This window comes from Melospiza melodia, chromosome 7 (genome assembly GCF_035770615.1).
Source record: "Melospiza melodia melodia isolate bMelMel2 chromosome 7, bMelMel2.pri, whole genome shotgun sequence".
In the NCBI taxonomy this organism is placed as follows: Eukaryota; Metazoa; Chordata; class Aves; order Passeriformes; family Passerellidae; genus Melospiza; species Melospiza melodia.
The window spans coordinates 27782324-27922519 of record NC_086200.1 but is presented as its reverse complement, the minus strand read 5'-3'; the positions used below and the strand labels follow the sequence as shown (position 1 = coordinate 27922519).

At 52.8% G+C, this 140196-nt stretch overlaps 4 protein-coding genes across 5 annotated transcripts; 1 reads left to right on the top strand and 3 right to left on the bottom strand.

Moving 5' to 3' along the window:
• The first annotated feature begins 15779 nt into the window (after positions 1–15779).
• On the top strand, positions 15780–23011 carry LOC134420676 (acidic leucine-rich nuclear phosphoprotein 32 family member B). Of its 2 annotated transcripts, none has more exons than XM_063160927.1 (7): positions 15780–15895; positions 18656–18805; positions 19233–19355; positions 20237–20435; positions 20646–20764; positions 21090–21144; positions 22768–23011. In XM_063160927.1, the coding sequence occupies exons 1-7, from the start codon at positions 15842–15844 to the stop codon at positions 22854–22856; spliced, it is 789 nt and encodes a 262-aa protein (XP_063016997.1). In that variant the 5' UTR covers positions 15780–15841; the 3' UTR covers positions 22857–23011. The 2 variants fall into 2 exon arrangements, with proteins under 2 accessions (XP_063016997.1, XP_063016996.1); XM_063160926.1 differs by having other exon boundaries at positions 20643–20764.
• A 4939-nt stretch (positions 23012–27950) lies between these two features.
• Positions 27951–39640, bottom strand: ZNF414 (zinc finger protein 414). Its single transcript, XM_063160925.1, is given in 10 exon segments — positions 27951–28162; positions 29075–29230; positions 29644–29694; positions 30034–30433; positions 30435–30513; positions 33009–33114; positions 33288–33395; positions 33479–33580; positions 34122–34252; positions 39592–39640. Coding segments are annotated over 9 exon segments (1149 nt in total). The 5' UTR covers positions 34192–34252; positions 39592–39640; the 3' UTR covers positions 27951–28085.
• A 3836-nt stretch (positions 39641–43476) lies between these two features.
• Positions 43477–61686, bottom strand: MYO1F (myosin IF). Its single transcript, XM_063160933.1, has 28 exons — positions 61566–61686; positions 57190–57327; positions 55900–55989; positions 54943–55037; positions 54309–54396; positions 54016–54105; positions 53027–53158; positions 52105–52239; positions 51893–52025; positions 51060–51256; positions 50886–50966; positions 50234–50320; positions 50000–50086; positions 49542–49709; positions 49386–49471; positions 48963–49044; positions 48753–48859; positions 48432–48530; positions 47803–47947; positions 47600–47714; positions 46808–46977; positions 46539–46684; positions 46147–46293; positions 45919–46067; positions 45632–45715; positions 45340–45541; positions 44045–44211; positions 43477–43964 (listed from the first exon to the last, which is right to left on the bottom strand). Exons 1-28 carry the CDS (start codon positions 61566–61568, stop codon positions 43888–43890), a joined length of 3300 nt encoding a protein of 1099 aa, XP_063017003.1. The 5' UTR covers positions 61569–61686; the 3' UTR covers positions 43477–43887.
• Positions 61687–63210: 1524 nt separating this feature from the next.
• ADAMTS10 (ADAM metallopeptidase with thrombospondin type 1 motif 10) lies at positions 63211–137300 on the bottom strand. The gene is made up of 25 exons (XM_063160875.1): positions 136917–137300; positions 120304–120614; positions 116984–117339; positions 110263–110422; positions 107478–107695; positions 103998–104081; positions 102770–102915; positions 98650–98693; positions 96662–96767; positions 94879–95025; positions 92859–93000; positions 90533–90640; positions 86482–86627; positions 85191–85254; positions 82936–83038; positions 77923–78056; positions 74796–74919; positions 73589–73669; positions 71604–71767; positions 70149–70275; positions 69355–69484; positions 67998–68202; positions 66925–67101; positions 65432–65588; positions 63211–64814 (listed from the first exon to the last, which is right to left on the bottom strand). Exons 2-25 carry the CDS (start codon positions 120389–120391, stop codon positions 64705–64707), a joined length of 3321 nt encoding a protein of 1106 aa, XP_063016945.1. The 5' UTR covers positions 120392–120614; positions 136917–137300; the 3' UTR covers positions 63211–64704.
• Between the last annotated feature and the right edge of the window lie 2896 nt (positions 137301–140196).

Here is a 140196-nt window from a genome sequence, read left to right as displayed (position 1 = left end):
ACTGTGGTTCGGGGCCACGTGTGTTTATTTGTGGCTGTGGGCAGAGGGGCAGCAGCAGCAGGGCAGGGAGGATGAGGTGGGAGTGCTGGCATCCCACATTGCCACTCGGCACAGTGAGTCACAGCCCTGGGGTGCATGGAGACAAAATGACTCTGCTCCGTCCTCAGAGGGCGAGCCAGGAAGGGAATTCAGGAATTCTGGATCATTTCTGCCCTGCTACAGCACTCTGTCCATGCCCAGGAAGGCTCCATGCCACCGCCATCCTTCTTAGCTTTTAATATTCAAATCCAGAGCTGCAATTTCCTGCTTCCAGGTATAAAACCACAGGCAGGTGAGCTGGGAGCTTTGCTAATGCTGAGCAGTCAGATAATCCCTCTCCTTCCTGGCTCCAAAGGGCAGCAATCTGTCCTCTGCCTGTGTAATATTCTATGTTTTGTGGTAATATTCTACAGCAACAAGGTTCTATTTAAGTGGGTGCTGGCTGGAAAGGAAAAACACAACAAAAACCAGCTTGGAAGCTGTTTCACAAATTGTGGTCAGGAAGAAATAACAAGAGCAGCAGGAGAGGTGCTGATGCTGGATGTGCCAAATGGGAGCATTTGCCTCTGTTGCTGCCTCAGAGCCCCTCAGTGTCAGAACTCAGCACATCCCTCCGGGTGTCCAGAGTTGCCAAGAACCCCACTGGGGGGTTCAGAGACCCTGGAATGCTGCCCAGAACACCTGGGGATTTGATTTTGACCCCTGGAGAAAGTTACCAGCTTTGTATGAGGACCTGAAAGTCACAGAGGTTTGAATGATGTAATAACAAAATGATCACAGGGCGAAAATGTGGATTTTAGGATTTATGGTATGGGGGTTATGGGGACAAGATGGGGGAACTTGGGCGTGTCCAGCCTTTCTCCTTCTTGTTCTTCTCCATTTTCTGCAGTGATGGTGGCACTTTGGGATTAGTTTAGAGTAGAAGTGCACTGTCTAACAGGTGATAGGTATTGGGAATTTAGTGTAAATATGTTATTTGTATATTTGTATATGTAGTTTGTGGTATAAAAGGACAACACAGAGAGTGCCTGTGGCTGCCCTGCTGAGCAGACCTCGGCTGGGCAGAAAGAAAATGATCACAGGGTGAAAATGTAGATTTTAGGATTTTTGGTATGGGGGTTATGGGGGCAAGATGTAGGAACTTGGGCATGTCCAGCCTTTCTTCTTCTTCTTGTTCTCCATTTTCTGCAGTGATGTTGGCACTTTGGGATTGGTTTAGAGTAGAAGCTCACTGTCTAACACAGGTGATGGGTATTGGGAATTAAGTGTAAATATGTTACATGTAGTTTGTAGTATAAAAGGACAACACAGAGAGTGCCTGTGGCTGCCCTGCTGAGCAGAAAGAAAATTTTACAGATAAGAATTAATAAACAACTTCAAGACCAAAAAGTGAAGAGTCCAAACTCGTTCTTCAGCTGTGCGGGCTGAAGCAAAGACATCCTGCACATCTTGAAGCAGTAAATATCAACAGCAACCCGAGACCTCAGGAGCAATATCCCCACTCCTTTCCCTTCTGCAGAGCTGCAAATCTCTCTGTGTTTCCTCAGCAGGCTCCAGGCAACCAAAATCCAGCTGGAGCAGCAGAAAGAGCAGCAAAGGCAGGAGCACCCCACGCCAGGTGTGGCTTTGGAGCCTCCAGCGCCTGAAACACCTGCTGGCTGCAACACCTTGTGCAATTCAGCCTCCACAAGCCTTGTCAGGCCCCACAGGGCTGGTCCCAGGGTCTCAGCAATGAGAGACTCCCCAGCAATCCCTCAGTACTGAGCAATGTCCCTGAGCAATCCTGCGCTGCGGCCCAGGAGGCTTTGTCAAGCCGAGCACCCGGGGCTTGTTTTGAAATCCTGGCGGGTTCCAAAGCAAATGCCATAATTGCTGATGGTGGCAGTGAGAACAGCAGTGATTAAAGGACATTCTCCCAGCGCTGTCATCTGTCACATGTGAGGTGTGAGGAGAGGCTGGGGCTTGTGTAACTCCCGTGTTGTCTGACAACATGCTATACATCACAAGAGCTTTATGAAGTTCCAACTTGCTTCAAGTGAAGTTTAATAATTTCATAACTTTTCAGGGAAACACGTGGTTCATCCTTGATCAAATGCATGTATTTTGTAGCCCGTTAGAGAGTGATGGTTATCAGCAATTTAACATTTAGCTGTCCCCCTTAATCCTGCACTGAATGACAAATTGACCACTGGGAGCTGCTGGGCCTGCAGGGGCTGAGCAGAGACCAGCCCCACTCTCCTCTTCTTGGAGAATAAAATATCTAAATCAGGAGATTTCATCAAGAATCACCTTCTTCTGGCCATGCACAGCCCTGCCCCACTCTGGAGAATAAAATATCTAAATCAGGAGATTTCATCAAGAATCACCTTATTATTGGCCATGCACAGCCCTGCCCCACTCTGGATATGAAAATATCTAAATCAGGAGATTTAATCAAGAATCACCTTGTTCTTGGCCATGCACAGCACAGCCCCACTCTCCTCTTCTTCAGGAATAAAATCTCTAAATCAGGAGATTCCATCAAGAATAACCTTACTCTTGGCCATGCACAGCCCTACCCCACTCTCCTCTTTTATTCTCTTCTCTTCTTGGAGATTAAAATCTCTAAATCAGGAGATTTCATCAAGAATCATCTTATTTTCTTGGCCATGCACAGCCCTGCCCCACTCTGGAGATGAAAATATCTAAATCAGGAAATTTCATCAAGAATCATCTTATTTTCTTGGCCATGCACAGCCCTGCCCCATTCTCCTCTTCCTGGAGAATAAAATATCTAAATCAGGAGATTTAATCAAGAATCACCTTATTCTTGGACATGAATAGCACAACCTGGGTTTTCTCAGCCCCAGGGCTGCCTGGAGTCCCACAAGGTTTTGGATTTAGCAGCCACAGATTTTTGGAGGGAAAAATTTTAGCAGCCACAGTTTTTGGACCAAACCTAACTCCTGCAGCCAGCAACTTTATGTCATAAAATCTTCAAATAGTTTGGGTTGGAGGCACCTTGCAGCCCATCTCATCCCCATGGGCAGGGACGCCTTCCATCACCCCAGGCTGATCCAGGCCTTGAGCCCTTCCAGGATAGGGCATTTTCTGGAATGTTAACTCTGAAGAGATGTGAAAAATGGAAAGGGATGCAGACATGTCGGAACTCATTAAATCCCTCCAGGTGTCCAGAGTTGCCAAGAACCCCACTGGGGGGCTCAGAGACCCTGGAATGCTGAGCAGAGCACCTGGGGATTTGATTTTGACCCCTGGAGCAAATTACCAGCTTTGTATGAGGACCTGAAAGTCACAGAGGTTTGAATGGTGTGATAATAAAATGATCACAAGGTGAAAATGTAGATTTTAGGATTTTTGGTATGGGGGTTATGGGGACAAGATGGAGGAACTTGGGTGTGTGTCAAGCCTTTCTTCTTCTTCTTGTTCTCCATTTTCTGCAGTGATGTTGGCACTTTGGGGTTGGTTTAGAGTAGAAGCTCACTGTCTAACACAGGTGATGGGTATTGGGAATGAAGTGTAAATATGTTACATGTAGTTTGTGGTATAAAAGGACAACACAGAGAGTGCCCTGTGGCTGCCCTGGTGAACAGAAAGTAAAATTTTATAGATAAGAATTAATAAACAACTTCAAGACCGAAAAGTGAAGAGTCCCGACTCGTTCTTCAGTTGCACGGGCTGAAACAGAGACACCCTGCACATCTCAGCGCTGCAATTAACAACCAAAAACCCCAGAGAAAGTTCCTTTTAGCTGGGGCTGAGGCTGCAGCTCCCCATCCCAGCTGGCAGCAGCTCAGAGCAGGAGCTGTGCTGTCCCACGCTGCAATCCCAGAGTGGTGCAAAGCTTTGGCAGGAGACCCCGGTGCTTTGTGCAAGCCCTGGGAGAGATTTGATAGCAGAGACTCAACAAAGCAGCCCTGGGAACCTGAGACTCCTTCAGGCAGGGCTGTGCCCGAGCTCCCAAGGAGGAGCCCCCAGCCCCTCCGTGCTCCCTGGGCACAGAGCAGGAGCTGCTGCTTCAGGAAGGGGAATTAGGGCCTGAGGAGGTTCCTAAGAAGGCAGACACAGGTTTGCCTCCTGCCCCATCTTCTGGTGGTCAGTGGTTTAGTATTTCCTTAGCTGGAGGTCCTGGGCCATCCTGTAACCTGTCAGGACAGGCCAGTCCTGCCCAGGCTTATCTGGGCTTTTTAAAGATTATTTTTGTGGTCATATTTTATAGCAAAAAGGTTCCATTTAAGTAGGTGCTGGCTGGAGAAGCACCTCCTCTTAGAATCCCAGAATTGTTTGGGTTGGAAATGACTCTAAAAATCTTCCAGTTCCATCCTCCTGTCATTGCAGGGACACCTTCCACTGTCCCAGGCTGCTCCAGGCCCTGTCCAACCTGGCCTTGGGCACTTCCAGAGATCCAGGGACAGCCACAACCCTGCTACCCTGTGCAACTCGTGCCAAGGCCTCATCACCCTCACAGGGAAGGATTTTTCTTTAATGTCTAAATATGAGGCATCACCCCAGGGACACTGGGAATCACCAAACAGGAATCACAGAATCCCTGGGCTTGGAAAAGCCCCCTAAGGCCATCAAGTCCAACCTTCAACCCAGCACTGGCAAGGCCACTGGCAAACCTTGTCTCCAAGTGCCACCTCCACAGATTTTTTGAATCTCCACAGGTCTGTTGAACGTCCACAGGTTTTTTGAACACTTTCAGCCACAGCAATTCCACCACTTGCCAGGACAGCCTATTCCAGTGCCTGGACACCCTTTCCATGAAGGAACTCTTCCTAATACCCAATTTGAACTTCTCCTGGTACAATTTCATGTCTGATGGGCCAAACTCTGTGGAGAAGATGTTTGGGAGCACTCCTTTTGCTGAACATCCACCCTGGCCCTGCAGAAATGTTTCCTTCCTCCATTTAATAACTTCCCGATTCTTCCCTACCTTGTTGCTCTTTTAATTGCTGCTTCTCCCTGCAGGAACTAAAACCCATCTCCAGCTAATAAAACCAACTAAACCTTGTCCCCAGGTGCCACCTCCACACGTTTTTTGAACCTCCACAGGTTTTTAGAACACTTTCAGCTATGGTGACTGCACCACTTCCCAGGACAACCTGTTGCAGTGCCTGGACACCATTTCCATGAAGGAACTTTTCCTAATACCCAATTTGAACCTCCCCTGGTACAATTTGATGGGCCACCAGGCGTCTGATGGGCCAAACTCTGTGGAGAACATCCTTGCCCTGAACATCCACCCTGGCCCTGCAGAAATATTTCCTTCCTCCATTTAATAACTTCCCTATTCTTCACTACTTTGTTACGCTTTTAATTCCTGCCTCTCCCTGCAGGAACTAAAACCCATCTCCAGCTAATAAAACCAACTAATCCCAAGAGTTTGAGTCTTCAGGCAACTCCTAGGTGAAGCTGAAGGGCTCAAAATAACCCCTGGCTGCTGCAACTCCCTTGACTTCCTGCTTGCATCAGGATGGAGTTTGGCACCACAACAGCTCCAGGGTGTGAAATCAGCCCCGACGAGGATCTGGAGGGTTGCAGGGGGGATGTGGGAGACTGCAGGAGGTGCAGGAGGGAGCCTGGAGCTCTTTCCCAAGCCCAGCTGGACCCTGAGCAGCTCCTGCCTGCCAGGAATTCTCCCACACCTGGGAGGGAGGGAGGGAGGGCGAGAGCCTTGCACAAGGCTGGTGACAGAGGAGGAGGAGGCTCCAGGCTGAGCCCGTGCCTATCTCCCCTGTTGCTGAGACTGGGAAACTGGAATGGGAACTGGGAGAGGGAGGCATCCCACCCACAGTGTTCCTCTCCCTGTGCTGCTCTTTCCCAGAGACAGAGGTTTCCCAAATCTCATTTTCATGGCCTGAGCTCTCAGTGCAGGCAGAGGGAGCAGAGCACAGCAGCCCCCTCAAGCTCTGGGAGGGGATGAGGAGTTCCAGCTTGCCCAGGGATGCTCTCACTCCAATGTTCCTCCTGCAAAAATGCAGGATATTAGGACAAACTCTGTGAATTAGGGGCAGTGCTGTGGGAGTGTCTTGGTTTGGAAAGACAGGAGTCTGCTAAGGAAGGCAGAAGCCTACCCTGAAATGGAGAATGCAAACCCTACCCACCCCTCTGAATTGCTATAAGTTTTAAATTAAGGGGCTCTCAGGCAAAAAAAATATGGGAGCAGGAAATAACAGTTCTTTAATAGGGGGAAAAAAGGATAAAATAAACAATGCAGTACACTAGAACAACACTGACAGAGTCAGAACCCAACCTGACACCCTGTGGGTCAGGGTGCTGGCAGCAGTCCCATTGGAATTGTGGCTCAGCCCTCCTGCAGTGTCAGGGGTGGCTCTGCTGGAGCAGGGATCCTGGAGAAAGGTGCAGTCTCTTCCTCTGAAGATCCAGGGGAAGGAGAGGCAGCTGCTGTTCCTCTGGGGAATCCAGTGCAGAAGCCGTGCTGGTGTTCCAGAATCTCCAGATTATATCCAGGCATGAATGCTTGGCTCCTCCCTCTGGGCTCACATCTCCCAATGGGATGCTGTAGTTCTTATCAGCCATGCAGTGACATTCAGTAGCTGTTATCAGCAGGTGTCCCCTCCTGAGGGAGGAGTGATTGTGGTCACTCAAAGAGAGAGAGATAAGGCAAACTGCCCACTTGACAAAGATAATCTGCCATACAGATGGCAATTGAAAACATCTTGCATTGCAATCTTCAACAGGGAGCAAACACAGAAATTCTCCAGACAAGAGCAAGCCCAGGCCAGAAAAGGGCAGGACCTCAGGGTTCAGCTGTCCATGGCCATGCTGAGCAGAAATGCCCTGAGCAGGCTGGGATGCAGCTGGAGCACAGCCCAGGTGGCAGGAAAGTGGTGCAGGACAGGACAGGGTGATGTGAGTGCTGCTTCAAACCCCATTTGAGAACTGCAAACCCTTAAGTGGGGGCATTTGAGGATCCTACACAGAAATCCTCCTGCCTGTTTGCTTGAACGTGCCATAATCCTCGACTGAGGTGCTCTTTGGTGCTCTCGGGGTCCCTGGAAATGCCATCCCATCCCTAATCAAGGCTGCACCTTGGGACCTGAGGCACCTGGAGTCCATTTCCCACCTGTGCAAGCTCCTCGGGACAGGAATTTCTCTGTGTTGGGTCCTTTACAGGGTATCCCCTCTGCAGGAATTGCTACTGTGGCTGTTCCTGGAGTTACTGCTGGGTCTGGCTGAGCTGGGGGACATTACAAAATCAGTAATTAATTATTAACTAATTGTTGCAAGCTCTGCAAACGTCCTGGAAGGTTCTGTGGGAACAGGAGGTTTCTGTGTGTTGGTTCCTTTACAGGGGATTCAGAGCCCCTCAGCAGGAATTGCCACTGTGGTTGTTTCCTGGAGTGACTGCTGGGTCTGGCTGAGCTGAGGGACATTATAAAATCAGTAATTAATTATTAACTAATTGGTGCAGGTTTTGCAAACGGCCTGGGAGGTGCTGGAGGCAGCTGGAGGTGACAACTCCGTGTGCAGGTGAGGTGGGGACAGTGCCCTGTCAGTGCCCCTGGGCTGGCACTGCTGAGGTCCTGGGGACAATTTGGGCTCCTCATGACAAGGAGGACACTGAGGAGCTGGAGAGTGTCCAGGGAAGGGTGTGGAGCACCAGGAGAGGCTGAGGGAGCTGGGAAGGGGCTCAGCCTGGAGCAAAGGAGGCTCAGGGGGGACCTTGTGGCTCTGCACAGCTCCTGACAGGAGGGGACAGCCCAGGGAACAGGAACAGGAGAGGGAACGGCCTCAGGCTGGGTCAGGGGATGTTTAGGTTGGAAATTGGGACAATCCCTTCCCAGGAAGGGTGGGCAGGCACTGGCACAGCTGCCGGGGCAGTGCTGGAATCCCCAAGCCTGAAGGTGCTCAAAAGCAGTGTGGAGAGGGGAATTGGGGTGCTGGGAAAGGGGGATTGAGGTGCATGGGGAAAAGGGGATCTGGGGATGGTGGCACTTGGGGACAGGGCTGGGTGGTGACCGTGGTGGTGCTGTGTTAATGGTTGGACTCTGCAGCTCCTGTTTGGGGACTCTGGTGCCACCCAAACCCTTGGGGCACCTCTGCCTCATACCGAGTCACAAAAAGGCACCTGAAGGTCCCACACTGGCAGTTCCCAACTGTCCCCACCTGTCCTCACCTGTCCCATCTGTCCCCACCTGTCCCACTTATTTCACCTGTGCCCACCTGTCCCAGGTGTGTCTGCAGGACCCCTCCATGCCTCAGATGTGGCCAGTGCTGGATGCCACCTTTGGGGAGGCTGGCGCTGCTGGGCGGTTTGGGGGTGCTGAGGGGCTTTAGACGGATTTTAAGGGGTCCTGATGGAGTTTTGGGGTGTCCTGATGGGATTTTGGGCGGTCCTAGGGGTGTTTTTAGTGTCCCTTGTGTGGGGAGCAGCCGTTATCCCAGAGCAGGGCACCGTGCCCGGGGTGCCCGGGGTGCCCAGCTGCGGTCATACCCCTCCCGCACCCCAATTCCCCCGGGATCCCCGAACCCTCCGGGACTCCCGGGGCCCCCCCATGGCCGGGCTGGTGCTGCCCCCTGCGGGTGGCGAGGCCGCGGTGCAGGCGGAGAGCGGGAAACGGGATTGGGGTACGGGGAAAGGGATTGGGGTACGGGGAAAGGGATTGGGGTACGGGGATTGGGGTATGGGAAAGGGATTGGGGTACGGGGAAAGGGATTGGGGTACGGGGATTGGGGTATGGGAAAGGGATTGGGGTACGGGGAAAGGGATTGGGGTACGGGGATTGGGGTATGGGAAAGGGATTGGGGTACGGGGAAAGGGATTGGGGTACGGGGATTGGGGTATGGGAAAGGGATTGGGGTACGGGGAAAGGGATTGGGGTACGGGGATTGGGGTATGGGAAAGGGATTGGGGTACGGGGAAAGGGATTGGGGTACGGGAATTGGGGTATGGGAAAGGGATTGGGGTACGGGGAAAGGGATTGGGGTACGGGAATTGGGATATGGGAAAGAGATTGGGGTATGGGAATTGGGATATGGGAAAGGGATTGGGGTACGGGGATTGGGGTACGGGAAAGGGATTGGGGTACGGGAAAGGGGATTGAGGTAAGGTAAAAGGGATTGGGGTATGGGAATTGGTGTACAGGGAAAGGGATTGGGGTATGGGGAAAGGGATTGGGGTACGGGAAAGGGGGTTGGGGTGAAGGGAAAAGGGATTGGGGTACGGGAATTGGGATATGGGAAAGGGATTGGGGTACGGGGAAAGGGGGTTGGGGTACAGGAAAGGGGATTGGGGTGCAGGGAAAAGGGGTACAGGAAAGGGGATTGGGGTGCAGGGAAAAGGGATTGGGGCACAGGAACTGGGGTACAGGAAAAGAGATAAGGGTACGGGAAAATGGGATTGGGGCGCAAGGAAAGGGATGGCGGTATGGGGATTGGGGTATGGGAAAGGGATTGGGGTAGGGGAAATGGGATTGGGGTACAGGGCAATCCAGGTACAGAACAATCCCTGCCATGGCAGGGACACCTTCCACTGTCCCAGGCTGCTCCCAGCCCTGTCCAGCCTGGCCTTGGGCACTGCCAGGGATCCAGGGGCAGCCACAGCTGCTCTGGGCACCCTGTGCCAGGGCCTGCCCACCCTGCCAGGGAATTCCTGATTCCCAATATCCCATCCATCCCTGCCCTCTGGCAGTGGGAGCCATTCCCTGTGTCCTGTCCCTACAGGCCTTGTCCCCAGTCCCTCTGCAGCTCTCCTGGAGCCCCTTCAGGCCCTGCAAGTGGCTCTGAGCTGTTCCTGGAGCCTTCTCTTGTCCAGGTGAGCACCCCCAGCTCTCCTGGAGGACACAGGACACCTGGGGGATCCTTGTGGCTGTTTTTAGGACAGGAGAGCTGTGCTGGGCAGCTCCTTGTGGCACAGCCAGGGCTCCCCAGGGACTCTGAGGGCACACCGGGCCAGGAGTGAAGCAGTTAAACTCTGTTTAAAACACAGCCCGCTGATGTTGTGTTGTATAACAGACAGATAATACATTGTTTTTTTCCCAGCATCTGTGCTCCAGCTTGCCTGAAAAGCTGCAGACCTGAATTTCAGCCCCTGTCAGCAGTTCCAGTCCAGCCTGGCAGCGCTGTCACTGCAGTAAATTACCGGCTTGGGTTAATCTGCCCGAGCACAGAGAACCGAGATCCTGCAAATGCATCTCCCAGACATCCCCTGCGAGCTAGGGCTTTAAAATCCATTTAGGGGTGTGGGATTGACAGGGGGTAGGATGGTCAGAATAGACATGAGAGATCTCTGAAGCCAAGGCGTGGAACTTGTGGTTTATTGCAAAGGGCCTGGGTGCAGGGCCCTGCTGGGAGCTCCAGCCACAGCTCAGAGCAGGCCCCAAAGAGGGAGAGAGAGATAAAGAGAGTGGTAAAGAGAGAATGAGAGAGTAAAAGAGAGCATCAGAGGGTGAGGTTCCTGTTACAATACAATAAATCTTCTTCTGGTCTTGGAATTTGGGGTTTATTGCAAAGGGCCTGGGTGCAGGGCTCTGCTGGGAGCTGCAGCCACAGCTCAGAGCAGGCCTGAGAGGGAGAGAGAGGCAAAGAGAGAGAAGGCAAGAGCGTGGTAAAGAGATGAGAGAGTGAGGAAGAGTAAAGAGGGTAAAGAGAGAGTAAAGAGGACGAGGTTCCTGTTACAATACAATAAATCTTCTTCTGGTCGTGGAACTTGGGGTTTATTGCAAAGGGCCTGGGTGCAGGGCCCTGCTGGGAGCTGCAGCCACAGCTCAGAGCAGGGCTGAGAGGAGAGAGGGGTAGAGAGGTGAGAGGGTGAGAGAGTAAAAAATAAGAGAGTAAAAGGGATAAGAGCATAGAAAAGTAAGAGAGTGAGGTTCCCATTACAATACAATAAATCTTCTGTGTTGAATATTCTGATTCTCACTAACCAATCTAGTACAATATACAAATCCTATACCATTTCCATACAGCCTATAAGAATCATTACATCACCATACTGTGCTACATTTGAAACCCTAAAAACTCCTCTTTGGGCCCTTCTGCCAAGCTGTAGGGTCTGCTCTGACCCTTGGAACTGTCTGCAAGCAGAGGGTGTTGTTCTATTAAAAGGGGATTACCTTCAGCTGGCCACACCATTGTTTTCCTGTTGTTCACTAACTGAGGGATCTCAAAGCTTGCTTTCATTTCAATCTCGTTTATAGTTTCTATATTCTGAAAATCTTTTGCCAGGCAATCATATTTAGGAGGCTTTCCTGTTTCATCTTCCCCAACACGGGGGAAGCAGAGCCGGGGTTTTGTTGGAAGGCAAAGAGAAAAGCTCAGCTCTTGGCCCAGGGGAGGGCAGATAAAGCCACCCCAGCCCGGGGAGGGGGGGACAAGGCCATTGTTCGCTACAAAGGACAGGAAACGAGCCTCAAAGGGGACGTGAAAGAGCCTTCAAACAAATGCAGATCAGCGAGCGGGGATGGCTCCGAGCATCTCCCGGCAGCGCTGCTGCGGGGCTCGGGGCGGGGAGCGGGGAGCCCTCGGGTGCTGGAGCTGCCTTTGCCCCAGGATGGAGCTCAAAAGGGGCCTGGGGTCACCCGAGCCACCCATTGTGGCCGGGCTCGATGGTTGTGGAATCAATCAAGGTTGTAGAATCGTCACATCAATGCAATGAATGGTTTGGGTTGGAAGGGATCTTAAAGTGCCACCCCTGCCACGGCAAAGTCACCTTCCACTGTCCCAGGCTGCTCCAAGCCCTGGCCTTGGCCTCATGGTTAGACTCGATGGTCTTAAAGATCCTTTCCAACCTAAAAAATTCCACGATTCCACCCCCATTCCCTTTCAAATCCCTTCATTCCCATGGGGTGTGACTGAGCCGGGCAGGACACTCAGAGCTTGTCCTTACCTCAGCCTTGGGCTGCTCTCCTGATCTTCCAGTGCCCCCAAAACTCATCTCATCCTCCATCCATCCATCCCCCAAAACTCATCTCACCATCCATCCATCCATCCATCCATCCATCCATCCATCCATCCATCCATCATCCATCCATCCATCCATCCATCCATCCATCCATCCATCCATCCATCCATCCATCCACCCATCCATCCATCCATCCATCCATCCATCATCCATCCATCCATCCATCCATCCATCCATCCATCCATCCATCCATCCATCCATCCATCATCCATCCATCCATCCATCCATCCATCCATCCCCAAAATGCATCCCATTCTCCATCCACCCCAAAACTCACCCCATCCTCCATCCATCCTCAAAATTCATCCCCTCGTCCATCCATCCATCCATCCCCAAAACTCATCCCCTTCTCCATCCATCCATCCCCAAAATTCATCCCCTCGTCCATCCATCCATCCATCCATCCATCCATCCATCCATCCATCCATCCATCCATCCATCCATCCATCCATCCATCCATCCATCCATCCATCCATCCATCCATCCATCCATCCATCCCCTCTGCCCAGCTCCCCCCAGCCCCATATCTGGGTGGGTTTGGGGTCTCTTTAGGGCCCTCCACGGATGGGGAGCTGCTGTGGTGCCTCTCTCCGGCTGAAGAACCCGAGCTGTGCTCAGCCAGAGGAGCCACAGAGGTGCCAAAAACGCGTTAAAGGCGATTTTTCTCCCCTTTCAGAGCAGATAGCCCTTATCAGCTCTGACAAAGCCTGGGTTTGGTCCCTCTGGAGCTGAGCCGAACGTTCTGCTCCTCCCAGTGACAGCAGGCTGGTGGCCCACAAAGCCATTTCCTGCCATACAAGGCAGCCTGGTGGCCCTGTGCCAGAGGGGACAATGAGGGACAGTGGGGTCTGGCCTGGGAGCCCTCGTGTTCCTGTTTACTTGCTCGTGGATCAGAGAGATTTCCCTGGCTCCTCTCTCAGGGATTTGGGGTGCAGTGCCCAAATCCTGCGGGAATGTGGGGTCCCTGGCATTTGTGGCTCTGTGTCACCTTCCCCAGCCCTGCAGGGGGGTCCCACCAGCTCTGTCACCCCCTGGAGGGACAGCAGGGCCTGAGGCCACCTCTTGATCCACCTCCTGCTGTCCCTGTGTCCCTGTGAGGCCAGCAGCATTCCAGGAGGGCCAGCAGGGCTCTGAGTGGCTCTGTCACACCAGGGAAGGGACAAACAGGGAGGGAGGTCCCACTGTTATCTCGTCCTTCCTGCAGCCAGAGCCCGACACACACCCTGCCCTTATCAGCACTGCCCGCGGGCAGGGAGGGGCTGGGACAGCGACAGCAACAGGGACAGGGGGACAGGAACGTGGCTTTGGGGATGGGAGAGTGGCACTGGGGATGGGAAGGTGGCACTGGGGACAGGAAAGTGGCGCTGGAGACATCAGAGTGGCATTGAGGATAGAGACATGGCCCTGGGTGTGGGGATGTGGCACTGGGGAGGGGAACAGGGCACTGCAGATGGCAATGTGGCACTGGGGATGGGAAAGTGGCAATGGGGACAAAAAAGTGGCACTGGGGTCAGGAACGTGGCCCTGGGGATGGGAAAGTGGCACTAGGATGGGAATGCAGCGCTGGGGATGGGAACATGGCACTGGAGGCAGCAAAGTGGCAATGGGGACAGGAATGTGACACTGGGACAAGAACATGGCAGTGGGAATGGGAAAGTGGCACTGGGGAAGGGAATGTGGCACTGGGGACAAGAACGTGGCCCTAGGAATGGGAACGTGGCACTGGGGACAGGGACATGACACTGGGAGCAGAAAAGTGAACTGGGGATGGGAAAACGGTCCTGGGGGTGGGAATGTGGCACTGGAGACACCAAAGTGGCACTGAGGACAGAAACATGGCCCTGGGGATGGAAATGTGGTACTGGGGTTGGGAAAGTGGCACTGGGGACAACAAAGCGGCACTGGGGATAGGAAAGTAGCACTGGGAACAGAAAAGTGACACTGGGGATGGGAAAGTGGCACTGAGGGCAGGAATGTGGCCTTAGGAATGGAAATGTGGCAGTGGGGGACAGGAAAATGGCACAGGTGATGGGAAGGTGGCACTGGGGATGGGAAGGTGGCACTGGGGATGGGAATGTGGCATTGGGAACAGGAAATGGAATCAGAGAATTGCTGAGGCTGGAAAAGCCCTCTGGGATCATCGAGTCCAACCACGACCCCACAGTGCCAAGGCCACCACTAACCCACATCCCCAAGTGCCACATCTGTGCATGGTGTGACCACTCCAGGGATCGTGACCCCAGCCCTGCCCTGGGCAGCTGTGCCAGGGCCTGACCCCCCTTCCTGTGAGGGAATTTCTCCTGATCTCCACTCCAAACCTCCCCTGGGTCGGCTTGAGGCCTTTCCTCCTGTCCTGTGCCTTGGACTCAGGAGAAGAACCCAACCCTACCTGGGTCACCCTCAGGAAGTTGCCAGAGGCACCTGGGGGTGGGAGCAGGGGCTGGAGAAGGGATTGTGGTGCCTGGGGATGGGAACAGCCCCTGGGGACTGGGAAACACTGCCTGGAGTTGGGAATGTGGCTCTGGAGACTGCAGCAGCACGCCTAGGGGTGGGAACATGGTGCTTGAGGAAGGGAACACAGCTCTGGAGGTGGAAAAATGGTACCTGGGCACAGGAAAGTGGCTCTAGAGATGTGACTGTAGCTCTGGAGATGAGACCATGGTATCTGGAGATGGAACCATGGTATTTGGGAATGGGAATGTGGCTCTGGAGATGGAAAAATGGTGTCTGGAGATGGGACCATGGTATCTGGGAATGGGAACACGGCTCTGGAGAAGGAATCCTGCTTCTGGAGGAGGGGGACATGGCTCTGGAGATGGAGCCATGGTATCTGGGAATGGGAAAGTGTCTCTGGAGAAGGAACCATGGTATCTGGAGATGGGAACATGGCTCTGGAGATGGGACCATGGCTCTGGAGATGAGACCATGGTATCTGGAGATGGGAACATGGCTCTGGAGATGGGACCATGGTATATGGGAATGGGAACATGGTTCTGCAGAAGGAACCCTGGTTCTTGAGGATGGGAACGTGGCTCTGGAGATGGAACCATGGCTCTGGAGATGGAAACATGGTATCTGGGAATGGGAATGTGGCTCTGGAGAAGGAACTGTGGTGCTTGAGAATGGGAATACAGCACTGGAGACTGGAACACATTGCCTGCCAGCGGTAACACAGAGCTTGAGGATGGGAATGTGGCTCTGAAGATGGGACCATGGTTCTGGAGATGGAAAAGTGGCTCTGGAGAAGGAATCCTGGTTCTTGAGGATGGAACATGGTGCTGGGAGACTGGAGCACGTTGCCTGGGATTGGAAATGTGGTTCTGGAGATAGGAACATGGCTTTGGAGATGGAAAAATGGCTCTGGAGAAGGTATGCTGTTTCTTGAGGATGGAACATGGTGTTGGACACCGGAACACATTGCCTGAGGATATGAATGTAGCTCCGGAGACTGGAACACGCTGCTGAAGCCTGGCACACAGCACCTGAGGATCGGAATGTGCCATGCAGCTGGCAGCAGTGCCTGGGGACACAAACGTGCCCGCAGAACACGGTGCCGCCGGTGGGCAGGGCCCAGCGAGCTGCGGGGGCCGGGACCGTGCGGAGCCGGGACTCGAACCCGCGTCCTTGGGGGCTGTGTGTAACTGCGCGTGTGTAAGTGCGGGCCGCTGCCGGCAGGGGGCGCTGCCGCGGGGCCGCGCGGCGCGCGCGCCTTTGTTGCCGTTGGCGCCTCTTCCTGCGCCGGGCGGCGGCGGCGGCGCGCGCGGGCGGGGGCGGGAGCGCGAGCGCGGCGGGGCCGGGAACGGCGGCGGCACCGGGAGCGGCGGCACCGGGAGCGCAAGCGCGGCTCGGGCTCGGGCGGAGCGGAGCGGCGGGAGCATGGAGATGGAGAGGCGCTTGACGCTGGAGCTGCGCAACAAGAAGCCGAGCGAGGTGCGGCGGGGGAGCGCGGGGCGGCACGTGCTGCGGGCGGGATGAGGGGTGGCGGCGGCGGCGGGAGGGGGGAGGTTTGGCTGATGGCGGAGCGGCCCGCGGGGGTCCCGCACGGCGGGGACCGGGCGGGTTTGGCGGGGTGGGCACGGGGCGGTTGTGGCGGGAGCGCTCCCGCCCGGCCCGCAGCCCCGGCATGGCGGCGCGCACGTGCGCGGCGGGGCCCGCCCGCACCGGGGCCGCGCTGAGGCGGCGGTGGCGGCGGTGGGGCCCGGTGTGGCCCGTGGAGGGGCAGCGGGGAGCAGCGCGGCGGGCAGCGGGCCGGGTCAGGCCCCGCCGCGCCGCAGCCAGCGGGCCCGGGGAACGGGGCGGCCCCGCGCGGCCATGGCGGCTCGGCCATGTTAGCGGGGCCCCGCCGGGCCCGGAGCGGCTCCCGCGGGCTCCTCCGGCCGGGAAGGGCTCGGGGGCTGCGGGGATGGACCTTTGGGTGCCGCCGGGGCCGCCCGTTCCCCTCCGCTGGCGGCCGCGGGCCGGGCCCAGCGCTCCTCACCCGCCCCGGGGCCGCCTCAGCCCCGGGTCCTCTTCTCCGGCCGCCCCTTCCCGGATCTTCCCCTTTCCCCCGGGTCTCCCCTGATCTCTCTTTTCCCTCGGTCTCCCCCCTCACTTTTCCCTGGATCTCCCCGCTCTCTTTTCCCCGGATCTCCACGATCCCTGTTCCCTGGATCTCCCTTTTCCCCGGATCTCCCTTTTTCCCGGATCTCCTCTCTCCCTTTTCCCTGGATGTCCCCGTTCCCCTTTCCCTGGATCTCTCATTTTCCTGGATCTCTCTTACCCCCGTATGTGCCTTTCCCCCAGATCTCCCCGTTCCCCTTACCCCTGAATCTCCCCTTTTTCCTGCATCTCCCCGTTCCCTATTCCCTGGTTCTCCCCGTTCCCCTTTCCGTGGATCTCCCCTTTCCGCCGGCTCTCTCCCCTGGATCTCCCCGTTCCCTATTCCCCGGATCTCCCCGCTCTCTTTTCCCTGGATCTCCCTGTTCCCCTTTTCCATGGATCTCCCTGTTCCCCTTTTCCCTGGATCTCCCCATCCCCTGTTCCATGGATCTCCCCTTTTCCCTGGATCTCCCATTTTCCCCGGCTCTCCCCGTTCCCCTTTCCCCGTCTCTCCCCTTTTGCCGGTCCGCCCCGCCGGGCCGTGCCGGTCCCTCCCTGGCCCCGGGGACACTCGGTGGTGTCGTGGCAGCTGCGGGGCCGTGGCACCGAGCACGGGGGGGAACGGGCGGCGAGCGGGGCTTTGGGTGGGGATTAAAGCGGCTCCGTGCAGGGCCGGGGGATTTGCAGAGCGGAGCGGCTGGGCATGAGGAGCTGCTGCCCATGGAGGGACGGCAGGAGCTGCAGAGCCAGCGGGGTCAGGGCTGGCTGTCCCTGCGTGTCCCGGGACATCAGAAGGGCCCAGCCTGGGGTAAAGCTGGGCTTGGCTGGGTTAGGCTCTGCTGTGGCTGTCCCTGGATCCCTGCAAGTGCCCAATCCCTGGACAGGGCTTGGAGCAGCCTGGGACAGTGGAAGGTGTCCCTACCATGGCAGTGGACGGGCTTTGATGTCCCTTCCAACCCCAACCATTCCATGATAACCTGGTGGAGTTCAGGCTCACATCTGTGCCCACACCTGCCAGCAGCAGCCACCCAGCCCTGCCCTTTGCCACCTTCACCCCCACCACGGTGACAGTCCCACTTTGGTTGGAGCACATCAGCTTTCTGATGTGTCGGGGAGCAAAAACAAACTCTGCTCCAAAACTTCTGAGAGCCTCACCTCAAACCTCCAAACAGCGATGCCACCTGAGGAGTTTGGGGTGATAATTCATTGTGAGCTTGTGCTGTGCAGGTGGCAGAGATGGCCCTCAGCCCCAGAGTGTTTAAAATGATTTTGGGAGCTGGCTGGTGTGAGCAGGAGAGGGAAAATGGGAGCGCTGCGAAGGAGGGATTTGGAGAGCGCCACGAGCCTTCTGGCCAAGGCTGATTTTTGCATCTTGCTGTCAAGAATGTGTGGGGTGAAAGCAGGTTTTGGGAGTGGTTTGTGAGAGCTGGGGCTGTGTCTGGTGTTTCCCCCCAGGTGTTTGGGGACAGCAGCTTTGTGCTGGTGCTTGGTGGTCCTGGTGGCATGGGGGGGTTGATTCCTTCATATGCTGAATTCCTGGAGGTTCCTGGAAGTGGAATCCATGCTGGGCACAATGTTTGGTGCCATCAGTGGTCTTGTGTCAGCAGCCTGAGGCTGAGCTCATGTGCTGAGCCCTGCCCAGGCACCTGTGCCACCTCACTGTCACTGTCACAGCGAGGTCAGTCCTGTGGGGACAGGCACCCCAGGGGTGTAGGGGACAAAGTGGGAGGTGACAAACCCAGCTGACCTGGTTTGGCTCCTCGTTAGCAGAGCCTGAAGCTGACTCTGAAAGCTTTATTGATGTGCAGGGAGCTTTGGGATGTGACCTCGTGGTTCCAAACCCCTGGAGGTGGGGACTTGGTGGGGACAGCAGCAGTGTGTTGGTGCTTAGAGGCTGAAACCCCAGCCACGGTGAGGGACTGTCACCAGAAGTTAATTGGTTTTAAGGCTCTAAATTTGATTTTAAGGTCTTAAATTTGGTGTTAAGTTATTAAAATTAAGTGAGGAGGACCTGGAGGCACAGTGCTCTGTGCTCTTGTGCTCTGGGTGTGTTGGTGGTGTCACCTCGAGGCCCGGGGGACGGTGGTGACAGCTCTGGGTGTCCCTGTGCAGGTGAAGGAGCTGGTCCTGGACAACTGTCGCTCAGAGGATGGCAAGGTGGTCGGCCTCTCCTCAGACTTTGAGAACCTGGAGTTCCTCAGCATGATCAACATCAACCTGCTGTCCGTGTCCAACCTCCCCAAACTCAACAAGCTCCGCAAGGTGAGTCAGGACTCTGCTGCCATCCCCAGCAGCCCTTGGCCTTGTGCTGCCCCCTTTCTGTATTTGCCAGAAAATATCTTGAATTTTGCTTCTTGTGTGCTGAACAAGTGAGAGGGGTTGGTTTTGATGTACAACAAAACCCTCCTGAGCTCTTCAGGTGTTTAGTGCCCTTCCTGTCGTGCTTTTCTGCTCTTGTGCTGCTGTCAGAAGCTTCGTGGCATCATAAATATTTTGGATTTTGGAGCATTTATTTGCATGGGGGTGGCTGGTAGTGCTGTGCCCCTGCAAAAAAGAGTTTTTAAGGGCAGACTTGACCTGCTACTCTGTGAGCTGAAATTTAGGTGCTCGTTGCAGTTCTCAGAGCAATTTCCTTCCCTGTGTCACGAGCTGAAACACTTGGTGACCATGTGATATTCCCTCCCTTCAGCTGGAGCTGAGTGATAATAGGATTTCTGGTGGCCTTGAAGTTCTAGCAGAGAAAACTCCCAACCTGACACACTTGAACCTAAGTGGCAACAAGATCAAAGACATCAATACCCTGGAGCCCTTGGTGAGTGGAGGCTGTGCTGGAATGCCAGGGATGAATTTTCCTTTGGGGATTGGGTCTGTGCAGCAGGAATCCAACGTCTTGGTAACTGTTCCAACAGCACTTCGTGGTTCTCATGGGAACAGATTTGATCCCAGTTTGAGGCTGGGCCAGTAGTTAATGGCTCCTCAGTCTGGAAAAGCAGCAGCCAGTTGCTAAAAGAAGCGTGAAATGGGGCTGGATGAGTAAAACTGTGGATGCTCAGTGCCCAGCTGAGAAGGGACCGGGAGAGGGTCGGAGGCAGTTGGAGGTAGGTGGCACCTGGGGTGTCATGGAATGAGGGAGCTGGGCAGCACTGAGGGCATCTGTCCCATCAGCCTGAAGGTTCCCATTCCCACAGTGAGGCTGGAAAAGGCCTCTGAGCTGCCCCAGGAGTGCTGAGAGGGACAGGTCTGACACAGGGCTTGTGTCTCACTGGCTGTTTTGCCCATCCATTCCCTCCAGAAGGAATTTGGGGTTGTTTTGCTCCTCCTTCCCTTGGCGTGGTGCCCGCTGTGGTGGCCTGAGCTGGGCTGTGCCAAGGCTGCAGCTCTCCCTGAGCTCTGCCTGATCTCTTGAGCAGGATGAGTCCAGCTCAGCTGCTCCTGAGCTTGCTGGGCCTGCTCAGACACAAGAAAGATTTGCAAATACACAGAGAGTTTGTTCCAGAAAGGGAAGCCAGGACAGAGGAGCTGGACAGAAATTTCCGTGCCCACAAAGAGAGGAGCAGTGACTCCTCTCCACCTGAGGAACATTTGGGGCAGAACCACTCTGTGCTGGACCTGGGCAGTGCCCCAACCACCTTGCCTTGCTTTCCTGATCTTCAGGCAGCACTGTAAACAACCCGAACCAATTGATTTTTGCAGAAAAAGTTGCCAAACCTCCACAGTCTGGACCTGTTCAACTGTGAGGTGACGATGCTCATCAACTACCGCGAGAGCGTCTTCGCCCTCCTGCCCCAGCTCACCTACCTGGATGGATTTGATGCTGACGAGCAGGAAGCCCCTGACTCAGACCCTGAGGCAGATGGGGATGCACTGGAAGATGATTATGAGAATGGGGAAGGTGAGGGTTTTTTTCTGCTCCTGGTTTTTCTGCTTGGTAACGACCCCTTTTGCACTTTGGGGTGGGTTCCCCCACTGGAGGAGGGGCTCTGGGGGTCCCTCACCTCTTCTTCCTCCCCTATCACACTCCTGGGTGGCACTGAGGGGTGAGGGGGGCCTGGGTTTGGGAACTGGGGCACTTCCCTCCCTCCCTCCCCCTTTTTGGTAGAAGGTGAGGAAGAGGAGGACGATGAGGAGGAAGACGATTTGGATGAAGAAGTCATTGATGACGAGGAAGATGAAGATGACGATCTGGAAGGTGAAGAGGAGGAGGATGGAGTAGATGATGAGGTGAGGCTGTCAGCAGTCACGCGTGTGTCCCTTGTGTGGTGACCCGGGTGTCACAGGAGCCTCTGTGGGGCAGATCTGAGGGGTTTGCCATCCACTCTGGGCTGCTGAGGGTCACAAACTGCAGAGAGTTTCCAGTTCAGCCTTGGCCTGGCCCTTCCATGGCTCTGAGTGATGGATCCACGCAGCTCCATCCATGGCATGTGAGGAGCTCTTGGAGCTCCAACACCTTCTTCTCCACCCTCATGGGTGGTAGAGGGGAGCAGGACTTTGATTACTGCTCATGGAATTGTGGTTCTTGCTACAAACCCTCTTGTTCTCACTCCAGGAGGAAGATGAGGAGGAGGATGGTGAGGAGGATGAAGAAGATGAAGCTGAGGAGGGTGAGTTGAGTACTGACAATTCAATTTTTTGCAGAGCTCCCTCAACAGTCAAGTATTTGGTGTTTTGGAGCTCCCTCAGCCTCAGTGCTGTTGTTGCTGCAGCTTTTCTCCCCGAGCTGGTGCTGAGCAGTGTCATCAGCCAGGGTCACACAGGGAGGGAAGGGATGAAATTCCAGCCATGCTGGGTAATTCTGGGAAATGTGAGAGGTCAGCTGCTCAGAAAAGCAGTTCTGGGAACTGATGGGCTGTGCAGGAGCAGGGCTTCTGTCCCAGGAGGGGCTGAGGGAATCTGCTGGGGGCCAGTTCCCCTCTCAGATCTGAGCTTGGGGCCAGGCTCCTCTGGCTGTACAAACAAACAGCCAGATAAAAGCTGGCAGAATATTGTGGCTGGTATGAATTCAAGTGATCTTGAATTGTTAAGGTTGGGAAATCCCTCTAATACTGAGTCCAGCACCACCATGTTCAGCTCTGACCCCTGTCCCCAAGTGCCACATCCACATTTTTTTGCCTGGGCAGCCTGTGCCAATGCCTGACCTCCTTCTCCTTGAAGGAATTTTCCCCAATATCCCATTTAAACCTCACCTGCTGCAACTTGAGGCCATTTCCTCTTACCCTGTCACTTGTTACCTGGGACAAGACTGGCTGTCCCCTCCTGTCAGGAGCTGTGCAGAGCCACAAGGTCCCCCTGAGCCTCCTTTTCTCCAGGCTGAGCCCCTTCCCAGCTCCCTCAGCCTCTCCTGGGGCTCCACACCCTTCCCCAGCCCCATTCCTGTCTCTGGACATGCTCCAGCTTCTCAATGTCCTTCTTGGAGTGAGGACCCCAAAACTGCCCCAGGATTTGAGGCCTCAGCAGTCCCTGAGCTGTGATTTTGAGGGTGCTCAACAAAAAAAAAAAAAAAAAAAAATAAAAATCCCATTTTCAGCTGTTTTCAGAATACTTGGAGGGCAGAGAAAGTTGTTGGTGTCTCCTGTCAGCCCAGTCAGGCTTTTGCAGGAGGGGCAGGGCAGGGTGGATCTGCCCCCAAATGGTGCCAGTCTATCCATTGGATCTGCTGGCAAATGGTGCCAGTCTGTCCAATGGATCTGTCCCCAAATGGTGCCAGTCTGTCCAATGGATCTGGTGCCAGTGTGTCCAGTGGTTCTGCCCCCAAATGGTGCCAGTCTGTCCAGTGGATCTGTTCCCAAATGGTGCCAGTCTGTGCCATGGATCTGTTCCCAAATGGTGCCAGTCTGTCCAGTGGATCTGTTCCCAAATGGTGCCAGTCTGTCCAGTGGATCTGCTCCCAAATGGTGCCAGTCTGTGCCATGGATCTGCTGGCAAATGGTGCCAGTCTGTGCCATGGTTCTGCCCCCAAATGGTGCCAGTCTGTCCAGTGGATCTGCTCCCAAATGTGCCAGTCTGTCCAGTGGATCTGTCCCCAAATGGTGCCAGTCTGTCCAGTGGATCTGCCCCCAAATGTGCCAGTCTGTCCAGTGGATCTGCCCCCAAATGTGCCAGTCTGTGCCATGGATCTGCCCCCAAATGTGCCAGTCTGTCCAGTGGATCTGTGCCATTCTGTCCCCTGCCAGCTCAGCTGCTGTCCCTGGGCTGGGCTGGAGAGTGAATCCCCCCTCTCTTTGCAGACCACCCGTGTGGGCAGAAGAGAAAACGAAGTCTAGAGGATGAAGGAGAGGAAGATGCAGAGGACGAAGAGGATGATGAGGATGACTGATCCCAGCGAGCCAATCAGTTTTACAGACTCTGACTGTGCTTGTCTTAACCTCCCCGTTGTGTCTGTGTGAGACTGTAAATCCCTGTCTCCCACTCCTCCTCCTCCCCCTTTGTAATGGCTGCAGCGTCCACAATATATTTTTTTAAGATTTAGAATACTGTAGGCATTCAGGGGAATCTTCCATACAAGGCTCACTTTTTTTCTCACAACTATCTCATGACCAAAGGCTTTTCTCCGTTCGGTGGTTTGTGCAGCAGCTTAAAAAAAAAAAAAAAAAAAGGCAAAAAAAAAGCAAAAAAAAAAAAAAAAAAGCCAAAAAAATCAAAAAAAAAAAGAGGAAAAAAAAATATCTCCTCCTTAGGGTATCTGTGTGTCCCAAATGAGCTGTGCCACACTGGACCCAGAGCTCCAGCTGTCACCCTGCCAGCACAGAAGGCCTTTGCCACCCTCGTGCCCTCAGCCCAGGGCTCTGAAGACGCTTTTGGAGCCGCCTCGGGTGCAAAATCTGGTTCATCTGCGTGGACTCCCAAGGATCCTGAGGGTGTCTCAGATCTGAAATCATGGTGATGTGATCTCTGGACATGCTTGAAGATGCTTTAGTGCTGGGGATGGGGGTGCCTGGGGTTTTGGGGGAGGGAGGGGCTGCTTGCATGACCTGGTACCTCTGCGATGCACCTTGCAGTAACCCTGCACTTGCTTTCCTATTTTATTTTATAAACTGGAATATTTTTTTTCCCATTGGCCACTCAAGAACCATCCCTTGGGCTGTCCCAGGTGAGGGGGGTTCCTGTGGCTGTGTGTGTGCTGTGGGAGCCCTGCAGCAGCTTTGGGAAGGGATAGGGAATGCAGGTGAGGGGGGTACTGCTGCTCCAGCCCTCATTTCACACTGCACTGCCCTGTGCAGCCGCCACCATCACTGTGACCGATGCTCCTGCAGACCGTGTTAGCCTGGAAATTCTCAGGGTCCTTCTGCCAGCCAGTGCCACCTCTGCACGGGCCCCTGGTGCCAGCCTGGCCTGGCCATCCTCCTCCTCCTGTGTTCCTAGCAGGGAACAGAGCTCCAGCTTCGTGTGGGCACCCCTTGGTGGCTGGAGGGAGGATTTGGGGGAGCCAGGCAGGCTCATGCAGCATTCCCAACCCCATTGCCACCTTCCCTGCCATGCCAGAGGTGTCCAGCCAGCGCATCCCTGGGGAGAAGGGAGGCAGGGAGGGACGGACAGAGGGACAGCCCGGGGGTGCAGACAAGCACTGGCACTTTGTGGCATCCCCACTGGGGGCTCCGTGTGCCCCCGGGGGGAGGTTCCAGCCCTCCCCTCCCCTCCTGGGGGGTGTGTTCAGCATCACATCTCCCTCCCTGCCTCGCTTCGCTGGTGTCTCTCGCATTGTACAGTCGCTGTGACCATTCGGACAAGAACTAATCCTGTAAAATGCAAACTGAGTAACTTATAAATGTTTTAAGGAATTTAAAAAAAAAAAAAGAAAGAAAAAAAAAAGTCAGAGCAGCAGTTCTAATTTTTTTCCCTGCATTTTTAGCAGATTGTATGGATTTTATATTAGCCTAGTAACTGTCAGGTTTTGATTGGTCAGACTAGTCCCAGAAATAAGGATCTCCAGCCCTTTTGTATCTTTTGTTACAAAATTTGGATAAAACTTTAATAAAAGACTTCAGTTTTTAAAAATCCATTGCTATGGAGCTTGTCTTGGCTGCCTCTGCCTTGGGACCAGCCAGGAATGCTCGGAGTGGGAGCTCTGGGGCACGTTTGGGTGCAGGGCTGGGAGCAGGGCTGGGTTGGGCTGGCAGGACAGAGGGGGTCTCTGCTGTGGGGTCTGCAGCACCCCCTGGGCCAGTGCTGCCCTTTGGGGGCTCAGAGCCAGACCCAGGGGCAGGGACAGCTTGGGAAGGGTCTGTCCTGCCTTTGGGGGGGGGGGACAGAGCCAGACCCAGGGGCAGGGACAGCCTGGGAAGGGTCTGTCCTTCCTTTGGGGGCTCAGAGTCAGACCCGGGGGCAGGGATAGCTTGGGAAGGGTCTGTCCTGCCTTTGAGGGGGGTCAGAGCCAGACCCAGGTCAGGGACAGCTTGGGAAGGGTCTGTCCTGCCTTTGAGGGGGGACAGAGCCAGACCCAGGTCAGGGACAGCTTGGGAAGGGTCTGTCCTGCCTTTGAGGGGGGACAGAGCCAGACCCAGGTCAGGGACAGCTTGGGAAGGGTCTCCCTCCTGCCTTTGGGGTGGCACTGCTCTGGAGGAGCAGGGCAGTCACCTGTGCCAGCTGGGCAAGGGGGCTGAGCTGTGCCCCCTGCCCCTCTTTGGGACCTGGGGGTGCCTTTGGGGTGCTCTGTGACCCCATGGCTCTGATGAGCTGTCACTGTGCCAGGTCTGAGCAGCTCAGGGACACTTCAGGGTGGGCCTGAGGGGACTGGGATGGGCTGGGGAGGGCACGGTGCCAGCAAAGGGGGGCTGCAGGAGAGAGCCCCGGGGTGCTGCTCACACTGGGGGGGATGGCAGAAGGAGGAAGAGGAAAGGATGGATGGCAGCGGGAGGAAGGATGGCAGGAGGAAGAAGAGGAAGGGATGGCAGGAGGAGGAAAGGATGGATGGCAGCAGGAGGAAAGGGATGGAAGGAGGAGGAAGAAGGCTTGGCAGGAGGGAGGGATGGGAGGAAGGGATAGCAGCAGGAGGGAAGGATGGCAGGAGGAGAATGGAAGAAATGGCAGCAGGAGAAATGAAGGGATGGCAGCAGGAGGAAGAAAAGAATGGCAGGAGGAAGGAGGGGATGGCAGCAGGAGGGAAGGGATGGAAGAAGGGATGGCAGCAGGAGGGAAGGATGGATGGCCAGAAGTGGAAGAAAGGAATGGCAGGAGGAGGAAGGGTTGGAAGCAGGAGGAAGGGATGCCCATCCCGGGATGCCCACCCCGCCCAGGTGGCCTCTGAGCCTTTCCGAGCCCTCTCCCGGTGTTCGTGGCCCCTCCCAGCGCCGGCAGCAGAGCCGAGCTCCCCTCCTCGGCAGCAGAGCAGGGGCTGCCGGCTCTTCCCTCGCTCCCATCCCAGCCGGGGCTGCCGCGGGCCCGGCAGGTCCCAGCACGCCTCCCCTCAAACCAGTTTGCTGCAAACTTTTCACCCCGCTGGGCCGGGCCTGGCAGAGCGGGGCTGGGGAGCCCCAGGCTGCTCCCACGGGGGGTGCAGCCCCCCAGGCTGGCACCTGGGCCGTGCCCCTCCCAGTGGCTCTGCTGTGCCATCCCTGCTGTGCCATTCCTGCTGTGCCATCCCTGCTGTGCCATCCCTGCTGTGCCATCCCTGCTGTGCCATTCCTGCTGTGCCATCCCTGCTGTGCCATCCCTGCTGTGCCATTCCTGCTGTGCCATCCCTGCTGTGCCATTCCTTCTGTGCCATCCCTGCTGTGCCATCCCTGCTGTGCCATCCCTGCTGTGCCATTCCTGCTGTGCCATTCCTGCTGTGCCATCCCTGCTGTGCCATCCCTGCTGTGCCATCCCTGCTGTGCCATTCCTGCTGTGCCATCCCTGCTGTGCCATCCCTGCTGTGCCATTCCTGCTGTGCCATCCCTGCTGTGCCATTCCTGCTGTGCCATTCCTGCTGTGCCATCCGTTCTGTGCCACCCCTGCTGTGCCATTCTTGCTGTGCCTTTCCTGCTGTGCCATTCCTGCTGTGCCATCCCTGCTGTGCCATTCCTGCTGTGCCATCCCTGCTGTGCCATCCCTGCTGTGCCATTCCTGCTGTGCCATCCCTGCTGTGCCATCCCTGCTGTGCCATTCCTGCTGTGCCATCCATTCTTGCTGTGCCTTTCCTGCTGTGCCATTCCTGCTGTGCCATTCCTGCTGTGCCATCCCTGCTGTGCCATCCCTGCTGTGCCATTCCTGCTGTGCCATTCCTTCCGGGCCATTCCGTGCCCTCTGCCTGCGGCAGGGCTGGCACAGGCACGAGGGCTGCCTGGGGTGGGAGTCCCACCCTGCTCTGGGTGTTGGGGTGCAGCTGGCACAGGCTGCAGCTCTGTGTGCCCTGGGATGGGCTGGCAGGGGGCAGGGGCAGCACAGAGCAGCCCTTCCTCAGACTGACCTTTTCCCCTTCCTCAGACCTTCCCTTTCTTCAGACCTTTCCTAAACTGTTCCCTTCTTCCGTTCCCAAACTCTTTCCCCTTCACAGATTCTTCCCTTCACCTTTTTCCAAACTCTCCTCTTTCCCTTTTCCCAAACTCTTTCCCCTTTCCCCTTCCAGAACTCTTCCCTTTCTCCTTCCCCCTTTCCAAACTCTTCCCTTCTCCCTTTCCCAGACTCTTCTCCCTTTCCCAAACTCTTCCCTTTCCCAAATTCTTCCCTTTTCCCCTTCCCAAATTCTTCCCTTTCTCTTCCCAAACTCTTTCCTTTCCCCCTTTCTCAAACTCTTGCCCTCTTCCCGAACTCTTTCCCCTTTCCCCTTCCCAAACTCTTCCCTTTTTCCCTTCCCAAACTCTTCCCTTTCCTTTCCCCCTTTCCCAAACTCTTTCCCCTTTCCCCTTCCCCAAACTCTTCCCTTTCCCCTTCCCAAACTCTTCCCTTTCCCCTTTCCCAAACTCTTTCCCCTTTCCCCTTCTCAAACTCTTCCCTTTCCTTTCCCCCTTTCCCAAACTCTTTCCCCTTTCCCCTTCCCCAAACTCTTCCCTTTCCCCTTCCCAAACTCTTCCCTTTCCCCCTTTCCCAAACTCTTCCCTTCCCCTTTTCCCAAACTCTTCCCCCTTTCCCAAACTCTTCCCTTTCCCTCTCCTCAGACCTTCCCCTTCCCAAACATTTTCCTTTCCCAAACCCTCCCCTTTCTCCTTCCCCAAGCCAGTCCCTGGCGGAGCACAGTGTCACAGCGTCACACCCCCCGTGTCCCCGTGTCCCCCTCCTTTGGTTTTTGGGGGTTCTCAGTGCCAGCCCCTCTGCCCCTGCCCCATGGCACTGACAGAGCCTCTCCCGGCTGCCACTCCTGTACAATTCCCATTTATTTTTTCCGAGATCTCATTCCAGAGCAGTCCACTCTAACTCCTGAGAACCTACCGGGCTCCCGCAGAGCCCTCGCGGCTGAAGCAACAAAACCTTTCGGGGAGGGAGGAACGGCGGCTCCGGCTGCTGGAGAGCTCCCGAAAACACAAAGGAAAGGGAGAGGGAATTCCAGGGGAAGCATCAACCCCTGTGCTGCCCCTGTGCCAGCTCGGGGCTGTGCCGTGCCCCTGCCCGCTCAGGAGTCCCTCGGGAGCCATCAGAGCTGCGAGTACAGCGAGTTCTCCATCTCCGGCGGCAGCTTGGCGTGGAACGGGGCCAGCCCCACCCCGAAATCTGCAGCGACAGGGAACAGAATGTCAGCACCTCGTGGGGAGGGGGGCACAAGGACCCCCAGGGGGCATCACAGGGGCTGGGGGGCACAGGGAGGGCACACAGACACCCCCAGGGGCATCACAGGGGCAGGGGGGCACTGGAAGGGCACAGGGAGGGCACACACCCCCAGGGGCATTGAAGAGCTGGGGGTACAGGGAGGGCAAGCACATGGACCCCTCCAGAGCACAGGAAGGGTTGGGGGGCATGGGGAGGGCACTGGAATGGCACACGGACACCCTCTGGGCATCACAGGAGCAGAGAGGCACTGGGAGGGCACAGGGAGGGCACACAGACACCCCCAGGGTCATTGCAGGGGTTGGGGGGCACTGGAAGGGCACAGGGAGGGCACACAGACACCCCCAGGGTCATTGCAGGGGTTGGGGGGCACACAGACACCCCCAGGGGTATTAGAGGGGCTGGGGGATACAGGGAGGGCACACAGACACCCCTAGGGGCATTGAGGGGCTGGGGGCACTGGGAGGGCAAGCACATGGACCTCTCCAGGGCACAGGATGGGTTGGGGGGTACAGGGAGGGCACACAGACACCCCGAGGGGCATCACAGGGACTGGAGGCACTGGGAGGACACAGAGAGACCCCCAAAGACACTGCAGGGGTTGGGGGCCACTGGGAGGGCACACAGACACCCCCGGGGGCATTGAGGGACTGGGGGAACAGGAGGGCACACAAACCCCTCCAGGGCACTGCTGCAGGCTGGGGAAGCAGGCACTGGAACGTGGCCAGGCTGTGCCAGGCCAGAGAGGGAGCAGCATGTGCCTGATCCCTGCGGATCCCTGCGGACCCCTGCGGACCCCTGCCACCCCCGGGAGCATCCCGTGCCTTATCCCCGCCAGCCCCGGGGTCCCTCCCGTACCCATGTCCGCCTCCAGGCGCCCGGGCGGGGGGTTCTTGCGGTGGTCCTCGGTGTGCAGCGTCATCTCGTCGCGGGAGGCGGTGGAGAAGGGGCACTGCGTGCAGCTGTAGCGGCCCCGCGTGTGCTCCCAGACGATGCGGCCGGCGGAGGAGTGCCCTGCAAGGACGGGCGGGCAGGGAAGCACAGGCATCGCCCGGAGCCGCGGGGCTGCGGGGGCTGGAGCCCTTCCCAAGGGAAGAACCCCGAGTGTGGGAGCGGGGGGCCAGGCTGGGCAGGGCACTGGGGGCACTGGGGGCACTGGGGGCACTGTGGGCACTGGAGCTGCTGCTGCTGCTCCTCCTCTGCTGCTTCTGCCCTCGGGGCCAGGCTGGGGGGTTTTGGGGGGGGTGCAGCCATAACCCCCCCTGCCTCGGAGCCCACCTGGGCCTCATCCCCTCTCCAAAAAGGAGGGAGCCCGCCCTCCCCCTGTGCCCCCCTGGGGCATCTCCCGTCCCCTGCGCCCCCCCCCGCCGCCCCCCAAACCCCCCAGTGACAGAAAGCAGCCCCCACCCAGCAGGTGCCAAACTAACCTGGAGTCACTCCTGAGCCAAAGCATGGGAGGAGTGGGCTGACACTCACACCTGCGGAGGGAATCGAGGCCCGAGACAAGCATTAGGTCTTCCCCTCCCTTGGGGGGGACTTGTGGGAGGGCAGCCCTGGCCCGGCCCCCCCAGCACGCCGGGGAGCAGCAGGGCTGGTCGGGACAATTTGGAGGAGAATTTGGAGGTGTTTTTTGGTGCTTTTGCCCAATCGAACATCACTCAGGGGGTGGCACGGACTGGATGGGGATTATTTTTGGGATGAGGGTATGGCCGGGCCGGAGGGGATCAGATCCTCGGGTCCTGCTCGGGGAGCTGCTGCTGCTGCTGGTCAAGGCGGGAGCAGAAGAAGCTTTGTCCCGCACGGCTCCGCGCGCTCACCTTGGCTTTTCTTCCAGACGGCGTTGGAGACGCTGGGGGGGCCGTGGCCCGGCAGGAAGGGCCGCAGGCGGTGCTGAGCCGGGGGCTGCGCCAGCCCGTAGGGCGAGGGGGGCACGTAGGGCAGGAACGGCCCCGGCACCGAGGACGGGGCTGGCGCCGAGAAGCGACTCAAGGACGAGGGCCCGAACAGGGCGGGCTCCAGCAGCGGGAAGGGGTGCGGGGCCCCCGGGAGCAGCGGCTCCAGCGAGCCGGGCAGCGCCGCCGGGGCTGAGTCCGCGCCCGCCGCCGGCGCTTCCTTCTCCGGGGGCTTGGGCAGCGCCTCGGGGGGCTTGGCCGGGGGCTCCTTGTCCGGGCTGGAGGTAGAGGAGGGCAGGATGGGCCGGGGCGGCGGCGCTGGGGCCGCTGGCGCTGTCCGAGCAGACGTGCAGGTGCTTGAAGAGCGAGCGGTGCGTGCGGAAGCGCAGCAGGCAGTTCTCACACCTGGGGTCAAAAAGAGCCGTGAGAGCGACTGGGAATCGATGATGGGCATGTGGGGATGGTTCTTGAGCAAAATGAGAACAAAATAACATTGGCTCAGTGAGAGTGACTGGGAATCGATGATGGGCATGTGGGGATGGTTCATGAACAAAATGACATTGGCTAGGTGTCACAGACATGTGACACCGAGCAGACGTGGAGGTGCTTGAAGAGCGAGCCGTGCGTGTGGAAGCGCAGCAGGCAGTTCTCACACTTGGGGTCAAAAAGAGTCATGAGAGCGACTGGGAATCGATGATGGGCATGTGGGGATGGTTCATGAGCAAAATGACATTGGCTTGGTGTCACAGACATGTGACACTGAGCAGACGTGCAGGTGCTTGAAGAGCGAGCGGTGCGTGCGGAAGCGCAGCAGGCAGTTCTCACACCTGGGGTGAGGAAAGAGTCGTGAGAGGGACCGAGAATCATGATGGGCACGTGGGGATGGTTCTTGAACAAAATGAGAACAAAATGACATTGGCTTGGTGTCACAGACATGTGACACCGAGCAGACGTGCAGGTGCTTGAAGAGCGAGCGGTGCGTGCGGAAGCGCAGCAGGCAGTTCTCACACCTGGGGTCAAAAAGAGCCGTGAGAGGGATCAGGAGGGGATGATGGGCACGTGGGGATGGTTCTTGAACAAAACGAGAACAAAATGACATTGGCTCGGTGGCACAGACATGTGACACCGAGCAGACGTGGAGGTGCTTGAAGAGCGAGTGGTGCGTGCGGAAGGACAGCACACAGTTCTCACAGCGTGGGTGAGGAAAGAGCCATGAGAGGGACTAGAAGGGGATGATGGGCATGTGGGGATGGTTCTTGAACAAAATGAGAACAAAATAACTGGCTCAGTGGCACAGACATGTGACACCGAGCAGACGTGGAGGTGCTTGAAGAGCGAGCGGTGCGTGTGGAAGGACAGCACACCTTGGGTGAGGAAAGAGCCGTGAGAGGGACTAGAAGGGGATAATGGGCATGTGGGGATGGTTCTTGAACAAAATGACATTGGCTTGGTGTCACATGTCTGTGACACTGAGCAGATGTGCAGGTGCTTGAAGAGGTGCAGGCAGTTCTCACACCTGGGGTCAAGAAGAGCTGTGAGAGGGACCGAGAATCGATGATGGGCATGTGGGGATGGTTCTTGAACAAAATGACATTGGCTCTGTGTCACAGATATGTTTTATGAAAAATCCTTTCCTTAGGATTTTTTCTCCTGAGAAGCTGAGAGGCCTCAGAAATAAAATGTAAACATTGATCATCTGCTGCTGTGGAATGCAACAGGTGCATCTGTGATTGGTCTCATGTGGTTGTTTCTAATTAATGGCCAATCAAAGTCAGTTATTAAGCCTTTGTTATTATTCTTTCCTATTCTATTCTTAGCTAGCCTTCTGATGAAATCCTTTCTTCTATTCTTTCAGTATAGTTTTAATGTAATATATATCATAAAATAATAAACCAAGCCATCTGAAATATGGGAGTCAACATTCTTGTCTCTTCCCTCATCCTAAGACCCCTGTGAACACCACCACAGCTTGGCACGAGGCTCTCATGTGGATAAGCCCAGGGCTGATCCCAGAGCTGTCACTGTCCCTTCCTGCCTCTCCCACCCCAGCGTGGTCCCCAAAGCCCCCAAACATCCCCCCCAGGCATCATCAGGATCCTGCTCCTGTCCAGCCCACAGCAACTGCAGCCAAAATTCCGCCCAAACTGGTGGAAATTCCTCCCCAGGAATTGGAGGAACTGGGGAATTCCTCCAAGGATCCTCCGAGGGGATCCCCTCCAAGGCACAGGGGTTGCTGGAGCTGCTCCTGCTCCCAGGGCTGGGGGGCTCACTGGGTGCTCCCCTCAAAATCCCAAAGGGTTTTCCAAGCCAGGAGGAGCAGCAGGTCCTGCTGAGTGACTGGGAGCTGATGATGGCCACGTGGGGATGGTTCTTGCCCAAAATTACACTGGCTTGGTGTGAGGGTCCCACATGGATGGGCCAAACTGGAATTTCCAGTGAAAATCATCTGGAAAACCCCCTCAGTCTGGGAGATTTCTCTGTAGTGTCTTAATGTTGGAGTGAGAGAGAAAATGGTGCTAATAATGCTAATAAAAAATATACAATGATGAAAATATGGACAAAATGGTAAAATAAAAAGGATTAAAGGGTAAAAATATTTATAGTGAGGGTGACAATGATGATATTGATAATAATGACAATAATAATAAGAATTGTATCAGTGCTGGGGCTGTGAAGTGACCACTGGGTGATGCTTCCCCAGGAGCTCAATAACTCCTGGGTGATAATGATGATATTGATAATAATGACAATAATAACAACAATAATATCAGCGCTGGGGCTGTGAAGTGAGCACAGGCAGATGCTTCCCCAAGAGCTCAATAACTCCTATGGAGATCTCCCTGGGGATCAGCTCTGCTGGCCAGGTGTCCCCAGAGGGGACAGGGAGCAGTGGCACTCACTTGAAGTAGCGGTTGGGTTTGTAGTGCACCTTCATGTGTGCCATCAGGTCCTGCATGCTGGGGAAGGTCTCGCTGCAGCCCAGGGTGGGGCACTGGAAGGTTTTGCCTGGCCAGAGGAATTCGGAGAGAGATTCAGCACCAGCCCAGGGGGGACAGCCTGGTCAGACAGGCTGCAGCACCTCCCCATTCCCACCTCCCACCACCAGCCCTGCCTCGCTCTGAGCCCCGCTCTGCCCCCTCCCAGCCCAAAAAAGCACCTGTGGTGTGTCCTGCCCTTACCCTCGAGGGACTGCGTGGGTCTGTAGTGGACCTTCAGGTGGTCCATCAGCTCCTGCATGCTGGGGAAGGCCAGTTTGCAGCCGTAGCTGGAGCACTGGTAGTGTTTCCCTGCAAGGACACAGATCCGTCAGCCTCGCCCCTGCCGCGGCCGTCGCTGTCCCCTCCCCGGGGCGGGGCTGGGCTGGCCTCACCTGGGACAGGTCTGCGCTTCAGCGGCCGCAGCTCCGGGGCCGGGGTCCCTCCGCTGCCCGCCCCTGGCATCGGGGCACCGGGCAGGGCTGGGTCACTGCAGCCTGCGGGGAGGGATGGCGAGGCTTGGACCTGGCAAACCAGAGCTCTGCCCTCTCCATCCCTCATTTCTGCTAAGCCAGAGCTCTGCCCTCCTCATCCCTCTGCCCTGCCAAACCAGAGCTCTGCTCTCCCTGTCCCTTTCCCCTGGCAAACCAGAGCTCTGCCATCCCCATCGCTCGGCCCTGCCAAACCAGAGCTCTGCCCTCCCCATCCCTCTGCCCTCCCCATCCCTCAGCTCTGCCAAGCCACCCCTCTCTGCCCTCCCTGTCCCTCGGCCCTGCCAAACCACCCCTGTGCCCTCCCCATCCCTTCAGGACAGGGAAATGGGGCTGGGGGTCTGGCTGGAGCCCCCCAGGTTGTGAGGGCTGGGAGGGGCTGTGCTGGTGCAGGTGAAGCCTGATGGTGGCTGGAACACGCTGGGTGATGCCACCTGCGCGCCCAGGCACGCCCTGGCACACCTGGGCACATTCGCATGGGCCAAAGGGACCTCCCAGCAACAGGAGCAAAGGTTTCCCTGCTCCTGCCCCCCCTGAGGGCACTCACCTGCCCCCTCCGTGCCGAATTTCCCCCGCAGGGAGAAGGTGGCCACGGGATCGTCCTTCTCCGTCTTCATGGCCTGGCCGGAGCTGGGCACGGGCACAGGGACAGGGACAGGGCGGCTCCTCCCGGCGGGGCTGCACCGGGAGCAGGAGGGAGGTCAGAGCCCAGCCCGGGGCCAGTGACCCCCTCCTCCTTCTCCTTCTCCTTCTCCTTCTCCTTCTCCTTCTCCTTCTCCTTCTCCTTCTCCTTCTCCTTCTCCTTCTCCTTCTCCTTCTCCTTCTCCTTCTCCTTCTCCTTCTCCTTCTCCTTCTCCTTCTCCTCTCCTCCTCTCCTTTTCTCTCCTCCTCCTCGGTGCCCTGTGGTTGTGGGACTGACCCTCCCACCCGGAGCTGATCCTAGAGCTGTCACTGTCCCTTCCTGCCTCTCCCACCCCAGCGTGGTCCCCAAAGCCCCCAAACATCCCCCCCAGGCACCACCAGGATCCTGCTCCTGTCCAGCCCACAGCAACTGCAGCCAAAATTCCGCCCAAACTGGTGGAAATTCCTCCCCAGGAATTGGAGGAACTGGGGAATTCCTCCAAGGATCCTCCAAGCGCATCCCCTCCAAGGCACAGGGGTTGCTGGAGCTGCTCCTGCTCCCAGGGCTGGGGGGGCTCACTGGGTGCTCCCCTCAAAATCCCAAAGGGTTTTCCAAGCCAGGAGGAGCAGCAGGTCCCAGTGAGTGACTGGGAGCTGATGATGGCCACGTGGGGATGGTTCTTGCCCAAAATTACACTGGCTTGGTGTGAGGGTCCCACATGGATGAGCCAAACTGGAATTCCCAGTGAAAATCATCTGGAAAACCCCCTCAGTCTGGGAGATTTCTCTGTAGTGTCTTATGTTGGAGTGAGAGAGAAAATTGTGATAATAATGCTAATAAATAATAAGCAATGATGAAAGTACGGACAAAAGGATAAAATAAAAAGGATAAAAGGGTAAAAATATTTATAATAATGGTGATATTGATAATAATGACAATAACAACAATAATATCAGTGCTGGGGCTGTGAATTGAGCACTGGCAGATGCTTCCCCAGGAGCTCAGTAACCCCTTGGGAGATCTCCCTGGGGATCAGCTCTGCTGGCTGGGGCATCCCATCCTTCCCATTAACATCTGCTCCAGAGGCATCTCCCCAGCTTTGACTCTGGGGGGTTTGGCCCAGAGGGGCTCAGCCTGGCTCAGCAGCTGTTCCTGCAGCACCCAGCACACTGGCATCACAGCCCAGCAGGAAATAAATCAGGGAGGGGGAAAAAATCCATGTGGGATTATTCCTGTGGCTGCCCCTGGCCTCCTGGCTTTGTCTGGGGGCTGTGGGGCCTTTTTTTGTTGTTGTTTTCTCAGCTCAGCGGCCTCGGGATGGAATCAGCCAGCCATGGAAAAGGGAATCTGGGGCAGGGCTGGGGCTGCTCATGGCCCAGGAGGGGAAATTCAGCCCTGGATTGAAGGGATGCTCCATCTCCATCCTCCATCCCTGCAGGACACGGGGAAAACACAGAAAGATCCTGGCAGATTTGATGGAGCTTTGTTTATCAGGTTTGGTGGGAAAAAAGATCTTGGGAATCTTCTTTTTTGGGGGGAGACAATGCTGAAAAGGTTGAGGCAGGGCTGTACGTGCCTGGGTAATGTGACACTGCCACAGTTTGGTGCCCAACCCTGAAGAGTCAGAGCTGGAACCATTGGTGCTGGAGAGTGCAGTGAAGCAAAATTCCTGCTGCCCTTCTGGAAGCAAAATTCACTGCCCTTTGCAGTGAAGCAAAATTCCTGCTGCCCTGCTGGAAATGCCCCTCTGGATCAAAGCTGGGTGGCCCAGCCTGGGCTCAGCATCCCTGGCAGAGCCCTGGGACTGATGGGCTCCAGATGAGCCCAAAGGGAGCAGGGCCAAGGCACAGAGAGCTCAGGGGCAGCACAGGGAAGTTTCCCCAAAAAATCAGGAAATTCTTCCCCACCTGCACTGCAGCTCCTGGAGCCCCAGGGTCAAAGCCAGCAGTGCCTTGGGGTGTTGGAACCTCTGTCCTGTCCCTCTGGGATCACAGATGCCACATGGAGAGTGGCATTCCCTGTTGCAGCATCCCAGCGATGCCTTGTAAGCCGATTTTTTTTCTCTGGAAAAGCTGGGAAACCTCTTGAGCAGATTGCCTGAGGGCAGGCAGGATGGACACTTGGCCTGTGGCCCCAAGGTTCCCCACAGGTGACATGGCAGAGGACACGGTGGCAGCACTGCGGCATCACCCTGTGCCCAGCCAGGTTTTTGGAGAGCAGGTGGCACCTGGATCATCCTGCTGCCATTTGTCACCTCCCATGGGATGCTGGGCAACACTCCCCTCCTCCAGGACTGTCTGTTCTGCAGCCCTGAGTGTGACACCCCGGCCCAGGTGCAGCTGAGCTGCCACTGTCCCCATCCCCAGCGACCTCCCGTGGTCACCAGAGATGTGAATGACCCAGAGATGTGACTGCACAGACATGTGACTGACCAAAAATGTGACTGACCAAAAATGTGACTGACCCAAAACTGTGACTGACCCAGAGATGTGATTGACCCAGAGATGTGACTGACCAAAAATGTGACTGAACCAGAGATGTGACTGACCCAAAGATGTGACTGAACCAGAGATGTGACTGAGCCAGAGATGTGACTGACCCAAAAATGTGACTGACCAAAAATGTGACTGACCAAAAATGTGACTGACCCAAAAATGTGACTGACCAAAAATGTGACTGACCAAAAATGTGACTGACCCAAAGATGTGACTGAACCAGAGATGTGACTGAGCCAGAGATGTGACTGACCCAAAAATGTGACTGACCCAAAAATGTGACTGTCCCAAAGATGTGACTGAGCCAGAGATGTGACTGCACAGAGATGTGACTGACCAAAAATGTGACTGATCAAAAATGTGACTGAGCCAGAGATGTGACTGACCCAAAAATGTGACTGACCCAAAACCATGACTGTCCCAGAGATGTCACTGCCCCAGGGATGTCACTGCCCCCAGAAATGTGACTGACTGACCAGAAACGTGACTACCCCAAGGATGTGACTGCCCCAGAGATGTGACTGTCCCAAAAACATGACAGACCCAAAAACGTGACTGCCCCAGAGGTGTGATTGCCCCCAGAGATGTCACCCCCCTGATGACACAATTCCCTCAGAGACAGGACCCCCCCAGAAATATGGCTGCCCCCAAGATGTGATCACCAGTGCAAAGCTGCCCTGGAACCCCAATTCTGCGGCCACCACTGTCACTGTCATTATCCCCGTATTATTATTATTATTATTATTATTATTATTATTATTATTATTATTATTATTATTATTATTATTATTATTATTATTATTATTATTATTATTATTATTATTATTATTATTATTTTCTGCCACCCCAAAGAGCTGTTGGCACAAAGCTCCCTCATCCCAACCCCTCGGGGTGAACAGAGACCCCAAAACCCTTCCAGAGGCTGCCAGCCGTGAGGGTGGGCAGGATGTTTGCAGCTGCCCATCACCCCGAGCAGGCTACGCTGCTGATTCAGTGAATAATTAACACAGCTCATCCCCCTCAAACCACCCGGGGGCTTTATCCATACCCCGAGGCTTTGCTCATCCCACCCCGCGAGGATAAATGGGACAAATAATCGGATTTTTGCATCTCTGAGGCCCGAGGATGAGGAGGCTGCCCCCAAACGCGGCTCTCGGCGAAGGAGATGAGACAAAGGCTCGGAACAAGGGGCTCATGTGATCGCGCAGCCGGCGAGCGCCGGGGGAGGCAGCGTTCGGAGAGCGGGGAGCAGCGGCTCCGCTCCTGCCGGTGCCACCAGCCCCGGCTAAAACACACCCTGAGGGTTCTCCTGGAGCTTCAGATACCGCGGGGAGCCCTCACACAGCTGGGGGTGATGGGGGGGATGCTCCAGGTGTCCAAGGCAAGATGGGTGCCCCAATCTGGGCATGGGTCGGGTGTCACCCCTCCCTGGAGGGGTTCCCTGCTTTCCAACTCAGGATCTGTCTGCAGAGCCTGAGGAACCCATCCCAAACCCGGGTGGGCATCCAGAGGGATGAATGCTGAGCCCCGTGCTGGCCTTGGGGTCACATCCACGGGGCAGCTCAGCCCAGGCCTCTCTTCGCCCCAAAGGAGGGTCCCCACTGTCCCTCAGATCGCTCCAAGCCCTGCTGACATTTCCACACATTCCTCGGTGCTCACCTTTATCTGCCTGCCCATGGGAAAAAAACCCACTTTGCCTTCAGGAGCCACCTGGGGATGTTGGAGCTCCCTCCCCGAGCCTGGACAAAGCTGAGCCCAGCACCAGGCAAGCGCCAAGGCCAGGAGCCCGGGCTCTGACAGCCACAGCGTGGCTCCAGGAGGTGTGGGAGGACGGAGGGAGCACGGGCAGGTCCCGGCAGGTGCATCCCGGGATGTGAGAGGGTCCTGCTGTTCCCACAGGCCACGCACCTGTCAGGACCCAGGGCTAGCGATTCCTGTGGCTCCCTGTCAGCTCCAAAAGTGGTAACTCCAGGGTAGCCCCCATGGCTGCCGGTTTCTGGGGCTGGTAACCCCCCAGGGACCACACACCCATGGCTACAACCCAGAGGGGAGCGACACCCACGACCACCACCCCACGGGCAGCGGCACCGTGACCCGGAGCCGCCGCGGGCAGCAGCCCCGGGGCTCCTGCAAAGCTCCGGTACCCCGGGCCCCGCTCCGGTACCGCTGCTGTCCCCAGTGCAGCTCCAGCCCCGGTGCCGGTCCATCATTTGGTACCGGTACAGCCCCGGAACCGCTACAGCCCTGGAACCCCTACAGCCCCGGTACCGCTACAGCCCTGGTGCCAGCACACCCCTGGCCCGGTACATCCCTCGGTGCCAGGGCTCCCTTCCCGGTGCCGGGGTATCCCTGATACCGGTACGGTCCCGGTGCCGGTATATTCACGATACCGGTACATCCCCGGTACCGGTACACCCCCGGTGCCGGTACATCCCCGATACCGGTACGGTCCCGGTGCCGGTATATCCTCGATACCGGTACAGCCCCGATACCGGTACGGTCCCGGTGCCGGTATATTCACGATACCGGTACATCCCCGGTACCGGAACGGTCCTGGTGCCGGTATATCCTCGATACCGGTACAGCCCCGATACCGGTACCTCCCCGGTGCCGATACATCCCCGATGCCTGTATATCCCCGATACCGGTACATCCCCGGTACCGGTACAGCCTCGATACGGGTAGAGCCTCGATACCGGTAAACCCCCGGTGCCAATACGGTCGCGGTGCCGCTACATCCCCGATACCGGTACATCCCCGACAGCAGTACACCCCCGGTGCCGGTACACCCTCCCGGTGCTGGTAAAGCTCCCGCTGTCCCCGCAGCCCCTGTGCCAGCCCATCGCCGGTGCCGGTCCATTCCCCGGTCCCGCTCCCCCCCCGGTCCCTCCCGGCCGTACCGGGGCTGCGGCGGGGCCGGCGCCGCCCGGGTCGCGCATCAGCGGCGGGGCGGCCGCGGGGCCATTTTCTGTGCGGAGCTGTCGCGAGAGCGGGGGGAGGAGGAGGAGGATGATGACGGGGGGGAGGAAGGAACGTGCGGAAGGGCGGGCGGGGGCCTCGGGGGGGGACCCGGCTCCGCCCCGCCCCGTTCCCCCCCTTCCCCCGGCTGCTTTGCCCGGGAGATTCTCCGCAGCCCGCATCCCAGCGGCCGCGGGCAGCTCCAGCATCCCGGCGGTTTTGGAGCATCCCGGGGGTTTTGGAGGATCCTGAGGGTGTTGGAGCATCGCAGGGTTTTGGAGCATCACGGGGTTTTTGGAGCATCCCAGAGGTTTTGGAGCATCCCGGGGTTTTGGAGGATCCTGGGGGTTTTGGAGGATCCTGGGGGTTTTGGAGGATTCCAGGAGTTTGGGAGGTTCCCGGTGGTTTTGGAGCATTCCAGGCTTTTGGAGCACCCCGGGGTTTTTGGAGCATCCTGGGGGTTTTGGAGCATCCCCAGGTTTTTGGAGGATCCCAGGGTTTTGGAGCATCCTGGGGGTTTTGGAGCATCCCAGGGTTTTTGGAGGATCCAAGGGTTTTTGGAGCATCCCGGGGTTTTTTGAGCATCCTGGGGTTTTTGGAGCATCCCAGGGTTTTTTGGAGCATCCCGGGGTTTTTGGGGCATCCTGAGGGTTTTGGAGCATCCCAGGGCTTTGGAGTATCTGAGGGTTTTGGAGCATCCCGGGGGTTTTGGAGGATCCTGAGGGTGTTGGAGCATCCCAGGGTTTTGGAGCATCCTGGGGGTTTTGGAGCATCCCAGGAGTGTTGGAGCATCCTGGAGGTTTTGGAGCATCCCCAGGTTTTTGGAGGATCCCAGGGTTTTGGAGCATCCTGGGGGTTTTGGAGCATCCTGGGGGTTTTGGAGCATCCCAGGGTTTTTTGGAGCATCCCGGGGTTTTTGGAGCATCCCGGGGTTTTTGGGGCATCGCGGGGTTTTTGGAGCATCCCGGAGGTTTTGGAGCATTCCAGGGTTTTGGAGGATCCTGGGGGTTTTGGAGGATTCCAGGAGTTTGGGAGGGTCCCGGTGGTTTTGGAGGATTCCAGGGGTTTCGGAGCACCCCGGGGTTTTTGGGGCATCCTGGGGGTTTTGGAGCATCCCAGGGCTTTGGAGTATCTGAGGGTTTTAGAGCATCCAGGGGTGTTGGAGCATCCAGGGGTTTTGGAGCACCCCGGGGTTTTTGGAGCATCCTGGGGGTTTTGGGGCATCCCGGGGGTTTTTGGAGCATCCTGGGGGTTTTGGGGCATCCCAGGAGTGTTGGAGCATCCTGAAGGTTTTGGAGCATCCTGGGGTTTTTGGAGGATCCCAGGGTCTTGGAGCATCCTCGGGGTTTTGGAGCATCCTGGGGTTTTTGGGGCATCCCGGGGTTTTTGGAGCATCCCAGAGGTTTTGGAGCATTCCAGGGTTTTGGAGGATCCTGGGGGTTTTGGAGGATTCCAGGAGTTTGGGAGGATCCCGGGGTTTTTGGAGCATCCTGGGGGTTTCGGAGCATCCTGAGGGTTTTGGAGCATCCCAGGGCTTTTGGAGTATCTGAGGGTTTTGGAGCATCCTGGGGTGTTGGAGCATCCAGGGGTTTTTGGGGCATCCCGGAGGTTTTGGAGCATTCCAGGGTTTTGGAGGATCCTGGGGGTTTTGGAGGATTCCAGGAGTTTGGGAGGGTCCCGGGGTTTTTGGAGCATCCCAGGGTTTTGGAGCATCCCGGGGGTTTTTGGGGCATCCCGGAGGTTTTGGAGCATTCCAGGGTTTTGGAGGATCCTGGGGGTTTTGGAGGATTCCAGGAGTTTGGGAGGGTCCCGGTGGTTTTGGAGGATTCCAGGGGTTTCGGAGCACCCCGGGGTTTTTGGGGCATCCCAGGGTTTTTGGGGCATCCCAGGGTTTTTTGGAGCATCCCGGGGTTTTTGGGGCATCCTGAGGGTTTTGGAGCATCCAGGGGTGTTGGAGCATCCAGGGGTCTATAACCATCCCGGAGAAGGAAAGGCATCAGCAGTTCCTGAAGCTTTTGGGGCATCCAAGGGTTTTGGAGGATCCCAGGGCCCTCTGAGCACCCTGAGCTCCTGGGAACACCTCGGATTTTTAGGAGCACCCTGAGCTCCTGGGAGCACTTATTTTTGGGAGCACCCTGGACTCCTGAGAACACCTCGGATTTTTGGGAGCACCCTGGAACTTTAGGAGCAACCTGGACTCCTGGGAGCACCCCAGACTCTTGGGAGCACCCTTGATTTTTGGGAGCACTGTGGACTCCTGGGAACACCCCGAGCTCCTGGGAACACCCCAAGTTCCTGGGAACACCCTGGATTTTTGGGAGCACCCTGGAGCTCTTTGGAGCACCTGGAGCCCCCTGGAGCAGCCCAGGGATGCCTGAGCTGGCCCAGCTCCCACATCCCTGCAGGGCTGAGCAGGGACACTCCCCTGACAGCACCCAGTGCCTCCCATTCCCCATTCCCCAGCCTCTGGAAGGGCAGGAAGGAGTTTCCCAAATCCCCAGAGTTCCCAAAGCCACTATTTTTCATTAAAATAAAATCAGACACCCCCCCCCATCTTGCACTCTGCACTGCAAGGATTCCTAAAGAGCTGTGATTTACAGGAAAATCACGCAGAGGAGAGCAGGGGCTGAAAAACCCATAATGGGGGGGACCCAAAATTTCCAGCGTGGGGCTGTGAAGAATTTGAAATCCCATGGGGAACTTCCCACCCCGATGGGTTCTGATCCCTCCCTGGAGGACACAGGGTCCCCTGAACACTGCTGGACCCCAAATCTGAGGTGGGGAGGAAGGTCTGTGTGACAGGGGAGCAGCTCCAGTGCTTGGGAGGGAGGGAGAGAGGAAGGGAGGAAGAAGAGGGCTGGGCTCTCTAGGATCAGGCTGGGCTCTGTAGGATCAGGGAGGGAGGAAGAGGAGGGCTGGACTGTAGGATCAGGGAGGAAGAGGAGGGCTGGGCGCTGAAGGATCAGGGAGGGAGGAAGAGGAGGGCTGCGCTGTGGATCAGGCCGGGCTCTGCGGGATCAGGAAGGGATGAAGAGGAGGGCTGGGCTCAGTAGGATCAGGGAGGAAGAGGAGGGCCGGGCTCTGCGGGATCAGGAAGGGAGGAAGAGGAGGGCCGGGCTCTGTGGGATCAGGCCGGGCTCTGTGGGATCAGGGAGGGAGGAAGAGGAGGGCTGCGCTGTGGATCAGGCCGGGCTCCGTGGGATCAGGCCGGGCGCTGTGGGATCAGGGAGGGAGGAAGAGGAGGGCCGGGCTCTGTGGGATCAGCCTGCCGTCACTTCCTCTGGCGCAGGCCTGGGGGAGGCCGGACATGAGGCGGACATAGGGCCGGTCATGGGGCCGGACGTGAGGCCGGAGATGGGGCCGGAGATGGGGCGGGCATTCCAGCCCTGTTCCTCCCTCTCCCGGCTGAATCCTTCTGGGGCAGCTCCGTGTGGGGCTCAGCCTCTGCCCACAGCCCAGCCTGGCTGTGCCATTGCCCCAGAGGGTCTCAGCTGCCACCCCGAGCGTCCCTCAGGGATGAGACCCCACAAGCTCCCCTGAGCCAGGAAAGGCAGGGCCAGCTCTGAGGGCTTTGCCTGAGGGATCCTCGGAGCTGTTCTTGTGCCCAGCCAGGGCACAGCAGCACCGCCCCGCTCCTGCTTTGAGCGATCCCGAGCCACAGCGGAGCGTGGAAATGCCTGAGCTGGAGCCTGGCAGAGCTGGTTGGTGTATTCAGCATTTTCTGGAGGGTTCATGGTGGGAGGAACGGGGCTGCCTCTGATCTGTGCCTGCCCACGTCACAGCTTTTGTCGCACAGCCACAGTGAGTGAAATAAAACCCCCAAACTCAAAATGTGAGTCAGCTTTGCTGAGTCTGCTTATTTATGAACAGCAGAATTATGAACAACAACTCTATTCATAACGCGGAGAAGTTTTAGAGTCCTTGGATGCTAACAAGCAGCTAAGAGCCCGTCCTCGCTGCAGAGTGCCTTCTCCGAAGGGGCTGTGGGATCCAGCCCCTGACACTGGCACAGACCGGGGTTTTCTGAGTAAACGTTCATTCTGTGCTAGCATCGATGGGAAAACTTCACGGTTTGGAAGTTTTTGTGAAGTTTTGAGTTTGCTGAGAAAACTTCATGGTTTGGAAGTTTTTGTGAAGTTTTGAGGTTGCTGGGAAAACTTCAGGTGCCCAAGTTGGGCACAGTCTCTGGAGGTGGGATGGGAGGTGGGATGGGAGGTGGGATGCTCCTTTCCTCCAGATCAGATCCTCTGCACATAATTCCCAGGGAAAAGCCCTTCCTTGCCGTGCAGGTGGCCTTTCCACCAGCCAGAGGCATCTGGGGAGGGAGAACACAAACAATCAGCTGTGCTGCCAGCAGGGCAGGGAGGGGAGGCGGGCAGGGCAGGAGCCTGGTACCTTCCATCAGGATGTCAATGACATCCCCCACGTTGAAGCTGAGTTCATCCACGTCCTGCCCGATGTACTGGTAGAGCGCCCGGCAGCGCGGCCCCTCCGCCCTGGGCTGCGGCTTGGGGCGCCGGGCTGGGGGCGGCCGCTGGCCCACGCTGCGGCGGCGCTGCACCCTGCGGGCAGGAGGGATGGGGTTTGCACCGGCAGGGCATGGGGATGGCATGTGCTGCTGCCCCCTGCCCATCCTGCACCCACACACCCATGGGATGGCATGTGCTGCTGCCCCTGCCCACCCTGCACCCACACACCCATGGGATGGCATGTGCTGCTGCCCCTGCCCACCCTGCACCCACACACCCATGGGATGGCATGTGCTGCTGCCCCTGCCCACCCTGCGCCCACACACCCATGGGATGGCATGTGCTGCTGCCCCCTGCACCCCCTGCACCCACACACCCATGGGATGGCATGTGCTGCTGCCCCCTGCCCATCCTGTACCCATGGGATGGCATGTGCTGCCGCCCCCTGCCCATCCTGTACCCATGGGATGGCATGTGCTGCTGCCCCCTGCCCACCCTGCACCCACACACCCATGGGATGGCATGTGCTGCTGCCCCTGCCCATCCTGCACCCACACACCCATGGGATGACATGTGCTGCTGCCCCCTGTCCCCCCTGCACCCACACACCCATGGGATGGCATGTGCTGCTGCCCCCTGCCCACCCTGCACCCACACACCCATGGGATGGCATGTGCTGCTGCCCCCTGCACCCCCTGCACCCACACACCCATGGGATGGCATGTGCTGCTGCCCCCTGCACCCCCTGCACCCACACACCCATGGGATGCTCTGTGCCTGCAGGTGGGCACTTCCAGTTTAGGGACTGGGGGAACTGGGGCAGGATGAGCTGCCCATCCTGTGCCCACACATGGGGTGCTCTGTGCCTGCAGGTGGGTGGTCCCAGTTCAAGCACTGAGGGAATTGGGGCAGGATGAGCTGCCCACTCTGCTGTCCCCACACCCATGGGATGCCCTGTGCTTGCAGGTGGGTTCTCCCAGTTCAGGGACTGGGGGAACTGGGGCAGGATGAGCTGCACCCTCCTGTCCATCTTGAGGTGCTCCATGCCTGCAGGGACTGGGAGGACTGGGATGCACAATGGCCTGGGAGATGTGTCCTGCCAGCAAAGCCTGTGTCCGAGGATGCATCTGGTCCCCTCCGCAGAGGGGAAAGCACCTCCCAGTGGTGATGGCAGTGGGAGAGGAGGATGGGACAGGGACAGGGACATGGGACAGGACCTACCCAGCCACGCCCTGGTCGGGCACGTTGAGGAAGTCCATGTTGTGCTCGGATGGGGGCCGTGCCTTGGGCTGGTGGCCGGCGCTGCGGGCGGGAAGCGCCGCGGCTGGGGGGCCCCGCGTCTGCTTCTGGGGCATCTTGTAGGTGTCCCTCTGTGCCCGGCCATCCCCGCGGGGGATCTGGGGACCCCCGTTCCTGCAGGCTCCTGGAACAGCCCGTCCCAATAGGGTGCATTACAGGGGGGCCATGCACAGCCTGCACCCCCTGTATCCCCCACCCTGTACCCCCTGCTCACCTCTGGGTGCTGATGGGGCACTTCGGGAAGGTGCGGGACACCTGCTGCCACCTCTGCCCTGTGCTGCTCCCTTCCTTGTGGGCTCTGGGGGGACACAAGCCCCCCGTTAGGTGACAGTCCTCAGAGCCAGCTGTAGGGTTCCCCATCACCACAGCAGAAATGGGGGAGACACAAACCCCACAGAGTACACCCAGCTCACCCCAATGCTCCCAGGCCTCCAGCTGTGCCCTGTGACCCCAGTGCTCCTGTGTCCCCCCTGTGCCACCCCCCAGTGCCCTGACACTCACTGGCATTCCTGGGGAGCCCATCCCCGATGGTGACCGTAAGGGTTTTGCCTCCAGCTTTGAGGGCGGCCACGTCGCCCTGTCCTCTGACAAAGGTGACGTTGCGGGTGCCACCGCCGCCCCAGCCCTCCTTCTTCACCCGAAACTGTAGTCTGGGGGTGAGAGAAGCCATGAGGATGCGGTGACAGGACCCTGTCCTGCTTTGTCACCTCTCCTGGCCTCCATCCTTACGTGTCCTTGAAGGAGAGGGGCAGCTTGGAGCGGGTGAGCTCCTCGAAGCGCTTGCACAGGAGGCTGATCAGCTCCGTCTTGAAGATGGACTCCAAGAAGTTGTCGGCATCGTTCTCATGGAGGATGAAGAAGTCGTCCTGCCTGGTGCTGGGGGAGCAAACAGGGGTGTCAACCCCACCAAGGCTGGCGCCAGCTGGGCTGGGGAGGATTTGGGGACCCCACAGGGCTTGGGTCCACCCTAAGGAAATTTGGAGGCCGATTTGGAAAACTCTCTGGCTTCTGCAAAGCACCGATGGGGAGCCTCCACTCCAGTGGATGAGGGACTGGGGAGCAGCAGGGTGTGGAGAGAGGGGAATCCCAGCCATGGGGAGAGCCCCTGGTAAGGGACACACCTCAGCGAGACACCGCTCACCGCCTGCAGCTCCACCTTCTTCTTGAGCACCTCCTTGATCTGCCCCTTCTCAGGCCCCTTCTTCACCTTCTCCCGCCCGATCAGGTAGAAATACTTGGGCGTGAGAATGAAATCCCGCTTGATGGGCTGGGAAAGGGCAGGAAAAAGGGGGTGAGGGGGTTTTTCAGGGGGGGCACAAACCCCACAAACACACATCCCACCTGAGGGAAGCCACCAGGAGCTGCAGCAGCCCCGGGCGTGTCCCTGCACCTTGAACCTCCGGTCGTATTTGGTGACGGAGTCGGCGAAGTCGACGCGCTCCCGCTTGGCCAGGAACTGCCGCAGCTCCGGCCGCTCCTCCATGCCCAGGTAATCCCCCACGAAGTTCCTGTTGATGCTGTTCCTGCGCCGCTCTTTGAAGTTGTAGAGGATGCTGGCAGCTGGGAGGGACCCCAAAGAGGTGCGGGTCTGAAATGGCTCTGTGCTGGTGGCTCAGAGCCCCCCAAAACATCACACAGGTCATGGCAGCAAGAAGTGGGGCTTGTTTTATGCCATGGGAGGAATCCCAGCTGCTTGAGCTTGGCTGGCTTTGAAACTTTGAAACTTTAATTGCCTTCAAAAAACCCCGTTCTGTGGGAGGGAGGGATGGACCCAGCTTTTTTCTGTGTTTTCCTCCTTGATTTTCCTGCTTGCTTGGGAGGGTGGGAAAACCCATGATGGGGTCAGTGGTGTGTCCCATCCTTTTGCCATTGTGGGAGTCAGCCTCTTCCCAGAAACACCAGCTCATCCCAGCTACTCCCCTCTATCCCTGTGCAGGCCATGAAATGCAGAGTGAGACAGCACAAGCTCCCAGGGCTGGAAATAGGAGCAGGAAATCCGTGCTCTCCTTTCAGAGTGGAAAAAGACTCCCAACAACTCATGGGCCGGTTCCTCCATCACCTAATCACCGTTAGTGCCATGATTAGGAGCCAGGCTGCCGCTGTCATAGCTGGGCTGTCCCAGTGAAAAGCACCCTAAAAGGGCAGCTGGCGTGGCACTGTCCCTGTCCTTGCCCAGCCTTACCCTCCTCTCTCATCTGCTCGTATTTGCGGATGGCCACATGCCGGCGCCAGGCCTTCTGGATCACCCGGGCGAAGCTGTCAAATTTCCTCTCCCGCATCTCCTCGAGCAGGAAGAGCTGCGAGGGACAGGCAGTGCTGAGCCAGGACACCCCAAAAACCCCTCCCAATGACACCCAGTGCCCCCCAGGAGTCAGGGCCACGCACCGACTCGGGGTTCTTGACGAACACCTTGCTCCTGCCCATCTGGTACTGGTCTGGATCCATGTTGACCGAGCGCAGGAGGTGCTGCACCCCTTGGCGCTCATCCCCGCGCCACGACGGCCATGTCTCGGGGGTGAGGATGGCATAGCTGTGGGGACAGAGCAGGCTCACAGAATCCCACAATAGTTCAGGTTGGGAGGGACCTTAAAGCCCATCCAGTCTTGTCATTGCAGGGACACCTTCCACTGTCCCAGGCTGCTCCAAGCCCTGTCCAACCTGGCCTTGGGCACTGCCAGGGATCCAGGGGCAGCCCCAGCTGCTCTAGGCACCCTGTGCCAGGGCCTGCCCACCCTCCCATGGAAAAATCTCTTCCCAATATCCCATCCAGCCTTGCCATCTGTCAGTGGAAGCCATTCCCTGTGTCCTGTCCCTCCATGCCTTGTCCCAAATCCCTCTGCTGTTCCCTTTAGTCCCTAGAAGGGGCTCTAAAGTCTTGCCCAAGCCTCGTCTTCTCCAGGTTGAACATCCCCAACTCTTTTCACTTGAAAAGCTGTGCCAGGGCCTCCCACACCCTCCTCTCTTCCTGAGGAGGTGCTGTGGGCTCTGCCAGCCCCGTGCCAGTGGCCACTCACCGTTGCAGGAACTTGTGGAAGAGGCGGCGGTAGGCGAAGCCTGCCCGGCGCACCCGGATGTTCTCCTTCAGCCCCAGGTACTCGACCTGGTGCTTCACCCTGTGCACCAGGGAGGGACAACATGGAATAATGACAGGTTAGGAGGGGACCTAAAAGTGCACCTAAGGAGGACAATGTGTCCCACACGCTTGTTGTGCTTCCCTGTGTTAGTGGACAGCTCAGAAGAACCAGCCCAGGGCTACAGTTTTTGGAGGAAAGCTGGTCCTGGCCACATCTCCATGGCTGGGCCCCCTTCCCTGGGCTCTGTGTGCTCCCTGTTACCTGCTCTCCTCCCAGTCCCGGGGTTTCTTGGTCTCGTTGGGTTTGATGCAGCGGATGTAGTGTGGGGTGCACTTCATGAGCGTGTTCACCAGGTCGTTGGCCTGTTTCTGGTGCAAGGATCGACCTCTGTAGCATCAAAGGGGGTGGTGGGAGCACTGCCCCTGCCACCTCCCCAGAGGCAGCTGCTGCTCTGCAGCCCAAGGGACACACCTTGATTTTGGAGCCTGCCGTGGTCGGCCGTCCCTTTTTGTCAGAATCAAGTTTTTCTGGGAAAAGCATCCGGATGAAACCGCTGGAAGGGAGGGGACAGTCCCCAGGTGAGAGCTGCCAGCATGGCCTGGGCTGAGGCCAGCTGGGAAATCCTGTACTGTGTGGCTGAGTGCCTTCTCCCTGACCACCCCCAGGAGCAGGAGCAGGAGCAGGAGCAGGAGCAGGAGCAGGAGCAGGAGCAGAGCTGGTGGATGACCCCGCTCTGCCCAACCCTGCATCCCTGGGATGCCCCTGGTGCCCATGGGGCCATGCAGGACTGAGCACCCCAACCCACAAAGGCAGGACCAGCCTTTCAGATCTGCATGTTGAGGACTGTGCCCTGTTCCCCAGACCTTTTGGGGTGCCCAGCACTGCCAGACTCACTATTCACTGCTCTGCATGAGCTCGATCAGGTCAGTGAAAAGCACGTCCCGGTTGCGCTCGCAGAAGCCGTTCACATCGTAGGACACCTGGGGACAGGAGGGGACCTCAGCTGCGGCTGTGGGGTGCAGGGTGGGGGCTTTGGGGTGCCCTACCCACCTTGCCAGCATAGTGGTGGATGACAAAGCCCGAGCTCCAGCTGTTGAAGTGCTCGTGGGTGCCCACGGCCGCCTGCAGCTTCTGCAGCAAGGTCTGGTCGGCGCCCTCGCCCGTGGCGTGCATGGTGGCACACACGTCATCCAGGACACTCATGATCCCAGGAGGGTTCTGCCACAAGGAAAGGGAAGCCATGGGTGTGGCAGGGCCCAATCCTGCACCTGGTCACAGCTGCTTCATGCTGAGCCAGGTGCCCATGGGTGCTGCAGGTGTCCAAGGCCAGGTTGGACAGGGCTTGGAGCACCCTGGAATAGTGGGACAAGATGATCTTTAAGGTTCCTGCTAACCCAAGCCAGTGTGGGGCTCTCTGCTGCTTGGCACCTCAACAACCTCAATGCAGCCCCTGTCCCTGGGTGCCTCTGCTCCCCAAAAGCCTCCCCAGCAGAGGAGACCCCACTCACCAGCTTGTTCTCTATCAGGTCACACACCACCTTGTTGTTGAAGTACTGGATCTGCGTCCACTTGATCCCCTCCTGCACATATTCCTCCTGGGGAAGCACAGGGAGAGCTGGCTGGGCCCTGAGCCCCTGGGATGTGCTGCAGAACCCCTGCTCCAGCTGTGGTGCTGGGGAGGAGGGATTGCAAGAATTGGGGTGCTGGCACAGCCCCACAGCCCCCAGCCCAGCCCCTTGTACCTGCTCTGCCTTCAGGGTCAGCTCGATGAAGATCTGCTGCAGCTTCTCGTTCACAAAGTTAATGCAGAATTGTTCAAAGCCATTTTTCTGCATGAAAGATGGAAGAGAAAATGGTGCTGAGTTGTCCTTTGCTCACAGAAACACAGAATCACAGAATAATGAGGTTGGAAGAGACTTCTAAGATCATCAAGTCCAACCTATGCCCTAACACCTCAACTAGATTATAGCACCAAGTGCCATGTCCAGTCTTTTTTTAAACACATCAGAGATGGTGATTCCACCACCTTCCTGGGAAGAGCATTCCAGTACTTTATTATTCTTTTGGTGAAAAATCTCTTCCTAAAATCCAACCTATACCTTCCCTGAGGTACCTTGAGACTGTTCTCTGGTTCTGTCAGCGGTGCCTGGTGGAAGAGACCAACCCCACCTGTCTGCAACCTCCCTTCAAGGAGGTGTAGAGAGCATTAAGGTCACCTCTGAGCCTCCTCTTCTCCAGGCTAAACAACCCCAGCTCCTTCACCTCCTCTGCCTCATTGTGGGGACCCCAACCAGCAGTGCTTGGTTGCTACTCCAGGGACCCTTCTCAGGGCTACCTGACCCAGGTGCTGTCCCTGCTGTGGGAGCAGGGCAGGACATTCCCAACCACACCCACCTGGAATATCTCAAATCCATAGATGTCCAGCACCCCGACGCTGTACTCCTCATACGGCTTCTGCATGGCCCGGTTGATGGACTGCGGGGACAGAGGGGACAAACTGGCTGCGGGGCACTGCGATTGGCCACCTCCTGGGGCAGGGGGTGACCATCCCTTCTGAGGCCCACACACCTCCACCAGGAAGTCGAAGACACGGGCGTAGAGCCCCTTGGCCAGCGCGTCGCGGGTGTAGGCCGCCTGCTCCACGTTGAGGGTGACGGTGATGGACTCGGAGCGGCCGCCCCACTTGCTGTCCATTTTCCTGCTGGTGACCTTCTCGTTGAGGCGCTCCTGGTCGACCCCAAGCAGGTAGGCAGGGAAGGCCAGGGCTGGGCAGAGTGGGGCTGGTCAGGGCTGTGTTGTCCCCACCTGGCCAGAGTCGAAAACCCTCGGCCCCATCCATGTATGAAGGACAGCAGTGGGACGATGACAGGGAAAAGTGACACCTCTCCCAGAGCTACACCTGGCATCTGTCCCCTGGCTAATCAAGCTCTGGCTGAGCCGTTGACTTGCTGCCTTAAGTAAAGTTCATAGTGAGTTGCAAGCTCATTGATGTGCATTAGTTATGTACCAGAGCCTTAGGCAGAGGCCTGTTGGTTAGAGCATGTAGCTATTGACTATAATATCATGGGATCAAAGCCCATCTGTCTAGTAAATTGGAAGGTCCTAGCTTAATTAAAGCACCTGAGCTGCATTTAGGGGATGCAGGGTGATGGCCTGCGGACTTTAGCAGAAACTAAGAGGGTTTAACTCTTGTTTAAGGCTTTGAAGGCCTTCGGTTTAGGTAATCCTAAATTTCTTAGATAATGGGGAGATAGGAGGAGGATGACGGACACGGGGGTTAAGACAGCAATTATAATGCCTGGTGCTGGTGCTGCTTCCCTCCTCTGCCAGGGGATTTGTGACACAGCCAGCTTGCCACTCATTCCTGAGGCTCCCCCCACTTGTCCCCTGTGGCTACTCACAGTCGGCGTTCTCCACCCGGGCGTAGTTGCCTTCCTCCCTGAAGCTGATGTTGCCCAGGTGCAGGATCCCTGCCACGATCTGCAGCACCAGCTGCTGGTCCTCGCCACGGATGCCGATGACCTGCATGGCATTCTGGGGGTGCACAGACACCCTTTGAGCCCCCACCCGGCCCCAGAGCTTTTGGGGACTCCCCTCCCTCCCAGGCACTCACCATGGTCTCATGGAAGTCACTGCGGTCGTCTGTGCCCTCCACCTGGTAGGTGTCTGTCTGGTTCAGGTAGAAGTAATAATCCGGGCTCATGATGCCCAAATTCTGCCTCTGCTCTTGGGATGCTCCTTGGATGAGCTGGGAGGGGACAGGGGGCTGTGGTCAGCCAGCTCCTGGTCCCCTCTGCAGCCTGGTGGCTCCAGGCCACCCCCATACTGTTGCCATGATATTGTCTGAAAAATCCCCTTGCCAGGATTTTTCTCCTGAGAAGCTGAGAGGCCTCAGAAACGAAATGTAAACAATGATTATCTGCTGCTGTGGAATGCAACATCTTTGATTGGTCTCATGTGGTTGGTTTTAATTAATGGCCAATCATAGTCAGCTGGCTCGGACTCTCTGGTCAGTCACAAGATTTTATTACCTTTCCTTTCTCCTTCCTTTCTCCTCCTTTCTCCTTTCTCCTTTCTCCTTTCCTTTCCTTTCCTTTCCTTTCCTTTCCTTTCCTTTCCTTTCCTTTCCTTTCCTTTCCTTTCCTTTCCTTTCCTTTCCTTTCCTTTCCTTTCCTTTCCTTTCCTTTCCTTTCCTTTCCTTTCCTTTCCTTTCCTTTCCTTTCCTTCCTTTCTTCTATTCTTTAGTGTAATTTTAATATATAATTTTCTTTTAATATCATATATATCATAAAATTATAAATCTGCCTTCTGAAACATGGAGTCAAGATTCTCATCTCTTCCCTCGACCTGGAACCCCTGTAAACACCACCACATTTGGTGACCCCGAGTGAAGAAAATTCCACATTTGATGACCCCAAGTGAAGAAAAATTCCACATTTGGTGACCCCGAGTGAAGAAAATTCCACATTTGATGACCCCAAGTGAAGAAAAATTCCACATTTGGCGACCCCGAGTGAAGAAATCCCACCCCATACCTGGTAGTAGATGTGGAAGTTCCTCTCACACTCGTTCTGGCTCACCACGCGTGACTTCTCCAGCAGGAAATTGGAGATCTTGCCCCCATCAGGTTCTCCTCCCCGGCTGAACTGGATCTCAAAGTATTTTCCCTGCTCCAGCACAGATCCTGCTCAGAGCTGTGGCCCTGCCTCAGGGGTTCCTCATTCCCCCCAAGCCCTTGCCCACCACACCAGGAGCTTTGTGGGGTGTGCAATCCCTGGCTGAAGGCTTCATGGTTTATGTGGACACCTCATTGCCCCCTCAACTGCCCAAAAGGAGATTGGAGCCCAGTGGGGTCGGTCTCTTCTCCCAGGTAACAGGAAACAGGGCCAGAGATGGCCTCACATTGCCCCAGGGGAGGTTTAGATTGGATATGAGGAAAAATTCCTCCACTGAAAGGGTGGTGAGGCACTGGAACAGGCTGTGCTGGAGTCACCATCCCTGGAGGGATTGAAAAGCTGGATGTGGCACTTGGGGACACCTGGGGCAGTGTTGGGGGAATGGCTGGAGTTGATCTAAAGGTCAGCTTTGAACCCAGCTGCTTCAGTGGTTCTGCTGCTGCGCTGCCCCCTGCACCTGCCCTGGTGTCACAGACATCTTTTATGGAAAATCCTTTCCTTAGGATTTTTCCTCCTGAGAAGCTCAGAGGCCTCAGGAACAAACTGTAAACATTGATTATCTGCTGCTGTGGAATGCAACAGGTGCATCTGTCATTAGTCCATGTTGGATGTTTCTAATTAATAGCCAATCACAGTCAGCTGGCTCGGACACAGAGTCCGGGACAGAGCCTTTTTTATCATTCCTTCCTATTCTATTCTTAGCTAGCCTTCTGATGAAATCCTTTCTTCTTTTAGTATAGTTTTAATAGGATATATATCATAAAATAATAAATGAAGCCTTCTGAAACATGGAGTCAGGTCCTGATCTCTTCCCTCATCCTCAGGCCCCTGTGAACACCGGCACTTACAAAGCGGCTGGAATTGTTGTTCCGGACAGTTTTGGCATTTCCAAAGGCTTCCAGAAGCGGGTTAGACTGCAGGATGATGTCCTTCACGTGCTGGGGACACAGGAGGGCAGGGCTCAGCCCTGCTGTGTCCCACTCCAGGCCTGGGGACACACCTGAGCCTTTGCGTGTCCCCAGCACTGGAGGGGCTGCTCCGTGTGCCACCAGCAGCCCCATCAGGGGGATGTTGGGGACCAGGGTGGTGGGGATCAGCTGGGGGGTGAAATGATGAGTGGCAGGGGGGACAGCAGACCCACCTGGACTTTCTCCCCACCGCCAGACACTTTGGAGATGTAGCCCATGATGTATTTTGCTGCCACCGTTTTCCCAGCTCCGCTTTCTCCGCTGTGCAAAGGGCAAAGCAGAGATGTGAGACAGCCCCACCAGAGCCACCCATCCCTTGGGGAGGCTTTGGGGTGGGTCCTGGAGCAGGACTGGAGGATGACAGTGAATTTTGGGGACTGTGCCACCCCCAGAGTGGGTCTGTGGGGGATCTGGGATGGTGATCCCCCAGCTCAGCTCTGCCCAGGGGGATCAGTGTGAGCAGAGCGTGGCTCGGTGACAGGATGTTGAATTTGTTGTCACTGGGTTTAGAAGTGGAGGAGGGGGACTTGGGAGCCTCAGAGGGAAGTCTCCGGCCTTGCCCCACATCCTGACCATTTCCCTTGCAACACTGCCCTGCAGAGCTGCATTGCACAAGGCTCTGGGACTCTGTCCCTGCCTGGAACACCCCTGGTCACAGCCTTGCTTGGTGCTTGTCGCCCTCCAGACACCCCAGAGCCCAGGAGCCAACACTTCAGCTGGGAAACCCCGGGCTGGGGAGAAGGGCTGGTGGGGACAGGTGTCCCCAGGGGCAGTGACAGCCCGGCTGTGGCCCAGTGTCCCCAGTACCTGATGATGACACACTGGTTCTCGCCGTCGATCAGCATGTTCCGGTACATGTTGTCAGTCAGGGCGTAGATGTGGGGGGGATTTTCATACTGGGCCTAAGCAGGGGACAGGGACAGCAGGGCTGAGCACAGGGCAGCCCCCAGCTCCCCTCCCCAAATCACCTTCACTGCCCGCAGGGGAACCAGCCCCTTCACAGTGACCCTAAACAAGGGACAAGGACAGCAGTGCTGGGCACGGAACAACCCCCAAATCCCCCTCACTCTGCCCATGTGGGAGACACACTTCCCACTGACCCTAAACAAGGGACAAGGACAGCAGTGTTGGGGTCAGAGCTCCCCAAATTCCCAAATCCCCCTCACTCTGCCAGTGTGGGAGCCACACTTCCCACTGACCCTAAACAAGGGACAAGGACAGCAGGGCTGGGCACAGATCAGCCCCCAAATCCCCAAATCCCCCTCACTCTGCCCATGTGGGAGCCACACTTCCCACTGACCCTAAACAAGAGACAAGCAGTGTTGGGGTCAGAGCTCCCCAAATACCCAAATTCCTCTTACTCTGCCCATGTTGGAATCAGCCCCTTCACAGTGACCCTATAAAAGGGATGAGGGACAAAGGACAAGGGACAAGGGACAAGGACAGCAGTGCTGGGCATAGAGCAACCCCCAAATCCCCAAATCTCCCTCACTCTGCCCATGTGGGGATGAACCTCTTCCCACAAACACCAACTCATCAGCAGCGAGTCTGGTGATTTTTAACCCCCACTCCTCCTTGGGAAGGGCCGGGGCAGAACCACTCTCTGCATTTGACCATTTTTGGGTTTCTTTCTGTGCATTTCTGAGCTGAATTCCCCAGGATTTGCTGCTGGGAGCACTGACCCCTGCAGGGGCTGTGCAGCACGGGGACCCTCAGGGGTGTTTGCACACATTTAACCCCTGCTTGCCCGCGGGGCAGTCTCACCGCGCCCTGGTACAGCTCGATCTCGCGGTCGGTGAAATACGGCATCTGCTTGAAGGGGTTCACGGAGATCAGCACGGGCCCGATGTAGGTCTGGGCAGCAGGTCAAGGGCTGTGTGTCCGTCCCTTCCCGTGTGCCCCTTTCCCAGTGCCCAGTCCCACCCCGGGGGCAGGAATGTGGGTATGGGGTCTCTGGCATATTCAGGGATGGTGCAAGGTTGGCATTTCCAGCCTGGCACAGGCAGAGCTGCCCTGCTGCCCTGACTTGGGGCACTCCCTCAGGCCCTGCAGTGTGATGGGTGCAGGAGCATCCCCTCAGCTCCCTGCTCTGGCTGGGGATTGGCTCTAAAACCTCTCCAGCGTCCCTGGAATTCACCCTCTGCCCATGCTCCATCTGCAGCTTTTCCAGCAAAAATCCAATGCAAAATCCATCCTGATTTTACATCCAGGGAAACTGAGGCACAAAGAGGAGAGGAATCCCAGCTCCTGCCCTTCCTTGCCCACACTGCTGCCATTCCTGCAGCATCCCCAAGTCACTGGGTGCATGGAAAAAGAGGGAATTGCAGCAGGATGGGCTGGGTGAGGAGATGGAGGATGGGGATGGAGCAGGTGGGGTTATCCAAGCCTTTGATACCCTATTTGTGTCCCAAACAAGGGGACAGTGGCCAGAGGGGCAGGAGGAGGGAGCTTTTCTGGGAAATGCAGAAGCTTGGGATGTTGAGTCATGGCTGGACAGAGGCCTGCGTGCGGCAGCGCAGCAAAAAGGGAAGGGAGAGGCTGCGTGGGGTATTTTTCCCCTTCAAAAGAACAAAATCAAAACCCCCAAAAAAGCCAACCCCACACGTGTGCAAAGCCCCAGGGCTGCGGGGGGAGTCACAGGGCTGAGTCACAGCTGGGACAGCATGGCCTTGTAAGGACAGGGCCACATCCCCACATCAGGGGAAATGCAGTGGTGTGGGCACAGCCTCAGCCCTGCTGCCACCCCTGTGTGCCCTGTGTGCCCTGTGTGCCCCTCAGGGCTCTGCTGTGCCCTGCTGTGCCCTGTGTGCCCTGTGTGCCCTGCTGTGCCCCTCAGGGCTCTGCCCCAAAGGAAGGAGCACAGCGGGTCCTGCAGCATGGCAGGAGAGGGGTTTGGTTGTTGTGTCTGTGCTGAGCACAGCTCAGCTCGGGATGGTGACATTCCCACAGATCTGTCCCCACAGGGCAGGGACATGCTGTCCCATGTGCTGACAAAGCCTTGGAGCCCGTCCCTGCCGCTCCCTGTGCCTGTCCCCGCTGCCTGGGCAAGGATACAAAGATGAAATCGTCCATGAAACGCTTCTTGAGGTTCTCCACGATGGCCTCCTCGGAGATCTTGGACAGCAGCACCATGTCGTCCACGCCGCTCTGCTTGACATTGTGGCTCTGCCAGTGGAAGCGCTCCTTGCTGCCCTGAGGGGACAACGGGGACACCGCGGCTGTGTCGGGGCCATCAGGGCCACCCGAGCTGCCACAGCCCTGCCTGGCTCAGCCCTCACCCCAAATCGGGGTTTGGCAAAGCAGAGCCCAAAATTCAGAGCACTGGGGCTTGTCCCAACACCCTGGAGCCCTCCTCACCTCGAGGAGCAGACAGGATGTGCAAAGGGAAGGGTTTGGCAAAGCAGATCCCAAAATTCAGAGCAAGGAGCAGGCAGGACCTGCCCCAGCCCTCTGCTCCTCACCAAGATAGAGAAGGACTTTGGTTGGTGCACAGACTGATTGTGAGACAGAGCAATGCAGGGGAAGGGCGGTGGTGGCATCCTCTGCACCGCCACATCCTCCTGGCACCCTGTGTTCCCCTTCCTCCTGCCCAGGGAGATGCCAGCAGCCTCTGCCCAGCTGTGCCCAGTTCTGTGCCCAGCTTGTCACAGACATCTTTTATGGAAAATCCTTTCCTTAGGATTTTTCCTCCTGAGAAGCTGAGAGGCCTCAGGAACAAAATGTAAACAATGGTTATCTGCTGCTGTGGAATGCAACAGGTGCATCTGGGATTGGTCTCGTGTGGTTGTTTCTGATTAATGGCCAATCACAGTCCAGCTGTCCAGACTGTCTCAGTCAGACACAAGCCTTTGTTATTCATTCCTTCTTTTTCTATCCTTAGCTAATCTTCTGATGAAACACTTTCTTCTATTCTTTTAGTATAGTTTTAATGTAACATATATCATAAAATAATAAATCAAGCCTTCTGAAACATGGAGTCAGATCCTCATCTCCTCCCTCATCCTCAGACCCCTGTGAACACTGTCACACCAGCTCTGTCCCCCGGGGGCTGGGCTGTGATTTCAGCCTTGTGGGCTAAACAAGGGAGCTGTGATAGAGGAATTCATCCTGCATGAACCCCCCCGAGGCTCCCCTTGCCCTGGATGTCCCCACAGACAGGCTGGGCACAGCTGTGGTGGCCGTGTGGGGACAGGGACGGGGCCGAGGCCCCTCCTTCCCCACCCCCCCGGTTCCTCTTTCACCCCCAGGCTCCTGTCACCGATTTCACTTCTCCCCCCATCAGCCCTGGCCTCTTGCTCATTCCATTTCCCTTTTCTTCTCCTCTTCCCCTTTTGCTTCATTGCCCTGCAGGCTCTCAAGGTTTCAGGGCCCTGCATCCATCCCCACACCTTTGCAGGCTCCTGGCGGCCTCTGATTGTCACCAGGTGTCCCCCTGGGGTGTCTGTCACTGGGCTCTGCAGCCCCAAACATCCCCTGTGCCCCTCTCCAAACCCCAAAAGCCCATATAGCTGCTGAAGGGGCTTTTTAGTGCTGTCTCACCACCTATTTTGGGGTCAGCTCAGTGGGCTCAGGGCATCCAGGGCTGCCTGAAATCACTCAGGGAGCTTCTCCTCTTCCTTTTCAAGGCCTTTTTCTTGCCTTCATCCTAATATCTCCTTAGGAAATCCAGCTGGAAAAGCACAGGCAGCCTCTCCAGGTCACTGTGGTGTCACCCAGGGAGTTGCCAGGTATTTGGGGTCACTATTTGGGATCACTCAGGGGGCTCAGGGTGTCCAGAGCTGCCTGAAATCACCCAGGGAGCATCTCCTTTTCCTTTCAAGGCCTTTTTCTTGTCTTAATCCTAATATCTCCTTAGGAAATCCAGCTGGAAAAGTGCAGGCAGCCTCTGCAGGTCACTGTGGTGTCACCCAGGGAGCTGTCAGGGACCCCAGGAGCTGCCCAGCAGGCTGAAATCACCCAGGGAGCTTCTCCTCTTCCTTTTCAAGACCTTCTTCTTGCCTTCATGCTAATATCCCCTTAGGAAACCTAGCTGGAAAAGCACAGGCAGCCTCTCCAGGTCACTGTGGTGTCACACAGGGACCTGCCAGGGATTTGGGGTCACTATTTGAGGTCACTCAGGGGGCTCAGGGTGTCCAGAGCTGCCTGAAATCACCCAGGGAGCTTCTCCTTTTCCTTTTCAAGACCTTCTTCTTGCCTTCATGCTAACATCCGCTAGGAAATCCAGCTGGAAAAGCACAGGCAGGCTTAGCCATCCTCTGCAGGTCACTGTGGTGTCACCCAGGGACTGCCAGGGACACCAGGAGCTGCCCAGCTTCACCCCAAACCCTGAGTTTCAGCAGGAGAAGGGTGGCAAGAGCCCAAACCCTTCAGCGCCCCATCCCCAGCACCCCAAAGCTGCTGCCACAGCACCCCGGGCTGCTGCTCGAGGCCAAATTAAGGCAAAATGAGAATTTCCTTCCTGAAGGTTTTGAGCTGACACCTAAAGATGCTCTCACAGATGCTCAGAGGTGTCAGTGGTGAGGGTGTCTTCACCTCCTCTTCCTCTGGGGCTTTCCTGGCTCTCTGGGGCACCTGATGCAGCCCAGCTGGGGGGAAAACACCAGCTCAGAGCTGGTAAATGAAGGGTTTGTCATGATCTGCAGAGCTCTGGGTGTTCCTGCTTTCCCTGAGTCTCTGGTGGGGTTTGCAGGGCCAGGGCTCACTAAAAAATCAGGGTGAAGGGGAATTAGGGTCCCTTAAAGCCCTGGTGTTGCCCCAGCTTGGTGCCATGGGACAGAGGTGACATCTGCAGCTGCAGGTGACATTCTTGTGGGGAGTGGGAGCACAAATAAATTTACTTCCAGAGGTTTGGGGCAGCAGTTTCTCCATTCCCTGCTCTGTCCAGGCCCCCCTGTCCATTCCCCTCTGCCCCAGGGAAGGGCACCTGCCCCAAACCATTGCACCCTCATGCCAAGCAGGGAGAAGATTTGTCCCCCCTCCACCTTCCAGGTGCCCTTTGCAGCCCCTGTGCTCGAGGGACTATACTCCAAAGGGGACAAGTGACACATGAGGAGGCCCTCAGTGCTCCAAAGGGGACAAGTGACACACGAGGAGCCCCTCAGTGCTCCAAAGGAGGCAAATGACACAAGAAGAGCCCCTCAGTGCTCCAAAGGGCACAGGTGGCACATGAGGAGCCCTTCAGTGCTCCAAAGGGCACAGGTGGCACACGAGGAGCCCTTCAGTGCTCCAAAGGGCACAGGTGGCACATGAGGAGCCCTTCAGTGCTCCAAAGGGCACAGGTGGCACATGAGGAGCCCCTCAGTGCTCCAAAGGAGGCAAATGACACAAGAAGAGCCCCTCAGTGCTCCAAAAGGCACAGGTGACACACGAGGAGCCCCTCAGCACCCCCAGCTGTGGCATGGGCACTGTCCCCACCACACCCCTCTGTCAGGGTGCTCCTGGCACTCAGACAGGATCTCTGGGCAGGGAGGGGAGCAGCCCTTGGTGTGGCAGCTTTGAAAACCTCATGTTTGCTTCAAAACTGTGGGTTAAACCACAAACTAACTAACACTTCAGGCAAGAGCTGATGAGGAGCTGATGCAGCCCAAGGTGGCACCTTTTGAGTCAAGACAGACCAAGCCCGGAAAGCATCAAAACCTCCAAAACCAAACGGAAAGCTGAATAGAGCAACAAGTTTGTCACACATTTGTCACAGGGCTGGGGTGGGATGGCGCTGGTGGGGGTCAGGCTGTGGCTGCAGGGCCTTTTGGTCCTCCAGGAAGCCACAGGTGCTGGAGGAGGGGACAGTGTGTGTCCTTGGGGACAGCATCTGAGCGGCCTCTCGGAGGTGACAGCCACAAGTGTGGGTGGCAGAGAGAAGGTTCAGTTTCAGCCCGGCCACTGTCTCCTCCCTGTCTGGGTGGAAATAGCTGGGACACATCAGCCCAGGGATGCAGGAAGCAGAGCTGAGAGCTGTGGCTGCTCCTCACCCCCAGTCTGAGCATCTTCCCAATTCTGAGCCCTTTCACCTTCCTCTTCTGCCTCCGCAGCAACTTCCACCAGTGGCTGCTGCCCTCCCTGCACCCCTGAGCCCTGACCATGGCACCAGCACCCAGAGGGTCCCTGTTAGCCTGGGGCATGTGGCTGCCACCCCCACCCCACCCTCTGCCCCATAAATCCATCCCATGGGTACCACAGCAGTGACAGCGATGCCCAGATCCCTGTGTGGCAGCACAGCCCCATCCCCTGCTGCTCCCCACCCTGTCCTGGGGGTCACCAGCCCCCTGTATCCCCCCCATGGCCTCCCCCAGCCCTGTCCCCAAGCTGGGCAGCGCTGTCCCCTCTCCTGCAGGGACACGGGGCAGCCCCAGGGCGTGGGCAGGGCAGGGCTGGGGTGGCAGCAGTGGGAGGTGACACCCTGAGGGACCCGAAGGGAGCAGAGTGGCACTCACCATGATGTCCCTGTGTCCCTCCCCAGGCAGGTGCTCAATCTCCTGTCACCAACAGCCTGGGGCCATCCCGGAGCACTCGGAATTTGTCTTTCTGATGTGAGAAAGATTATGACGAGTTCTGTTTCCCTCCCACTTCCTCATTTTGCACCATTCGGTCGTGGGGGTGGGGAGGACAACGGCAGCTTTGCTACCAGGGACCTGGGGGGGCCTGCCCAAGGTGTCCCCACCTCTGCTGGTGAGGGACAGGATGCAGGACAGAGCCCAGCAGGGATGCTCAGAGCCTCGGTGACATCTCCCAGCACTCTGCAGTGACAGCTGGATGTCACCTGGCCAGTGGTGGCCAGTCAGGCTGGGAGGTGGTTTTAGGAATGAGATGCTTTTGGTTGCATATTATTCGTTGTTGTTTTTTGGGTTTTTTTTTCCTCCCCTCCACTTGAGGTGCAGAGAAGAGTGAGGTTGCTACATGAAACTGAGGCCTGAGGCAGTTCCTGGCCACCCTGTCCCCTGCAGAGGATGGTTTGGGTTAAAAGGGACCTTAAATCCCACTCAGTGCCATGGCAGGGACACCTCCCACTGTCCCAGGCTGCTCCCAGCCCTGTCCAGCCTGGCTTTGGGCACTGCCAGGGATCCAGGAGCACCCACAGCTGCTCTGGGAAATCCATTCCAGGGATGGATTCCACAATTCCTGATTCCCAATCTCCCACCCAGCCCTGCCCTGTGGCAGTGGGAGCCATTCCCTGTGTCCTGTCCCTGCAGGCCTTGTCCCCAGTCCCTCTGCAGCTCTCCTGGAGCCCCTTCAGGCCCCAAAAGGGGCTCTGAGGTGTCCCTGGAGCCTTCTCCTGTCCAGGTGAGCAGGCCCAGCTGTGCCAGGCTGGCTCAGAGCAGAGGGGCTCCAGCCCTGGCAGCATCTCCGTGGCTCCTCTGGCCTGGCTGCAGCAGCCCCACGTCCTCCTGCTGCTGTTGCCCAGGGCTGGGGCAGCTCTGCAGGTGGGGTCTGACCTGAGTGGGGCAGAATCCCCCCTGCCCCGCTGGCCCAGCCCAGCATCACCAACATTGTGGGGGTCTCTTTGCCATGGGGGAAATTCTTCCTCCACGTCCTAAAACAGCTCTGGGTGAATCCCCACCTTTCCCATCTGCTCTGCTCCCCAAGGAAAACCCTCCCTTGCTTCCAAACCTCTTTATTTGGGGTGGATTGTGGCGCTGAGGGTGCGTAACCCTGTCGCAGACATCTTTTATGGAAAATCCTTTCCTTAGGATTTTTCCTCCTGAGAAGCTCAGAGGCCTCAGGAACAAAATGTAAACAATGATTATCTGCTGCTGTGGAATGCAACAGGTGCATCTGGGATTGGCCCATGTTGGATGTTTGTAATTAATGGCCAATCACAGCCCAGCTGGCTCAGACACAGAGCCAAGCCACAAACCTTTGTTATCATTTCTTTGCTACTCTATTCTTAGCTACCCTTCTGATGAAATCCTTTCTTCTATTCTTTTAGTATAGTTTTAATGTAATATATATCATAAAATAATAAATCAAGTCTTCTGAAACATGGAGTCAGATCCTCATCTCTTCCCCAATCCAAAACCCCCTGTGAACACCCTCACACAACCCCAGGCTGGAGGAACACAAGTGGGAGCAGAGGCCATGCCCGGGATCGTAGCTACTCCTTTATTATAATTCATGCCTTACGTCGCTCCTCCTCAGAGTTAGTATGTTAAACATTGGTCAGTAGGATATATATCGATATAAAAATGGTGAAAACACCCCCTCCCCTCACCCAAAACCATCAGAACATGGAGCATGGCACCAGGAAGGAAGAGAAACGAGGTTTGCTGAGCACCAGAGAAGCTGCGATCGGCCGAGAGGAGCAGGTGGACACAAAAACGGAGCTGGAACAGGAACACACGGGGGCTCTGCTGGGGGAAAGGGGACTGTCCCCTCCCTGCACCACAGGGATGGCCCCAAGGGAACAAAACACAGCTCTGGACAAAGCTTTCCCATCGCTGTGATGTGGAAAGGCCTGAAAATAATCGTCATCGTTACAATTACAATGCCAACAAAAAGCTTTGGAGAGTTGAAGTCAGGTCTCCTCCACAGGCTGCCCATGGAGGAGCTGGCCCAGGTTTGGCCACCAGGTGACCTGGAGGAATGTCAAACCTGCTCTTTTCCCATCTCTGTAGGCCTCCTGTGGGCAGAGGGGTGGGTGGCACTGGGACTGGCACCTCGAGTGGCACCACTGGGACTGGCACCACCTGCCTTTGGAGGCAAAGCACCTTTTGGAGGCAAAGCACCTTTGGAAGTCAAGCACCTTTGGAAGTGAGGCTGAGGCTGTCTCTGGGGTGCCAGGCCCTGGGGACACTGTGCCAGGCCCATTCTTGTCCTGCACCCTCCTGTGCTGCTCTCCCTGAGCCTGGCACAGCCTGGATGCCCATACAGCCCCCAGCACGCCTCTGCCCCCAGCTCAGGGCCAAAATCTGGTCCTAAAAGTGACAAGGGCAAACAGGGGAAGAGCCCAATCCAAGCTGGTGGCTATGGGAGTTTGGAGAGCCCCCTCAGCTCATGGGGTGGCCTGATCCCAGTCCTGAGGTGACAGGGTGCAAACCAAGGGACAAAATCCCTGCTCCAGCCCCACTCCCCACAGCAGCTCCTCTCCACCCATCACCCAGGAGCCACAAGCCACGCTGGCCACCCCAGGCACCTGAACCCTCCTCCCTGGCTCCCCTGGGGTCCCGAGGGAAGGGCAGCAGCCCCTGGAGTGCCCCAGCCCCGTGATGGTGCCCTGGGGACACGGAGCAGGATGAGGCAGGAGCGGGGCGAGCGGTGCCGCCTCCCCCAGCGGGACCTGGCTCCGCTACGAATAAATAACAACATCAGAATTTCAAGTAAAGTCCCTGCTCTGCCCAGCTCCCCCCTCTCCCAGCGCTCATCCAGCTGGGGCTGCAGTGGTTGAACTGGGATCCTGCCTCTGTCAAGCTCGGGGGGCCAAGGGGGTCTGCGGGGGACGGGGTTGGGTGACGCCCGTGGGAGCGTGACCGGAGTCTGTGCGGGAGCCAGGGGAGGTTCCCGGGCAGGGCAGGGCCCTCCAGTGAAGCTTTGGCCTTCCAGTTTTGCCACGGGGGTCCCGCTGTGTCCCGCTGTGTCCTAGTGGCCCTGGCAGGTTTTACAGCACATCTGTCGGAAGTAGGTCCGGCTGCAGAACTTGAACTTGAGGACCAGCGGGCAGTAGGCCACCTTGTTCACATCCTTGCACTCTGCAGGGACACAGAACGGGGAACAGGGTCACAGACATGTAGCCACACTATTCGTCACAGAGAAAAGCAAGGCACAGTCCTTCACAAGAATATTTCTGGGTTTCACGTTCTCCGAACCTCAGAGAAAGGAAAAATGATTCTATCTCATTTGCTGTGCCTGTGTTTGTGCCAAAGTGTCGTAGAAATCTTTTATGAAAAATCTTTTTTTAACTATTTTTCCTCCTGAGAAGCTGAGAGGCCTCAGGAAGAAAATGTAAACATTGATTATCTGCTGCTGTGGAATGCAACAGGTGCATCTTTGATTGGCCCATGTTAGATGTTTCTAGTTAATGGCCAAACACAGCCTAGCTAGCTCAGACAGAGAGTCCAAGATACAAACTTTTGCTATCATTCTTTTCTATTCTATATTCTATTCTTAGCTAGCCTTCTGAAGAAATCCTTTCTTCTCTTCTTTTAGTACAGTTTTAATGTGCTCAGGATGCTCCATACCCCATCCAGCCTGGTCTTGGACACTTCCAGGGATGTGACCTCCCCACCCCAGAGCCCAGCTGGTGCTGTGCTGGCTCCGATGTCCCTGTCTCCAGTGGAACACGTGTGCCTCCCCAGAGCCCCCTCACCTTCAGGGTTGTCCGTGGGCCCTGACTCGCACTTGGTCTCGCACTGCTGCATGCCGGGGGGCTGCAGGGCCTCCACGCACTCCATGGACGGCTGCCCGGTGTGCGCCAGGCACTGGACGGATCTCCTCTGCTGGCCCAGGCCACATTGGGCAGAGCACTGTGGGGACAGCACAAGGGAGCTGCCAGGGCCACCAGCAAGGTGACAGCAGCAGGCACATTGTGGGGGTTAGGGGCTGCAAAGGGTGCTGGAGGGGGTTGTTCCTTCCCTTCCTGGCATGGGTGAGGGATGTGGCCCTGCATCCCAAAAATGCTTGGTTGGATTCTGCAGGGCTCGGGGAGGATCCCACATCCAGCCCTAAATCCCTGGCCTTTCCCAAACCTCCTGCATCCCCACATCACCCTGCAGCTCGAGGGGTGTTCAGGGCAGGGAGTGTCACCTCAGCTCCCTTCAGGGAGCAGCAGGAACAATTTCCCAAGGATTTATCCTGGGAAACACAGTGAGAAACCTCAGAGAAGAGAAAACAAGTCTTTTCTCCACTTGCTGCTCCCATTTTTGCACATGTGGAATGTGTTATGGAGATTGTCTACCAAATGTGATTCAGTTAATTGGACAGCAGTGAAAGTTGTTTTGAGTGATTAGCCAATCATTCAAAGCTGTGTCCTGGCTGTCTCAGACAGTCATGGGTTTTTCTTTAGTATATTATCTCTTTAGTATAGTTTTAATATAGTATTACTGTAATATAGTCTAGTTTTAATAAAAAAATGGTATAGTTTTAGTATAGTATTACTGTAATATAGTCTAGTTTTAATAAAACAATTGTATAGATTTAATATAGTATTACTGTAATATAGTATAGCTTAATAAAACAATGGTATAGTTTTAATATACAAGTAAGTATATATATACTATATATATACTATATATAGTGTATATATATAGTATAGTTTTAATAAAACAATTGTATAGTTTTGATATAGTATTACTGTAATATAGTTTAATAAAACAATGGTATAGTTTTAATATATAAGTAAGTATATATATACTATATATATACTATATATATACTATATATATACTATATATAGTGTATATATATATAGTATAGTTTTAATAAAACAATTGTATAGTTTTGATATAGTATTCCTGGAATATAGTATAATTTTAATAAAACATTTTTTTCTGAATCATAGAATCAAATGCCAATCATTCCCTACATTGAGGGCTCCCTGAATTTGATACAGAGATCACTGCCAGGGTGACCCCTCTGGGCTCTGGGGTGATCAGCCCACCCCTGCTGACCCCCAGCCACTCATGGGGACCCCTCGGTGACTTCTGTGGGGTCCTGCCAGGCCTGGGACACCCCCAGGGTCACCACAAATGAGCCAAAAAGGGGGGAAAACCACTGCCACGGGTCCCTGGATAGTTATGGTCAGGATTTGAAGGGCTGGGGAGGCTCCTCCTGCCATCCCCCCATGGGGAGGGCTGTCCCTACCTCTCCCCACTCGCCGGCGACCCAGCGGGGCGGGGGGCAGCGCCGCAGGTTGCACCTCATGCTGGTGGGGGGCTTGGTGGCCTCGTGGCACTGGGAGGTGGGCAGGGTGACGCTGTGGTCGCCGCTCTTGCACAACACGATGCGGTGGCGGAAGCCGGGCCCGCAGCTCGGGGTGCACTGCAGGGACAGGGGACACGGTCAGCGAGGGCACAGAGGCAGCTCTGGTTCCTCCCCACTGCTGCTCCCACCTCTCCTGGCTCCTGAGATGCCACATTGTCACACTCTGTGGACATCACAGTGATTGGCACTGTGCTCCTGCAGCAGCGCCCTCAGAGAGGGGAGAGATGGTGTCAATCACAGAATCCCAAAAGATCCTGAGCTGGATCCCTCAGGGATGATCAGCGCAGCCCCATCCCTGCACAGCCACCCCAAACTCCACCCTGAGCACCCCTGGGAGTGCTGGTTTGGGTTGGGAGAGACCTTAGGGACCATCCTGTTCCACCTTCCAGCAGCCCAGGCTGCTCAGAGCCCTGTCCAGCTCTGTCACCCTGGGCAGCAGCAGCCACTGAGAGTTCAGGTGACACCAGGAGTGACAGACACGACCTCACTGCCTGCACTGCCAGCACAGGCAGCTCCACACAGGCTCAGAGACTGGACAGACCACGGAATCCTGGAATGTGCTCAGTGGGAAGGGACCCTCAGGGATCATTGATCCCAGCTCTGTCCCTGCCCAGCCACCCCAACAGCCCCACCCTGAGCAGCCCTGGGAGCTCCTGCAGCTCTGGCAGCCTTGGCACCATTCCCTGGGCAGCCTGGGCAGTGCCCAGCAGCCTCGGGGGGCAGAACCTTGCCCTGAGCTCCATGCCAAGGCCTGGCACAGCTGCAGCCCTTGCTGGGCTCCTGTCCCTGTGCCAGAGCAGAGCTCAGCCCCTGCCCCTGTGCCTGCCCTGGGGAGGAGCTGCAGCCCCCGAGGAGCCTCCCCTCAGTCTCCTGGGCTGCAGCTGAACGAGCCAAGTGCCCTCAGCTGCTCCTCAGCCCTTCCCCAGCTCCGTGTGCCTCCTTTGGGCACTCGCCTCTGACCAGTCCAGGGCCACCCACTCGGGAGGACACGTTTGGTTGTTGCAGGGCTCCAGCATCTTGGGCCGTGGCTGGGGGCAGGAGGCATCATCCAGGGTTTTCTCCTCGCTGGCAGAGATCTTCCTCTTGCAGAACACGCTGCGGGTCCGGACGCCCTCGTTGCAGCTGCGGCTGCACTCGGACCAGTTCCCAATGGCCCAGCTGGGGATGGGGAACAGCAGAGCTGGGCCGGGCCGGGCTGGGCTGGGCCCCACTGCCCTGCACACAGCCCTGGCCCTCCTGCAGCCACAGCCCCCCAGGCAGCTCTGGCTGAAGCACCGAGTCCCTGCACATCTCCCCTTCCCCTTCAGGAGAGGAGCCAGGCAGAGCCTGGCACAAATCCTCACTGAATATCTGGGACACAGAGGAGAAATGCCCATCCCATTCCCCAGCAGAGCTGCAGTGTCACCAGTGGGGGCTGTGACTTGGGGATTTCACTCTCTGCTACCCTGGTCTTCCTCCCTGGCTCCCTGCCTGAGCTCCAGGTATTTTGGATTTAGTCCTTTTTTGACTTAGAGATAGAGTAACTGAAAGGTGTTCTAAAAAAATTATTTTAAAAATTTAATTCTAAAATTTAAATTGAAAAATTTAATTTTAAAAAATAATGTATAAATTTAATTTTAAAAACTAAAGGAATAAATTTAATTTTAAAAACTAAATGTATACATTTAATTTAAATTTTAAATTAAAAAATTAATTTTAAATTAAATTAATTTAATTGTAATTTTTTTTCTATTTTTAGTCTCATGCAAAGGGTGAGACAATATAGTTGCTATAATTTATGCTATTTTAATTAGAAATTAACTATTTCTTAATTATAATGTGTTATAAGCTTTTCTGGGCTTATCAGTTTTTGATACATTATGTTGTAAATGCTTTAAAGCTATTATTATCTAAAATATATTTAATATTAATAATAAATATAATATTATTATACTAATATTATCTAATAATATTAGATAATAAAAATATAAAATATTATTATATAATAAGAATAGTAATATTATTATCTAAAATTATTTAATAATACTAATATTATTATCTAAAATTATCCAGAGCTATTATTATCTAAAATTACTCTCCGTGGGTCTATCTTTCACAGTTCTATTTCTCCAAAGAAATGTTGATCTCCTAAATGAACATTTCTTATCTCAAAGTTTACATACAAATCCATACGATATAAACTTTCTATTCAAGTTTATCAGGAAAAATAAAACAACAACAAGAAGATAATAATGATAATGATAATGATAATGATAATGATAATGATAATGATAATAATAATAATAATTCATTTCCCATGTTGTTACTCACGCAGGGGGACAGGGCTCGGTGTTGCAGCTCCTCTGTCGCTCGGGCACTTTGGTGTCAGCGCTGCAGAAGTGGTTGGGGACAGTTGAGCCATCAGAGAGCTTCCTGCACACCACAGACTGGATCTGGCTGCCTGCCCAGGGCAAAGAGGGAAGGGGAAAAGGGAGGAGGAGACTGAGTCTGTGATGCCTTAGGTTTGAGCTTTTCTATTTTTCACATTCTGTGCTGGTTTAGTGGGTGGGTCTGGGCTTGACATCAGGGGATGGTGAGCAGGGAGACAAAACAATTCCTGCTCCAGCTGGGGACCAAGGACAAATGATCCAAATCTCAGGCCCAAGAGCACAAACAACGTGGGCTGGAGAGAGAAAAACAAGGCTGGAGCTGTAATTGGACAATTAACTGCAATATGATAATAGACCAACATTTATAAAAGTGAGAGTGGGATATTGGGCAGGAATTGTTCCCTAGGAGGGTGCCCAGAGCAGCTGTGGCTGCCCCTGGATCCCTGGCAGTGCCAAGGCCAGGCTGGACAGGGCTGGGAGCACCTGGGACAGTGGGAAGTGTCCCTGCCATGGCAGGGACAGGAAAATTTTGATCTTTAGGGTTAATCTACTCATACCTGTGGCCCAGCTGAAGATGGCACCCAAGTTCTTTCCCCTGACACAACTCTCCTATGGCTGAGTGTGGGGTGGGGCTGTGTAAAGACCCCAGAGCTCCTCAGAGCCAAGCAGAGGCCCAGCCACAGCACAGGGGGGGTCCCACATGTCCCCCCAAAGCAGCCCAGCAGCAGAGCTCACCCCCTGCACACAGCACGGAGCACTTGGTCCATGGGGTGTAGTGCCAGGAGTAGAGGCTGGAGCCATCCCTGCCCACAGGGGCGTTGAACTTGTATCGGATGCCCTGCGGCTCTGTCCGCACCAGCACCTGCAGGAAAGGCACCCACAGAACATCAGTGCCACCACAGAGACCACCCAGCTGTCATCCCACAGCCTCTCCAACAGCCTGGAATATTCCCCTGTCCCCTTCCCGCCCCTCCCAGGGCTGGCAGGGCAGCCACCAGTGGTGACAGAGGTGCTCGATCAGGGAATGAGCTGCCAGGCACTCAAGGGTGGAATCATCCCAAAACCTGACAGATTAGGGCAGCAGAGCTGAGAATTAGGGAGGGAGATGTGGGAGTGTCCAGTGGATAAAGCACTGGGGCCCTAATGCAGGGACGGTGGGCTCCTGTCCCACCTGGGGTGACTCTTTCAAGGCTGGATGTGGCACTCAGTGACACAATCTGGCTGACTAGGCAGTGTCAGGTCACAGTTTGGTCTCACAGGGCTTTTCTAATTAATTTTGTGATTTACTGTGTCAATTTAGCCCAATTTACCCCTGCTCCCTGTTTCCCTTTACCCCCAACAGCCACACCGGGGGCTGACCAGCTCCAACCCCCAGGCAGCCACAGCAAGATCTGTCACAGACATCTTTTATGAAAAATCCTTTCCTTAGGATGTTTCCTCCTGAGAAGCTGAGAGGCCTCAGGAACAAAATGTAAACAATGGTTATCTGCTGCTGTGGAATGCAACAGGTGCATCTGTGACTGGTCTCATCTGCTTGTTTGTAATTAATGGCCAATCACAGTCAGCTGGCTTGGACTCTCTGTTCAGTCACAAAATTTTATTATCATTCCATTCCTTTCTATTCCTTGCTAGCCTTCTGATGAAATCCTTTCTTCTATTCTTTTAGTGTAGTTTTAATATTTCATTTTCTTTTAATATAATATATATCATAAAATAATAAATCAGCCTTCTGAAACATGGAGTCAGATCCTCATCTCTTCCCTCAGCCTGAGACCCCTGTGAACACCACCACATTTGGTGACCCTGAGTGAAGAAAAATTCCAGGTGCATCTGTGATTGGTCTCATGTGGTTGTTTCTAATTAATGGCCAATCACAGTCAGCTGGCTCAGACTGTCTGTCCAAGACAGAAGCCTTTATTGTCATTATTTCTTTTTCTATTCTTAGCTAGCCTTCTAATGAAATCCTTTCTTCTATTATTTTACTATAGTTTTAATATAATATATATAATAAAATAATAAATATAATAAGAATAATAAAAATAATAAAAAATTAATAAAAATAATAAAACTCCTTCTGAAACATAGAGTCAGATCCTTGTCTCTTCCCTCATCCTCAGACCCCTGTGAACACCGCCACATTGATCCTTCCAGCCCAACTTAGGACACCAGGAGGGGTATGAAGGTACCAACCATGACAAAGAGGGTGATGTTGGTGGGTCCCAAGGCCTCCAGCGACTCGGGCTCCTCAGGGGACCTCCTGTAGTGGAAGGTGGTGCCGGCGATGTCGAAGCGCCGGGGGGGATCGATGGAGAGCTTCCCGTTGATGAAATATTCCCCACTGTCCCCTCGCAGCGCTGCCAGCACAGGGGAGGGGGCTCAGCACAGAGCTGGGGGCACCTGGGCCAACCTCAGCCAGGTGCTGCCCACCTGCAGGGCTCAGAGCATTGCTCAAGGGCACCAGGGAGGGCACAGGGGCACCGAGGTACCCACAGTGCCTGCCCAGAACCTCCCTGGCCACCAAGCCAGGCTCAAACCCAGCTGGGAATCCCCAAAACCAGAGGGTTTTGGGAAAGCTGCAAAAGGCAGGCCTCAGAGACAGCAGAACTGTGATTAGAGCTAAGCAGTAGTCTTGCAGACATCTTTTCATGAAAAATCCTTTCCTTAGGAGTTTTTCCTCCTGAGAAGCTGAGAGGCCTCAGGAACAAAATGTAAACATTGATTATCTGCTGCTGTGGAATGCAACAGGTGCATCTGTGGTTGGTCTCATGTGGTTGTTTCTAATTAATGGCCAATCATAGCCCAGCTGGCTCAGACAGAGAGTCCGAGACAGAGCCTTTTTTATCATTCCTTTCTATTCTTAGCTTAGCTAGCCTTCTGGTGAAACCTTTTCTTCCATTCTTTTAGTATAGTTTTAATGTAATATATATCATAAAATAATAAATCAAGCCTTCTGAAACATGGAGTCAGATCCTTGTCTCTTCCTTCATCTGAAAACCCCTGTGAACACCATCACACAGCAGCCATGAGATAGGTCAGCAGAAAAATTACTTAAAAAGTAGATAAGCAAGGATGAATAGAACAATGGTCTGGGAATTAATGCTTGTCTAGAATAACTCCCTAAGCTACAGAAAAGTTTATCTAGCCAGATATTAGGAAGTTCTAAGCTTAATAATGGGGCTCTGTGCATTGTGATTTAAGACTCAGAAGCAGGCGTTGTATTTGAAATAAGCAAGCATTGTTTAACCAAAGGCACGTGTGCTTATAGTGGTTGGATAGAACTACTGTCAATATAGAATATATACTATACAGATATAAATACTGTCAATGTGCTTTTGCTTTGTGTGATTGGTCAAAAAACTTTTAAAGTGAGTTGTAACACTAAGTTCTTGGGATGTGAGCTGGTGGTTGTCATCACCACGTAATGAGACTGATGCTAAAAAAGAAAACAGCTCAAGGCACGTCGCCAGCAGTCCCATCCCGTTTGTGATTTGTAGAGACTCCAGCCGGTGCTGGAGCTGCTGGGGCCCGGAGCAGGGCTGTGGTTGCCCGGCAGAGTCGCTAGAGGGGGATCGGAGCGTTCGCTCCTGCTCCTGCCTTCCCTCCTAAGCCTCCACCGAGCTCCGGGCACCGCTGCCCTGCTCGGGACGCGGGGGATGCTGCGGGAGTGGAGGATGCTCCCTCCATCAGGGATGCCCGAGTGTCAAACGCCGTCCTGAGAGCGCAGAAATGCAGAAAGGAGTCCCCACACACCGGGCAGGGAGGGATGGAGGCACCTCCATTGCCAGGAGAATCCTGCTGGTAGCCGGCAGCATCCAGGGAGAGCAGCCTGCCCTGCTCTGCATTGCTCAGGGGACAGGGAGGAAAAAAGGGGAAAGAAAACCCTCGTGGTGAAAGCAGGGCTGAGCAAGGCTGGAAAACCGAGCCCGAGGAAAATGTGTTTTTAATTCCCAGGATGCCGTGAGCTGAGGGATGTGGAGTTTGCTCAAGGTTGTGATGCTAACACAAGACAGGGACACTGGGGGACACACTGCCCTGCTGCCTTCCCCTGCCCCAAATCCCAGCCTGGCACCCCCAAATCCCCATTCCCAGATGCAGTGGGAAGTTCTCCCTGCATTTCCCTGCTAATCCCGGGGACACGGCAGGGCCTGGGTGGGATTTCAGCAGCCCCAGCTCACCCAGGTAGTTGATGGAGAGGTTCAGCTCCCGGATGTCGATGTGCACGGAGCCCTTGGGGATCTGGATCACCTCCTCATAACCTGTGGGACAAGCAGGTGAGCAGCATTTTCAGCCCCCAGTCCCAGAGCCAGAGCTGCCCAGGGCTGGATGGGAGCGTGAGCCAACCCCCTTATCCATGGGGAAATGATGGAGAAAGCATTTGGGGCACCGAAATGGAGCGGGTTTGCACTGTGGGCTCTTGTGGTGGGACTGGGAATGTGCTGTGGACCTGGGATCAGCCCTGGGGAGCAGGGAAGGGGCTTGGAGCTCTGTGTCAGAGATCTGGGCACCACTGGAGGCTGGGGCACTAGAGGAATGTGCCCCTTGTTGATGGAATGACAAAACTATCCTTTGTCCCCTTAAAAGGGAAATAAGCCCAGAAGTTCCTCTCCTGGATTGAAAAGGCATCTCATAGGACATGGAGGACTTCACCTCAAATTTAAGGATAACTAATCAGACAGGAGCCAAAAAGTCCTGCCTGGGCAATTTACTAGAAAAAGAAGAGAACAAAGAAACTAATGGCTTTTGTGAGGTGTTTTACCAGAGCAAGACCCTCTTGCACCTGGCTGGGTTTTTCTCTGCAAAGAGTTTTGTTATTTTGCCTTTAATTAAAACCTTTTTTTCCCCCAACACTACCACAGAAGCCATCCTCCTGTTTTATTCCTTCTAAGGTAGCTGAGCTGCCTTGATCTCCAAGAGCTGATGAGACTCAAGGAGACCCACATTTCAGGGACCAGGTAACAGCCACCACCCTCTAAACACTTTTAGTTTCCAACACAACCACAGAAGTATTTTATACCTTCTAAGCTAGCTGAGCTATTTTTCAGGAATATCCCCTATTTCAGGGATATCCCATATTTCAGGCAACAGGTAACAGCTACCACCCTCTAAACACTTTTTGTTTCCAACACTACCACAAATCCTGTTGATTTTATGCCTTATAAAGTAGCTGAGCTATCTTGGGTGTGAAATAAATCTCCAAAAGCTGATGAGACCTGGCTCAAAGTGTCCCCTATTTCCCAGCACGGCTTGGCTGGTGGACAGGAGGGATTTGCTGCCTGGTGCCACCCCTTGGGATTGAGCTCTGGGATTTGTCCCTGCCTGTCCCCAGGGCCAGGTGAGGAGGAGGAGGAGGGATTGAGGGTGAGCAGGCCGTTTGTTCCCTACCTCCCTCGGGCAGGGAGTGGTTGAAGACGCCCTCGATGGTCTCGCAGGAGCTGCCATCTCCTCCACACACCCGGCACTTGTCCTCCTTGGAGTCGGAGCCCAGCACCCGGTCACAGCCCACGTGCTGTGGGGAGGAACAGCAGCAATGAGCCAGCCCAGAGGGACCCTGCTGTCCCCTCAGTGTCGCAGACATCTTTTATGAAAAATCGGGTTTTTTTTAGGATTTTTCCTCCTGAGAAGCTCAGAGGCCTCAGGAACAAAAGGCAAACATTGATTATCTGCTGCTGTGGAGTGCAACAGGTGCATCTGTGATTGGTCTCATGGGGTTGTTTGTAATTAATGGCCAATCACAGTCAGCTGGATCAGACAGAGAGTTCGAGCCACAAACCTTTGTTATCATTCCTTTCTATTCTATTCTTAGCTAGCCTTCTGATGAAATCCTTTCTTCTATTTTTTAGTATAGTTTTAATATAATATGTATCATAAAATAATAAATCAAGCCTTCAGAAACATGGAGTCAAATCCTTGTCTCTTCCCTCAACTTGAGACTCCTGTGAACATGGTCACAGAATCCCCCTTTGTTCCACTGCCCCATGGAGACAAACAGACCCCAGAGATGCAGGAAGGGAAGCAGACAGACACACAGCCTGTCTGTCTGTCTGTCTGCCTGCTGGGGGATGTTGGCCACTCCCACAGAGCTTTCTTATAATTAACTTTTACAGCTCCCCCCAGATCCCATTGCAAGGGAAACATCAAAGGGGCTGGGGCTGCACAGGCTGGGGCTGCACAGGCTGGGGCTGCAGGGATCCATCTGTGAGGCAGGGAGTGCAGAGAGGATGGGAATGTTCCTGCTCCAGGCAGAGAAATCATGGAATTACAGAATGGTTTGGGTGGAAGGGACCTCAAAGCTCATCCCACTCCTGCCATGGCAGGGACACCTCCCACTGTCCCAAGCTGCTCCCAGCCCTGCCCAGCCTGGCCTTGGCACTGCCAGGGATCCAGGGGCAGCCACAGCTGCTCTGGGAAATCCATTCCAGGGATGGATTCCACAATTCCTGATTCCCAATCTCCCACCCAGCCCTGCCCTGTGGCAGTGGGAGCCATTCCCTGTGCCCTGTCCCTGCAGGCCTTGTCCCCAGTCCATCTGCAGCTCTCCTGGAGCCCCTTCAGGCCCCAAAAGGGGCTCTGAGGTGTCCCTGGAGCCTTCTCCTGTCCAGGTGAGCAGGCCCAGCTCTCTTAACCCTCCACCCATCCCAGTCTGTGTAAGCAGCTTGAGGGCAACGCTCACCTGCCCTGGGGGTCTGTCCTTGTCCCCTCTGCCCACAGGTCTGTCCTTGTCCCCTCTTCCTGGGGATCTGTACCCTGTCCCCTGCCTGGGGCTCTGTCCCTGTCCCCTCTGCCCAGAGATCTGTTCTTGTCCCTTCTGCTCACGGGTCTGTCCTTGTCCCCTGTGCCCTGCAGGTCTGTGCTTGTCCCCTCTTCTTGGGGATCTCTTCTTGTCCCTTCTACCCAGGGGGTCTATCCTTGTCCCCCATCCCAGGAGTCTGACCCTGTCCCCCCTGCCCATGGGTCTGTCCTTGCTCCCCCTACTTGAGGGTCTGTCCTTGTATCCCCCTGGTTTGGGTCTGTCCCTGTCCCCCCATTCCCAGGGATGTGTCCCTGTCCCCCATCCTGGGGGTGTGTCCCTGTCCCTCCTGCCCAGAGGGTCTGTCCTTGTCCCCTCTGCTTGGGGGTCCTTAGGGGTCTGTCCCTGTCCCCCCTGCCCAGATATCTGTCCTTGCCCCCCTCCAGTCCTGGGGTCTGTCCCTGTCTCCCATTCCTGGGGGGAGAGTCTGTTCTTGTCTCCCCATTTCAGGGGTCTGTCTCTGTCCCCCCATTCTGGGCGAGTTTGTCCCTGTCCTCCATTCCCAGATATCTGTCCCTGTCCCCATCCTGCAGGTTTGTCCCTGTCCCCCCTGCCCAGATATCTGTCCTAGTCCCCTCAGCCCTTGGGGTCTGTCCTTGTCCCCTTGTCCCCTGGGGATTCTTCCCCTGTCCCCCATTCCCAGGAGTCTGTCCCTGTCCCCCCATCCCAGAGTCTGTCTCTTTCCTCCATCCTGGCAGTCTGTCCCTGTCCCCCATTCCCAGGAGTCTGTCCCTGTCCCCCCATCCCAGAGTCTGTCTTTTTCCTCCATCCTGGCAGTCTGTCCCTGTTCCCCATTCCTGGGAGTCTGTCCCTGTCCCCCCATCCCAGATATCTGTCTGTTGCAGTGTGTTGTAAACTTCCTTCCCCAGGTGTGCCTGTACCTCTCTCCCTTCCCCCTTGCCCCCATGCTGAGTGAGTCCTGTCAATCAGGCTTAACATTCCAGCAAGGCGTCGTGTGGTTGGTCAAGTTCAAAGGATGCCCCTCAGGCCTGGGGGTCATTCTGGGTGTCATCTTCCCCTGAGACCCTGCCCCTCTCACCTGGTTGGTGGCTCACCTGTACCTGCCCTCCCCCTGTCCCTGAGCTTAAAAGGTGAATGAGACCATGCGGGGGGATTCTGTTGGAGCAGTTGCTCACGTTCAGCCCTCTGTAACCATGGAATAAACCTCTGGACATTAAACCCTCCAGCAGAATCCTCTCCTTTTTCTCTTCACCATCGCCTGAAGCTTTTCTCCTGAGGTAAACGGGGTTCCTAACAAGCCTGGACTTGTTCAGTGCCCAGCTGCAACCACCAGCAAGCCAAGGTATCTCTGGGGTGATACACCGCAGTTGCTGCCTCTGGCCCAGCAGCGAGGGTCAGACTGGCCCAGGCACAATCTAACTGGTAATACTGGGATTCATATTCCAATATCTGTCCTTGCCCCCCCATTCCCAAGGGTCTGTCCCTGTCCCCTATCCCGGGGTTCTGTCCTCGTCCCCCCTACTTCAGATCTGTCATTGTCCCCATTGTCCTAGGGGCTCTGTCCCTGCCCCTCTATTCCAGGCTTTGTTCCCGTCCCCCCTACCTGGGGGATCTGTCCCTGTCCCCCCACCCTAGGGTCTATCCTTGTCCCCCCCTGTCCTGGGGTCTGTCCCTGTCCCCTCTGCCCTGGGCTCAGTCCTTGCCCCCCCATTCCTGGGGTTGTGTCCCTGTCCCCCATGCTGGGCCCTGTCCCCATCCCACCTTGCACTCCCCGTTGACGCAGATGTCGTTGGAGTCCTGCCTGCAGGGCGTTCCATCCACCACGGCCGCCGCTCTCTCCGTGTAGAAGTTGAAGCCCTCGGCCAGGCAGTTGAGGGAGCACGCCTTGACACCCCCTGGGGAAGGAGCATAGCTTCAAACAGGGCCAAAAGTGGTGCAGCCACATAGAAAAACCATAAAGGTTCATAAAATCATCATCAAATATCATCAAATCAAACCCGCTTGTGGAGAGTTTAGTTCAAGCATGGCTTAAAGAAAAAGGCCATGAAGGCATACAGTTGAGAGAAAAGTAAAAGGTAGTTGCAAAGCAGTTCCAAAAGCAGTTCCCAGGCTGATTTCTATAAACAATTAGGCTCTCTCATGCATCACTTTATAAACAATAAGGTTCTCAGACAGTCTTCCCATAACAAGCAAAACACCCTCTCTGGGAAAAGATGGCACCCTGGGAACAGATATGGAAGTTTTGGGAACCTTTCATATCACAGTGGGAACACTGGTTCTGTTTTTAATAAACAATTATAGGTATTGTAAAACAAAAGGAGTGGTTAGAGTTTTCTCTGTTAGCCTATCGTGAGCTTGGATTTTGTAATATGCATGAAGTTAATTAACACTGCTATATAAAGTGGCTGATCGATCAATAAATCGGAGTTCGATGCATTAAAGGATGGTCGTCTCCCCTTCACTTCAATACCTGCTCTCCTGGAATCAGTAGAAATATTAAATATTCATAAAATGTTCATCAAATCAAACCTACACTCCTGGAATCAGTAGAAATATCATAAAGGCTTCCTAAAATCCTCATAAAATCAAACCTGTTCTCCTGGAATCAGTAGAAACATCATAAAGGCTTCATAAAATTGTCATAAAATCAAATCTGCTCTCCTGGAATCAGTAGAAATATCATAAAATGTTCATTAAATCCTCATAAAATCAAACCTGCTCTTCTGGAATCAGTAGAAATTTCATAAAGGCTTCCTAAAATCTTCATAAAATTAAACCTCTTCCCCTAAAATCAGTAGAAATATCATAAAATGTTCATCAAATCAAGCCTGCTCTCCTGGAATCAGTAGAAACATCATAAAGGCTTCATAAAAATTGTCATAAAATCAAATCTGCTCTCCTGGAATCAGTAGAAATATCATAAAATGTTCATTAAATCCTCATAAAATCAAACCTGCTCTCCTGGAATCAGTAGAAATATTAAATATTCGTAAAATGTTCATCAAATCAAACCTACACTCCTGGAATCAGTAGAAATATCATAAAGGCTTCCTAAAATCCTCATAAAATCAAACCTGCTCTTCTGGAATCAGTAGAAATATCATAAAATGTTCATTAAATGAAGCCTGCTCTCCTGGAATCAGTAGAAAAATCATAAAGGCTTCATAAAATCTTCATGAAATCAAGCCTGCTCTCACAAACAACTTTTCCTGCAGGTACATACCAGGTAAGAGTGACCAATCAATACAAAATAACAACTTGTTCCTAATCAATAAATTGCCAAGAAAGCTACTGACCAATTGGAGTCACACAGGAGATCTGTGAAATGGTATAAAAGGGAGAATAAAGAATTTGTTCTTTTGTGAATAAAGAATGGGATTTTTTTTTTCCACCAAGAAGAAAATGGAATCTGTGTGATTTATTTCCATAAGAAAGGATGCAGAAAACCAGGAGGATGCCCCTGGAGGAGGGAGCCAGGCCCTTGAACTGGACACAGACCCTGGATTTTCTGAACCCCTGGTGTGGCTTGAGGATGAAGGAGAAGGATCTTCAAATTACATCTGAAATTTCTGTATTTTCCTATATTTTCACCCAAATATCCAGATGAAGTACCTGGGAGCAGGATGTGGCTCCAGCAGAGCATTCTCTGCCTGCTGCCACTGGATTTTCTCAACCCCTGGTGTGGTTTGTGGCATTTGCTGCCTTCACTGAGCATCCCAGGAGACCCAGCAGGAGCCTGGCAGAGGTGCCTGAGCTGCTCCTGGTCCCTGTGCCAGAGCTGGGGAAGCACCTTGGATGGGAGCAATGGGAATGTGCAAAAGGGAAACTCAATACAGGACATCAAAGGAGTAAAAGGAGGGGAGGGGAGGGGGCCCAGCTGTGCCTGAGCAGCTGGAGGGGAAGAGAGAGCAAAGCTGGGAGAGGGAGGAGCAGGAGGAGACACGAGAGGGGAATTCAGCAGCTTGGAGGCATTTTCTGGGGCAGGATGCCTGGGCAAGCCCCTGGAGAAGCAGCTGCTGAGCAGGGGGAGCTCAGCAAAAGTGCTGTGCCAAATTGCTCCATGTGGGATGAGTGAAAATGGTCCTGCAGTTTGTCCTGTCTCAGGGTTTCTGATCAAAACTGGAGGATTTTCTTTCAATTTTGCATGTGTGAAAATGGTCCTTCAGTTTGTTCTGTCTCAGGGTTTCCCATTAAAACTGGAGGATTTTCATTCAATTTTGCCTGTGTGCTATTTGGAAGGTGTCTAAAAATTGGAGGGTTAGGGTCTGCAAACGAGCTATTCTTAAAATTAAAGACATCAACCTCATCTTAGGATTTTAGCTTTTATATTTGTAATCTATTTGTAATCCTGCAATTCTATAGTGTATAACTCCAAACTCCACACACAGTGTGAGCTGCTGCTTTCCCAGTTTGGGCAGACACAACAATTCCTCTCCAGGCCTGGCATTCAAGGACACCTCACTGCCTCAGGCCCCAGAAACAGAAATAAAAGTGAACTGGAGAGAGCAAACTGGGGGTCAATGACTTCATTACCTGAAACTGTAATTGGGACATTAACCCCCCCATATGCAAATAGAACCAAATATCCGGATGAAGTTCCCTCAGAGGGAGTAATCCCTGCCCAATATCCCATCTATCCCTGCCCTCTGGCAGTGGGAGCCATTCCCTATGTCCTGTCCCTCCAGACCTTGCTAAAATTCTGTTTATTTCCAGTCCCCTTTAGGCACTGGACACAAACCAGATCTCCCAGTTTTGAGAGAGAGCCCAAACCTGTCCAAAGTTGTTCCCTGCTCCATGGTTCCTTTCCTTTTCCTTTTCCTTTCCTTCTTTGACTCTGAATAAACAAAATTAAAATGCTCCTAATGACCCCCAGCCACTGTGGGAAGAGGAGATGAAGCTCCCAAATCCCTTCCACACAAGGTCAGCACTGCCAGCCTCCCACCAGGGGAGATTTCATCACTCATTTTGTAGCAGAGGAAGCTGAAGCACAGAGAGAGGAAGGGGCTCTTTATGAAAGCCAAAAATCCCTGTAAGGGTCAGATGACACCTCAAGGGTGATGTCCAGCTGGCCAGCCCAGCCCTGGGCCATGCCTGGGGAGGAGAGAGGTCTGAGCCAGGGTTGTCTCCCAATCTGACATCCATTGAGCTCTCGGGGTGACTTTACAGCTTCCCAAAATTTTATTCCATTTTTATTGATCCGTGCCCTGCAGCCTCAAGCACAGCTGCTCCAGCTGCAGGAGCCCCGCTGGGAGCTGGGCTTGTTTGCACAGCTGGGAAGGATTTCCCCAGCCCAGTTCATTAACTGCACCGAGGAGATGAGCTGTTTGTTCCTCCTCATTATTGAGAGATTTGTGCCACAGAGCCTCCTCCAGAGCCTTCTGCAGGACCCAGGGCTGACCTCAGGAAGAGGGAAGTGCTGCTCTTTGAAGGATCCATCAGATCCCATCCCTTCTCCTGCTCAGGAAGCTTTCCCTGCCTGCTCTGTCTCCTCCCCAGTGAGTTCCTATTTTAGGTCGGAAATGGGGCTGTGTGTTCTATTCCCATCTGTCAGAGCTGGGGCAGCTCTCTGCTGTTCCTGGGGCAGTTTTTTCTTTATCTCCCCCACAGCCAACCCTCCCTGCAGGAGATCTCTGCTGTCCATGGCCACTGAGTGTCCCTGCAGGGCTGATCCAATCCCAGCATCCCATGGGGAGATGCTCCGCCCAGGGGAGGAGCCAAGCATTCCTACCTGGGCACAATCTGAGGTTTGGGACACCAGAACAGCCTTTCCACTGGATACCCAGAGGGAGCCCAGGCCCATCTCCAGCAGCCCTGGAACTTCAGAGAAAAACTCCCCCCTTGTGCAGGATCCCTGCTCCAGCAGAACCTCACAGGGTTTGTGTTCCCAGCCCCTCTCCAGCCTCATTGCCTCTTTGGACACATTCAAGGATCTCAACGTCCTTCCTAAACTGAGGGGCCAGAACTGGACACAGCACTCAAGGTTTGCCCTCACCAGTGCCTGGTACAGGGGCAGAATGACCTCCCTGCTTCTGCTGGTCTCACCATTCCTGATCCAGGCCAGGAGCTGTTGGCCTTCTTGGCCACCAGGGCACACTGCTGGCTCATGCTGTTGACCAGTACCCCCAGGTCCCTTCTAGCCAGGGCATTGTCCAGCCACACCATCCCCAGCCTAGAGCACTGCTGTCACAGACATGTTTTATGAAAAATCCTTTCATTGGGATATTTTCTCCTGAGAAGCTGGGAAGTTTCATCTTCTCCATGTTTTGCTGCTTTGGAATGTGATTTGGAGAACTGTTTACCCAGCATGTGAATTGTTTTTACTTGATGACCAATGACAGCCACCTGTGTTGAGGCTGTGAGCAGTGACAAGATTTCCTTTTCCTTTTCCTTTTCCTTTTCCTTTTCCTTTTCCTTTTCCTTTTCCTTTTCCTTTTCCTTTCCTTGAAATTTCCTTTCCTTGAAATTTCCTTTCCTTGAAATTTCCTATGAAATCCTTTTCTTCTATTCTTTTAGTATCATTTTAATATATCATTTTCTTTTAATATAACATACATCATAAAATAATAAATCAGTCTTCTGAAACATAGAATCAAGATTCTCATCTCTTCCCTCATCCTGGGACCCCTGCGAGCACCACCACATCCTGCCTTACTCCGAGTAAGGAGTTTCAGAAGCCTTCAGGGTTCTGAAGGAGCCCCTTTGGGGGGGTTTCAGCATTTTTACCACCCTGCCCTGTGACAGCAGAGGAGCTCAGCCCCAGCAGCCCCAGCTCACCTCCCCGGTAGGTTTTCCAGGTGTAGTACTTCCCTCGGAAGGGCACGCTGTCGAACTCGGCGCACTGCAGCTCTCGGAAATCCTGCGAGCCTGGCGGGCAGTCCTGTGGGCACAGAGCCATGGGTCAGTGTGGGGATGGGGAGGGACCAGCCCTGGGGACAGGGACATCAGCCCTGACAGTGGGGCATGGCCACCAGCTCCCTGGGGACAGGGACATCAGCTCTGATACAGGGCACTGCCACCAGCTCTAAGCAACAGGGCATTGCCATCAGCCCCTCGGGGACAGGGACATCAGGCCTGACATGGCGCATGGCCACCAGCCCCTTGAGGATGGGGACGCCAGCTCTGGCAACCAGGCACTGTCACCAGCCCCTGGGGACAGGGACATCAGCTCTGACAATGGGACACTGCCACCAGCTCTGATGCTGGGCACTGCCACCAGCCCCTTGGGGACAGGGACACCAGCCCCTCAGGGACAGGGACATCAGCCTTAACAACGGGCCACTGCCACCAGCCCCTGGGGACAGGAACATCAGCCCTGACAATGGGGCACTGCCACCAACTCCTTGGGGACAGGGACACCAGCCTGTCAGGGACAGGGATATCAGCCCTAACAATGGGACACTGCCACCACCTCTGGCAACTGGACACTGCCACCAGCCCCTCAGGGACAGGGACATCAGCCTTGGCAACTGGGCACTGCCACTAGCCCCTTGAGGATAGGGACATCAGGCCTGACAATAGGGCACTGCCACCCGCTCTAGGCAACTGGATAGTGACACCAGCCCCTTGGGGACAGGAACACCAGCTCTGACACTGGGGCACTGCCACCAGCTCCTCAGGGACCCCCGCCCCTTGGGGACAGGGACATCAGCCCTGACACTGCTACACGGAGGCAGGACAGTCCCTCCTGCAAAGCCAGACACGATTTGAACACCAAGAGCACGAGGAGGGGCCCCAGGAGCTCTGCCTGCTCTGTGACCCTGGGGAGCCATCCCCCAAACCCAGGAAAGAAACAGGACCCCTCTGTTTCCCTCTCCAGCAGCCCGTGGGTGTTAAAGCTGCAATCCCCAGGTCCCAAGCTCCTCTGAGCATCCCCTCAGCACAGATTTTTCTGTAAATCTTTGAGGTTTAACCCTCATTCCTGGGAAGCAGAGTATGACCCAGCCTCACCTGAGCAGCCTGGGAGAAGCAGAGCTGGAATTCTCCCTCTCCCCTCCTTTCCCTCCTTATCTTTGGGCCCCTCTGGATGCCGAAGCCCCGCAGGTCCGTGCAGCCCCCCCGCCCCCGGAGCCGGCTCCCACACCTGCCTGGTCCTGCCCGGAATTCCCCATTGCGGGATCGCTGCCGGCTCACCCCGCCCTGCCTCCTCCTCCTCCTCCTCCTCCTCTTCCTCCCACGGCTGCACAGAGAACCCCGCAGCTGGGTGGAGAGGGCTCATCCCACCTGGGCAGGGCTGATCCTGACCACAGAGGGCTGATCCCAACCAGAGAGGGCTCATCCCAGTTGGAGAAGGCTCATCCCATCTGGACTGGGCTCATTCAACCCGGAGAGGGCTCAACTCAAACTGGACAGGGCTCATCCCACTTGGGGAGGGCTCATCCCATCTGGAAAGAGCTCATCCTACTGGGAGAGGGCTCATCCCACTGAGACACAGCTCATCCCCACCAGAGAGGGCTCATCCTACTGAGACAGGGCTGATCCCAACCCAGACAGGGCTGATCCCATTTGGAAAGGGCTCAACCCAATTCCAACAGGGCTCATCCCCACCAGAGAGGGCTCATCCTACTGAGACACAGCTCATCCCAATGAGAGGGCTCATTTAGTCTGACTGGGGCTCATCTGACCTGGATAGGGCTGATCCCACCTGGAGAGGGCTTATCCCAGTTGGAGAAGGCTCATCCCATCTGGATAGTGCTCATTCAACCCTGACAGGGCTCATCCCACCTGGACAGGGCTGATCCCATTTGGAGAGGGCTCAACCCAATCCAGACAGGGCTCATTCAACCTGGAGAGGGCTCAACCCAATCTGGACAGGGCTCATCCCAATCCAGACAGGGCTCATCCATCCAAAGAGGGCTCATCCCAATCCAGACAGGGCAGATCCCAACCCGGATAGGGCAGATCCCATTTGGAGAGGGCTGATCCCAACCTGCACAGGGCAGATCCCCCTGGACAGGGCTGATCCCACCCTGGACAGGGCAGATCCCCCTCCTCCATCCCTCCATCCCTCCCATCCCCGCTGCCCCACTCACATCAGTGTTGCAGGAGCGGTAGCGTTTCCTCTCTCCCAGGCAGTACTTCCCTCCGATGGTGGGCCTGCCAAAGAGGAAGGAGGTTTGTGAGACTGTGACATAGATAGACAAGAAGACTCTCACATGGTTTGTGAGACTGTGACGTAGATAAGAACTGATAAACATCTGAGTCCCAACAAGAAATACCACATGCATTTAATCCCAACCCTGGCAAAAAGAAGTTACGACTCCCCATCCATCCAGCCTCTGCTCTAGCTCAGCCTTCGCAAGGCACCACAGGCACCTGGATGTGCCTCCCCACAGACACAAAGGGTTGGGGACACGGCAGGGCTGTGGTGACAGGGCCACCCCCATGTGTGGATGCCATGGGACAGACAGAGAGAAATGGCGAGCATTTCTCACAGTGGCTTGGGAGAAGTTTTATGGAGCTGGAAAGATGTGATTACTTGTTGACTATAAACAATTTGCAGGTGGTGTTTTTCTACTTTACTTTTCTGTTCCTCTCAAGTGCAGGAGTGTTGGGGGGTAGGACGGTGGGGACGGATGGAGACGAGAGATCTCTGAAGCCAGGTAATGGAACTTGGGGTTTATTGCAAAGGGCCTGGGTGCAGGGCCCTGCTGGGAGCTGCCAGGCACAGCTCAGAGCAGGCCCAAGAGAGACAGAGTGGTAAAGAAGATGAGAGGGTAAGAGAGTAAAAGGGTAAGAGAGTGAGGTTCCCATTCCAATACAATAAATCTTCTGTGTTGAATATTCTAATTCTCACTAACCAATCTAGTACAATATACAAATCTTATAACATTCACATACAGCCTATAAGAATCACTACATTGCCACACTGTGTTACATTTCAAACCCTAAAAACTCCTCTTTGGGCCCCTTCTGCCAAGCTGGCAGGGTCTGCTCTGACCCTTGGAGCTGCCTGCAAGCAGAGGGTGTTGTTCCATCAAAAGGGGATTACCTTCAGCCAGCCACACCATTGTTTTCCAGTTGTTCAGTAACTGAGGGATCTCAAAGCTTGCTTTCATTTCAATCTCGCTTATAGTTTCTATATTCTCAAAATCTTTTGCCAGACAATCATATTTACAAGGCTTTCCTGTTTCATCTTCCCCAACACTCGAGGACAGCGCGTGAGAAAGATGTTTCTGTTAGCTAGCCGATAGAATAGAATCTATTGTACCGCTCTATAAAAACGGTGCGGTTCTTTTCAATAAACCCTTCTTCGCCTTTTCTACCATCCCGCCCCTCTCCTGTTCCTGCCCTGATCCCAGCCCACGAGTGACCCCCGCGTACCTGGGGCTGTCGCAGTGGCGCACGGACGAGGAGACGCCGCCGCCGCACGTCCGGCTGCACTCGCCCCACGATGACCACGAGCCCCAGGCTCCGTCCACGCCCTCCGGCCGCGTCCCGAAGGGCACGCACTCCCTCTTGTAGCACCACTGCGGGGACACAGAGCTTGGGACACCTCGGCAATGGGACCCTATCAGAATTCAGTGCATCCCTCCAGGTGTCCAGAGTTGCTGAGCACCCCGCCAGGCACGCAGCCCAGAGCACCTGCAGATTTGATTTTGACCCCTGGAGCAAGTTACCAGCTTTGTATGGGGACCTGAAAGTCACAGAAGTTTAAATAGTATAATAATAAAATGATCACAGGGTGAAAATGTAGATTTTAGGCTTTTTAGAATGGGAGTTATGGGGACAAGATGGAGGAACTTGGGCATGCCCAGTTCTTCTTCTTCTTCTTTTTGTTCTCCATTTTCTGCAGTGATGTTGGCCCTTTGGGATTGGTTTAGAGTAGAAGTGCACTGTCTAACATAGGTGATGGGTATTAGGAATTAAGTGTAAATATGTTATATGTAGTTTGTAGTATAAAAGGACAACACAGAGAGTGCCTGTGGCTGCCCTGCTGAGCAGACCTCGGCTGGGCAGAAAGAAAATTTTATAGATAAGAATTAATAAACAACTTCAAGACCGAAAACTGAAGAGTCCAAACTCATTCTTCAGACATGTGGGCTGAAGCAGAGACATCCTGCACATCTTGGGGGGGATCCTCCTGCCAGAACCTCCATGGGGCCAGTGCAGGGCTGGGATCTGCTTTAGTCCTGAGGAATTTGAGCTTGGAGCTGCTCAGTTCTCCAAGGCAAAGGGTGCTTGCCTCTCCTTGGAGTCAGTGGAATCAGTGTCCCCAGCCGCTGTGGCACCATCCACTGGCAAGGGGTCACATCCCAAACGTTGCCCAGAGCAGCTGTGGCTGCCCCTGGATCCATGGAAGTGTCCAAGGCCAGGTTGGACATTGGGGCTTGGAGCACCCTGGGCTGTGGAAGGTGTCCCTGCCCATGGATGAGGTTTAAGGTCCCTCTCAACCCAAACCAGTTAGGGATTCTTTTCTAAAGATTCTTCTCTAAAGATTTCCTATAAAAACCCTCGGCAGAGTTCCAGGTGATCTTGGGTTGGAGCTGCTGCTGCTTGGCAGGGCCAGGATCCCTGGGGGACATGGCCACAACCACTGCCAGGACAGAGTGAGTTTTGTTTGTACTGAGAGCTCAGGTTTGTGTGGTTTGTGTGCCCAAAATGTCCAGATCAGCAAAGAGCTCGAGTTCAAATAAAGTTTAAATTGTAATATCAGCGTTGTTGTGTCATCGTTCTGCTGAGGATCCTTAAAGAATCCTGTCCCCGTCCTACTGGGAGACAGATGCTCATGGAAATTTGCCTATGAAATATTTCCCTCATGCCTGGCACTTGTCCCACAGCCCCTGGAGTCCCCAGCATGGGAGGGTGGGACGGTGCCAGAGCCGCCCGGGCGCGGTGCCGGACACGGAGCCCCGGGGGCTCAGATAATCCCAGGAAGGAAGAAAGCTCTGTGTGCTCCTTCCAGGGGCTGGGAACCCACCCTGGAGCTGCTGGCACAGCCTCTCCCTGCTCCTCCCGAGCCAGCTCTGCATGGGCAGCCGGGAAAAATGCACGGTGGCTTCCCAGGAATCCCAGCTCATGATCCCTGGGAGCACCGGAGCCTCTCCAAAGGGGGATCCCATGTGGAGGAGATACTCCACAATATTCCCACAGCCTGGGAATAGCTTCAATAAACCCTGGGGCCCCTTCCCTTCCCTTCCCTTCCCTTCCCTTCCCTTCCCTTCCCTTCCCTTCCCTTCCCTTCCCTTCCCTTCCCTTCCCTTCCCTTCCCTTCCCTTCCCTTCCCTTCCCTTCCCTTCCCTTCCCTTCCCTTCCCTTCCCTTCCCTTCCCTTCCCTTCCCTCTGAACAACCCTGGTTAAAAAGCAGTTACAAAGTTGGGGGAAAGGGATGATTAAAAGTGGGAAAAACTGGGAAAAAGGAGGAAAAAAATGCCCCTGTGGGTTCTTGGGGTAAGACAGGTGAAGCCTTAACAACCACAGGAGATTGATTATTAAAAAAAAAAAAAGGATCTGGGAGGAGGAAATTCCCAGAGGTTTGGGATGTGGGCACAGCAGAGCTTGGCTCAGCCTTCCCCCACACTGGCTGGCAGAGCACAGGAATTTTCCCTCTCCTTTAATATTTCATACTTTAAATTCCCTGATCTTTCTGTCTGCTCTCCCCAGGGCAAAGGGAGAAGCCAGGGAAGACCTTGGAGAGCTGCTCCAGCCAAGGGCTGAGGTCTGGGGCTCACCCCAGCAGCTCCAGCTGGGAACAATACAGAAACTTAATATAAAAGTGTATTCTTCTTAATATAAAAATATCTTCTTCCACCCAAGGCCATCAAATCACTTCTAAATAATGAATGGATCCAAAAGGGTAAGCACAGGGAGGTAACTGGGGGTTCAAAGGGAGCCAGAATCCTCACAGGGAGCAGGTCCCACAAATCCTGGGGGCTGTGACTGCTTCATTTCCCTTCCCTCAAGGCTTTTGAAGAAGTCTGGTAAAAAAACAGCCACAAAGTGAGGGAAAAGGATATTGAAAAGTGGGAAAAGCTGGGAAAAAGCCATGACTAGGAGGGAAAAAATGCCATAATCCCTGTGAGTGTGCAGCAGGAGGGATGTGCAGCCCCAGGAGCTGTCTGCTGCTCTCTGCCCCAGTTCCCAGCAGAACTAAAATGAAAATAATCATGGATTTGTCAGAGCCATGCACACCAACTCCTCCAGCTTCCTAAGGATTTGAAATGTTTCTTGGGAATTACTTTTTTTCTAGTGGAATGGAGAATGTCCCAGCCCTGATTCTCCATTGTTTCCGTGTGCAAAGGCTCTTTGTCTGAGCAGTGCATTCACTTTGTACTGGGGAAAATGGGTGTAGGAGGAGCAGGGAGTGAAGCAGTCAAGGCAAAATTCATGGTCAGGGAAAATCCTGCCCTCTCCTCCCAGCTGAGGGTAAAAAAAACAAAGTTTCATCATAGCCAGTTTTTCCCAAGTTCCTCTGAAAGCAAAAATCTGGGGGGAAAAAAAATCCCTTTTCTCAGACCAGCCAGGAGATCCCAGGAGACCTGAGGACAAGGTGTTCATTTAAGGACATGGCATTCCATGACATTCTGTTCCTCCTGAAGAAGAAGGAGGAAATTTCCAATCCATGGAAAACTTGCTGCCTTTCAGGAGCAGTGTGCCCTGTCTGAGGTTATCCAGGAAATGTTAAACAGGTTCAGTTTCAGTGACAGAAACTGGGATGGGCAGCAGAGCCTGAGCTGCCACAGCTACTTGAGGTCACCTTGCTGTGCCTCAGGGGTGGCACCAAGGAGGATTTTGCTGGAGTAGGGATTTCCCATTCCGTATTCCACTTTCCACATTCTACATTCCCCATTTTATATTCCACACTCCACTTTTCACATTCCACTTTCCACATTCTATTTCCCATATTCCACATTCCTCTTTCCACATTCCATATTCCATATATGACATTCCATATTCCACACTCCACATTCCACTTTCCACATTCCATATATCACATCCCACATTCCACTTTTCATATTCCACTCTCCACATTCTATTTTCCATATTCCATATTCCACTCTCCACTCTCCATATTCCACATTCCACTTTCCACTCTCCATATTCCATATTCCACTTTCCGTATTCCATATTCCACTTTCCACATTCCATATTCCATACTCCACATTCCACATTCCATATTCCATACTCCACATTCCACATTCTAGCCCTGTACAAGCTGAGTTCTGAGCTGGACCTTGGGGTGATTTCTGAGCTCCTTGGCCCATCCCAGCCTCCCTCCAAGGGCAGCTCTGCCCTATGGGGTCAAGGCTGGGCTGGCTGCTGGGTGCTCCCAAACCAACCCCGCATCCCCAGCACAAACAATAATCCCATTTTTGCTGGAAAAGGGACCCAGCCCATCCCTGCCAGCTGCCTGCAGTGCCCAGGGCTGCCTTACCCCCTTGTCGATGGTGTTGGTTTGGCAGATGGTGCCCTCGGCTGCGGGGATGCTGTTGGTGATGCAGCGGTTGCTTTTGCTCAGACACCAGAGCTCACTGCACACTTCCTGCAGATGGGGAGGAAGGGAGAGGCAAAGAAACAAAACCCAGATTAGGATTGGCTTGTGCCAGGGAGGCACCGGCTGGGTGGGACACGGGGACATGGGGACACCGAGTGTCTTCAGCATGGTGGGGACAGTGTGAGGTCAAACCCTGCCAGCTGCAGCCACACCAAAGCCACTGAGAGCTGTCCCCTGTCCCCTGCTCTGCACTTGCAAACTAAGCATGAGCACCTAAGCAAAGTTTATTTTTTTCTAGTTTAAGTTTTTTTTCTAGTTTTAATTTTTCTAGTTTAGTTTTTCCTAGTTTAATTTTTTCCTTCCTTGTGGAGGAAAAAATTGAACTAGGAACAAGTTTCAGAGGATGAGCTTACAGAAAAGAGTATACTTCAGAAAAATAGAACTATAAAAATACATTGTAGTAAGATCACAAAGAGTAATTTAAAATAATTAGCTTTAAAGTATTTACAATATAGTGTAGCAAAAACTGATAAGCCAAGAAATGCTTATAATATATTGTAATTAAGAAATAGCTTCTGATAGTAATAACATAAATTATAATGTTATATTAAGTTATATATTATACATAATATAATATATATTATGATTTATATATTATTTATCTAGATTAGATATAATGTTATATATTATATATTTCTATATTATTTTATATATTAAATATAATATATAATATAATATGATATGATATAATATAATAATTTTATATTATTCCTCTATATTTATATTAAATATAAATTATCCATATAATTTCACCCTTCTCATGAGACTAAAAATAGATTAAAAGCTTTTAAAATGCCAGTAAGTTATCCCATGTCTAAGTCAAAAAAAACCCCTGCTAATCCAACAGAACAATCAACCCACAGAAAATACAAGTTCAAACCAATATCAACACCTTACAAGATTTACAACAGCTTTTAAGAGAAATCAATTAAATCAGATCTATTTTAAAAATTACAAATAATGAACTTACTCCACTTTTAAACTGATTTAGAGGGGACTGTAACATCAAATCTCCTAAAATTTTAACATTTAAGGCTCAAAAAACCCCTTCTGGCTGTGGAGGTTCCTCAGGCTCAGATGGCAGAGCTGACTCCAGCCAGCCCATGCCACCTCTCCTTTGTGTCACCTTGGTGACACCTGAGCTAATCCCACCTGTCCTTATCTGTGTTGTGGTTTTTCACAAACAGGATGGGACTGCTGGGATAAAATAAATAAATAAAACTTCCTGGAGTTTTATTGTGGCATAAGATAAGATGGTGAAGGGTTTATAATGAAACTTCCACAAACACAGGAGGGTTTGATCTGCAGCCTTGGAAGAAGCTTGGATTGATGTAAAAATACAATACACAGGCATTAAGCAGAAAAATCATAAATTTATGTTCCTATAGTTATAAGTAAGAATTAGCTTTAAGTGAGAAACTATTGATAAGATGGTGAAGGGTTTATAATGTAGGAAAATGTATTGATAATATAGTGAAGGGTTTATAATGAAACTTCCACAGTCACAGGAGGGTTTGATCTTGGAAGAAACTTGGATTGATGTAAAAATACAATACATAGACATTAAGCAGAAATAAATAAGGGTTGTAAGTAAGAAACTATTGGTAAGATGGTGAAGGGTTTATAATGTAGGAAAATGTATTGATAAGATGGTGAAAGATTTATAATGTAGGAAACTGTATTGCTAAGATGCTGAAGGGTTTATAATGTAGGAAACTGTTGATAACATGGTGAAGGGTTTATAATGTAGGAAAATGTATTGATAAGATGCTGAAGGGTTTATAAGGGTGTGGTTGTATAGAATAAGTTAAGAGTTTAGAAGTTATAATAGAAGCATGTGTGTGCAAGTGAGACAGAAGCCACTGGACAAAAGCATCCACAGTGCAGCAGAAGTAAAGGTGATAGGTTAGAAAAGCAAAATAAGTTCTGTGGCAACTGTCTATTGGTTTAGAAAGTTATATATTGTCTTGTAATGAAACCACTTAGAGCTATGGCTGACTGCTCGCTGCTCTAAAATCTCACATCCTCTGAGCCTGATGTTCATCTGAGCAATAAATCGTTCTTAGCTTGAAAATAGCCCCATCCCTCCATTTCTAAGGGGGCCAACGACAGATGTGGGCAGCAGGCACAGCCCCATGGACCTCTCCTTGCCCCACGCCCCCTCCCACAGCCCTGGAACCGATAGTAAAGCAGGAAGGCTCTCTACCCCGTATTTACACTGGCGGGATTTGACTCCGTACTGGAAGCGGCACTGCTCGTCGGCATCGTAGGCCTGGCCCGGGGCCACCGTGGGGTAGATGAAATCCTGCTTGGGAGGAGCGTTGTTCAGGCACAGTCCCATCCCCGAGCTGGAAACACAGGGGGACAATCAGAGCTGAGAAAGATGAGGGGAGAGAGAGAAGCTGAGGTGGGGGAGCAGCAGGTGTTAGTCCTGGCTTTGCTGGGCTGAACTTTGTCGCAGACGTCTTTTATGGAAAATCCTTTCCTTAGGATTTTGCCTCCTGAGAAGCTCAGAGGCCTCGGGAAAAAAATGTAAACAATGGTTATCTGCTGCTGTGGAATGCAACAGGTGGATCTTTGATTGACTTACATTTGTTGTTTCTAATTAATGGCTAATCACAGCTTATCTGGCTCAGACAGAGAGTCGAGCCACAAACCTTTGTTATCATTCCTTTCTATTCTATTCTTCACTAGCCTTCTGATGAAATCCTTTCTTCTATTCTTTTAGTACAGTTTTAATGTAATATATATCATAAAATAATAAATGAAGCCTTCTGAAACATGGAGTCAGATCCTCATCTCTTCCCTCATCCAAGAACCCTTGTGAACACCATCACAGAGCTTGGCTGCTTGAGGGGATAAATTTGGGTCTGCTCTGGGTGTGGAAAGTGCTCTGAAATCCTTCCCAGGCTGGGAAGAACATCCTGGTTCTGAGGTAACTCTGGAAGTGTTGATCTGAGGGTTCATAGAAACCTGGAACATCCTGAGCTGGGAGGCACCCAAAGGGATCATCTCCACTTACTGAAAATTATCACAGCTCTTAAAATTCCCAGATGGCATCATCACTGGGCAGAGGTGGACAGAGGTGCCCAACTGAACATCCTGAGCTGGAAGGGACCCTCAGGGATGATCAGTGCAGCCCCTGTCCCTGCACAGCCACCCCAACACCCTCACCCTGAGCAGCCCTGGGAGCTCCTGGAGCTCTGGCAGCCTTGGCACCATTCCCTGGGCAGCCTGGGCAGTGCCCAGCAGCCTCGGGGGGCAGAACCTTGCCCTGAGCTCCATGCCAAGGCCTGGCACAGCTCCAGCTGTTCTGCAGGGCATTGCCAGCCCAGGTTGTCCCCAAGGTGAGTGCCCAGGCAGGTGTGCCCAGGTGGGCACTGTGTGGGCAGAGGTGCTGGTCCCCCACCCAGCTGTGATCCCCCAGCCTCCCTCTCCAAGCCCAACCTCCTGCTTGCCCGAGCTTTGTAGGAAACATGCAAATTCAGCCAGAAATGCCTTTCCCTCCCCTTTCCTTGCTTCTCTCAGAGCTCCCCCTAAAGCTGCTTTCATCACCCCCAGCCCCAAATCCTGCTCACACCACGTCCCACTGGAGGCTCCGGGAGCTGGAGGTGGCCAGCACGGAGCACGAGGAGTGGGGATGTGTTATTATATTATTTATTTTTTATACAATACATAATAAATGATATAATAAATAAATAAAGCTCTTCCAGCCACAACAAAAATGGTTTTAGATGTTCAACAGGCAGGAAAAACATGGGAAAGTCTAAAGGAAGGAAGGAATGTGACTGTGGGAGACAAGACAGAAGGTTTTGGGGGATTTGGGTGTTTGCTTTGGCTTTACCCCCTCCTCACAAGAGACTGGGGGAGGCTGGAGGGAGGGCAGGGAGGGGTGGATTCCTTACTCCAGCAATTCCCCCACTCTTCCTCTGGGGAACTGATCTATTTGTGAAGTTTCTGGACATGAGAATAATAAATAAATGAAAATAAATAAAAATATACTATATATATATAATAAATAATATAATAAATAAAGCTATCCCAGCCACATTATAAATGGGTTTTGATGTTCAACAGGCAGGAAAAAACGTCTAAAGGAAGGAAAGAGACTCTGGGAGACAAGACAGAAGGTTCTGGGGGGTTTGGGGCTTTGCTTTGGCTTTACCCCCTCCTCACAAGAGACTGGGGGAAGCTGGAGGGAGGGCAGGGAGGGGTGGATTCCTTACTCCAGGAAGCTGGTGATGTAATCCCTGCTGCAGGTGGACCACACGAAGGGGTTGGTCTTCATGGTGATGTGGGCAGCCATCAGCTTGGCCGTCTCCTGCCCCCGCGAGCCGCAGCTGTTGCCGACCCCGTCGTGGTTCATGCCGAACCTGGAGAGCACCACAGCACACAGCCTTGGGCAAAATTACTTCCTCCTTCATTATTCATGTTAAAAAAAATACTCAAACTAACATTTTGTACAGTTTAACAACAGCTCTCAAGAACACTCAAACAGTTTCAAGTAAAAAAAGTGATTTTTTTCAATTGTTTAAATTCCTCGTGTTGGATCATTGATGTGTCTTATGACTGATAGTCTAATGGCAAACTCAACTTTCTTTATGAAACAGGTGTTTCTCAATAAGGAAATAAAGCTTGCAGATTTTTTTTCCCCTAAGACCCAGTTATTGGGAAAATTCATCCAGCTGGGGTTGGACACACCTGGATGGTCCACAGGGAAGGTTTTCAGCCTGGGAAAAGCACCTTCACTGTCCTGTGCGAATTTAAAAAGTTTAATAAAGGACCATAGCAGACAATGACCATAAAGCAAAGGTTATTACTTGAGTTATTATAAAGGTTATTAGTCAGCCAAGAGCACCCCATTATCCTCACGGATACCCCTTAAATACCTTATCCATTACATCAACCCTTTGCATATTATAGACCCTTATGCATCGTAAACTTTTCCCCAAATGAGTTTACATGTTCCAAGAACTGTTTAGCATGGCTCCTCCTGGAATCCAACATTTTAGAGCAGGTGTATTCCTTGGCTGTTTTAGTCCTTTTTTTATCACCTCCAGTTTTTGTTCCTCGCTGCCTTCAGTCAGCGAGTGCTGATGGTTGGCAGATCTGCACAGGTGTCCTTGTTATATTTTTATTGGATGTTATCCCAACCAAGCAGGCATTTTAACAGAAGCACATTTATATCAGCTATTTCACTGAGCTTAATTAACAACAGAAATAAAACAATATCTTTATAACAAAGTTAATTTAAAACCACATGTATAGAATCCATTTTAACATTTGCGAAAAGCCAATATTATATAATAATAATACATTACATAATATTGGATATATTATATAATATGTATTATATATATTATATATTATATTAAAATATAATATAATATAATATAATATAATATAATATAATATAATATAATATAATATAATATAATATAATATTTATATAAATATATAATTATTATATATAATAAAATAATATATATAGTATATTTATATAATATAGTATATAAAACATATAAAATTATATATTCTATAATATACAATTATTAATAATGATATAATATATTATATTGGATATATTATATAATATTATGTATTACATATTATGTATACTATAATAATATAACATTATATAATAATATATAGTATAATACAATATAATATTTTATATGTATAATATAATACAATGATATATAATTATAATATATATTATACCATTATATACAATGGTATAATATATATTATAATTATATATCATTGTATTATATTATACATATAATATATTATAATATAATATATATAATATATATTATATATAATATATATTATATAAAGTTATATATTCTATAATATGTAATTAATAATTACATAATATATTATATAGTGAGGGATATATAATATTGTGCATATATATATATATAATAATCTATAATAGATTATAGATCATATGTATCTGTAACAAGCCCCTGGTGGCAGGGCCAGAGCAGCAGGAGCTGCACTCACGTGTGGCCGATCTCGTGGGCGATGGTGAAGGCCGTGGCCAGCCCGATGTCCTCGTTGATGCTGCAGCTCCTCTCCCGCTCACACATCCCCCCCACGGGGGCCAGGCCTGGGGAGGGGACAGAGCTGTCACACAGGGCCACCTCGGGGTGGCTGAGGGGACCTGGGGGTGTTTGCGGCTGCCTGATGTGCTTGTTGCTCTGTAGCACTGAGCATCTGTGGCTGCAGCCTCTTCACTGCAGCAGGCACAACTTCTCCAAGGATTTTCCCTCAGGAAGGCAGTGAGGGGCTCAGAGAAAGAAGAGAAAACAATTCTTATCTCTACTTGCTGCGCCTGTTGTTTGGCACATGTGGAATGTGTTATGGAGATTTTTCACCCAGAGTGATTTGTTAATTGGACTCTGGTGAAGGTTGTTTTATTTCTTGACCAATTGGATCCACTGTCTGGAGACCATCACAGGTTTTTCTTTAGTATTCTCCAGTGTAGTATCTCTTTAGTACGTAATTTAGTATAGAATTAGTGTACATCTCTTCGGTATGTAATTTAGTATAGTATTAGTGTAATATAGTATATCTTAATAAGGCAATGTTCAGCTTTCTGAAACCATTGGAGTAAATGAACATTATTTCCCAGCTGAGGGATCACCTGTTTCTACTTTAAGCAGTTCCTTCTCAGCATTGCACTGGGCTTTGGGATGAACTCACGGCTCTTACAGGACATGGTCACTCAGCACTGATGGTGAATTAAGAGTGACAGGCTCAGAAATGCCAAAAATCCTCTGAATTTTGTACCCAAATAGTGCAAAGGGGAGCAGTCCTTGGCACAAACCTGGTGAGGGAATCTCACATGGGCTTCACCAGCTCTGGGGCATTCGAATCTGGCCAGGGAGAGCTGAGCAAGCCAGGATCCAAACTTGGTTCTGCGTGGCACCCACCAGGAATCCAGCATGGCTCATTTGGAGGACTGGGTGATGCTGAAATTCTCTCTGAATTGTGACAGCAAATTCCCTCTGCACAAGCTGTGCCCCTGCCCCAGTCCAGGGAAGGGCCTGGCTGTGCTAGGGGAATGATTTGAGCCATCCCAGCACTCAGAGATCCACCAGCTCTCCCCACAGTTATGAAGAGCAGAAATCCCTCCCTGCCTGCCCAGTCTAGACCAAGACAAGACAAAGGAGGAGCTGCAGCCAGACAGGGCTGTGACAATAAAAACTCCCTTTGCAGTTATCACAAAACTGTCAGATTTCTCTCTGCTTAGCCAGGAACACCAGCAGGCCATGGACAAGCCCTAAAAATGTGAGTGGTTCTTAATCAGCAGGCTGGAGCTGGAGCTGGAGGAGTTCCAGGGCTCAGCTGAGCTCAGGGCTGCTGGATTAGTGCTCACAGAAGGGACAGGAGGCTGGAAAGAACTGGACTGGTACTGGGACAGGAGCTACAACTTCACTGGGAAGGGATGGCACAGGTGGGAAAGGATGGCACAGGGGGAAAAGGGATGGCACAGGTGGGATGGGGATGGCACAGGTGGGAATGGATGGAAAATGTGGGAAAGGGAGTCACAGCTGGGAAAAGGAATGGAAGAGTTGGGAAAGGGGCTGGCACAGCTGGGATGGGGATGGAACAGCTGGAAAGGGAATGGAACAGCTGGGATGGGGATGGCACAGGTGGGAATGGATGGAACAGGTGGGATGGGGATGGAACAGCTGGAAAGGGAATGGAGAGCTGGAAGGGGAATGGAACAGTTGGGAAAGGGGAATGGAACACCTGGAAAGGGATGGCACAGCTGGAAAGGGGAATGGAACAGGTGGAAAGGGAATGACACAGGTGGGATGGGGATAGCACAGGTGGAAAGGGAATGACACAGCTGGAAAGGGAATGGAACAGCTGGAAAAGGAGTGGCACAGCTGGAAGAGGGGTGGCACAGCCCATCCTCATCACATTCCCAAAGTTCTGTGTGCTGCTGGGGGCTGCTGAGGGGGTGTCAGATTTCCACTCACCCAGGGTGCCACAGGGCTTGTTCTTGTAGATGCAAATGTCGTACCTGTGAAGGAGAGAAGGTGGCATTAAGGACATTTCTGATTTTGGGGGTTGTCCTTTTGCCCATGTGTTCACATCCAAACCACTCCAAACCAGCCCGTGAAATATTCTGGGATGGAAATACCAATGGTGACAGGTAGGACAGCACTCACTTTGCCCAGGTTGAGATTCACTGAGGGTTTTAATGGCAGAGCTGAGCAAGGTCAGAGGTTTGGTTTTAATGAAATGTGGTGGTAGAACATGAGCAGGGAAGGGAACAGAGCTGGGGAAGGGTCTGGAACCCCAGGAGAGACTGAGGGAGCTGGGAAGGGGCTCAGCCTGGAGCAAAGCAGGCTCAGGGGGGACCTTGTGGCTCTGCACAGCTCCTGACAGGAGGGGACAGCCGGGGGCTTTGGGCTGTTCTCCAGGGAACCGGGACAGGAGAGAAAACAGCATCAAGCTGTGACAGGGGAGGTTTAGATCAGATTTTAGGGAAAATTTCTTCATGGAAAGGATTGTCAGGCATTGGAATGGGCTGCCCAGGGCAGTGGTGGAGTCACCACTGCTGGAGGTGTTAAAACCATCAGCAGATGTGGCATTTCAGGATGTGGTTTAGTGGGCAAGGGGATTCAGTCAAAGGTTGGACTTGATGATCTTGGAGGCCTTTTTCAACCTTAATGATTCCATAAATCAGCAGGGACAAGGTAATTCCTTGTCCAAGATTATGCCAAGGTTATGCCAGACCTGGAGCTCTTTGGGTTTGGGTGGGTCCAGCTCTGCTCCCCAGCACTCCTGGGAGGCATCAGGCACAGAGGGGAGAGGACAGGGCCAACCTCTGCTCTGCCAGCTCAGGTCTCTTGCAGGAAATTGCATCAATCAAACAGAGAAACACAGAATCCCAGCATGGTCTGAGTTGGAAAAGACTTTAAAAATAATTTCACTCCACCCCCTGCCACGGCAGGGACAACTTCCACTACGCCAGGGTGCTCCAAGCCCTGTCCAGCCTGGCCTTGGACACTGCCAGGGATGGGGCATATGAAATTCTTATTAAAAACAAACTAAAAATAAAGAAAACATTTGAGTTTGAAAACATGTTCTATTTCAAATCCCACTGTGGTTTCATGAAAATGCCGAAGTGATTTTTTTTTTCAGTTCTTTACTGAGAATTTTCCAAACAAATCCAGTCTGGGTTGATTCAAGGTGACTCTTCCCTCTGCTCCTGGCCTCGACTTCCAGCCATTGCATGAAGGAATCTTCTCTTTGTACAAGGAAAGGTAAAATAAGAAGAGAAAAAACTTCTTCCAGATGGAAACACACCATCCTCAAAATAGGAAGAGGTGGAAGCTCCAAATGAGACCAGTTTGGGTTAGAGAGGGAATATTCTCATTTCCTTGCAAAGGTCAACATTTGGGGTGTGCAAATCTGGGCTGAAGGGGGCCAGGCTGAGAGCTGGGGAGGGTGGGATCAGCTGGGGGACCAGGGGGCAGCTGGGCTGGGCTGGGACACCCCACAGCCAGCTTGGGGTGGCATTGAGGATTGTGACCCCAGCGTGGCTTTGGGGACACCCACAGGGTCGGGGTTGAGGATTGTGACCCCAGTACGGGTTTGGAGACACCCACAGAGTGGGCAGGACAGAGGATTGTGACCCCAGAGAAGACTGGGGACACCCACGGGTTAAAGGTTGAGGATTGTGACCCCAGAGAGAGTTTGGGGACATCCACAGGGTGAGGGTTGAGGATTGTGACCCCAGTGTGGGTTTGGGGACATCCACAGGGTGAGGGTTGAGGATTGTGACCCCAGAGAGAGTTTGGGGACATCCACAGGGTGAGGGTTGAGGATTGTGACCCCAGTGTGGGTTTGGGGACACCCACGGTGGGCAGGACCAAGGATTGTGACCCCAGAGAAGGTCTGAGACACCCATGGGGTGAGGTTTGAGGATTGTGACCCCAGAGCAAGTTTGGAGACAACTACAGGGTAAAGGTTGAGGGTTGTGATCCCAGAGTGGGTTTGGGGACATCCATGGGGTGAGGTTTGAGGATTGTGACCCCAGAGTGGATTTGAGGACACCCACAGGGTAAGGGTTGAGGATTGTGATCCCAGAGAAGGTTTAGGGACACCGTGGGTTAAGGGCTGAGGATTATGACCCCAGAGAAGGTCTGAGACAGCCATGGGGTGAGGTTTGAGGATTGTGACCCCAGAGCGGGTTTGGGGACACCCATGGGGTGGGCAGGACTGAGGATTGTGACCCCAGAGCGGGTCTGGAGACAACCACAGGGTGAGGGTTGAGGATTGTGACCCCAGAGAAGGTTTAGGGACACCCATAGGGTGGGCACGACCGAGGACTGTGGCCCCAGAGAAGGTCTAAGACAGCCATGGGGTGAAGGTTGAGGATTGTGACCCCCAGAGCGGGTTTGGGGACACCAGGCAGGACCCTCCAGCACTGCTCGCCCCACGGACCCCTCAGTGATGAAGGTGGGCGGTGAGAAGCTGCAGCACACGAAGGGTTAAATGTGACACATTCCCGGGGATGGCTCCGGTCCCTTTGGCCCCTGGAAGTGCCCAAACCTCTCCCCTCCTCTCGGCAGGAAACCGAGCAGAGTACAAAACATTTGTTGCTTTGTTTGGGGCCAATGCCTTTAAAGCCTTCGGAGGCTCTGCTTTGACACGTCCCTGCAGGAGGAAAAAAAGCCCCGAGCTCAGCAAGATCTTATCGGGACACCGGGAATTTATTGGGGCCGGGGCCGGATGCGCCAGGCGCTGTCCAGGCTCAGCAGCGGCTCCGGGCAGGCTCCAACATCTGGAGGGAGGATGGAGAGCTCGGAGCCGGCGTTTGCATCACAAATGTGGGGAGGGAGGGCAGGAAAAAGCTGCAGCCCCCTCGGGAAGGGGAAAATCTGGGGATGAGGGGCCCTTTTGTCGCTCCTCTGTGGGGTCTCATCAGTGGGGGATTCCAGGCTCACGCTGGAGCTGGAGCAGGAGGGCAGCACATGGATAAAGGAAGCAGCTCCCACCTGGAGGCTCCCCTCACCAGCATTTTCATTTCCTGAATTTCTTTCTCTGAAGGAGAGGGGGAAAGGCACAAAATAATGTTGGATTTGCCTTTGGCCTCTCCTGGAGTGTTTTGCATCTGACAAGGAGGGATTTGTGGGGACTGGAGGGACAATCCTGGACACAGCCAGCAGCACTTGGGGACTCAGCACTCCCTGTGCCCTCCATCCCTGCAGCATCCTGTGGCCCTTCCAGCTGCTCTGCCATTCCTTCCACCGTCCCTGACATCCTCTGTGTCCTCCTTTTGACCATCCATCCATCCATCCATCCATCCATCCATCCATCCATCCATCCATCCCCCATCCATCCATCCATCCATCCATCCATCCATCCATCCATCCATCCATCCATCCATCCATGTCCATCTATCCATCCGTCCATCCATCCATCCATCCATCCATCCATCCATCCATCCATCCATCCATCCATCATCCATCCATCCATCCCCCATCCATCCATCCATCCATCCATCCATCCATCCATCCATCCATCATCCATCCATCCATCCCCCATCCATCCATCATCCATCCATCCATCCATCCATCCATCCATCCATCCATCCATCCATCCATCATCCATCCATCCATCCATCCATCATCCATCCATCCATCCATCCATCCATCCATCCATCCATCCATCCATCCATCCATCCATCCATCCATCCATCTCCATCCATTCATCCATCCCAGCAAAGACCAAGGGAAGCGTGGAAAGTGACAACGAACTGGGGTGAAGATTGAAAACAAAAGTGAAGGTAGAGATTGATAACAAAACTGGGGTGGAGATTGATAACAAACGGGGGTACAGGGTGATAAACTGGAGTGGAGATTGATAACAAAAGTGAAGGTAGAGATTGATAACAAACTGGGGTGGAGATTGATAAACTGAACTGAAGGGTGATAATCTGAACTGCAATAATCTGCACCCACTGAAAGTCAGGAAGCTTTGGAGGAGCTTGGAGTCCAGGACAGCTGGCACCCCCAGGGCACAGCGCCACCCCCAGGGGACAGTGCCAGCCCAGGGGACAGTGCCAGCCCAGGGGACAGGGCTCACCGGGTGATGAGCACGGCGGTGTCGTGGTTGGCGATGCCGTTCTCCGGGATGGCGTTCCCGTTGCCGTTCCTGTTCACGATGGATTTCTGCCACTTGCAGAAGCTGTCCAGGGATTTCCCGGCGTGGTGGTTGATCTCCAGCGTGGGCTGCAATGGAAGCAATGGCAGAGGGTGTTCCCAGGGAAGCTCTGGGGGGGAAGGCACTGCCCATTCCGTGCCAGCAGAGCACTGACACCACTGCAGACAGCCCCAATTCCTCATGGAGGCCATAAGAAAGCAAGAAAAATGGGACTTTGTCAGTCTTAACTTTTTGCCAGGGTTGGGATTAAATCATGGGATGATATTTCTTCTTTGGACTCAGATGTTTATTAGTTTAGTGTATTAGACTAAGATGTTTATTAATTTAGTGTATTAGACTATGCCACAGTCTCACAAATCCTGAGTTCTACAGCACTTCACTCTAACAAACCAAAAATGGAGCTCCATCTCTCTCTCTAAAAGGCCTTTTAAGGATAAACTGTCCAATTAAGAAATGATACCTAAATTATTTTTACTTTTAACCCAATAACCAACCACCCGTGTCCGCAATGGGGACTTTTTTATCCAATTACACAATGCCACCCAAACCCATGGAGAAGAAGGAGAAGGAGAAGAAGGAGAAGGAGAAGGAGAAGGAGAAGGAGTTGAAGAAGGTGAAGAAGAAGAAGAAGAAGAAGAAGAAGAAGAAGAAGAAGAAGAAGAAGAAGAAGAAGAAGAAGAAGAAGGTGAAGAAGAAGGACCAGCCTCTGCCCTAAAACCTCCATCTTGCTTTATATATATTACTGCATTTTAAAACCTCCAACTCTGTTTCCCACCCTGTGATATCACACGCTTCTATTCAAACTCCACACCCACAATCCCAGTTCTGTCATTCCCTTTTGGAAGCTTCTCCACAGCCTCAGGTGAAATGCAGAGTTATCTTGGGGGTCAGTGCCTGTCAGCACAGAAATCTGAAATTCTCAGCAGCCAGGGTTCCAATATGACTTTAGGAGAACTAAAGCTGCTTAAACCTCCCTAAAGTCACCTTATCATGGAAAAATTCAAATTCCCAGAGGTCTGCTCAGTCCAGTCCTCAGGGGGCATTGGGAGGATGTCACTGGGGAGAATTCCTGGGAGTGACATCCAGGGGAGACACAGAGCTCCTGAAAGGAAGTGCAGACACAGGACAGGCTCAGCAAAGCCCAGCTTACCTGATCCTCGGTGAGCAGGATCAGCCGGGTGACCAGGATATTGACAATATTGCCCAGACTCGAGTCCTGGAAAAGTTTGGCAACCTGACCTCCAAGAAACAAGAAAAGAGGAGTCTTAAAAATGAGCTCTGTGGCCAGGCGAGCTGGGAAGGACTGGGCACTGCTGTGGGGGGGGTCTGAACCCAACATTTTTGGGAAGCAGGGATGGGAATGAGACACTTGAATAGCAGAATTCCCTAAACCACAATCAGGGCTCGCTGTCCCAGAGCAGAGAAGCCAAAATCCCTCAGTCCAGGTGGGGCAGCCCCCACTGTTGGCAATTCCAAAATCCCTGTTATAAATAAAAAAATCTGCCAATTTTTTTTTTTTGGAAAAAAAGTGTTATAGAGCCAGTTAAACCAGTTGCTGCCAAGGTGAAGTTCTACCTGTTTGTTATTGTAATCACTGGTTTTTCTTGTTAATTGCTCCTTTTGTATCAGTAAGGCCCTGCCTGGGACTAAGTTGTCCTTCTCCCTGGATGGTGAGAGGAGGGGACATGGTGGGGGCATCAGAGAGGATGCAAAATAACCTCGAGACCAGCATGCCATGGGAAGGCACCCCACCAAACTTACCGAAAAGACTCCCAAAACAACGAACCAACACAGAATTAAGAGATCAGAGTGATGTCTGGACATGAAAAACAAAGTACAGAGCCTGCAGAGATGCTGAAAACCTTTGTAGCCTCTCACCCTGAGCTAAGACCTCATCTGAAACCAAGACCAGGAGACTGGAAGACCCAAAAGTTGAAAAGCACAGTGTTCAAACCCACTGCTCTTGTGAGGACAGGACCCCCAGCTCTGTCCTTTAGTGGACAAAGCTGCACATTCCTCCTGCCCCGAGTCACCCTGGGAGCAATGATGGAGACCACGGATCCATCGAGCCTCCCAACCTTGAGCTGATCACTTTTAATAAAGGCATTAAAAAGGAGAAAAAAATCTCCTGCCCTGTCGCAGTCATCTTTTCATTAAAAACCTTTCCTAAAGATTTTTTTCCTCCTGAAAAGCTGAGAAGCTTCAGGAAGAAAATGTAAACAATGGTTATCTGCTGCTGTGGAATGCAACAGGTGCATCTATAATTGGTCTCATGTGGTTGTTTGTAATTAATGGTCAATCACAGCAGAGCTGACTCGGACAGAGAGTCTGAGGCAGCTGCCTCTGTTATTATTCTTTCCTTTTCTATTCTTAGCTTAGCTACCCTTCTGAGATGAAACCTTTCCTTCTATTCTTTAGTATAATTTTAATGTAATATATATAATAAAACAATAAATCAAGCCTTCTGAACATAGAGTCAACATTCTCCTCTCTTCCCTCACCTGAAAACCCTTGTGAACACCATCACGCTGCCCTGTTTATTATTTCAGGGCAGCCCCTACTGCTGGCATTTCCAAAATCCCCCAAAATCCCCACTGGATGGCATTTCCAAAATCCTCAAAAATCCCCACAGGTGCTGGAGCTTTGCTGAGGAGAGGGCACAGCATCCCTCGGTGGGATCGGCAAGGCCACAGCATCCCCCAGGATTGTTTCGGAGCAGATGAAACCGGGATTGTTTGGGAAATCTGGCGTCGGGGCTTTAGAAATGCAAAGCGTGGAAAGCGATCCTGCGGAGGACCGGACAAAGAGCGGTCACAGAGGGGCTTTCAGAGGGTTGATGGATAACTTCCAAACCCATCTCACCTCCCAGGAGGATCCAGCAGGGCTGTTAATGCATCCAGCCTGGTACCCTGCCGCCTGCAGAGCCCCACACCAGAACCAGAGCTCTGGGGGGGGATTTCTGAGCCCCTCTCTCTGCTCAGCCCCCAAGCGTGAGAGCTGCCCGTCCTTCTGCTTTCCCATGTGGTTCTCAGCTTGCCTGGCCGCGTTTGCAATGCTAATTTGGGCTGAGAGATGCTGCTCTAAGAAAGGCTTTTGTTCTCCCAGCCCGGGGTCAGACAGGACAGAGTTTACCTCTGCAGGCTCCGGGGTCCCACCGGGGTCCCTCTGCTCAGCAGCAGCAGCCTGGCAGGATTTTGGGACCCCAAAACCTTGCTATGAGATTGGAGAGAAGCCGCTGCCAGCCTGGCAGGATTTTTGACCCCAAAACCTTTGTGAAAAATGCATGTATTTTATGATTGGCTTTTTTGCAAATATTCAAATGAATATTATATGTGTTGTGTTAGAAAGTGATGCTGTATTAATTCTCTTAAGTACAGTGTTAAATATAGTTTCAGGTTATAAAAAAATGTTAAAATAGAAACTATGCTATGTAGGATACTTTTTTTTAAAGAAAGGACTCGCAGTGAGAGAGCAGCCACAGGATGCCTGAATCTTTCAGAAAAAGAGAATTTATTGCTCTCTTATCAGAAGAAATTAACTTCTTCCTGCCTCGAAGGGGCTGTTAGGATTCAGAGGAAGAAGCTGACACTGACCAGACAGAATCCTGTGTTTGAATGGAATTTATGCATCATGTATGAGGTGTATGAATATGCAACAGGCTGTTGTTTTTAAGGGTTAATCCTTTGTTAACTGTGTCCTTTTTCGGCCTTGTGCTGCCCAGAAAAATGTGCCCAGACGTCCTCTTTGTATTTATTGTCTCATATTGTCCTAATTCAATTTGTCCAAATTATTATTACTCTAATTGTATTACTATTTTTATAACCATTTTATTACTATTAAACTTTTAAAATTTTAAATAGAAGTGATTGGCGTTTTTCACACCTTGCTCAGAGCCAGGGGAGAAGCCACTGCCAGCCTGGAACAGATCCTATTTCCCCATCCTGCTTCATGCAGGAGAATCTCCTTTTCCCTTTCTGCTTTTGGGGTTGAAAGGAATGACAGATTTGTCTTTAGAAACAAACTGTGGGGCTGCTGGTAGATAAAACCAGCACTAGGAGGTAAAAGAAACAACAGGAAGGAGTCCGCTGATTGATGAGTGGCAAATGATATTTACCTTCACGAACAAATTGTAGGTTTGCTGATAAATGAAACTGGATATTGAAAGATGAAAGAAACAATGGGGAAAACCCCCTAAATTCCGTAAGAATTAAAATTAAAAAGGAGGGTTATAGATTAGAGGGGAATCTTTGGTATCAGGTATATTGGGAAGTCTGAACCTCTCAAGTACCTCAGAAATGAGGAAAAACCCCTAAATTCCATAAGAATTAAAAAATAAAAAGGAGGGTAATACATTAGAGGGGAATCTTTGGTATCAGGCGTTCTGCGAAGTCTGAACCTCTCAAGTACTTCAGAAATTGGGAAAGAGAAGGGAAATTGGGATTAAAAGGTGGCTGCATCCTCCAAAAATTTGAGAGGCCCCATGGCCTCTCCCTTTATTTTAATAAAGCAAAAGGTTTGTCTCCTTTTTGGACACAAACCTCTGACGCTTGTGGATGAATTCTCCTGACAGGGTGATGAACAGGAGTTCTCCCCCAGCCCACGAGGCTCCTGGTGTGGGTGTAACACTTACAATATTCATGATGGCCAGGATGTACTGCTCGATGTCCCTGCGGCCGTGGTAGCCCACCATCATCTTGTCAGCCACCACCAGGGTCTCCACGTAGCGCTCGGTGCTCACCGACCTCTTCAGGGGCAGCTGGCCCCGCTGGCTGTGGTTGCCTGAGGGCTTCAGCGGGGAGGGTTTCAGTGTCCGGAGCCACCAGTGCCTCCCCTTCCAGGGCTTCTCATCTGGGGAGGGAACGGGATGGTTGTGAGGCCCTTGGGGTGGTTGGGATGCCCTCAGGGTGGTTGGAATGACCTCGGGATGGTTGTGATGCCCTCGGGATGGTTGGAATGACCTTGGGATGGTTGGGATGCCCCTGGGATGGTTGGGATGCCCTTGGAATGCCCTCAGGATGGTTGTGAGGCCCTCGGGATGGTTGTGATGCCCTCAGGGTGGTTGGAATGACCTCGGGATGGTTGTGATGCCCTTGGGATGGTTGGGATGCCCTCAGGATGGCTATGATGTCCTTGGAATGGTTGGGATGCTCTCAGGATGGTTGGGATGCCCTCAGGATGGCTGTGATGTCCTTGGAATGGTTGGGATACCCTTGGGATGGTTGGGATGCCCTTGGGAGAAGCTGCCGGCTCCCAGTACAAAGTCGCTCTGTCCCAGTCCCTCCCAATCGCTCCCAGTCCCTCCCAGTACAAAGCTGCTCTGTCCCAGTTGCTCCCAGTAGCTCCCAGACCCTCCCAGGTTAGGTTAGGTTTCCTAACCTGCTCTGAGGTTCATCACATCCAGTCATGGGGCAGACCTCAGGCAGCCCCAAAACCTCAGGCAGCCCCAAAACCTCAAGCAGCCCCAAACCCTCCCAGCTCCAGCTCCTTTAGGGATCCAGAGGAGCTCCTGGGGGTGCTCAGAGCCCAGGAATGCTGGGCAGGGCAGGACAGGACATGTCCAGCCACAGGGTGGCCTTGCTGGAGCTGTTGTGCTGTGGTTGTTCTAAACTTTGGCTCCCCCTGCACATCTCTGCTTTCCAAGAAGCAATTAGGAGAGGGCTGAATTATTTCTGGAAGCTGGGGAATGTGGCAAGGAGTCAGCAGGAAGGGAGTCTGCATCCAGCAGGGCTTTGGGAGATGGATGGGCAGGGCCAGGGAAGCACAGGGTAGCTCCAGAGGTGCTGGTGGCTCTGGGGACACTCAGAGGAGGTGACAGTGCCTCCTCATCTGGCCAAGTGTCATTGCTGGGGCAGTGAGGGATGGACACCCTGAAGGGACACCCAAACAGGGTGTCAGTCCCTCCCAGTCCCCCCCAGTCACTCCCAGTCCCTGGCAGGATTTTTGACCCCAAAACCTTACTCTGAGCCTGGAGAGAAGACAGGAGCAATCAGGGCCAGCTCTGCTCTGCTCCCACCCCACAAACTGATCCATGAAAAGGTAGGGATGGCAGCTCCCCTCAGCCCTACAGAGCCTCTCTGAACTGAGGGAGGAGCATCCTGCAGCATTTTGGGGAGATGGTGAAACTCTGCCTGCTCACACGGGATTCCAGCCAGACTCTGGGACAGACTGGTGGGAAGGGCAAGGACCAGGAGGTCTCATGGGGAGAGGCCAGAGCTGGTATTTGTGGGTCCTTTTGGAGGTCAAAGCCCTGTAGGTGCAGAAATGGGGCTGATGTGCTGTTGAAGATTGCAATGCAAGTTGTTTTCTATTACCATCTCTATGGCAGATTATCTTTGTCAAGTGGGCAGTTTGCCTTATCTCTTTCTTTGAGTGACCACATTCACTCCTCCTTCAGGAGGGGACATCTGCTGATAACAGCTACTGAATGTCACTGCATGGCTGATAAGAACTACAGCATCCCATTGGGAGATGAGAGCCCAAAGGGAGGAGCCAAGCATTCCTGCCTGGATATAATCTGGAGATTCTGGAACATCAGCACAGCTTTCTCCATGGGATTTCCCAGAGGAACAGCAGTTGCCTCTTTCTTCCACTGGATCTTCGGAGGAAGAATACATCCTTTACTACAGAAACATCCTTCTCTAAAAACCCCCTTGCTCCAGCAGAGCCACCCATGACACTGCAGGAGGGCTGCAGCCACAATTCCAATGGGACTGCTGCCAGCACCCTGACCCACAGGGTGTCAGTTTGGGTTCTGACTCTGTCAGTGTTGTTTTGGTTACTGCGTTGTTATTTTATCCTTTTTTGCCCCCTTTCTCTATTAAAGAACTGTTATTTCCTGCTCCCATATTTTTGCCTGAGAGCCCCTTGATTTAAAATTTACAGCAATTTGGAGGGGTGGGGAGGGTTTACATTCTCCATTTCAGGAGAGGCTCCTGCCTTCCTTAGCAGACTCCTGTCTTTCCAAACCAAGACATGTGCTGTCACCATTGTCCCTAGACATCCCCCAGAGCCCCCTGTGATGGACCAGGCCCCACATCCCCCCCTCCAAGGGCCTTTTCCACATCAGCAGCAGAGTTATCCCAACATGGACAAAAACCCCAAAGCCAAGGCTGTGCTGAGCACACGTGAGCTGTGATTTCCCAATCCTCTGCAAATTGGCCAAATCTGGGAGGATTCTTCTGAAGAAAAACAAGAGGTTTGTTTTTTTCTCTCTCCCATTCCATGCTCTATTTACAAATTTTCAAGCCCTGCTGCGAGGAGGAGAGGACAGGATCTTCCCAAAGCCCAGACCACCAGAAAAGGGTAAAAACAAACCCAAGAAAATCTCAAATTTAGGAGAAAAATTTGGTTCTTTGCCAGGATTTCCCCAGTGGGTTTTGGGCTGGATTTGAGGAGGAGATGATGGGGGCACCTACCCATCACTCCACAGGCTGCATCCATGTGAGGGTACTGCAGGGACGAGCGCTTGTACACCACGTGGGGGCTGCCCTTGCCCTCTCCCCCCATGCTGACGTTGGCTCCAGGGCTCAGGGGCTCGATGAAATATTCCTCCTCATCTGCCACGATCACCCCGTGCTGCAGGAGGGAACAGAGGGGGTGCAAAAGGTTTTAGAGCCATTTCTGGGAGCCAGAGAGAAGTTTGAGAAGAGAATCCATGTTTACCCCTGAAAGAATTTTCTACCAAGGTTGTTGACATAAAAACCAAGAAAGAAAGAAGGATAAATACGAAAAACCTGCAACTATTCCAATAAACACTTTGTCTGTATCTCATTACCAATGAGTAAAGTGTAAACTTATGAGCTTTGTAAAAATGTATGAAAAATTATAATAAAAACAGGTTTGAAGCCCTCTGAAAATTCAGTGTAGCTTTGTATTGTCTCTGTCTCAATTATGGCAAGATGGGAGGCAATACCAGAGGTGCACAGAGAACCTGGTGGCTTCCCATGGTGAGGTTTTTGCTGATTAAGCTCATATGAGCTTTGTAAAAATGAATAAAAAGCATGCATGCTATAACAAAAACATGTTTGAAGCCTTCTGAAAATGCAGTGTTGCTTTGTATTGTCTCTGTCTCAACTACAGCAAGAGGGGAGGCAATACCAGAGGTGCACAGAGAACCTGATGGCTTCTCATGGTGAGGTTTTTGCAGATTAACCCCAAATTTCTGGGGACTGACAAAATCTGAGGAGGAATCCTGCACAAACACTGAACTACAGGAAGCCACAGAGCAGAGGAAAACCCATCCAGATGGTGGTGGATGCCTTGGGACATCTGTGTTCACTAAAGTCCTCTGGAAATCACAGCACTGCCTTGCTGAGTTATGAATGAGTTGTTTCCTATTCCACCCACTCGGTCTCAGTGGGATCCCTGTGGGATCCCAAAAAGCCCTTCAAGCACAGCAGCACTCAGCTCTGAGCTTGGCCTTCCCAAAACAGCCAAAAAGCAGCTCAGGACCATCCCCAGCAGCTGGGAATTGGAGCTGCAGAGAGGGGTAAATCCCCAGAGGTTTTGGGAAACACCCCATATATTTAAAATCTGAAGGCTGATTAAGCAGAGGCCACCAGCAGAGCCAAACCCCATCTCTGGTGTGATCGTGTTCACAGGGGTTCTTGGATGAGGGAAGAGACGAGGATCTGACTCCGTGCTTCAGAAGGCTTGATTTATTATTTTATGATATATATTACATTAAAACTGTACTAAAAGAATAGAAGAAAGGATTTCATCAGAAGGCTAGCTAAGAATAGAATAGCAAAGAATGATAACAAAGGTTTGTGGCTCAGCTCTCTGTCTGAGCCAGCTGACTGTGATTGGCCATTAATTGCAAACATCCAACATGGGCCAATCACTGATGCACCTGTTGCATTCCACTGCAGCAGATAATCATTGTTTACATTTTGTTCCTGAGGCCTCTCAGCTCCTCAGGAGGAAAAATCCAAAGAAAAGGATTTTTCATAAATCTGTGGAATGCAACAGGTGGATCTTTGACTTATGTTAGTTGTTTCTAATTAATTGCTAATCACAGCTTAGCTGGCTCAGACAGAGAGTCCAAGCCACAAACTTTTGTTATTCTTTCTTATTCTATTCTTCACTAGCCTTCTGATGAAATCCTTTCTTCTATTCTTTTAGTATAGTTTTAATGTAATATATATCATAAAATGATAAATCAAGCCTTCTGAAACATGGAGTCAGATCCTCATCTCTTCCCTCATCCTCAGACCCCTGTGAACACAGTCACACGTCACTCCCTGCCAGGGCTGTCCCTGTCCCCTCTCTGGGCACTGTCACTCCCTGCCAGGGCTGTCCCTGTCCCCTCCCTGGCCGAGCTCAATGCCTCACTGTGTGAGCATTCCCGAGTGCCGGGGGATTTCCTCCTGCCCCAGGCTCTGCTGCTCTTGGCTCAGCTCCACCTTCCCAAGCACAAGCGAGGCACTGTGAGGTTCCCGAGGCCAGGGGAGCCTGGCAGAGCCAGCTGGAAAAGCTTTGTGGTGTGGGATGGGGGAAGGAGGTCATCCCCAGCCCGGGGGCAGAGCGAGTCTTGCCCCAAATCCATCCCAATGCCAAAGGGATGTTGTCACTCCAGCTCTGCAGAGGCTCCACGCCTGCCTGGCACCTTTGTTTTGCAGAGATAACAAAAAACTCCACAACTTTGTGAAAGTTGTAAAGCTGGTATGTTTATTACAGTGCCAGATGCATGTGGAGATTATTCTCCTTAAAAGACATGCGTACCTCTGTGAACTTCAGATCCCTTTTTATCCCCCTCTCAAATACATATGCATAAAATTTCACAATAGGTTCAGACATATTCATTTTTACGAATTTCGAGTAACATTTGCTGCTATTTCTTCTTTACCAGAAAGAATTCCTAGGTTAGGTTAAAACCTAAAAACCCCTAGCTAAAAACATTCCAGACCTAGCTAAAACTATTCCTCTCCTCCTAAAACCCTCTACCTCTAGTCTCTCTGTCTCTCTCTATCACTCTCTGTCTCCCCCCCTTATTTCTGTCCTTCACTGAAGCAGTTTCTCTGAGCCTAGGCTTTTGCAGTCAGGCTACATAGCTATGTTTTCTAACTACACACTCAACTCAAAGATGTACATTTCACCTAAAACAAAATGGATTTGTACTTTAGAGAATTTCTACTCCGTCTCACCTTCCAACAGCAAGGCTTGGATGGCACAGGAGCCTGGGAATTGTCCCAGTGCTGACTCCAAGGACTGAGCTGTGAGGGCTGGACATGGACGTGACACAGGGCTGGTGAAGGGGGTGGTGAGAGGTCCTGAGGGAGCTCTGTGGTTTGTGGGGGAGCTGCAGTGGATATCCTGTGTGTGATTCACACAGGTCAGCTGCAGAGCAAGGAGGGTTTGCACTGTCAGCTCATGCCACACTTGGCAGAGGCACAGCCATGGCCTGGGGCCAGAGCTGTGCGACTGAGGGGTCATCTGGGTCCATTCCTCCTCATTCCTCCAGATAAGGAGGAATGGACTCCTCATCTGGGTCTGTTCCTCTCCATCTGGGTCTATCCTCCTCACCTGGGTCCATTTTCCCCATCTGTGTCCATCCTCCTCACCTGGGTCCATCCTCCTCATCTGGGTCTGTTCCTCCTCATGTGGGTCTATCCCTCCTCATCTGTGTCCATCGTCCCCATCTGGGTCCATCCTCCCCATGTGGATCTGTTCCTCCCCATCTGGGTCCATCTTCCTCATCTGGACCCATCCTCCTCGTCTGCATCCATCCTCCTCACCTGGGTCCATCCTCCCCATTTGGATCTGTTTCTCCCCATCTGGATCTGTTCCTCCCAATCCGAGTCCATCCCCCCCATCTGGGTCCATCCTCCTCCTCACCTGTCCTGCGAGGCAGTGACAGCCAGGAGGAGCAGATCCCCGTGGTGTCATCACCAAACCCACCAGATACTTGCAGGGTCCCTCCTCTCCACGCTCACAGCAACATTCCCTTGACCTGAAAGGTCTGAGCAACACCAGAAGTTTCTGGGAGCCCGACACCAGCTCCATCCCAGCTCCTGGCACTGAGTTTCTCTAAGGAATGTGGTGCCTGGGTGCCTCCAGGCACTCCTGTTCGTGCTGGGCTCAGGAGGCTCCCCAGGAAAGCTGCCCCTGGATCCCTGGGAGAGTCCAAGGCCAGGCTGGACAGAGCTTGGAGCACCCTGGCACTGTGGGACATGTCCCTGCCCATGGCAGGGGGTGGAATGAGATGAATTTTAAGGTCCATCCCAACCCAAACCATTCTGGGATTGTCTGATGAAGATTTGGCCTTTTGGCTGTTCCTCTGACACAAAGTGGTTCAAAACCAAACCTTGCAGGCATGGGAGTTCCTGAGGATGTGGGAGTTGGAGAGCGGGAGGATGGCTGGAGCTCATTACTGTGTTCACAGTCATCCTTTCCCTCCTCCTTGTGCTCAGCTCACCCCATAACCAGCTCAGGTCCCAGTTTGTGCCCAGTCACCACCACAGCGCCCAGGTGCCCATGCAGCAAAGGTGGGGCAGTGCAGTGCCCCCTCAGCAGGAACCTGCACCTGAGGCCCTCTCCTGTCCCTTCCAGGATGGGTGATGCCCTCCTGGAGCAGAACCTGCTGGGGATGGGGGATGCCACGAGTGGATCAGCAGCTCCTGGTCACCCAGAGCACTGCAAAACATCTCTCATGGCAAATCCAGCCCCCTCTCTAGCTAAAAACATTCCAGACCTAGCTAAAAACATTCCTCTCTTCCTAAAAACCTCTACCTCTAGCTAAAAACATTCCAGACTCCTCTTGCCCAAATCCAGCTAAAAACATTCCAGACTCCTCTTGCTCCAATCTCCAACCCCACTGTCCTCAGTGACCCCAAAGCCTTCCTCCCCCATCCTCTCTGTGTCCATCCCTCCGGAGGGCAGAAGGACAGAGTTCAGGCAGAGGAGAGATTGTTGGATGACCCTCTGTCCCTCTCTGTGCCTGGCTGCATTCTCCTCCAGACAGCCCTTGGTGCCTCTCCAGAGCTAAACACGGCCTGGGGATGGAATTCTCCCAGTTCCAAGGGCTGCAGGGCCAGTCCAGCCTTTGTGAGCACCACGAAATTCCCTGGGACTGGAGCAGAGCTCCCATGTCCAAACAAAGGGCTCTGGAAGTTTGTGCAGCTCAGGAGTTTGTGCAGCTCAGGGGTTTGTGCAGCTCAGGGGTTGTTGGCTGTGAGCTGGAATCTTCAGACTCTGTGATATAAAATGAGTCAGATTCTCATTTTCTGTTAATAACCCACAGCACTGTTCTGGCAGAGTCACCCAGCAATAAATCAAATGGGAATTCATTCCCCTTTGGAAGCTCTTTGAATGCTTCCAGGAGGTGAGGCTGGAGCAGAAATATGAACCTGGCCCTGAGAAGCTTTTTCTACCCCTCCAAGGGAGCCATCAGCCTTGGGATTCACTCACGGGGTATGTTAGCTCCATCCCTCCATCTGGCAGCTCAGGGAATGTGCTGTGCAAGCCAGAAAAATCAGAAAATCACAGAAAAATAGGGATGGAAGCCCTCAGTCTATTCCCAGGGCTGGGAGAGCTAATGAATCATACCTGAAGGGTTTTTGAGAGGCTTTTGTCTGGCCTGTTCCTAAAGATCTTCCAAGATCTCTCTCTCTCTGAGCAATCTAGTCCAGAGCTCAGCTGTTCTTGCACTGATGTCCACCACTAAGATTCCTTGCTGATATTTAGGACTGGGATGTTCAATTTGAGCTATCAGGGCTTGGAAAATAAACGATTCCCACCCTTCTTCCTGCAGCCTTGCTGGTTTTGAGGAAATGCCACCTTGCTCCCTTCTTGATGTTTCATTTTTCATATTGAAAAACCGATTATTTCAGGTTTTTTTTTTGCCTCAGAATCAGCATTTTGTATCTCCTGAAACACAGACAGAAGCACCTGGGATCCCCAGGAGTGCATCTGCAACTGGAAGGGTCTGGATGCGCTTGTGACCCTGTCAAATCCCTGCCCTCCCTCACTTCTTCTTCACCAGCACAGAAAAATATTCTTTGCTGTTGTTGTTGGAAAAACCTGGCGAGGTCTGGGTATCCCCAGAGAGTCAGGATTATCCCATTCCAACCAAAATCAATGGGAAAATGCCCAGAAAGTGGACTGGAAGTGACACAGAGATCAGCAGAGATCAGGAACACCTATGGATGTCTGAGGGATATCTGCATCTCTGCTGATCATAATGACAGTGTGGAATATTAAATATAAAATATAATAAATATAAGACAAGTATGTATATAAAAATATAATATCTATATTATAAAAATATATGTATTTTATAGATATTATGTGTATTTTATATATATTATATATATTTTATATAATATATTGTATTAATATAAAATTATATAAAATAATATATTTATATCAACATATTAATATTATACTGTGTATAAAATTTATACATATGTTTTGTATACTTTCTTCATATAAAATATTATATATACTATTTTAAACATAAAATAGTATATATAATATATAAAAATAATATAAAATATATACATATAAAATAAAATAGAATATAATATATGATAAATACATAAATATAGCATAATATAATATATTATATAATAAATATATAATATATAATTTGTATATTATATATAATATATAAATATATTATATATAATATACAATTTATGTAAAAATCCAAGTATTATGTATATATAAATAGATATATAAAATAAATATATATAATATATAATATATAATATATAATATATAATATATAATATATAATATATAATATATAATATATAATATATAATATATAATATATAATATATAATATATAATATATAATATATAATATATATAATACAATATAATTAGAGATATAGAGATATAGAAATAAAGAAATATAGAAATAAAGAAATATAGAAATATAGAAATATAGAAATATAGAAATATAGAAATATAGAAATATAGAAATATAGAAATATAGAAATATAGAAATATAGAAATATAGAAATATAGAAATATAGAAATATAGAAATATAGAAATAAGTGGGGTTAAAAAAAAATATTAAATATAAAGCTTGCCACCAACCCCAAGCTTTTCCCACCACATGGATCCACCTGCTGGAGGACCAAAGCAGCTGGCACTGCCCCCATCAAGCCAAGGCAAGGCAGACTCACCAGCCCGTTGCAGTTGCTGATGGCCACCTTGGAGCTGAGGTACTGGTCCTGCAGGTGCCCGGCGTAGTGGCAGTCCTCGTGGAAGTCGTGCTGCCAGTCCATGCCATCCCGCTTCCAGTACTCCACGGTGAAGTGCTCGGCCAGCAGGTTGGAGTGCAGGGTGAGGTTGAGCAGGAACTGGGTGTGGTGGGCAGAGACTTTGTAGAAGACCTGCTGCTCCGAGGGCTCGTAGGGCAGCGAGCGCCGCGGCCGCGGCTTCAGCTGGCGGCGCATGTCGAAGGTGAGGAAATCGCCGTTCTGGTCCACTTGGATGGGGAAGGCGATCTCATAGTGATCCAAGCTGGACAGGAATTCCTCTGGGGAGGGAAGGACATGTATTGGAAATGCAGCCTGCAAAGGTAGTTGGATGCCCAGCAACGCCAGCCTGAGTGTATGGCAGTGGGAGGGTCATGGTCCTGCCACGGCATTCCGAAAATTGGGATCCCAAGGTTCTGCCCAGCCTGCAGGATCCTGGGTATCCTGGATTGTCAAGCAAATTTTGTTCTATTTGCCATCTGTATGGCAGTTCTGTTTTGTCAAGTAGGCAGTTTTCCTTATCTCTTCCACTTCTCCCTCTGGGTAGACATCTGCTGATAACAGCTATTGAATGTCCCTGCATGGCTGATAAGAACTACAGCATCCCATTGGGAGATGTGAGCCCAGAGGGAGGAGCCAAGCATTCCTGCCTGGATATAATCTGGAGATTCTGGAACACCAGCACAGCTTCTCCACTGGATTCCCCAGAGGAACAGCAGCTGCCTCTTCTTCCACTGGATCTTCAGAGGAAGAGACTGCACCCTTCTCTACAGAACCCCCCTGCTCCAACAGAGCCACCCCTGACACTGCAGGAGGGCTGCAGCCACAATTCCAATGGGACTGCTGCCAACAGCCTGACCCACATGGTGTCACGTTGTGTTCTGACTCTGTCAGTGTTAGTTTAGTTTACTGCATTGTTTCTCTTTTTATTTTCTTCCCTAATAAAAAACTGTTATTCTTGCTCCCATATTTTTGCCTCAGAGCTCCTTAATTTAAAATGTATAGCAATTTGGAGGGAGGGGGTTTACACTTGCCATTTCAGGGGAGGCTCCTGCCTTCCTGAGCAGAAACCTGGCTTTCAAAACCAAGACTCAACCTGAAAAGGGAGTTGGACAACCAGCAATGCCAGTCTGAGTGCAGTGCAGGTGGAGGGTCATGGTCCTGCCACAGCATTCCAAAAATTGGGATCCCCAGGCTCTGCCCAGCCTGCAGGATCCTGGGATATTCCCCAAATACTGCAGCCTGCAGAACCTTGGGATAGCAGTTTTTGGAATGTAACTTTTTCCTCTGCAGGTAATGGATAATTGTGTAATTGGATAAAAAAGTCCACATTGTGGGCCACGGGTAGTTGGTTATTGGGTTAAAATTAAAAATAATTTAGGTGTCATTTCTTAATTGGACAGTTTATCCTTAAAAGGCCTTGTAGAGAGAGAGATGGAGCTCCATTTTTAGTTTGTTAGAGTGAAGTCCTGTAAAACTCAGAGTTTGTGAGACTGTGACATTGATAAGAACTAAAAACATCTGAGTCAGAACAAGAAATACTGTCTTGAGTGCTTTCAATCCTGACCCTGACAGAGGCAGAAAAGAAGCAAAGGAACTGACAATCTGGCTTTGTCTGACAGCCCTCAGCCCCGGAGGCTTGGGCTGAAAGGGGAAATATTCATGTGCTGGTCCATGACAGCTTCTCCTCACTGAGTGTCCTCCTGAACTCCTCATGCGTGGAGCATTTGAGCCTCCTGAGCCCTCGTGGGAGGAGATTTTCCCTCTGTTCCTTCTGGAAAAATCTTCCTGTGCTTTCTGCATCCCACTTGTTGATGTTTCCTAAGCAGGCAGGAGGAGCCTGGCTGCTCCAGGGTGGCTGAATTTTGAATTTTGCCAGCCCTCACCTTCAGAGCCTTCCCAGCCATCAGAAACTCAGCCAGCTCCAAACTGCACTCTCACCACAGGGCAGCACTGGAAAGTTTCCTTTTCCTCTGTTTTCCAGTGTGGGAGCCTGACACAGTGGTTTCCTTGGCCACCAGGAATGGGACAGCCCTTCCACTTTCTGGGATTAGGGCTGAGCTCCCATTCTTCCCAATCATAAACACTCCTGGCGCCTCTGGCCAGAATTAACTATTAGGGTTTAACTTGCCATGCTCCAGCTTTTCCTCCATCCCAGCACCTCCCTGTGATGGGGCTGGGCAAACAAGGGTGACTTTTTGCACTCAGAAATGACTTCAGGCTTGGAAAAATTTGCTGTCGGAAGTGTTTTGTTTTCCTTTTTGCCTCTTTGCAGTCCACGTGGGCTTGGAAAAGAGTGAATCATAGGGTGGTTTGTGCTCACTGTGGCTACAAAGCACCTGGGACTCAGGGCTGGAGGCTCTGATCCTGACCTGAAAAGCATTTCCAGGAGGAAAAATGTGTCCAGAGCTGAGGGTGGGGTGGTGTGGGAGAAGCTGGTGGTGCTGTGGGGCTGGACACTGCATCTCCTCAGGGATGTCACTCTGGACACAACCAAAACCACTACTGTTGGGAAGGATGAAAGTTTGACGAGAAAGTCTCACAGATATGTGTGCTTGGGAGAAAGATTTTTGAATGCAGAATCTGAAGAAGGGATAGAGATGGAAGCAAGTTTTGATATAGAAGAAAAGAATTGCAGATCCAGTCTTACTGGATAACCAAGAAGCCAAAGGGTGTGTTAGTTAGAAGGGGTTTTTATGACTTACACCAAAGGATAAACCCACCCCAAGCAAGAAGATGTTTTTACCAAGCAGAAAGACAGCACAGGCAAACAAGTCAGCAAATGTGACAAGTATAAAAAAGGTCTCAGAATTTTCTACTGCAAGAAAACTGTAAAACAACTTCTAGCTTAGACTGTAATGTACTGACTTCTAGTGATTGGAGAATGATAATATAAATATGGTAATTACAGTAGTTATGATAGGCTATAGATAAAAGTTAAGGTATAGATTGGTTCTACTGTATTAAGATGCTCAGCAAAGAAAAGTATCTAATGCATTGTAACCAAAAGAAAAGTATATAATGCATATACTTTAAAACCAAAGGGTCTCCAGGCCTGCCTGCAGCTGGAGCTGACAGCTGCAGGCGCAGGCTCTGTCACCCATGACCCTGGACTGCTGTAATATCTTGGACACAATAAACTGCATGTTGAAGAGCCACCTGGAGCCTTGCATCTCTCTTTCAGGCTCTTACACACTTCACCATCCCATCCCATCCCATCCCATCCCACCCCATCCCACCCCTACCTTGTGACTGGAAGGGGAAGCTGGGGAAGGTGCCCCCGGCCAGGCCGAGGGTGAGGGTCCAGGTGAGGAGCCTCCAAGCTGTGGCCATGGTCAGCGCCGCTCGTGTCGGAGCAGGGAGATCTGTGCCGGCTGGGAGGGCGCTGTCCCCACATGTCTCTCCCTCGGCCACCCCTTATGTCCAGAGAGGAGTCCCGGGTCCCTCCGCAGGCATCCTTGGCTGCTCTGTGCTCTCCTGAGGCTGGCAGGGGTGGGCAGTGCCAGGCCAGCACTGCGGGGTCAGCACGGGCTCGTCCCCAGCCCCGGCATCGCCCCTGCAGGGGAATGTCACAGACATCTGTTATGAAAAATCCTTTCCTTAAGATTTTTTCTCCTGAGAAGCTGAGAGACCTCAAGAAGAAAATGTAAACATTGATTACATTGATTATCTGCTGCTGTGGAATGCAACAGGTGGATCTTTGATTGGTCTCATAGAGTTGTTTCTAATTAATGGCCAATCACAGTGAGCTGGCTCGGACTCTCTGTCTGAGCCACAAACCTTTGTTATTCATTCCTTTTGTTGCTATTCTTATCTAGCCTTCTGATGAAATCCTCTCTTCTATTCTTTTAGTATGGTTTTAATATAATATATATCATAAAATACTAAATCAAGTCTTCTGAAACATGGAGTCAGATCCTTGTCTTTTCCCTCATCCTCACACCGCTGTGAACGCTGTCACAGGGGAGAGGGGGATGAGTGAAGGGTGGAGGAGAAGGTCTCGAGGCAGGCAGGGGAATGAGGAAAGCAGGGTCCTGGAGGAGGCAGGAGTGGGGTGGAAAGAGAAGAAAAGAGAAGAAAAAGATGAGAAGGGTTTGAGGGTGGATTACCCCATCAGCTCTGCACTGCACTCAGGGGTTCTCCCAGCTTCTACCTGTGGAAAGGAGCTCAGGATCAATGGGAATCCTTTATCCTGTTGCAGCACCCTCCAGGAAAAGCAGCCCCAAGAGTGCCCTGGGTCACCTGATCCCTTAAAGAGAGCAGGAAATAACAGCACTGGCAGGGAGTGGTGAGCAGCAACCCAGAAATCCTCTTTGGATTTCAAACACACTTTAAGGACTGTCACCGCACTGAGGGAAGAGCACTTGCTCTCAAAGTGTGCTGGCTGAACCTAAAAAAGTGATGGAAAACAAAGAACTCATTCAGGGAACTCACCCTCAACCCCATCCACAAATGGATCCCGAGATTCCAATCGCATTTGTTCTTTAAAACGCTCTGCTAATTGCTCTGGTGAAAGATTCCTGGCTTGCAGAGAATTTCCACTCGGTCTGAGGCGATTACATCAAACTCAAATCGTGCTGGGGACTTGTACAAAGCCTGTGGGGTTTTCTTCTTACCCACCCACTCAATGAGTATGGGATAAGTGCAGCACATCCCAGAGAACCCCAAATATCCCAGGGGTGACGCTGCAGGGCATGACCCAGCAGCCAAACCCAAACCTCCCTGCAGGGGTGGCAGATCCCATGGGCTGGAGCAGGGCTGGGAAAGGCAGGATGAGCTCCCCGGGATGAGCTCCCTTGAAAGGCAGGATGAGGTCCTGGGAAAGGCAGGATGAGCTGCCAGGAAAGAATGGGATGAGCTCCCCGTGGAAGGCGGGATAAGCACCCCAGGAAAGGCAGGATGAGCTCCTGGGAATGGCAGGATGAGCCCCCTGGGATGAGCTCCCGGGAAAGGCGGGATGAGATCCCCAGAAAAGATGGGATGAGCTCCCCTGGAATGGCAGGATGAGCTCCTGGAAAAAGCAGGATGAGCTCCCTGGGAGCATGGGATGAGCTCTCAAGCATGGGAAGAGGCTGGAGATGGGAGGAGGACGCTCTTTGCAAAGGTGTCAGCGGCCAGGGCCTGTGTGTGGTCCTCATCCAGTAATGCTTAACCCCTGCCTTGATGGTTTAAACAGCCCAGGGCAGGGGAGCTGGGTCCTCCTGGGATCTGCCCCGCTCCCCTCCGTGTCCTTATGGGAATCTGAATCCCTGAAAATGAATTTCTGCTCCTGTTTTCCCATCTTTACTGTGCCATGAATGGTATTTGTGCTGCAGGAATGACACCCAGCACAGGGGGTATAGGAGAGGTACAAGGGCAAATCCAGGAGATGATTCCTGCCCCAAATTTATCATGGAAATTGCAGAATGGTTTGGGTTGGGAAGGACCTTAAAGCTTATCTCCTTCCACAGGGGCAGGGACAATTTCCACTACCCCAGGGTGCTCCAAGCCCCATTCAACCTGGCCTGGGACACTTGCAGGGATCCAGGGGCAGCCACAGCTGCTCTGGGCAACCTCACAGGGAAGGATTTCTTCCTAAAATCTCATTTAAATCTCCCCTCCTTCGGCTTAAAGCCATTAACCTAAATTAATGTTCTTTTCCCCTACTAGTCAGAAACAGTGCGAGATGAAACACACACCTTTAAACACAACTCAGGGTTGCATAATATAAAGATTAAGATTTTTCACTGCTTATTTACAGTTAAGAATGGCCAAAGATCCTCAGTGGGGACTCGGCCTGGACTCCCCAGTCCCATTTGGGGCCACTTGCCAGGTTTTCCTCTGCAAAGCCCAGACACAACAAGAGGTGTCCTCCAAAACTTTGAGTGGCCCTGAGAATGAAAGGGGCGACTCCCACCTTGGGCTGCTCCTTTCCCTGGGACAGGTAAGGGGAATCAGGGAGTGGGGAGAAGAGGGTTGAGGCAGGAATTCTGCCTCATTCCACCCCAAAAAGAGGGTGCTGAGATCTAGTGACAGCATCACCTGTGGTGCCACAGTGAGGGCACAGCCAGGGCTAGGAAAGGCAGGTGGGGGCTGAGGGAACTGAGCTGGAAAAGGGAGAAGTTGCAAGCAAAACCCTCTCCTAAATCTGCATTTTCCAGCATCTCCCAAAGCTTGTGATTCCAGCTTTTCAATCCTGTCACAGCTCCAAAACCCACAGAGCCCAGCTAAATTGTTGTTGAGGATTGCAATGCAAGATATTTTCAATTGCCATCTGTATGGCAGATTATCTTTGTCAAGTGGGCAGTTTGCCTTATCTCTCTCTTTGAGTGACCACATTCACTCCTCCCTCGGGAGGGGACATCTGCTGATAACAGATTATGGAATGTCCCTGCATGGCTGATAAGAACTACAGCATCCCACTGGGAGATGTGAGCCCAGAGGGAGGAGCCAAGCATTGCTACCTGGATATAATCCAGCGGTTTTTGAGACACCAGCACAGCTTTCTCCATGGGATTCCCCAGAGGAACAGCAGCTGCCTCTTCTTCCACTGGATCTTCAGAGGAAGAACACATCCTTCTCTACAGGACCCCCTTGCTCCAACAGAACCACCCCTGACACTGCAGGAGGGCTGCAGCCACAATTCCAATGGGACTGCTGTCAACAGCCTGACCCACAGGGTGTCAGGTTGGGTTCTGACTCTGTCAGTGTTGTTCTAGTGTACTGCATTGTTTATTTCATCTCTTTATTTTTCTTCTCTATTAAGGAACTGTTATTTCCTGCTCCCATATTTTTGCCTGAGAGCCCCCTTGATTTAAAATTTACAGCAATTTGGAGGAGTGGGGAGGATTTACATTCTCCATTTCAGGGGAAGCTCCTGCTTTCCTTGGCAGACTCCTGTCTTTCCAAACCAAGACAAGTGTATTTTCTCCTGGGCTTCACACAACTGATTTCCCCTGTTTTCCAGCTGTCAAACCCTTTTCCTCCAGGCTTCCCATCCTCCCCCTGCCTCTCCATGACCCTCCCCATGTCCCCTCTGCCCTTCCTGGCCCCTCAGCATCCCCTGGAACTGTGGCTGGGAAGCAGCCCCGGCGCCAGGAGCCCGCAGCCTTGACCTTGGGGGAAGGAGAAGCGCTGGGAGCAGCACAAGGCAGGAATTACAGCTGCAAAAAATTCCTGCGGGCCAGGCTGGGGGAAGGGCCCGGCTGCGATCCCTCCCTGCAGGCAGCGGGGAAAACACGGCTCCTTCCCAGAGGGGCTTCATTGCCAGAGTCCAGGAGCAGCAGGAGCACCTGGAGGAAGGTGTTCTCCACACAGGTGGATCCTGGTTTTCTCCCCGTGGGCAGATCCAGCTCCCAGGAGCAGGAGGAGCACCAAGAGGAAGGCCCAGGAGCCAGAGGAACTCTGGTGCTTCCATCCCTACCAAGTTTTCCATAACCCCATTGTGCAGCTCGCAGGACCATCCCAAGGATCGCGGAGCCCCGGCAGGACAGGGGGGTGCCACGGGCCAGGCTGGGACAGCTTGGGGACAGCTTGGGTGTTGGGGAAGATGAAACAGGAAAGCCTTATGATTGTCTGGCAAAAGATTTTGAGAATATAGAAACTATAAGCAAGATTGAAATCAAAGCAAGCTTTGAGATTCCTCAGTTACGGAACAATGGGAAAACAATGGTGTGGCCAGATGGAGGTAATCCCATTTTGATGGAACAACAGCCTCTGCTTGCAGACAGGCCCAAGGGTCAGAGCAGACCCTACCAGCTTGGCAGAAGGGGCCCAAAGAGGAGTTTTTAGGGTTTAAAACGTAACACAGTATAGTAATGTAATGATTCTCATAGGCTGTATGTAAATGCTATAGGATTTGTATATTGTACTACATTGGTTGGTGAGAATCAGAATATTCAACACAGAAGATGATTTATTGTATTGTAACGGGAACTTCGCTCTCTTGCCTTTTACACTCTTACCCTTTTACTCTCTTACCCTCTCACCTCTCTACCCCTCTCTCCTCTCAGCCCTGCTCTGAGCTGTGGCTGCAGCTCCCAGCAGGGCCCTGCACCCAGGCCCTTTGCAATAAACCTCAAATTCCAAGGCCAGAAGAAGATTTATTGTATTGTAACGCAAATCTCACCCTCTGATCCTCTCTTTTACTCTCTCATTCTCTCTTTACCACTCTCTTATCTCTCTCTCCCTCTTTGGGGCCTGCTCTGAGCTGTGCCTGGCAGCTCCCAGCAGGGCCCTGCACCCAGGCCCTTTGCAATAAACCCCAAGTTCCACGACCTGGCTGCAGAGATCTCTTGTCTCCGTCCGTCCCCACCATCCTACCCCAACGCTCCTACACTCAGGGACAGCTTGGGGACAGCTTGGGGACACGGCGTGACCTCTCTGGTCTCGTGCCTCCCTCGCTTGGGCCGCTTCCGATCTGCTCCTTCCCAAGGAATTCGCTGTCCTTGGCAGGCTCGGCTCGGGCTGACGCTCCCGGCTCCCGGTGCCAAGGGTGGCTTTGGCCGAGTGAACCCGAATGACACCAAGGGACAACGCCACCACACCAGGGGACAACGCCACCACAGCTCCAGTTCACCTCCTGCCACCCCAAACAGTGCCGGGAAGGAAGGGGCTGGGAAAGGGGTGAAATTCCAGCTGGGATGAAGCGAGGAGAGAAGAAGGAGCAGGGAGATGAGAGCTGCTCCCAGCTGCAGACAGAACTCCCCGGCTGCTGGGCCGGCTCCAGCAGCGCTGGGGAAGGTAATAGGAAGCAGATGGGCGATGCTCGGGGCCAAGAGGAAGGTTCAAGGTGCCTCCTAGTGCAGGGAAGAGGAATTTAACTGCTTTTAAAGATGCAGGACCCGGCGGCTTCCAGGTTTCTCATCCAACTTTTGCAAATTATGAGCTCAGGTGTCCTTATCCCTTTTTTTTCCCTTTCTTTTCTGAGGGAGAAATAAATACAAACACAGATTTCTGCTTCCAACTTTCGCCGGGGAGAGGAAATACTTTTAGTGCCCCCCCTACCAGGCCTTCCACTGACACCTTTCAGACGTGGGAGAATTTGGAGCACTGGGAGCTGTGGAGAAGTGAGAACAGCACCTCAGTGGGAGCACTGGGAACAGTGGGAACAGTGAGAAAGCAGTAGGAAAGCAGTGGGAAAACAGTAGGAAAGCAGTGGGAAAAAACAGTGGGAGCAGGTCCCCACAGCTGCACCACCCCAACAGCATTTCTGGGCTGCATTATTTTAAGGAATGAAAACCTCAAGGTTCTTTATTCTTGTGTAAAATGGGGAATTGACATCACCCTATAACCACTCTGGGGTTATTGGGGTTATCATGGCGCCACAACTCACAGCTTGATCCCTTTTTGGCCCCAGGTGCTCCCTGACCCTCCCAAGGGGCTGCTTAGCCCCACAGCAGCCCTGGCAGCCCCTACAAACAGCACCACAGGGGTTTCTGCTCCTCCAGCTGCTCCAGCCTGGGATTTGTTCCACCAGGTCAAAGTTTATCTCTGGGGGAAGAGCTCTGAGCCCCAGGCTGGCCCCACAGGCCTCATTTTTGATGGAATCCAACCTAAACACAGCAGGGGCTGCAGGGGACTGGAATTTGGGCTCAGGGGCTGTGCCATTGCAGGGAGGGCACTTGGCAGCAGCAGCAGCAGCAGATTTTTCAGGCTTTCCTGAAGAAAGGACCCACATGGATCCCCTTCTACCCACAGTGGGCTCTCTCCTGCTGCCCTCCAGGACACACAACAGCCCCCGAGTGCCTGTAGCTCCTGGGTGCTGCTCCTAAAGTCACCAGAAGAACAGTGCCCCTGTCACCTGCCATCGCTGCTCTGTGCAGATGACACCTCAGGTTTGAGTTTTCTTACTTTTCAGATTCTGTGCTGCTTTCATGGGTGAGTCTGGGCATCATAGAGGGGATGGTGAGCTCTGTGCACAGAGCAGGGAGAGAAAACAATTCCTGCTCCAGCTGGGGACCAAGGACAAACGATCCAAATCTCAGGCCCAAGAGCACAAACACCGTGGGCTGGAGAGAGAAAAACAAGCAGGATGGGACTGCATGGGCAGGGGCTGGAATTAGACAATTAACTCAAATATGCAAATGGAGCAGAACTGATCAAAGTGAGAGACCCTGTGACCTGTTGTGCATTTTGTGACCATTTTGATTCATCTTGGGTGCAGCCCTGGCTGGGCTCCTGTGCTACCCAAGGTGCATCCATTGAGGCCTTTCAATAAATCCCTGCTTTATGCTTTAGCTCTGTCTGGTCTCTGTTCTAGCTCAGCCCTCACAAGGCATCAGAGGGCCACAGGTTTTGGTTGTAAAGCCTCAGCTGGAATCAACTTTCACCCTTCCAGTGAGGAAACTTTTCCTCATATCCAATCTGAACATCTGCTGGGGCAATTCCAGGCTGTGTCCCATGGCTTGTTCCCTGGGAGCAGAGCCCAAACCCCTCGCTATCCCCTCCTGTCAGGGAGTTGTGCAGAGCCACAGGGTCCCCCCTGAGCCTCCTTTTCTCCAGGTTGAGCCCCTTCCCAGCTCCCTCAGCCTCTCCTGGTGCTCCAGAATCACTGAACCAAAGACCATGGGATATCCTGAGTGGGAAGGGACCCACAGGGATGATCAGTGCAGCCCCTGTCCCTGCCCAGGCACCCCAACACTCCCACCCTGAGCAGCCCTGGGAGCTCCTGCAGCTCTGGCAGCCTTGGCACCATTCCCTGGGCAGCCTGGGCAGTGCCCAGCAGCCTCGGGGGGCAGAACCTTGCCCTGAGCTCCATGCCAAGGCCTGGCACAGCTGCAGCCCTTGCTGGGCTCCTGTCCCTGTGCCAGAGCAGAGCTCAGCCCCTGCCCCTGTGCCTGCCCTGGGGAGGAGCTGCAGCCCCCGAGGAGCCTCCCCTCAGTCTCCTGGGCTGCAGCTGAACGAGCCAAGTGCCCTCAGCTGCTCCTCAGCCCTTCCCCAGCTCCGTGTGCCTCCTCTGGGCACTCTCCAACAGCTTTGGCTCCTTCTGATCTCATGGTGCCCAGAGTGCCCCCAGCACTGGAGCTGAGGCTGCCGCAGGGCAGAGCAGAGTGGGACAATCCCTCCCTGGCCCAACCAGTGATGTTCAAACCCTTATCATCATCTCTCCATCCCTGCTCCTCCTCACCCCTCTCTCTGCACACCCCAGGGCCTGGCAGGGGCAGGTCCTGCTGCATTTCTGTGTTTTCTGGGGGGGTCTCAGCCCCTGCATCCCCGGGCTCTGGGTGTTCCCTGCAGGCTCAGGCACCTCCCAGCTCCCAGCTGGCAGCTCCGGGCAGGTCCCTGCACGTTCCTGGGGATGGAACACAAAGCCCCGCTCCCCCCGCAGGGCTGAGCACGTGGGGGATGCAAAACTGTCCCAGAGACCTCCCTGGCTTCCAGCAGGAGAAAGAACGTCCTGATAGTCCCGACAAAATATTTGGCAGGGCTGCCAAGTGGAAAACATGCTGAGCTGCAGATGGCAGAAGTCTCCCCTGCAGTGATCTTGCCAGCACGACAGGACTTCCACTGGGAAGTCATTTCTCAGCTCTAGGGCAGCACCAGGGGTTAAACCCACAGAAATCAGCGTTTTTTTGCTGCCAGGAGCATCTGCAAATTGCGAGTAAAAGGGGTTAAAGTCACAGGTCTGCAGAACACAGAATAAGAACTTGAGCCATAATCTGCTGGGCTGCTCCAAGTGTGGCCTCTCTGAGGCCACGGCGAGTGAGGAATTAGAAACATGGAGTTATCCCTGTTCCCAGAACACTGCAGCCTCCAGCCTGGGGTGGCTCCTGCCTGCACAGCCACCCTTTGGCTGCCCTATAGTCCCTCTCCTCACCCCTGCCACCAATCCCAGCTGCTGCAATGCCAATTCTGCCTGTCCCTTCCCTGCTGACCCCCAGGATGCTCAGTGCGGCCCCCCTCTCCTTTCGAGGGCTGATTCACCTCCCCTTGATAGCTTTCTTTGCACACCCCAGTGACTGTGAGTCCCATTTCAGCTTCCCAGGAGGCGAGGTGCCATTTTCACACCGTTAAAATCAGATCCAAGCCCATCCAAAGGCTCTCCCCAGCAATGTGGGAAATGCAGACCAACAAAAATCAGATCCAAGCCCATCCAAAGGCTCTCCCCAGCAATGTGGGAAATGCAGACCAACACTGCCAGCGTGACCCTAAGAGCTGAGGGCTCTGAGCCGGGGTCTCTGTGTTGCATTGTGATTTCAGGGTTTGTCTCAGAACCTCGGGTTCCTCCCCTGATAATTCCCTCCCAGGTGTGTCAGTCACCTCTCCTTTCCCCTCCCAGCACTGTCAGTCAGTCCTGGCATTCCAGAAGGGATTGGCAGATCCAAAGGATGCCCTCTACCCCTGGGGGGCATTGGGGCCATCCAGGTGTCCTTTGTCCCTTTGTCCCTCCCCTACTGTCCCTGCTTGGTGGCTCCCTGCCCCTTCCCTGCCCCTCTCCCCGGGGTTAAAGGAGCAGCAACCACAGGCTCAGGGAGTTCTGTTGGAGCTGGTGCTGCATTCAGAGGCCTGTGGGCCAGAATAAAGCTCTGGATCCAAACCCTCCAGCAGAACTGACTCCTTTCCTTCACCTTCACCTTAAAGCTTCTCCAACACAGGGAAACCTGAGGAGCAGCCCCTGTTATGGGGGAAAGCTCCATCCCAGCACCACCAGAGCTCCTGCAGGCCTGGACTTGTCCCCATGGGCCCAGCTGCAGCACCCAGCCAGGCAAAAGGGTCTGCGAGGTGAAACACCACACACCCAGCCAGCCCAAAGTGTCTGTGGGGTGAAACACCACACATCCCACAGCCAAAAGGGTCTGTGGGGTGAAACACCACACATCCCACAGCCAAAAGTGTCTGTGGGGTGAAACACCACAGTCGCCCCTATTTGGTTCAGCAGCAAGGCCAGACAAGTTCAGGCACATACTGTCTTCAATATTGGTAATATTCTACTATCTCTGTCCCCCTGCCAGCACCCCAGTGCCAGCCTGGGTGCCAGGGGCACACTGTCCCTGCCTTTGGAGCACCAGCTCCCCCTTCCAGGCTCTCCATGGTGCTCCACAGCCGGCCCTGGCCGGGCACACCCTGCATCCCTTTGTACAGCAGCTTCACGGGGCTTTGGGCTCACTCCAGTGCTGTGTGGGAGGAGGGTTGGTTTTTGATTTTTTTTTCCCCAAAACCATGATAATTATTTTACAGTCAAATCTATTCAGCGCAATCCCAGTGAGGAAACAGCTGAACCCCCCGCCTTGTTCCTCTCCAAAATCTTTAATTTTGCTAGCAAAGGGGCAAAAGGAGCTTGTGCCAAAGCCAGGGCAGGGGGAGGAGAGCTGGGAGCAGCGACCTCGCTCTGACACAGCCTGCTTGGCTCTCTGGAAATCCTATCCCTGTGTTACATAAGGACCTGGCCCTATCTGGAACGCCGGGGTCATTGCACTTCTCCAAGTGTGGTAAAATGCTCGGAGGTCCTCAGGAGGGAAATGCCAGCTCAGATCCTCCGCAGGATGGGGAGCTGGGCCTGGGGTAGGGCTGGAGCTGCCAGAGCAGTGCCACAACTCCACCCTGGGGGAAGCTGGGCACCAAGAGTCCCCAGAGCTCCCATCCTGGGACTGCTCCTGCTTTCGGGAGAGGATCCACCAGGCAGGTCCACTCTCAGACGGGACTTATGCAATAGTTTGGAGCCTCTCCATGTGACCCAGACTTGCTGGCGCTCTGCCACCGCTCTCCTCGCTGGCTGCAGCCAGGCACAGAGCGGCGGGATTAGAGAGAGGCCGGGCTGGGCAGTCATTAACGGCGTGCCAGTCATTAACAACGGTATTAACCCAGTGCCACTCATTAACTGCGTGCCAGTCATTAACAACGGCGTGTTAGTCATTAATGGTGCATCCCCCCACCACACAGGGACACACATGTCACAGGAGTGAAGGGACACTCGTGCCACCCACATGCACCCAGGGCACAACTGCAGTGGCTTGCGGGTAAGAGGATGGGGATAGGTGGAGTTTTAATGCGGATTAAAGGTTATTTGCACATGGATACATGCTATCTGCATGTGATAACATGTTATCAGCATGAGGATACATGCTATCTGTATGGGGATACATGTTATCTACATGGGGATAGATATTATCTGCAATGTTATCACATGCAGATACACATTATCTGCATGGGCATACATGTTATCTGCATGGGGATAGATGTTATCTGCACATGGATACACATTATTTGTATGTGATAACACATTATCAGCATGAGGATACATGTTATCTGCATAGGGATAGGTGTTATCTGCACATGGATAACACCTCATCTGCATGACGATGGAATAGATCTTATGGAACAGATGGTGGAATAAATCACATGGGATACATAACGAAACAGATCTTATGGAATAGATCATTGAACAGATCTTATCTGCATAGGCACAGACATTATCTGTATATGGATACTCATCTTCATGTGATAACACGCTATCAGCATGAGGATACACACTGTCTGCACCAAATAGATCTTATCTGCATGGGCATAGACATTATCTGGGCATGGATACACGTTATCTGCATGTGATAATGTGTTAACAGCATGAAGCTACATGCTATCTGCATGGGAATACATGTTATCTGCATGGAGATAGATGTTATCTGCACATGGATACACGTTGATAACTCTTTGTATGCACACATTACCTGCAGACAGGTCTGATGCCCACCCCTCTGTGCCCTGCCATCCATGGAGTACAGATATTCCATACAAATGCCATTTTTATACCCTGCATCTCTATGGCCACCTCTGCCTCCACGAAATGCTCCCTCTCTGTGGGGCTCAGCACAGCCAGGAGAGAATCCAGACCTCCTGGGCCTGTGCACAGGCAGCTCTCCCCGTGCTCCTGCTGCTCCTCCTGGCATGGAGCAGCACCAGGGCTCTGCCAGGAAAGGGCTCTGGGAAAGGCTGGGAGCGCTCACACCTCAGAGTGGGCAGGGAAACAGAGGCAGACTTGGCCATCTCCATCCTGGCAGGGCTGGTTCATCCCCATCCCAGGACTGTCAGCTCCTCTCCATCCTGGCACTGCTGGCTTCTATTTCCACCCCAACAGGGCTGGCTCCTCTTTCCATACTGGCACGGCTCGTTCATCTCCATCCCAACAGGGCTGGATCTCATCCCCATCCCGGCAGGGCAGGTTCATCCCCACCCTGGGACTGCTGGCTCCTCTCTCCATCCTGGCAGAGCTGGCTCATTTCCATCCCGGCAAGGCTGGTTCTCATCTCTCCATCCCAGCACGGCTGGCTCCTTTCTCCATTCTGGTACGGCTGGTTCTTATCTCTATCCTGGCCCTGCTGGCTCATCCCCATCCCGGCCCTGCTGGCTCATCTCCATCCCAGCAGAGCTAGCTCCTCTCTCCATCCCAGCACTGCTGGCTCCTCTCTCCATCCCAGGACTGCTGGCTTCTTTGTCCATCCTGGCAGGGCTGGTTCATTCCCATCCTGGCACAGCTGGCTCTCATCCCCATCCCGACAGGTCTGGCTCTGCTCTCATTCCCATCCCGGCAGGGCTGGCTCCCGCAGTTCCCCTCCAGCCGTGCCGGTGCTTACACAACCCATCCCCGCGGGGCACCGAGCCCTGGGCTTGCATAAAGACAAACAGCCTCGTGTGCCAGCAGCGAGCTGGGCTCACCTGCACAACCAGCCCGGCCCTCTCCAGGAGGGACCTGCTCATGCTGTGAGCCCCAGCTGAGGCAGGGATATGTGGTTGGTTCAGCTCCAGCTCCCAAGCAGCTGTCACAGATCTCACACCGAGTGTCACAACCAAAATTTGGCTCTTTGTCACCCAGGCTCTAGGACAGGGCCATACCCCAGTCACAGACTGGTTTGGGTGAGAAGAGATCTTAAAACTCATTTAGTTCCGTTCCCCTGCCATGGCAGGGACACCTTCCGCTGTCCCAGGCTGCTCCCAGCCCTGTCCAGCCTGGCCTTGGGCACTGCCAGGGATCCAGGGCAGCCACAGCTGCTCTGGGCATCCACAGTCCCCAAGGCAGCTTGGGTTTTAGGCTTTTCTGTTCTGTTTTGGTGCGCAGCTTTTAGCTTTATATTAAGGATATATATATATATATCCTTTAACCTATATATATCCTATATCCTATATATATAATCCTATATATATATAATCCTATATCGTATATATATCCTATAAATATATTTATAAATGTCCTATATCCTATATATATCCTATATAGGATTTATACTACGATCTCTTCACAGGCTGGTGAAGACAAAACAATCCTATTCCAGCTGCAGGCTCAAGGACAATCCCTTCAAACTTCAGGCTCAAAGCACAAAAACGTGAAAAGAGGAGGGCAGGCAAGCAAGCAAGGAGGATGAAACTTCATAATTGGAAGCTGTTAATTGGACAGTTAACTCCTATATGCAAATGGACTAAAACTTATAAAAATGTGAGATCTTGTGGCCAAGCCCTTTTTGCTTCTATCTTGGAGCCACCTGGGCAGAGCCACAACTGTGGCCGTGGCACTGCCAGGGTGTGGCCTTGGAGGGCATTTCAATAAAATGTCCACTTTATTCCTCTGAACTCCCCCTAACCTCTGTTTCAGCTCCTCAAGGCATCACCCCCATGTCAGGGGAGCCCTGCAGGAGCAGGGATGCCTCCTGTGGGATGAAGCTTTGCAGAACTCTTCAGCTGTGGGATCCCTCCAGCCCTTACAGACCTGCAGATCGTGTCCAGGCTCCTTGGGAGCTCCAGGAGATCTGCTGGGCAGAGATTTTGGGCCCTTTCCCTCTCCCTGTAGGTTCTTTACTCAGGGAAATATGGCCCAGGTGCAGCTCCTTCCTCCAAGACCAGGGAATGAAGAGTTCCTAACCCTGACAGGACTGAACTCATCCTCTGCACTTACATTTTGGACAAAGCCACTTCCCACTGAGGTCACAAATCCCACAGGATGAGGCCAGGACTTCACCTGCCAGTTTAGCTCATTTGGGACCAACAATTAGGAGCGCTTGAGTTCAGAAAGATTTGCAGGACTGCTCAGGAATAGATTAATTTTAAGTCATTTTTCCTTTTAAATCAAGCTACGATGTAAGAGTAAGAAACACAACATTGGTAATTGTGACAAATAGAAGTGTAAAGCTGTGGATGTCCCATCCCTGAAGTGTCCAAGGCCAGGCTGGACGGGGCTTGGAGCAGCCTGGGACAGTGGAAGGTGTCCCTGCCCAAGGCAGGGGTGGGACTGGATAAGCTTTAAGGTTCCTTCCAACCCAAACCATTCCATGATTCCATGAAAGACTCTGAGTAGTCAGACATGGAATATCCCAAGCATTTCCCAGCCTGGGAGGATGCAGAAGGTGAGAGAGGAGCAGCAATGGAGCAGTTGGATGGAGACCCTGCACTGATGTTGCTCCACTGAGGTCAGACAGAGCTAAAATATTCCAGCAGTGGAGACTCTCCCAACCCTTCAGACTTCATTGAAGGCCCTCACAGAAAGCAAGATGGGAAAGTTGGCTTGGATGGTGTCCCTTTAAACCTCGTCAGTGCTGGAAAACAGGGCTGCATCCAGGCCTGTGGTTTTCCATGTGTCTGTGTCCTCCATGGGATCTGACCTGCTCACAGATTCCTGGGAAATGTTCGTAACTCCTCACCCTGCAAACACTCCCTACAGTGGTGGGGTCAGGCAAAGACCTCTTTGCCTTCAGCACATCTGAGCTGACATCCCCCAGCCAGCTGCTTCTGAAAACGTGACAAGTTTGGTCCCAGTCCTGTTTGTTTTAAGCTCATCTTGTGTTAACCCAAGATCGAGGCCGGGCAGGACGTGACAAACACATCCTGCACTGCTCCCAGCTCAGGAGGAACTCATTGCTGGAAACTTGGCAAGAAAAGTGGGGTTTGGAGTGGGGGGTTTCAGATAAGCTGGAGATAAGGGTTTGCACGGGATCATCCTGTGCTGAGGACCCTCCATGGAGCTGCTCCTTGGGGAGGAGGAGCCCGGGCTGTCCCAGCACCAGGATTCCATGGAATGGTGAGAACATCAGCTCCTCCCCGCTCATCCCTGGGTGGCCTGGAGCCATGGGTGATAAGAGAGCCTCTCATGTTTCAGGTTGGAGGAACAGACACTGTTTATGTTGAGCAGCACCACCTTCCACCCCTCGGGGCTCCTCTTCATCTGCTCAGGCCCGGCTTATCGGGGCCTCCCGGTGCCAAAGGAAACAGCTCAGCCCCCCCAGCCTCATCCGGGCAGAGCAGATTTGCAGGAGATGACAGCACCTTTCCCATTCCCCGCGTGGGGAATGCGGCTGGAGCCGCCCCAGAGAGGCGCCGGGAGCTTTTTGGGATGTGGGGAGGAGGAGGAGGAGAAGGGGAGCGCAGGGTGCTGCCCTGGGGCGAAGCAGGAACGGTGGGAGGCTGAGGATGGAGCAACTGGAGCGCTCAGCACGTTCCATATATGGAGAAACCTCGGGAACAGCCTCCCCAGGACTGCGGGGAGCCTCACTGATGGAGGCATTTCAGAGCAAGGCTGGTCCCAGCTTGGGGAACATCCCAGAGCTGGGAATCACTCTGGAACAATTCCCCTTCCACCTTAGGGAACTCCCCAGATCCTCCCTGCCATGCCCAGCATCCCACCCTGGCACCACTGGGTGCTGATAAGGAGGATAAAACTGACCACAACAAGAATCAGAGCTCTGCTGGTCTCCTGCACTGGTGATTGGCAGGGATTGCAGCAGGAACACAAATTATCCCTGAGGTCTGCATCTCAACCACCAAAAAAAGTCCCCAAGAATGGGCCTTGCTGTGAAATGTTACATTTACCTGCCCCCAGCACAGCATCCCACCCTGGCACCACTGGGTGCTGCTAAGGAGGATAAAACCGAGCACAACCAGAACCAGAGCTCTGCTGGTCGCCAGCACTGGGATGTTGGCAGGGATTGCAGCAGGAACACAAATGTCCCCTGAGGTTTGCATCTCTACCACAAAAAAAGTCCCCAAGAATGGGCCTCACTGTGAATTTTTACATTTACCTGCCCCCAGCACACTCCACACTTCCCTCTTGGTTGGTTCTTCCCCTCTGGAAGCTATTTGCCAAGGTTATTTTATAAACTCCTTTCTATTTATAGCCCAGCTCCTTCAGCTCTAATGAGATAATCTTCTGGCATCTCACCACCACTAATATTTACTTTGATGTTTAAAATAACATCTTCTGAGGGATTGATTTTTTAAAAAAAATCAATAAAAAACCACCGTTAAAGCATAGTCAAAGCAAAGAAAGAACCGAGCAGGGCAGTGGGGCTGAGCTCCTGGGGATGCACACGGAGTCAGTGACACTGCAACTTTTTCAGGGCAGACTCTTTATAATCCTCTGAGCACATCAGGAGGGAGAGAGGCATTGGCAGCTCCTGAAGATGGAGAGAGAGACAGGGAAGGAGGGAGAGGGAGCGCGGGCTGTGTTTATTCTCAGGAATGAAGGCAGCAAGGAACGTTTCATTCTGCAGCAGGGCTTGGGAGCTGCTGCTCTCTGTAATTGAGAGCTTGGCCCCGGGGCAGCTCAGCAGAGCAGATTTGGGGTTTAGAGAGGCAAACATTCCATCCTGGGGTTAATGCAATTAAAAAGAGGGGCTGGGGGAGGCGAGGGAGGCAGCAGCGGAGCCCGGCTCCCGCTGCCTGCAGCCACTTTGAAACACAAGCCTGCGTTTTTATGGAAACTCTGAATGTTGGAGAAGGGTGAACATGGTTTTCATTCTCATAAATGTTTTTCCAGCGTGCAAAGGCTCTCCGGGCTCATTCCTTCTCCAGGGAGACGGTTCTGATTTCAAAGAACATTCGCATTCCCTCCACCCCAGACCACCCCAACTCCAACCTCAAAGAGCCTCCTCTGGAAAAATTATTTTAAAGAGCGTTTTACCTTTTCGAGTGCTTTCCCTTCTTTCTTCTTTTTTTTTTTTTCCCCTTTTTAATTCCTTCAGCTTCTCTCTTTTTTTTTTTCCTCTTCTTTTTCCCAGCAGCAGCCAAAAGCTCCTCTCTCCCCCTCAGCCCTGCGTGTGTCAGAAAGTTTCCAGGCTGAGGGGTTGTGTCGCCTTCCTTAAGAAACTTCTTTAACTACTTCTGTCAGACCCAGGCAGAGCTTGGAGTTGGAGTTGCTTTGCTAAAAAGTCTCCTTTCAGGAAGTGAGGAGTAATAAGAGAGCAGCTCGGAGGCAGCACATGGATAGGGGCTGCTCGAGAGAAAAAAAAAAAAAAAGAAAGGAGAAGAAGAAGAAGAAAAAAAAAACTTTGCTCAGGAATTTTGCCAGGATTATCCAAAAGAAAAAAAAAAAAAAAAGAAAAAAAAAAGAAAAAAAAAAAAAAAAAAAAGAAAATCCCCAAACCCACAAGGCTGGAAAAGTCCCGCCCTGGCTGCTGACATCAGTGCAGAAGGCAGGTCTTGGCTGAAATGGTATAAAACTACTCAGCCTTTCTGTGGAGGAGCAGGGAGGGAGCTTGGGGCTGCCCTGGAGGCGATGCTGGGGCTCCCCTGTGGATAAAACATCCCAGGAATAGCCAGGAAGGACAGAGGCTGTGCTGGCAGTGCCACACAGAGCAGATAAAGCAAAGCCTGCCTTGGTTTTGGTTTGGTATTTTTTCCCCTCCAAAACAACAAACAACAAACCCATCGTGTATTTTAACCGGAGTTTTCCCAGTGCTGTTAAAAACTCAGGGAGATTGTGAGGAAATGGCCTGAAAGGCTCCACAGCAATGGCAGGGACTGGCTGGGAATTGAAAAAAAGCCTTTAAGAACTCGCCAGTGTTTTCAGAAGTCCCTTCCCTCTGCAGTTACATCATTCCTGCCCCGCTGGCTCTGGATTGCGGCGTTCTCCTGCCCTCTGCCACCGTGGAGGGTCCCACTGAGGGACAAATCCCCCTCCAGAGCAAAGGAAAACCCCTGGGAATAACCAAAATAACCAAACTCTGCTCGTTTCCAAACAACCCCCTCGCAGGACACCTCAACAATAAAAGGCAGGAGCTCATTTCCTCCTTCCTTCTGAAGGCGGCTCTGGGATTTCAAAGCTGAATTTGTGAGCCTTGGTGGAGAGAGAATTACCTGGCAGTGCTGCAAAGGCTGGAAAAATGAGCCTTCCCCGAGCTGCCCTTCCCTGGGAAGAGAGAGGGGCCCTGGGGAAGGGCACAGGGGAAGGATGGAAGCACCAAAGTGAGGATGGACCCCCAGCCTGAGCCCTTGGTGGGGACAGAGCAACCCCAAAACCACCCTGGCGGTGCCTTTTCCTTCCAGAAGGATTTAAATGAAGAGTTCAAGGGGTGAAAATCTGCCAAGGGAATACATAATATATAAAAAACTATAAAAATTTATATAAATATATAATAAAAATATATGTATATTTAATATACATTAATTTAAATAATTACATATAACAAATATTATTTATATTAACATATAATACAAATTATATACTATTATATAAATATATAAATATAAATTATATATTAATATAAATATACAGATATTATATTATATTATATTATATTATATTATATTATATTATATTATATTATATTATATTATATTATATTATATTATATTATATTATATTATATATTAAATATTATATATTTATTTATCTAATATATAAATATATTAGATAAATAAATATATAAACATAAATAATATATATTAAATCTTAAGTAAAATCTTAATATATATTAAATATATATTAACTATTATAATCAAATATAAATTAAATTTTAGATTAAATGTTAAATTAAATTAAACATTAAATATATAGTAAATAAATGTATTAAATATTATATTACATATATTAAAACATATTATTAAAGCAAAAAATTAAAATATATGTATTAAAGCAAACTTCCTGAACCTGAGACCCCAGGAGGGGATTACGGGGGTGCTCTGGGACACCAGGACAGGATTTGCATCCCTGGGCAGTTGGTGAGGATGCCAAGTGCAGGACAGCCCTGGCAGCCTCGTGTCCTGCCCTGACCCTTGCAGGCACCGCCGGTGCCAAAGCCATGGGACACAGCCCTGGGCAGCCAGAGCTCCTGGCCACGGTCCCTGGTGCCACCCAGGCTGCCCCAGCTGCCACCAGACCGTGAGATGGGCATGGAGAAAGAAAAAAGCCTCAAAGGCCTGGCCAGCCCCGTGTCCTGATGGGATGCTGGCCCAAAAAAAGCCCCTAAAAAACAAAAGGGATGAAGGAAAAAGCAAGAAGTTGTGGCATTTTTGTGGTGGATGCCCCTAAATCCTCTGATGTAAGCAAAGCTGGATGAACCTGACCTGGAGCTGGACCAGCCCTAATTCATGTTCTGCCATAAATTTGATTTTTGGAGCCCTCTGAACTCCCCTCCAGGGATGGAGCAGCAGCAGGAGATGCCCAGGAGGGACCTCCTGATTCCCCCCGAGCTGCCTGTAAGGTTTGCTGATCCAAACAGCCCAGAAAAACCAGGGAAAACATGGTTTGCTCCCAGGAGGAGCTGGCTGAGGCTGGGAGATCACAGCCCCCAGCTCCACTCTCTGTGCAGACTGGAAAGGGCTGGCTCTGCACTGGAAAAAAAAAGAGTTCAAAAGGGACTGGGATTGATTGCTGGGCTGGATTTTGGGCCAGTTCCCTGGCTGGGTGGACAGAGTGGTTTCCTTCCTCCCCAGGCCACGCTGGCCATTGTCTGAGCCCCCAGAGCACACCCAGAAAAGAGCAGCAGAACAAAATATTTGGGGTTTAATTGAATGGTGCTGCTGCTGGCCAAGGAAAAATTAATTGCTGCAAGTGTGGCCTGGTGCCATTCCAGGGGTGTTCTGTCTGCTGGGGCTTGTCTCAAACACACTCAGTGTGGAATAAACAGGGATGGAGGGGCAGATTTCCTTCCCCAGAGAGTGGCTCTGTTCTGCCAGACCCTTTGGAAAACTTGTTTTTCCCTGATTCACAGAGTTTCCAGTCCCTCCTGGGTGGTAAATACAGAGTCAGACACTCCTGATTTATAAGGCAAAGTCCCCCAGCTCTGTACCCCAACCCAGCAGTGATCTGAGCACACTCAGATTTGTACCAGACCAGATCCAAAAGTGAGTTTTGCTCCAGTCCTGACCTGACCCTGAGGAGGGGATGGAGCAGCACAGCCCTGACAAGCCAAGACCTCCATCCCCTGAACACATCCTGGAAAACAGGGAATGCTAAAATG

Bases quoted from the DNA above. Each gene is read 5' to 3' on its own strand.
- LOC134420676 (XM_063160926.1), top strand. From the start codon at position 15,842: ATGGAGATGGAGAGGCGCTTGACGCTGGAGCTGCGCAACAAGAAGCCG. The intron at 20,436-20,642 runs GTGAGGGTTTTT...CCTTTTTGGTAG, and splicing joins TGATTATGAGAATGGGGAAG to AAGGTGAGGAAGAGGAGGAC. The intron at 20,765-21,089 runs GTGAGGCTGTCA...TTCTCACTCCAG, and splicing joins AGGATGGAGTAGATGATGAG to GAGGAAGATGAGGAGGAGGA.
- ADAMTS10 (XM_063160875.1), bottom strand. From the start codon at position 120,391: ATGGCCACAGCTTGGAGGCTCCTCACCTGGACCCTCACCCTCGGCCTG. The intron at 107,696-110,262 runs GTAGGTGCCCCC...TTCCCTCCCCAG, and splicing joins TGCAGCCTGTGGAGTGATGG to ATGAGAAGCCCTGGAAGGGG. The intron at 64,815-65,431 runs GTGAGGGGGCTC...GTGTCCCTGCAG, and splicing joins GCCCACGGACAACCCTGAAG to AGTGCAAGGATGTGAACAAG.
- MYO1F (XM_063160933.1), bottom strand. The intron at 46,978-47,599 runs GTAAGGCTGGGC...GGTCCCTCCCAG, and splicing joins CGAGCAGATGAGAGAGGAGG to CTGCCAGCATCCTCTACAAC. The intron at 44,212-45,339 runs GTAGGTCCTGTC...TCCTGCCCGCAG, and splicing joins CCCGACCAGGGCGTGGCTGG to GGTGCAGCGCCGCCGCAGCG.